This window comes from Rhinolophus sinicus, chromosome 16 (genome assembly GCF_057876585.1).
Source record: "Rhinolophus sinicus isolate RSI-liver-muscle chromosome 16, RSI-T2T, whole genome shotgun sequence".
Classification (NCBI taxonomy): domain Eukaryota; kingdom Metazoa; phylum Chordata; class Mammalia; order Chiroptera; family Rhinolophidae; genus Rhinolophus; species Rhinolophus sinicus.
In genome coordinates, this window is record NC_142516.1 from 100,446,645 (window position 1) to 100,590,823 (window position 144,179).

The 144,179-nt window shown below is 36.7% G+C and overlaps 3 protein-coding genes and 1 pseudogene across 29 annotated transcripts; 1 reads left to right on the top strand and 3 right to left on the bottom strand.

The window, feature by feature from the left end:
- Positions 1-5,485: 5,485 nt before the first annotated feature.
- ALG5 (ALG5 dolichyl-phosphate beta-glucosyltransferase) lies at positions 5,486-48,505 on the bottom strand. 4 transcript variants are annotated; one of them, XM_019736595.3, is made up of 11 exons: positions 48,354-48,505; positions 47,365-47,628; positions 43,554-43,725; positions 43,125-43,171; positions 41,823-41,891; positions 39,059-39,151; positions 35,213-35,326; positions 26,105-26,164; positions 18,787-18,938; positions 8,241-8,326; positions 5,486-5,690 (listed from the first exon to the last, which is right to left on the bottom strand). In XM_019736595.3, exons 2-11 carry the CDS (start codon positions 47,443-47,445, stop codon positions 5,575-5,577), a joined length of 990 nt encoding a protein of 329 aa, XP_019592154.2. In that variant the 5' UTR covers positions 47,446-47,628; positions 48,354-48,505; the 3' UTR covers positions 5,486-5,574. The 4 variants fall into 4 exon arrangements, with proteins under 4 accessions (XP_019592154.2, XP_019592155.1, XP_074186109.1 ...); XM_019736596.3 differs by lacking the exon at positions 47,365-47,628 and having other exon boundaries at positions 48,354-48,492; XM_074330008.2 differs by lacking the exons at positions 47,365-47,628; positions 48,354-48,505 and adding an exon at positions 47,030-47,222.
- A 48-nt stretch (positions 48,506-48,553) lies between these two features.
- Positions 48,554-54,860, top strand: EXOSC8 (exosome component 8). 2 transcript variants are annotated; one of them, XM_019736515.2, is made up of 11 exons: positions 48,554-48,603; positions 49,701-49,737; positions 49,966-50,029; positions 50,596-50,669; positions 51,940-51,985; positions 52,458-52,563; positions 52,646-52,691; positions 53,447-53,543; positions 53,988-54,108; positions 54,206-54,312; positions 54,645-54,860. In XM_019736515.2, the coding sequence occupies exons 1-11, from the start codon at positions 48,587-48,589 to the stop codon at positions 54,758-54,760; spliced, it is 831 nt and encodes a 276-aa protein (XP_019592074.1). In that variant the 5' UTR covers positions 48,554-48,586; the 3' UTR covers positions 54,761-54,860. The 2 variants fall into 2 exon arrangements, with proteins under 2 accessions (XP_019592074.1, XP_088649504.1); XM_088793378.1 differs by lacking the exon at positions 48,554-48,603 and adding an exon at positions 49,117-49,139.
- Positions 54,861-54,955: 95 nt separating this feature from the next.
- On the bottom strand, positions 54,956-88,767 carry SUPT20H (SPT20 homolog, SAGA complex component). 23 transcript variants are annotated; one of them, XM_019736512.3, is made up of 26 exons: positions 88,652-88,767; positions 86,124-86,213; positions 83,843-83,878; positions 83,119-83,177; positions 82,775-82,841; positions 79,635-79,761; positions 78,548-78,651; positions 76,178-76,294; positions 76,005-76,058; positions 74,230-74,369; positions 72,626-72,782; positions 72,475-72,531; positions 70,167-70,238; positions 68,658-68,815; positions 67,497-67,523; positions 66,910-66,942; positions 66,224-66,341; positions 65,826-65,928; positions 65,526-65,684; positions 63,509-63,578; positions 62,857-63,011; positions 60,672-60,727; positions 58,770-58,898; positions 57,565-57,670; positions 56,036-56,139; positions 54,956-55,278 (listed from the first exon to the last, which is right to left on the bottom strand). In XM_019736512.3, the coding sequence occupies exons 2-26, from the start codon at positions 86,124-86,126 to the stop codon at positions 55,141-55,143; spliced, it is 2,349 nt and encodes a 782-aa protein (XP_019592071.2). In that variant the 5' UTR covers positions 86,127-86,213; positions 88,652-88,767; the 3' UTR covers positions 54,956-55,140. The 23 variants fall into 23 exon arrangements, with proteins under 23 accessions (XP_019592071.2, XP_074186102.1, XP_019592061.2 ...); XM_074330001.2 differs by having other exon boundaries at positions 65,826-65,931; XM_019736502.3 differs by having other exon boundaries at positions 63,509-63,815; positions 65,826-65,931.
- An 18,701-nt stretch (positions 88,768-107,468) lies between these two features.
- LOC109449809 (homeobox protein DLX-4 pseudogene) lies at positions 107,469-113,333 on the bottom strand (annotated as a pseudogene).
- Positions 113,334-144,179: the final 30,846 nt, after the last annotated feature.

Genomic DNA, 144,179 nt, shown 5'->3' on the forward strand with positions numbered 1-144,179 from the left:
CGACTGATTTTGACTTTGAAACCTGGACATTTTTTATTAGGTGCTGAAACTCTGGGTCTTATTTAACCCTTTTGCTTTAGCTGCCTTTTTCTGACACTATTCCAGCAGGGGAAGGGGGTGCACCTCCTTGTTATATGCCAGTTGGAGGTGTAAGTATAGGGTCCCTACTTGGCCTCCATTGACACCAAACAGAAGGGGGACTACTTATTATGTTGGGCAGGGGTGGGAGTTCTGGCTTACTACATAGTCTTCATTGCCATTGCAGTGGGGGTGGCCTCATTACTGCTGGTCTGCTGGAGTCAGTGAGGCCTCCTCTGACACCACCCCAGTGGGGAGGGGTGAATTAGCTTGTTACTGCAGGGTGGGAATGAAGGTCCTGGCTCCTCTAATGATCTCCATTGATGTCATGAGGTGGAGGACTCTTTACTGGTTGGTGGGGATGAAAGCCCTGCTTCCTATTTGTTCTCTGACATCACCCTGGTAAGGGTGTTCGAGTGTTATTACAGCCTCGTGAGAATGCGAGTAGGCTCCCTACTCTGCCATTGCTGTGGGGTCACCGTTTTTCCTGTAGTGTTTGCTTGGAGTACAGCAGTTACAGCATAAAGGTTTTCTGTTTTGCCTGTCTTGCCCCTTTCTTGGTTCTTTGGCAAAGGAGAGAGGCATTTGCAGGGTGTTTTGTTTTGTTTTGTTTTTTGTTTTGTTTTTATCTGTGCCCATTGATATTTTCAGGTTGTCCACTTCAGCTCCAAGTCTAGGATACATGAGACAAAAAGAAAACCCGAGGAACTCACTGTCTCGTCAGTCTTTGTGTCTCAAGGTCCCTAGACAATCTTCTTTCTTCTTAGCACCTTTTGGAGTTTATTTATGCTTGTTTTACGTATACTGTTCAGGGCTTTTAGTTGTACTTAGCAAGGGCGATAGGGAGAAGTACATTTACTACATCTTCCCAGATATGGAAATCCTTACATTAATTTTGGTTTTTGTCATTGTATAATTATCTTGATTTAGCTGACCCTTCCATTAAAATTTCTGAGAAAAATATCTCTTTAGATCTCAAGGAATACAGTGCAAAATATGAATGAGTAGGACCGCTGTTTTCACTTTATTTCGGAATGACACAGACCAAAAGAAGCTGAGAGGATATACTCATAAACCATCTTCCCTGATAGAGATGATGCTACTTTCATCTTTCATTGAAGTGGTACATTGTGCATGGAGAGCCCCAGAGGAATACAAAAATTCAGAGAAAACTTTCCTAATTTTGAACTGTGAAGATTTACCCTTCCTCAGAACATATCTGGCTCTTGATCTTACATTATTTGATTTGTTATAAAGTGTTTCACATTTTCTTTTCTGAGTACAGTATTTCAGGGTAGGCATCTGTTTTGTGTAGAATGGCTATTGATTTCCTCCTAATTGTATAGTAAATCTACCAACAATACTTGGAATCTAGGCATTCAATATGTACTCACTGAGTAAATGAAGGAATGAACGAATGATTTATAAAACATATTTTCTTCTAAAGATTTGACTATATCTATTGTTACTTTAAGGACTTACACTTTCTCTTCAATTTTGTTTTGAAGGATTCAAATTTAAAATCATATCACTGGATGGTTGGGGCATGTTTTATGGGCACTACGTGTCTTGGGGCTTTGGTTTTGCCGTCTGTGATCTGATAGTAGAATGAGTTGCACTGATAGTCACCTACTCTCCACCTTCCCCTCTCTCTCTCTCTCACAGATTTGCACTTACATCTTATTACTGTAGACATTCATGGGTGAGAGGTAGTATACATACCTAAATTTTCCTAGGAGCATTTCTGAGGTACATTGTGATACTACCCAGAAAAGGACCACTGCTGCCACTCTCGGTCCTTTCTCTGCCCTCATGTCTTTCTACAGGACTCTTTTGATGTAGCACTGGAAGCGGATTTCCCTGACTCACACTGCCACTGATTTTTCTGGAGCCCTTGCACTACCCCATCAGACCCTCTTTGGTGGGGGAAGTTGCCTGCAGGCTCCACAGAGAACACAGTGAGGTGTAAACCCTCTGCTGCTGTGCCTGAGTTTTCATTGGGATTCCCAGAGGTTATGAGTAGAGATAGGTATTTCCCTGGCGTTCCCACGTGGAACATGGAGAACAATTTCTCCACAGAGTGTTGCAAAGCATAACTAGGTTTTACTGCCGACTAGTACAGAGTAGTTTGGTTATACTATAGCCATATTATTCGTGTTTCAGACTGCTCTGAACCATCCTTTCTCACACTATTTTCATGAGGAAATGTCTTCTGGGTTCCAAACGATTGATTTATGTGCTGGCTGAATGAAACTCACTTGTAAACTGAAGATGCACTGAACACTTCTAGGCATATATGGCTATGTGGTTCTATAGGTGAGATTTGAGTTTGAAGGCATCATACCCTTAAAAAGCAAAATCCTCAGAGGGCAGTGAGAGGATCTGTTTTGCTTGCCCTTGTAGAGCACTCTATCACTATGTCAAGTGATTGTGGGATGGGTTTCAAATAAAGAAAATACAGCATACAGAAAGAAAACCTAGATAGAATAAAATCTGGGAAGGTATTACTTTTTGTGACTATCAAAATACTAACTGGAGTGTTACTCAAAATCAGTGAATTACAAATGTTTCACTCAGAGTCCTTTATTGGATTAACATAATAAAATCATTACTTTGTGGATCTCATGCTTTTGAGATTGTGCAAAATCAAAGCAACCCACTGGACTACTTCTTCAGGGGATTTAGCTATCCGTAAAATGGATAACCTCATGCGTGTAGTTTTTTTTGTTTTTGATAAATGAATTGAAATGGTAGCATTAGCTAAACATTTGGGAAACCTTTATTAAACAATCAGAATTTAGGATGCTATGGAGACACACAAATACAAGGCAAGATTTCTACTTATTATATTTATCTACTTATATTATATACTCTATTTATATTATATAAGACCTGGTCTTATGTTATATTAGACCCGGTCTTATATTAATTTTTGCTCAAAAGACGCATTAGAGCTGATGGTTGGGTTAGGTCTTATTTTCGGGGAAACATGGTATGAATGCTGACAACTATAGACAGAATTACAGATGTCCAGAAGCATCGTCCAGATGTGATCTCAAATCAGATAAACTCCATATATAAATATTCTGTAAGAACAAGTCAGAGGTGGAAAATAAATGGTCAAGTTCTCTGATGGTAACGAGATTATACTCAGTTTTAATCATGCCCCATGATCCTTTGTTTCCTATTTTTTATTTCAGGAGAAGCATGACTACTGGCTACTTGTGTGATCTTGGGCTAAGCCTAGTTCTTCATTTGTGAGGTGTGGATAATTTGATCAAACTGAATAATGCATGTAAAATTTTTATCACAGTTCTTTGCACACAGTAAAATGATAGTAGTTGGTATTTTTGTTATTGCTGTGGCTGCTTATTTTTGTTAGCAGGCTCTGTAATATCAAGTTAAACTACCTTTTCTCTCACAGTCTGTCTCATTCTATAATATACATACTATACTGTTAACTTCAATGAATCTGCTTAGAAAGGTAAATTGGTATCAAGGATATTAGAAACCTTTCTTAATAGTGTTTATGGATGAACTACATAAAACGTATTGACACTATCCCTCTACATTTCTGTTTCAAATATGCATTCTTATCACTAGCTTACAAAGAACAATACTTTTATTGTCTTATAATTCCATTAAGGATTTTACTTTTGGTTCAAGGCTTATAAATTCTTGTAAATGTTCATGGTCATTCATCAATTTGCTTCCTATCATTTCTACTTGCATAAGCCTTGCTGTGTTCTGTTCATGTAGATGAATTAAGTGCTCTCAAAATCTGGTAGTAAATGAAGTTTGTTTATTCACTTCGTAACTATTATTTACTTAATATTTGCTAAGCATTATACTGGGAATACTAGTTTGCATAAGAAATGGTTTGTTTTCAAGGAGCCAACTAATGCAGATGTAATAGTATCACCATTGTTCAAATTACTGGAGTCACTCTTTAGCTTACTTTTCCACTTAAGTCTTGCCTTTAAGTTATATTTAATGTATTTCTGAAACTTTCTACTTATATATCCCCAATTTTCATACCTTCAGAAACTGAAGTAGCATAGTCATTAGGAGAGTAGGCTCTGGATCCAGACTACATGGGCTAGGATAAGGACTCCCCCATTTTCCTAGCTGTGTCACTTTGGGCTAGTAATCCCTTTGTTGTCTCAGTTTCTCAGGTGAGTAATCATTTTATACTCTGCTTCGAACAGTGACTGGCATAGAGTAAGTACTCAGTAAATTTCAGGTATTATTATCAGTTTCTCTAAAACATCAGAAGGACTCTAACTCTGATTTTTAGGGGTTCATTATTTTGTATGTCTTTACAGTATTCAAAAACAGGCTTCTGATGTTAAATACATTTATTACTATTAAAATACTTTCTCTTTTTAATGAAGAATTTCCAATTTCTAATAACGAACTCAAGAGGGAAAGAGGGAGTCAGTATGGTATACATATGTAAAATTAGGAAGGAGACAAATGAGACTACGAGGAAGTGGATACCTTTATGACTGAGCCTATATCCTTGTCGTTAACATATAAATTTGTATATATTTAAACATGTTATTTTTTAAATCCCTGAACACTATTACATGACTGTGGTTTGTATTTAAGTTCATGAGAATTATGCAAGGCACTTTAGAGAAAGAATAATTGCTTCTGTCTTATTTAGAAATTACATTTCTTAGAATCATAGTGATAATTAATCTGACAATTAAGTTCGCGACCTTGTTGCAACGATGTTGCTAACCTCTTTGGTATCAGAGGGATTATTCATTATGAATTTGTACCAACTGGACAAACAGTTAACCAAGTTTACCTTTTGGAAGTGCTGAAAATGTTGCGTGAAAAAATTAGATGACCTGAATTTTTCGTCAACAATTCATGGCTCTTGTCTGATGACAATGTACCAACCAGCTCATGCACTGTCTGTGAGGGAGTTTTTAGACAGTAAACAAGTAACTGTATTGGAACACCCTCCCTACTCACCTGATCTGACCCCCAATGACTTCTTTCTTTACCCAAAGATAAAGGAAATATTGAAAGGAAGACATTTTGATGACATTCAGGACATCAAGCATAATCCGATGACAGCTCTGATGGCCATTCCAGAAAAAGAGTTGCAAAATTGCTTTGAAGAGTGGACTAGGCACTGGCATCAGTGCATAGCTTCCCAAGGGGAGTACTTCGAAGGTGACCATAGTGATATTCAGCAATAAGGTATGTAGCGCTTTTTCTAGGATGAGTTCGCGAACTTAATTGTCACCTTGTAAATAAACAAAATTGCTAAAGCAAAAAAAAAAAATCTGACTTTTGTTACAAACACCTTAAAAAATATTTTTTGTCTAAGGTTTAAAAATTTTTACTTATGGCAGTTAATTCTTTAAGACGATCAAAAGGCAGACAATGGTACAGGTTTATTCCAGCTTTATTTAAAATTTTAAATCAAATGAAATAATGTCACACTGATATATAATACAATCAAACATGGCAAATAACCTAATTCATTTTTCTGGTTTGTTCAAGCTTCCAGGCACCAGTCAAATATCGGAGTCGTATAAAAAGTAGGTCCTTGCCCATTTGTAGCCAGCTCCAAAATGGAACTAATTTAGAACCTGCAATTCAAAAATAATTAAAAATAAATTAACTTAAATAAACTCAGGAGAAAATATATCAGTTTAAAACTATTTACATGACCTTTGGGAGCTTCTAGTCACCTTAATTTTATTTATATTACTTATGGTTATGTATGTGTGTATTTATGTATGTCTGTTAAACATTTAATTCCATCTGTGCACTTCAAAATGATTTTGTGGAGACAAATTTTCATGTTTTACACACTACTTTTCAGTCTCATATATACTACAGAGAATCAAATATACTTCTACACATAATACAGGTATAGACTAATAATCTGAGATAAGAAATCTAGGACAAAAACCTGATTTTTATTCTAATTGTCCCAAAAACTCTCAATCAGCTAAAATAAATACTATCTTAGCTAGGCCTCTTCTTGCCCTGTGGTTGGCAAATGGCAACGTGCCAAGCCCAGCTGACTACATAAAGTTCACCTCTTTGAGCATGTTTTAATATCTCATATTCCTTGACTTCACCCCTTGGAAGTGTCTTTTTCAGTAAGTCAGGAGCCTCCCCTCCACCCCGTGTGATTTTACAGGTAAAGTAATTGGGGTGCTGGGTGGTAATGTGTCATGGCCAAGATCACAATACTAATCACTGACGATTTCCCGACTAAAGGCCAAGGGCTCTGGCTTTCTCTTTTTCTGTATTTTTTCCCTGCTTTACTAAAGTATAACTGACAAAATCCATGGAAATATACTTAAAGTGTACAATGTAATACTTATATATATATATGTAATGATTTTATATATATACAAATATATATTTACACACACACAATGAAATGATTACCACAAGTTAATGAACACATCCACCTTAATTTTACTTAAATCATAGACAAAAGAATGAAACTTCTTCAATGTTGAAGTGGCTTCTCTAAAAAGTTGATGTTTAACAACCAACACATCCTGAAGTTAAATGAAACTTGGGAGGATCTAAATTGAAAAGTTCAGATGGCCCTGCTAAAGGGAGGAGGGACTGACTACATGGTCGAGGGTTCTGGGAATGACTAATACAAAAACTCCTCTTTGAGTGCTGGGTAATGAAAACTAGTAATACATGCAAAACAACTAAGGACAGAGCATAAAAGTAAGATTATTTCTACATCTTAAAGGTAAAAAACAGCCTATGATCAGACATAAGACAATTCTGTCCAGATCTTTGTGCCAGGCTACATGGGAATACCAGTCTAATTAAATATCTGATCCACACGTCACAGTGTTACTTGTTACAACTGTTACTTGGCCTATACCTGCAGATAAATGAACATCTGTCAGGAGGTTTAAAATTTCATTACAATTTTAATTACACTTTATCTTCAAAGTGTACTTTTTCACTGCTCTGAATTTGACAGCAGCTTTCTTCTTCTGAAAACATTACCATCCCAGCTCTCTGTCCACATTAGCCATATTCTCTATTATTAACCAGGGGCAAATATCATCTTCATCCCACAAATGAGGAATTTGAGGTACCTATAACTCGTATTAGACATGCTATCTCTGTAATGCAAATGAGCAAAAGATGTAAATACAAAAAACATTTTTATTTTCCCCACTTCAGCTTCCCAGGGAGTCTGTCCTGGACATGGATTAACACAGACCGACAGAGCTGATCATTCCAAGTCTGAGCCGTCCTTTTACCGGCTTGCCATCCCCTCTGATCTGGGCTGCTACGGTCAAATCAATGAATCAGTAAGACTCCGAAAGAGGTTGGAATTCATTCTAGACCATGCAGTTTATATGATTTCCATGTTGGTTCTTAACCTCTTTCTGTCCCTAAACGTCTGAGGTTACAGAGCAATCAATGGCTTACTGCAACAATGGCTCCAAGAGCAGGCCACGCTCAGCTGGGATAGAGGCAACTGTAACTGTGAATTTAGGATCATTCGAAGGTAAGCAAAGAGAAGACTAGAATATATTTTAAATTCCACACAGCCAGAACTGTCTAATCTTTTCTGAACGGAAATTAAGAATTATGATAGATTTCACATTACTATAGATCTTAGAGAGCTTTACATTTTTGGACATATGTACAGATACCAGTTAAAAATTGGCTCTAAATGGACCGTGGACATTTGGAATAACAACAATTATAATTCCTTATTTAGCTGCGCATAGTGGTTTCTAGGTACTTAATTGATATTCACTGAGTAATGAAATAATACAATACTAAAAAAATGGTAAAAACAAAGTTTATCTCAAAAGACTATCAACCTCACTCTTAGCCTCAGATCATTATGATCTTGTCTGTTGCAGCAAGTTCGACTGAATTTCTTGGGCAGGGTGGCAGGCCCACTGAAGACCCCAAGACTGAAAACAATATAGAAGACGTAAGGCAGCTGGAGGGTGGAGGGGATTGGTAGGCAGTCAGCATGCTCTATGGAACTGCCTCTCAGTGTCCAGACAGCTGAGGAGGCCCTAATGGGGGCGGGGGACATTAAAGCAGCTGACTTTACTGGACAGCTGTATTGTCTCACATCTCCCCCATCCCCCACTTAGGATCAGCTGTAACAGAAACAATACACTCACCTTCGATTTCAGTCCAATTGACAGCAATTTCTGCTATTGGAATTTTAAAGAACTGTGCTATGTAAAGAAGTTCCACATCAAATGCCCTGAAATAGAAAATATATTTGTATTTATTTTTTAAAAGATAAATAGAGTGTAATTGAATCTCTACCTTGGCATGTTTTAAAGAAACTTACATGGCAGATGTAAAGCTTACATTATAAAACTGAAGGTCAAATTCACATAAGGTCAAATAAAAGCTAAGCAGTTCAGGAGCTTCAAGGCAAATAAAATAATCTGGTGTGTCACTGCATAACATTTAAATGAGAAATATGGTGCCTCTATCACAACTCAGAAACTCCCAGAGGTGAAATCAGCCTCTTGCGCCCCAAGAGAAAATTTAATTTTGGAAATTTTCAAGATTGATGGTTTTGCATCCCGGCTTTAACTGGCTCAGGGTACAGACTTGATAGCATTTCCAACTGATTGAGAGAGCTAATAAAACAAGAGCTCTGAGAAGCTCATGGACTGAATGTTCTCAACCGCTTCAGAGTTATCTGATTCCATTCTTCTACCACCAGAGGATCAAGGTTGCTTTTCTACATACAGGGCACCTAGGGCCTGTCTTTTCCTTTTCCCTTCCCCATGCCATCCTGGACAATAGTGTTGGTACCTACTGAAAGTGAGAAGCCCGCTTAGACTAGTCTGAAATGCCCTCTGAATGGAACTAAACGCATACATAGGAATTGGATGTATTGTCTCGTTTTTATATACACTGTTAAAATCATCTCTAGTCTAAATTTTCAGTTCATCCTTCTACCCATGAGATAGGCTTTTTCTTAAAGCTCCTCTTCAGTCAGCCTCTTGGTTTGGGTCAAATCTGTTCTCCTTCAAGTTTCTGAATCCTGACTCAGAAGTTTTACTATTATACTTACAAAATTATCTCATCCAGTTGCTTCCTTTCACTGGCACTAAGCTCAAAAAGAGAAGCACCCCTTCCTGAGCTCTACTTCTATATGCTCTTTTAACTGTCCCAAAGCGCTAAGTCCTTCACCATTTTGGTTTCATCCTTGAGTCATCCTTGAGACCCCACTTTCTAGACTGCATGGAACACAATTCAAACTTGCAGTGCTTGGTTTTAAAATATTAGCACAGACAAGAAAATGCCTAAAGCCCACTTCTATTTGATTTCCTGACCCAGACAATTTGAATTTGGGAGTTTGTATGCTTGGCCATACTACCACAACCGTCCATTATGCGACTAGTTTAAATCCCAAGTATTTGGATAATTCAATATGAAAACAATTTTTTAAAACATTTAATGCTTTTTCTTATCCTAATAAAATATTTACTTAAGAAGATAAAAGCATCTACAGAAGTGTTCTTTGTGCTTTTAAAAGGACTATGTAAAACTTCTGTTAACTAGAATTGTGACACTCATGAAAGGAGGAAATAGTTTGAATATTAAGCCTGGAGTTTAATCCTTAACACTCTCCTTTAACACAAAAACAAAAAATTACCTAGTGGGCTGAGTTAGTTCTAACGATATTCAATAATCTGAACAAGATGATCAATATTTTTCTAAGGATAGCAGTAATAGTGACTTACCAAAGACACAAAATAAGAATGAAGGGGGAAAGCTCTGATTCAATGAATTACTTTATATTTAAAAAACTGAAAGGACAATTCATCTTATAAACTATTATTTTTATTATATCCTTCTCCCCTTAAACATTTTAAAAGATGTGATATTTATTTTTTTTTAATTGCAGCTCTTATCACCATATTATAAGTAAGAGACCAATTGGTTACCAAAGCAAACATTATAATTAAAATGCCAAGTACTTCTGGATAGAACCTTATGCTATTACAGAGAAGCAGTACGAGGAGCAGTATAAGCAGTGTGTATATATATATATTCTCCGACTAAGATGCCTTCATGTGTTTTTACAAATGTGGGGACGGCTGAGCCACCATGCTTCCTTTTGTTACTCAGTTCCTGCTGTAGCTATTATCTCATGCAGAGATATATTCCTGGAGAACAGAGTATGTTGAGACTCCTAAACACAACAGACACACACGTACCCTACTGCTCCCTCCTGAAATCCCACTAAAATTAAAACGATGGAATAAAAACACAAGAAGAAGGAGACAACAGTAATAAAAATTTTTTTTGGAAGTGGGAAAGAAGCTCCGTTTGGTAACGGAGAGTAGACAATGGCAGTGAGAGAAGCCAGAAGCAGGCTAATAGGTACCACCGAGCCCCCCACAAAGGCTCAGGCATCAGCTGTATCAATGACTCTTCAAGTGGAGGTGCAGGTGGGGCTGCAAATGGGAGGACTCACTGAAAATACAAATGAGATTTTCCTTTCCTCCAATTGGTTCATATTTCCTAAGCAGAAGATTGAAGGCTCTCTTTAATGAAAATGACTAGCCCAAAAGATAATGACAGGTGGGAATTTCGCACAAAAAATGGCCCCACTATTTAATCTGTGGTGAAGTCTATTAGACAATCAGAGGCTTTGACCATGAACACACTTTCTGATGAGCTTTATAAGTATCATAGTAAAGACATTTGAAGATAGACTTTAATGATAAAAACAAGATAAAAAAAAAACTGGAGCAACAAACAATACAGGGAAAGTAGAAAATGTCAAAGTTTTAAATGAGATTAAAGAAGTAGTAGAAGATATTGTAATCATGAAACAAGAATAGAGTTTTAAACAATGAATACTGGAAAACAAAAAGGAAACTAAAATTTTGAGAGCAGAAATAAAGATTCAAAAGGAGAGTTGAATGGTAAAATTGAGAAAATCTCTTCAAAAGAAGAAAAATAGAAAAAAGGAGAGAACGTGAAATTATAGGATCAGTAAGGAGGTTCCACATCTGTTTTGAGGACAGAGAAAAAGTAAGAGAAGATTGTTAAATGTAAAGAACATTTCTCAGAACTAAAGGGCATGGAGTTTCCAGATTTAGATGGCCTACTGAGTACTCAACAAAGTAAATGAAAGAGAGCCACATGAAGTACCAGAATCATTATTTCAAAACACTATGAAGAAAAAGCTTCCAAAGGTGTGGGTGGAAACAACACACCATAGATAAAGAATTAAGATTCATATTATCTACAGAACCGAACTTCTCCACAGAAACAGAGTACCAAAGACAACAGAGCAATGCTTTCAAATCCTGAGGAAAAATGATTTCCAACCTATAATTTTTTTCTCCAGCTAACTATTAAACAAGTGTGAGAGTAGAATAAAGATAGTTTTCCACACAAAACATCTCAAAATTCCTTTCTCCTATTTTTAGTAAGTTTAACAGAGGATATACTCTAGTACAATAGGGCTGTAAACCAAGGAAAAGGAGGTGGATGACAGGAGCTGTGTAGGAGGCCAGAGAACTAGAAAGGTGCAGCCAACGAGATGTCTCTAAGAAAAAGATGAAACTGACGCATAATCTGCTGTGTTGGGACATTGAGAGAGAATTGATACTCCTGACGGAGCATAAGCATGAGTATGTGACAGATCCATAGTAAAATAATGCAAGCAAAAAACTCCAGTTATTATGCTCAAGAAAACAAAAAGTACTACAAGAAAGGTAATACTCATATTGTACCCTAGGATTCAAATGTAAATTACCTTTATATAGCTGTAACAATCAATACCGACCTAACCAAAAATTATTTTAAAACTGTATTAGGAAAATACGTGTGGAGGGTATAGAAAAGTTTAAGAGAATTACATGAGTATCCACTGATTTCCTGTTTTGGAAAGTAATATCTAAAATCGAAAAAAACAGAGATACAGCTGTGCAGACCCATTATTTTGAGTATGAAAGCAAATACCACAAAGAAACAGAAAAGAATTGAAAGTGCCTATAGTTGGGGAGTAGGGCTAAGGATGGAAGGACATGGGGCAAGGGAAAACTGTTTTTGTTGTTGTTATAAGCCATGTGGAACTGACTTTAAATTATAAACATATATTAATTACACTGATTAAAAATAGAAAGAATTCATCAGTAGAAAGTACATTTTGAAGAATTCATTTTTAAAGTTACTCATAAATTGAGTCAAATTATAATTCAACATTAAATGGAAATAATTTAGGTAAAGTACAGTTGAGGATGGAAATTATATATATATATTTTTTATTTAAATTACATATATATATATATTTAATACTTAACATTACCCATACTCAAGTCTGTAATTATGAATGAAAGAGTTGCCTAGTCTTTTAACTTCAGCGATAATTCTTGATGTTTTCTATACCTAGACACTCTATTTGACTTGGATGTTCTGAAAGTTAGAAGAAAATCTTCAATGAATCTTTAGAATAAATACTTTAAGAAACAATTCTAAGGTGATATTTATGGAAATAAGTAGAGGCACAACTTGGTTTCTATAACTTATTACGCTGCATGAGAAAATATATATCTTTTCTTTAATCTTTCTTGATTTAACGTGCAACAGAGATGTTTAAATGAAAACCACTGATAAAACTTTACTGTAGTGAATGGTACACAGATAATCAAGTTGATTCACGCATATTTGGTGGTTCTCCTTTACAGATATAAAATAAACATAATTGGACCTTAAAGAGTGATATGAGAGGCTAAAATTTTAAGTCAGGTTAATACTATGTCAACCAAGTCCAAAATAAATAATGCACTGCTTCCAGTCAAGATGGCAGAGTAGGTAAACACTATGTCTGCCTCCTCCCATGACCATATAAATATTGCAACTCAACTATAGAACAACCATCATTGAGAATTGCCTGAAGTCTAGCTGAACCAAAGTCCTACAACAACTATAGACCTAAAGAAGAAACCATTTTGAGACTGGTAGGAGGGGCAGAGACACGGAACAGGATGGTCCCACACCTATGTGTGGTTAAAAATCAGGAGGGACATCTTGGCTGCAGAAGTTGGCCATGAGGAGTGAGGGGTCATAGCCCAGGGTTCCAGTGCCAAGGAGAGAAGTCCTCATAACTTCTGGCTGTGAAAACCAGCAGAGGTTGTGGTTGGGTGAGCCGGAGGGTGGCTGGGGTCTCAGGTGCTCCTCTTAAAGGGCCTGCGCATCGACTTACTCACTGATGGACTCACTCACTCTGAGCTCTGGTACTGAGGCATCAGCTCGAAAGACACCAGGGACATACGGGAGGAACTGAGTTGTCTAGTTTCAGGGTGAGGGGTGGCTGGGTAGCTTTCTCATAGACAGAAGTGCTGCTAGAAGCCATTGTTCCTTTGTTGAGCCCCAACTCACCCCCAGCATGCAGGAGCCATATCTGTGTCTCCATCAACCTGGCTAACATCGTTCACCCTGCTCTGGGATCCCGAGACCCCACCCCATCCAACTTGCGAACCCACCCAAGCCACTTTCAGTTACTTGCCAAACAAACTGTCTTGATTCATGCTGTGGACTTTCTTAAAATCTCTCAAAGGTTCACAAACCCCAAACAAGCAGCACCTGGCCTTGGCATGCCCTGTACCTCTTGCTAAGCAGCCCCAATTTGGCACTAGCAGCAGCTGGCTTTGGTTTGCCGCTTTGCCTCTCCGAGACACCTCCAAACCCAGCACAAGTGGCAACTATCTGCACATAACTTTGTAGCTCATACCAAGTAGCCCCAGGCAGGGGTCAGGCAGTGGCTGATCCTGGCCTGCACCAGAGCTCCTCCCAAGAGTTCCCAGAACCAATACACTTGGTGACCAGCTTCCGACCACAGCAAAGCACCACCCAACCACCTCCACAAATGACACACCCAAAGGGCAATTCTGGCAGGCTCCAGAGCCCTGCTAAATCTAATTCTGCTCTGTAGGGTCAGCCCCTGCACAACAGCTCCTCCACTGTAGTCATGGCCAGTCCTCACACCCAATCAGCCTGTGGATCAATCCCTCCCACTGATGTTCAAACAGCAACTAAGGCTAAACTACTACAGGAGGGCACACACAACCCACACACGGGGCACACCTGCAGCAGCCAGCTCAGGTGACCAAGGAGACTGTAGCACTAGGCCCCACAGCACACCTACTACATAGGCCACTCTACTAAGACCAGGAGACACAGCAGTGCTGTCTAATACTTATAAACAAACACAGGGAGGCAGCCAAAATGAGGAGACAAAGAAACGTGTCCCAAATAAAAGAACAGAACAAGAACTAAACAAAAGGGAGACAAGCAATCTATGAGATGCAGAGTTCAAAACACTTGTTATAAGGATGTTCAATGATCTCAATGAGAATTTCAACAAAGAGATATGGAACAAAAAAGAACCAGTCAAAAATGAAGAATACAAGAACTAAAATGAAGAATACATCTGATGGATCAACAGTAGATTAAATGAAGCAGAGGATCAAATGAGTGATTAAGAAGATAAAGTAGCATAAAACACCCAATCAAAACAAACAAAAAAACCCCAAGAATCCAAAAAATGAGGATAGTTTAAGAGGCCTCTGAGAAACGTCAAGTGTACCAACATTGGCATCATAGGGGTACCAGAAGGAGAAGAGAAAGAGCAAGGAATTGAAAACCTATTTGAAGAAATAATGACTGAAAACATCCCTAACCTGGCGAATGAAATAGACACACAAGCCCAGGAGGACACAGAGAGTCCCAACCAAGATGAACCCAAAGAGGCCCACTCCAAGACACATCATAATTAAAATGCCAAAGGTTGAAGAAAAAGAGAATCTTAAGAGCAAGAGTAAAGCAATTACCTTGCTTTACCTACAAGGGAGCTCCCATGAGACTGTCAGCTGATTTCTCAACAGAAACTTTGCAGGCCAGAAGAGATTGATACGAAATATTCAAAGTGATGAAATACAAGGACCTACAACCAAGATTACTCTACCTAGCAAAGCTATCATTTAGGATTGAAGGATAAATAAACAGCTTCCCAAACAAGAAAAAGCTGAAGAAGTTTTCACCACCAAGCCAGTATTTCCTTCAAGAAGGAAAAAAGATAAAAAAATATAAATAAAATGGCAATAACTATATACTATTAATAATTACTTTAAATGTAAATTGATTAAAAGCTCCAATCAAAAGACAGAGGGTGCCTGAATGGATAAGAAAACAAGACCCTTATATACTGTGTTTCCCTGAAAATAAGACCTAGCTGGACCATCAGCTCTAATGTGTCTTTTGGAGCAAAAATTAATATAAGATCCGGTCTTATTTTAACATAAGACTGGGTCTTATATAATATAAGACCAGGTATAATATAATATAATATAATATAATATAATATAATATAATATAATATATAATATAATTAATATAATTAATATAATATAATATAATATAATATAATATAATATAATATAATATAATATAATATAATACCGGGTCTTATATAAGATGCAGTCTTATATTAATTTTTGCTCCAAAAGACGCATCAGAGCTGATGGTCCGGCTAGGTCTTATTTTTGGGGAAACAGGGTATGCTGCCTAAAAGAGACTCATTTCAGATCCAAAGACAAACACAGACTGAAATAAATGTACAGGGATAGAAAAAGATTATTTCATGAACATGGAAATGAAAATAAAGGAGGGGTAGCAATACTTATACCAGACAAAATAGACTTTAAAACAAAGGCTTTAACAAGAGACAGTGAAGGACCCAGTTATCCCACTTCTGGATATTTATCCAAAGACATCCAAAACACTAATTAAAAGACATATGCATCCGTATGTGCACTGCAGCATTATTTACAATGGCCAAGATATGGAAGCAACCCATGTGTCCATCAATAGATGAATGGATAAAGAGGTGGCACATATACACAACAGATTATTACTCAGCCATAAAAAAAGAATGAAATCTTGCCATCTGTGACAACAGACCTAGATGGTATTATGCTAAGTAAAAGAAGTCACACAGAGAAAGACAAATACCATATGTGGAATCTAAAAAACAAACAAAAAGAACAAACAAAACAGAAACAAATTCATACATACAGAACATTTTGATGGTTGTCAGATGGGAAGGGGTTGAAGGGAATGGGTGAAAAAGGGAAAGGGATTAAGAAGTACAAATTGGTAGTTACAAAAGTCATGGGGATGTAGGGTACAGCATAAGGAATATAGTCAATAATATTGTAATAGCTATGTATGGTGTCAGATGGGTGCTAGATTTACTGGGGTGATCACTCTGTAAGTTATATAAACATCTAATCACTATGATGTGCACTTGAAACTAATATAACATTGTATGTCAACTATGAAAAAATAAAAAATTATTAAAAAATAAAAGGTATGCACAGGAATATAACATTTAAAGAAGAAAAAAATGCAAAACATGTTCAACTTAAAAAAAAACAAAAAACCCTAGAACTGTGTTGTGCAATACAGCAGCCACTAGCTACATGTGGCTAATGGGTACTTGAAATGTGGCTAGTCTAAACTGAGCTGTACTATAATTTGACATAGTACAAAGAAAAGAATGTAAAATATCTCACACTGTTTTTCATACTGAGTGCATGCTGAAATGACAATACTTTTAGATATTATTGAAATAAGTTCATCTTTTTTTTTAATATGGCTTACTAGAAAATTTAAAATTACATAAATGGGTTACATCTGGGTCATATTATATTTATATTGGCTGATGCTGCCCTAGAACAATCCTGACAAGGAACCTTCATGATTTTTAAGTTACCAACCCTAATCCTAATGTTTTCCATTTGCAAATCCTTCCTTTCAAACTAGAAAGAACCTAGTCCTTTGATCCTAGTTCTGGACATCACAGCTGATTGTGAAATATCTAATGCACAGGGAGGGCTTTACTTCCAGAGTAGCCGTTAAATTAGATTTTCTGATTTTGGAGTTCATTAACTGTCAGTATATTTTATTCTTCAACACAATAGAAACATGTATCTTAATTTGAAGACCAAATATACTTAACATTTTTTTATCTAGGTAAAGAAGATTACAAACAGGTGTGATAATTTGAATTCTGAAAGTATAGTTTCTCTAACATTATTTGGGGGTGCGGGGTTATGTTATCTATTTCTAGGGAAATAAATGCACAAAAGTTCAGAGACCACAAAAAGGAATATCTACTGGAAAAATTATGCAGATGCCCACCATGAACAGAATTCACACAGGACCCATGACTAACACTAAGCATTAATTCTTTCAACAATATTTACTGAGTGCCTGCAATGTGTCAGGCACTCTTAGACAGTGGAATACACCAGTAAGCAAACTCAGATGGGATTTGAGCTCTTGTGGACCTTCTGTTTTAATAGAGAAAAAGAAACATTACACAAGAAAAAACTACATGTGTGATAGATCCGACAGAGAGGCTTATGGTACTGAAACAGCGCACAACTAGGGGTGTCTGACCTAGTTTGGAGAGTGAGGGCCAGATGTCCTAAGCGTGCTCTGAAGTTGAGAAAGGGGGTGGCGAGACGGGAAGAGTCTGCATGCGCAGACCCAGGCAAGCCATACTAGGCAATCAGTACTGATACTGCATACCAGGGTCCCTCTCGCGCCATGGGAAGCCCCAGAAGGATTGTATGCAGAAGAAGTGCATTTGATTGATCACTTTTAATTTTTGAAAAGTCCCTTTGGGCCGCAGCACAGGAAATGATGATGATGTTCTGGATGGTGGTGGTGAAGACAGAAGGAAAATGGAGGGACATAAAAGCTAAAATCCACATGCCCTGGTCATGCAATGGATATACGGAGGGGCTGTCTCCAAGGTTTCAAGTTTTTGTGTGTTATTCACTAAACAGGCTGACAACTGAGGAGAGATTGGGGCTAAAGATATACCGAGGGAACAGCATATTTTAAAACAGACAGATCAGAAAGATCAACACTGCTGATGGGTTAATTAAGATAATGAGAGGTCATATTATAAACATGACCACTGGATTTAATTACATGAAGGTAACTAGATGTTTAAATGGAGGGATGAGGGAAAATCTGCATAGTGGGGTGAGAAGTGTGAGAGGAGAAAACAAACAGTGAATACAGACCACTCTCAGAAAAGGTCTGCTAGAGCTGGAGGGGTGTTGGGGGAGGGGTGTCAATAGAGATTTCTTTTTAATGGCAAGAGAAATTGAAACTTGTTTTAAAAAGTGACGGGAAAGATGTGGCTGAGGGGAAAGACTGAAAGTAGAAGAGAAAAATAAGCAAACAGGATTAGGTTCTTAAAAGGTGGAAGGGGATGCAGAGGTTGAAAGATTGGTTTTAGGCAGGAGGGAGAACTTATTCCTGTAAAAGGAAGAAAGGAGAGAAAATGGGTGCCCTCTACTGCTTTGATATTTCTGAGCTTTCTATTTTTTTCCACAAAGAAAAAAAGGAAGCTTAAGGGAAACAAGATGTTTTCAGGCCTCTCAATTTGTACTGTCCATAATTAAGGTGAATTCATAACTTTATACCTGATGTTTGGTTTGAGATTTTCAAAATAAGGTCCCAACCCAGTAAAAGTATAAAGCACAGATAAGTTTACATATATAAGCATCAATTTTGTTTAAACCTGGATGTTCATTATGCAGCTCATTACCTGGAATAACTGCTGTATAATAAGATATACCAGATACATTCTAGTTAGGAACCTACCATCGTTCAATGTGTAGAGATGAAAACGTCCGTGAAGCTGCTTCTCGAGTTAATAATTTGAACCCACATTGTGTGTCTCTGATTCCTTGGACACAAAGGAACCACACCAGAAAGTGGAATCCATACATGAGAAGAGTACGGAAGTAAGAACGCTGAAACAAAGACAATATAAATGACTTTTCCATTTACCTGTAAAGAAATTGAAAACACCTGGTTGTAGACAACTGCTACTAATATTTAATTGACTGGGTAGATCTTACATATGAACACCACTGTTCCACTAGCTTCACTGGCAAAGTATATTATAGAAACCATGCAGATGCTGTCTACTTAGAGAAGGGCAGAGGCACGCACTACAACAGTCCTAGCTCATTTTCTGGAGTTTGAGTCAGACAAGAAGAATCACATTATCTGTGAAAGGTCGGAGCTTTAATCTAACAAGCATAGCCCTGGGGGCTACTACGTATGAGTTGGGAGAACATCTCATTCCCCTACACATTTTGTGCCTTTGCCCCAAATATATTTCAGTTTCAAAAATGGTGACAGTTAACCAGACTATTTTGAAGAAACAAAACAGTAAGATTTAAAACTGAAGTTCAATCCTACCTAATAAAAAAATTTGATGAAAGAGGTACAGTGTAATGTCACAAAAGTCACAAAAGTTAGAGACTAGAAAGAAATTTGAAAGAAAAACCCAGTCTTTAATTAGGTATGACAGATGTCTAATTAACTAGATTTTAACAATTAAGTTCTTTAATACTTTTATTAAACTTAGTTTTTAAATCCTGAGTATTTACTAGTGTTATTAGTGATTAGTTTTATATTAGAACTTAACAGGACATAATATTCAATTATTCATGAAATACTGCAAACTTTAAATCATAATAAAAATAGATCATAGATCATTATCATTGTATTCAAGACTTGCATATTTAGGATTAAAACAGCATCTCTTAAAGTTTTCTATAGTTAAGAGACCCATGGAATGATACTGTGTTTCCCCGAAAATAAGACCTAGCTGGACCATCAACTCTAATGAGTCTTTTGGAGCAAAAATTAATATAAGACCCAGTCTTACATTATATTATATAAGACCCGGAATTATATTATAATATTATATTATATTATACCCAGTATTATATTATTTATATTATATAAGACCTGGTCTTATATTATAGTAAAATAAGACTGGGTCTTACATTAATTTTTGCTCCAAAAGACACACTAGAGCTGATGGTCCGACTAGGTCTTATTTTCAGGGAAACACAGTATGTTATATAAGAATCGGTCTTACATTGTAGTAAAACAAGACCGGGTCTTATATTAATTTTTGCTCTAAAAGACACATTAGAGCTGATTGTCCGCCTAGGTCTTATTTTCGGGAAAACACGGTTAAGAGTCTATGTAGAATATTTAGTATCTCATACCATGTTTTCCCGAAAATAAGACCAGATCTTATATTAATTTTTGCTCCAAAAGACGCATTAGGGCTTATGTTCAGGGGATGTCATCCTGAAGAATCATGCTAGGGCTTATTTTCCGGTTAGGTCTTATTTTCAGGGAAACACAGTAGTAGTAAATAAAGGCCCATTTCTCCTTTTGGCTTTTGTTTTTCATAATTGTAATCTTTAGTGTCATTCTTCATTCACATAGCTTTTACTATTGTCATGTAACAGAACCATGACTCAACACTGACAACATGACATAAGTAGAACTAAACTATTGAATTAATTAAGCTCGCTGCTATAGTCAAATCTGGTTCCATTAATAATTAGCAGGTTACTCTGAGCAAGTTACTTCCACTCTCTAAGTCCAAGTTTCCTCATCTATAAAATAGGAATAAAAATGTCTACCTCACAAAGTTATTAGAAGGATTAAATGAGATAATATTAAAGTCTTTAGCCAAGTGTTTGGCACAAGAAGTAACAGGAACTCAATAAATGTTTTCAATAAAGAAGCTTGAAAGCTCACTTTAACCTTCTCACCACAATTTCATTTGTGTATTAAATAGGACAAGAAGGGGAGGCAGAATAAAATACTTATCTATAAGGTATGTAAAACAAACTTTTTGAAAGGATCTAACACTTCTCAGAATCACTAGCTATGTTTTGATGTAAATATGTCTTACCTCTCTAAGCAGATAGGGCAGAAACCTCATCTTAAAATACTCTGGGAATCTCACAACAGCTTGCTCTGTGCCTTCCATATAAAATACTTCCAATAAATACTGGTTGATTGATTTAACCTCCAAAAGAGCATTTATGCTTAGGAAAGGAACAAATAGAAATTGAAAGATAGAAAAATAAAAATTAAAAGGTAGAAAAGTAATACGTATAAACTATTCTCCTTGAATAATTTTTAATGTGATAGGTGAGCTTACTAGTTATTAAACAAAAAGACTCATAGCTGCTTTTTGCTTGGATGTTGGTAGATTTTTTTGTTTTAGAATATGGTTATTTTTAAAAAACTAGAAATAATGGAGTTCACATGAATACCTTAACTTACTTGATTTGTAACATATTTAAATGCATAACAAGATAAACTACAAAGGATCTTTTTATTTTTTAAAGATTTTTATTAAAATATAGCTAACATACAATATTATATTAGCTTCAGGTGTCCACCATAGTTATTCAACATTTATATACCTAAAGAAGTGATCACCATGACAAGTCCAGCAACCATGTGACACCGTACCACGCTATCACAATATTATGGACTATATTACCTCTGCTGTACTTTACATCCACATGACTTATTTGTTTTATACCTGGAGATTTGAACCTCTTATTCCCCTTCACCTTTTACCCCCTTTAAAATTTTTCAATTATAGTTGACATTCAATATTATTTTATATTAATTTCAGGTGTACAGCATAGTGGTTACACATTCACATAATTTAAGAAGTGATCCCCCCAACTAGTCTAGTACCCACCTGGCACTATACAGTTATTACCATATTATTGACTATATTCCCTATGCTTTACTTCACATCCCCATGACTATTTTGTAACTACCAATTTGTATTTCTTAATGCCTTCACCTTTTTCACCCAGCCCTCTAACCCATTTACCACCCTAATAAATCTAGAACCCATCTGACCACACGTAGTTATTACAATACTATTAATGATATTCTTTATGCTATACCCTACATCCCCATAACTATTATACTTTGTAACAACCAATTTGTACTTAATATCTTTCCCCTTAATATCTACCCTGAACACCCCTCCCACCCAGCTAACCATCAAAATGTTCTCTGTATTTATGAGTTTATTTCTGTTTTGTTTATTTTGTTCTTTAGATTCCACATACAAGTGAAATCACACTGCATCTGTCTTTGTCTGTCTGACATACTCCACTCAGCACAATACAAAAGGATCTTTAATTTTAAAAACTTGGCAAAATATCTTAAAATTTAGAAGACATCTAAAATATAGGATAGGCTTATTTAGTTAAAGAAAGTTAAAGTCATAGAAGTTATATGAACTTCTGAAGTAGATACTGAAAAACGAAGGAAAAAACATTCACTACTTCAATATTAACAATAATCTTTCTAACGTTTATGACATATAAACAAGGAATTTAGGTAAAATTTAAAGCTGATTAGTAATTTCATTATCTTAAAATAAGAAGTTCAAAGAAGCCCCAAAACTTAAGCAATAACTCATCAAAGAAAATCTAAATACATCGAATAGATAGGAATGGATTCTTTATTGAATCTTTTAAAAATGATAAATTCAAGAATACCCAGACAATATAAACATTATTATTGTTATAACTGTTAAACAGAACAAATGGGTATATGAATACATTTAAGGGTGCTAAAAGACTCCATCAATGCTGTATCATGTTTGTCTTCCAAGAGAGAATATGTACATAGATATTTAGGAGAGGTAAGACTGAAAACTGTAATTAAGCTTTTACTATCTTGATTACTAATTCTTTTATAACTTTTTCACTGTCCACCATACAAGGGTTTATATTACCTATAGCACATTACAAAAACACCTGAGTGGCTCAGAAATGGGAGGTCATGCTGCGGTTTCTTGCACATGCGGCAGATGGATGTTTCCTTTTGGAGAGGAACTTCTACTGTGTTTCCCCGAAAATAAGACCTAGTCGGACCGTCAGCTCTAATGTGTCTTTTGGAGCAAAAATTAATATAAGACCTGGTCTTACTTTAATATAATAAGACCGGGTATAATATAATAATATAAAATACAAAATAAAATATAATACCTGGTCTTATTTTAATATAAGACCCGGTATAATATAATATAATATAATATAATATAATATAATATAATATAATATAATATAATATAATATAATATAATACAATACAATATAATACAATATAATACAATATAATATAATACTGGGTCTTATATTAATTTTTTGCTCCAAAAGACGCATTGGAGTTGATGGTCCAGCTAGGTCTTATTTTCGGGGAAACACGGTAGGTATAAGACAGGTACAGTTCTATGAGATCATCTGGACTTGAACTACAAGCCTACTGGGTAGCAGTTATACACGGCATCTCCAGGAGACAACTGCTAATCTCTAATCAGTGGATCAGTTTATCCTTCCGTTCTATAGAGTAGCAGCCAATTCTGTGAGTTCCAAAAGCACTAAATCAATCACTTAGTTTTAGAAATGAGGAATGGATGGATGGATGACAAGATAAATTACAAACACGGAGACCCTGGGATAGGACCCTTGATGTCTGGCTAAAATCAGTACTGGGTAAAAGAAGATTTAGACCATAGCAGTCTCACTTAAATACTACTGTAGAAAAAATTCAGAGTTTTAAACTAGTAATGGAAGTTCTAAGTGAAAAAAATGTACACCATTAAAAATAAAACCCAAAAAGCCAGTTCCTTCTACTGCCACCAACAATAAACACAGGTCCCAACTATCTTTTGCCTCAATTGCTTCAACAGCTTCCTAATTACTGCTTCCTATTTCTCCAATCTGTCTTTATCCTTCACCAAGTAGATTATTCTTTATTTCCCCTACTGATACATTATTTTTAAACAGGAAAGAATTTAATCACAAAACCATTAAATTAATTTCAGCCTATTTTCATTAAATGCTTTTGTTTGCATATTTTTATACAATTATACTGTATTTACAATATCATACTATTTTTTCCTATAACCTAATATTTTAGGTATTTCCCCACATTATTATATCGTTTCCATTTTCATCTATTTTATTGTCTGCATGACATTTTATCCAGGGGAAATATCTGTATTTTCCAAGGTTAGAATTTAACAATTTATAGCTTCTAGTATTTTATAATTATAACTAATTATAATTAGTGCTGAACATCTTGGAATATATTTTCTTTATCTCTCATGTATCAGTAAAATGATGAAATTGGACTAGCTAATCTCTATACTCTTTCAGTTTCAAATTTCTAGAAGTGTGATATTCTCTATGGTTAATAGATCAACTATTTTCGAATACCAATGAGAATCTATAGGGATACAGAATACTGGACCAAATGCTGAAGATGTTAAAACCATTTATGTCTTAAAAAAGGAGAATCTAGGTTTCCACATTTAAGCATAATCCTTAAGAGGCTTTATGACTTTGCCATCGATTTATCTTGACAAAAATTAGAATTTCTAAATATCTTACTTTAGAATCATTGAGGGAAAGGTTCGCTTTTTCATTCCACTGGCTCTAAAACTCTGGTATGCATAAGGGTAACCTGGGAAACTGTTAAAAATGTAGACTCCTGGCCCCATAGCTACTAGTCTGATTCAATGTGTCTAGGATTGGCCTAGAAATATGCATTAAAAAAAAAAGGAAAAAAACCCTCCCCAGATAATTTTGACTGTACACTGAAAAATACAGCTTTATTCTTGATCTACTTGACTATTCTAGTAGATGAACTATTAAGAATATAATGGACAATTACTGGGCTACATACTAGGCCTATATTTTTAAGTGAAAAAATAATTATAATAAAATAAAATAAATGCCTAATCAGTACATTGTATACCTGAAGCTAATACTGTATGCTAATGGTAATTGAAAAAATTTTTAAAAATTGCATAGAATAATTCCTTAATAATATTCATTCCTTCAAGTTACTCCAGCTTTTCTAGCCTAATTTACAAATTACAAAATGAAGAATTATTGTCTTCAGTGATTTAAAAAAAAAAAATTCTAAAAAGGGCAGTTACAACTTATCAAATTTTAAGGTATAGTGTTTTTCTAAGAGGAATAAAGTTTAAATTTTTTTTTTTTTTTTTACTTTGAATGAAATATAGTGCTTAAGTGTGTCAATATGAAAAAACCTAAAAGCAAGTTGATAGTTTCAAAATGCATCACTTGGAAAAGTTTGCCTTATATGGTAACTGAATGAGGACTCTTTCTTTGGGTCTTAAAAAAAGAAATCAAAAGAGCTGTTTGCATTCTTTGTCAAAGTGAAGTGTACATTCTACTTGTGTACTCCTATGGACAAAAAAGGGGCCATTTACTGAACCTGACAAGCTCTGGGAAGGCCAGCAAGGTGGGCCCTACAAACGAAGAGACCAAAATTAACCTCGCTGGATGGTATGAACATAAAAATTCCTTAACTAAACACGGGTCATGGCGGGTAGTCACAGGTCACTCTTTGCCTTAAGTGAGCCTATCTGTTGTCTTTTTGTGCATCTAAGATAACATACCCTTGGAATGTCAGAGTAATCCCTTTTTCCAGACCCTCAGGGCACAACCGCTGCACCACAACAGACCACAGAACCCCTCATTGTTATCTTGTTCCCCGAATACCATTTCTATGTGCTGTAATCTTTAATTGTTAACTATCCTATACCCACCAATATAAAAGAAATAGGTGTCTCTCCATGTTACTTTTTATCCAATCCCAGAGATTTTCCCACTTTGCTTTCTCCCACCCCCTTAATCTACCACCAAATGATTTCATGTAACCCTCATTAGGCCTCTTTCTTTGATTCTAATATATAAAATAAGTTGCAAAACTGCCATTCTCCACAGCCTTTTCTGAATCTGTTGAGATTCTGCTTCCCCAATTGTGATCAATTTGGCTCAAATAAACTAATTAAAGTTCTCTACAGGTTTGGACCTTTCTGATGTCGATACTCATGTAAAAAAAAAAAAAGAAAAGTCAATTCCTAAATGTGTTACTCCATCGTCAATTTTCCAAATTAAAAATTCTTTTCTTTTCTTTTGAGAGGAACCTCATTTTTATGAGACTAAGTCTGAAAGCTTATTTTCTGCTAATGTGTATGTGAAGAGAAGCTACTGAAGCACATGGTTACTGAACACCTCCGCCTCACCTGAGCAATGGATTTTTCCTTCAAATGAGCTCGCGATCCACATGCAATGGCCATTTGATCCTGAGGAAAAAAGCAATTTAAATTCTTCAATATTTAAACATCACTAATAAAACATTTATTTTCAATGTGAATATCTCATTTTTTAGAAAGCGGTTTTTTGAAAAAGTAACATTAAGTATCTTTAGAGGTTTATTAAGGAGTTCAGAATATGTACACCTTCAAGAAGTCTAACTTTACTTACTAAGAGGATATATTCAGGGCTACACAGGGCTACACTATGCATTATTTCAAAAATCATGTACTTTAAATGATTTTTCTGATTAAAATACTATATTAACATAATTATAAATAAAAATAATAGTATTAGAAAGAAAAGAGTTATCTGTAGATGGTATGATTTTATACATATATGATATATAATCATTACATTTGGAAAAATCCAAGAATGTCAACTGAAAAACTACTAGAATAAGTGAATTTAAAACAATGAGTGAGCACACAATGAATATATTATTTTAGCCTTCATATATACAGTGATCAAAAGATATAATGCAAGAAAAGACAGTATTTATAACAGCAATAAACAAAAATGTAGAAATAAATTTTACAAGAAATGTAGCAGGATCTAAATAAAGGAAATATATAAATGCTACCAAGGGAAACAAAAGAATCTAACACACAGAAGGGCATACCATGATCATAGATGACAGGATGTGATGGCAGCATTAAAAAGTCAATGTCCCCTAAGTTAATCTTTAAATTTAAGGCCATAATAATAGAAATACCAAAATAATTTTGCATTGAACTAGAGAAGCTGGAAGTTAACACTAAAAAAACAAAGAACCAAGAAGAGCCATTAAAATTCTAGGAGTGAGGAAGGACTACCTCCAGAGGATTTAAAAATGTATTATAAAGATACAATAATTAAAGCTAAGGTACTGGAATGTAAATTGATAAATCCATGGACCATAATGGAGAAGCCAGTAACATATACACATTAAACACCTGGGTACTTAGAATTTGATAAAGATGACATTTTAAATTAGTGGGAAAAATATGCTGTGGGCCATCCTGGTAGCCATTTGGAAACCAAGTTAAAGTGGACCTGAACCTCATACTGACTAGGATATATTCCAGATACACCCAGTATTTAAGTAAAAATTAGTAATAAAAATTTAAATCTCTAGGAAGGCAAAAGCACACAAAACCCAGAAGAACAGATCAATTTGACAATAAAATTAAAAAAAAAAATTATTGTATGGCAGAACAACCGAAATCCAACCATATTAAAAATTAAAGACAAATAAATTGGGGCCGGCCCGGTGGCTCAGGTGGTTGGAGCTCCATGTTCCTAACTCCGAAGGCTGCTGGTTTGATTCCCACATGGGCCAGTGGGCTCTCAACCACAAGGTTGCCGGTACAACTCCTTAAGTCCTGCAAGGGATGGTGGGCTCCGCCCCCTGCAACTAGCAACGGCAACTGGACCTGGAGCTGAGCTGCACCCTCCACAACTAAGACTGAAAGGACAACAACTTGACTTGGAAAAAAGTCCTGGAAGTACACACTGTTCCCCAATAAAGTCCTGTTCCCCTTCCCCAATAAAATCTTAAAAAAAAAAAAAAAAAGACAAATAAATTAGGGGAAACATTGGAAATTTATATTGCAGACAAAAAGCTAATTTCCAAAATGCATCATGTGCTCTTAGAAATTATTAAGAGAATTACTCAATAACTCAGTCAGAAAAGAGTTGCAAAGGCTATGAACAGAGTTCACAAAAGAGGTAGCGAAAATACTCTTAAGTAACTGAAAAGATCCTCAATCATACTTATACCAAGAGCAATGCAAATAAAACCTATCAATTTTTACCATATTGTGCCTACATACTCTATACAGACAGCAACTGAGAACTGTTATCAAAATCACAAGTATACATATAATTTGACCCAGCAATTCCACAACTAGTAATTCTTTCTATAAGCAAACTTGCATATGTGTAAATTGATATTCATGCAAGGTTAAACATTTCAGTATTGTTTAAAGCATCAAACATGTACGTCCATCCAAAGGGACTAGCTAAGAAGCTGTAAAACAATGAGGAAGCACTTTGATGTATACATATTGCTCAATGTCCAAGATATGTTGTTAAACGGAAACAACAAAATAGTGTCTAGTACATTACAATTTGCATGTTTAAATAAAGGATACACACATCTTCCACATGGATATACAAGAAATGGACAACACTGGTAAGTTCTGGGAGTAACTAGGTGACAAAATGAAGGATACAGCCAGTTCCACTCTATGTATATCTTCTTAATTATCTAAATTTGGAACCAATCACTAAATACATAAAATTTAAAAGTGCTCACTGTAAAAATTGTTAAGAATATAAATTTACACATACAATAAAACTTTATTAATGAAATCATGCATAATCTCACTACCTAAAAGCAGCCGCTGCAAACATTTTGTATATTTCCTTGTGGTTCTTTTCTCTGTATTTAAAAAACAATAGCTGAAATCTACTTATGTATATCATGTTCTTTTTCATTTACAATAAGCTAAAAATTTCCTACTTTACTGTTTTTGAACATTTTATTGTGGGAATTCCAAACACACACAAAAGTAGAGAGAATGGGAAAATAAGCCCCAGGCACCCACTTCCTGGCTTAAACCATCAACACATGGCCAGCGCCAGTCTTGCTTCCTCTCCACCCTTCACTATACCCACCCAACCTGGGATTAGACTGAAACAAATTCTAGGCATCAGATACAATAAACAGATAATGTATTTCAATACTACTATCATACTGAAAACATTAATAATTCCCTAACACCATTAGATATAGTTAATTTTCAAATTTGCCCAATTATTATATCTCATAAGTAGTTTCAGTTTGTTTAAATTACAAGCCAAATAAAATTCATTCAAATTGGTTTCTTTTATCTATGAGATCTCCCCATGCCTCTTAAATATTTTTCTTAAAATTTATTTGTTGAAAAAAACATGGAATTTTCTTGTAGTTTCCTAAGTTTTGGATTTTGCTGATTAATCTCCCTATTGACATTTAACATGTTCCTTTGTCCTCTGTATTTCCTGTATACTGGTTGTTAGATTTAGAGGCTTGATAAGATTTAGGTTCATTTTTCAAGAACCAGTCACAGTAGTATTCCATATCTATCTTTCTTTTTTGTGTCCATGCTAAGGGCAATATAACATTTTACTGTATAGATTAACCATACTTTCACTATTTGCCTATGTTAACCATTTCTAATTTCATGTTATTATAAAAGTGCTTAAAAGAACATTTTTGAATATAAAACTCTAACTGCATTTTGGTTTTCTTTCTTTAGAAAAAGTCACAGAAGTGGAATACTAAGTTAAAAGTATGAAGGTGCTTAATGTATATGGACCAAATTATTCTTTAAGTCTCCTTACATTCCCACTAACTGGGTATGATTGACTATTTCATCAAATTCTTGCAGTTCTAATTATTCTCATTTTTTTAATACCAACACCACTTAAATTTTAACAAACTTCACATTATATGCAATTTCACTTGGATAATACACTTACGTGTGAATTGTGGAAATCAAACATGTATATTATATACATGTGTACATATGCATTTGTATTCACAGGCTAAGTCATTTGATCATTTACAATCTTGATCAAGTGGCAAGCTGACCTCATCTGATACAACTAGGTATAAACTCAAAAACAATGGAAAGGGATCGGATGGAAGGGGTCAACTGCATATTGGAAGAACTTTTCAATTATAGGCCCCACCTAACCTCTCATTAAGCACTTTCAACCCTGTTTACCGAAAGAAGATAGAGATACCGGAAAGGTCTAATTTTGTCTCAAGTGAAAATAAACACTGCTTTTGGAATGAAAATTGCCTCTATAGGTAACCCTTAACTCATATTAAATATCAACCAATGAGTTTAGCTTCCATCTACTCAGTTTTGTTTTGTTTTGTTTTTTGACCTTGCAGTCCAATTAGGTCTACTATAGCCATGGTTAATACAAACATGCTCTTGCAGAGACAACTCAATCCCCCTTCCAAGGATTCATGCACAACAGCCATGCACAAAGAAACAGTACAGGGATGTACATAAAGTTAATGAATATATTCAACTCTTCTGAAAGATGTTTGTTTCCCAAATTAATATTTATTTAGGTCTCAAACCACAAGGGAATTCAGTGTAAGGTATTTATTATTAAAGCTGTACTTTTTAGGTTTAAAGGATACTAATTATTTGCTAATTTGATAAGGGGGAAATATAACCACACGTGATCTCATTTCCTTTTTTTAATAAAATGATAAACTTTTGGGGAATTTTTATTAGCCGTCCATTTTTTTCTTTTGGAAATTATCTGTCATATACTTTGCTTCCTATTTAATAGTAAGAATAATTTCTTTCCTTCTTTTCCTGGCAGAGGTACTTTGCTCAGGGAGGGAGAGAATGGTTTTCTTAAAGAGGAACCACATTAAAAGTTCAGATAGTATATGGCAAATAAGCTTTAACTTTGAATCCAAACAGAACAGTAACATTACTAGCGATTGATGAAAAAGAACATCTACCTTTCAGAGACTTAGAAGAGTTAAAAAATCATTTAATTAAACTAAAAACAAACCAAAACCAAAAGCTTTCATTCAAAATCTTCTTTCATCATAAGTCTCTAAAAGCTTTTAAGAGTTTTGTCTATCTGAAGTTCTGATGTAAGAACTGAATCCCTGATACTGATCTCACCTAAGTAGCTTTTAGAATAGTTAGCTGTTCCTTCAGGAATGAAGGATATTCTTGTTTGAATACTGCTCATATTAGAAAATGTATGTAGACATGGAGTCTCTTTCTTTTAAGCCTCTTTCAGAGTATCACTGAAATTTTTATGGTTTTAAAAATAAATATTTTAGCTACTATGACAGCTGGCCTTTTTAAAAGTGGTAAAAAGTGGTACTGTATTATATTCTACAAAGAAATGCTTATTCAGAATCTCTTTCCTAGTACTTCTTCAGTTAAGTCTTTTCTCACAATTCAGAGAAAGAATAGACTAGAACTAGGTAAATCCAACCTGCATTAACAATTATAAACAGTAACATTAGAATTAACTCTGATAATCAAGCACAAAGACTAATATTAATAATTTAGAGATAATGGTTACTGAATGCTGAACACATGCTAAATACTAGACAAACATTTAAAAAATTTTAATCATTACCTCAGGATTATGAACTTGGGCTCATTGTCCTTATGTCATAGATGAGGAAAGTGAGGTAGATGGATTAAATTGTTCAAGTTCTGTGGAATTTGAACCTAGATCTATTTGAACTCCACATCCAAAGTTAAGAAACATACTGAAACGGAAAAGGAAATTGGCACAGGCACTCCAAAAGACAACTGACTGCAAATGATGTCGAGACATAAAAAAAGTTGAAATAATTTAGAAACTAGTAAGTCAGATAGTAAAATTAGTCATATATATTCAATATGGGCAGAAACAAAAAACTTGGTATATGAAGCAAAGTACTAAGAAAAAGTTTTATTCATTAAAAAAATTAAGGTTTGATTAAGAAATCCTTTCCCTTCCTTTTTTTCCTCAAAAGCAACATAGGTTCATTGTTAAAAACAAACAATAAATTAATCTAAAAAAAAAAAAAACTTGAAAAGATATCCATAATCCCACCATTCAGAAACAACAGATGTTAACACATTATTTTACATATGCTCCAGATGTTTAAAATTTGCTTTTTCCACTTAATTATGTATAATAGTCACTATATAGTGAACTTAGTGTTATTTAATATTGGACATTTTAAATTGTTTCTACTTTTTCCTCTTATTAAAAAACACTGATATACAATATTAAAAAAGTAAGCAAAAATCCTTGAAAATTTATTTTTACATACATTCTTAATTATTTCCTTGAGATAAATTTCTCAAAGCTGGGATCAGTGGATATGTATTACGGTGTCAATGGATGTGAATTACTTAAAGCTTTTGATTCATATTTCCAACTTGTTCTAAAAAAATATTGTATCAACCTGCACAGACGCAACAGATAAATTTGGCAACATCATTCCTTTTTTTCCTTTTCTTTCACAGGGCAGTGCCTTATAACTTTCCTGCCTTTTAAAGTAAGAGTATTCTCTCTTGATAACCATGAGGATATTAAATTTATGAAAATTTCTGTGGTTAGCAAAAATCATGGTTGTTAAGATCAAGGTTTCAATTTTCTAGAATAAGAGTGGTAAACTATGGCCTGTGAGTCAAAGCCTGCCTGCTGTCTGTTTTTGGATGGCCTGAGAGCCAAGAATAGTTTTTAAAAGGTTGCTAAAAAAAGAAGAATACTGCAACAGAGACCATACATGGTCCACAAAGCCCGAAATATTTACTCTCTGGCACTTTACAGAAAAAGCTCGCTTTCCCTTTCTAAGAAATATCCACTTTCACACCAGGTTGTTGTTTTAAACACCTGCTCTGATAGGCAGCCCTTGTCCTTCAGAGGTCTGGAAACAAACTTTGTGATCTGCTGAGACAGAATCTACTGAATTTTATTATGTACAGTCTACCTCCTTTTATGTTTCCAAGACTGCCTTTTTACTTTTCATATTCTCCTTTATTTGATTTTCACCAACATATGAGCAAAATGCTTGTGTAACTACCTGGTCTATAAAATTAATGATTTGGGAAGTTAAGGGCTCTCTTTTGGAAGCCTGGTCATCTACCCACAAACTGAGAGGGTGAGACAAACATAATAGGCTCTCAGACCTGCCCACCTGATCCACAAAAAGGGAAGCTGTAATTGTCATGTTGTTCTGTTGAAGGGCCAACAAAGCCATGCATACACACATGAAACAGTGGTGTACCAAAACCACACTTGGCCAAGATTACTATAGTGAAGGCAAAGGAACATTCAGGTCATTAGTTAGCAATCACTCCAGACTGAGTTGTGTGTGTGGTTAACATCTATTTCCTATAGTTTTCCTTAATGGATTTTATTCTGTTATCTCTTTCACACATTACCGTTCAGTATTTGTGGCCTTAAAACCCTAAAAACAAAGCTTGTTGGAACTATGTCTAAGTGAGAATTTAAGGTCCAAGTCAGGGCCTGAGCAGCTACTCTGATTATGGTATACAGACTTCTTGTCATCTATTTTGCCTGGTCAGGGATTTTTGATTCTACTTCAAATAATTAAGCCACTAAACAAGTGATCATTATATATACTTAGCTCAGAAAAATTACTATAAAATCAAGCACAATTTTTATTAAAAGAAATGGAATAACTACTGGTTAGGAAACTGAAGAGCTTAGAGAAAAGGTTTGTACTTAAAAAAAAAAGATAATACAAATAAAATACTTGGAACTGAATGTAAAGCCCTATTTTTATTTGTCATACAAAACTCAAATTATGTACATTTATTTTTAAATCTTAAAAGAACAATTATCTTCAGAGAAGGAATTATAGGCAACTTTCTAAGTTCATCATATAAGAATAATGAGACTAGAATATGTGACCTGGTTACTCTAAGAGGAAATACTAGTAAAAAGTAGTAGCAAATTTCTTTTTGTTGCAATTAAAAATAAGATCAGCTGAGAAGAAAACATTAGACTCCATTGAAGAACATACAGCAAAGCCTATCAAAACAATACTGTGAAAGACATTTAAGTTAACTACTGCCATCTAGTGACTCAATCAAGGCAGTCTCTCTGGGACTTTACTTTGAATCCCATATTCCGGTTTCATTATTTTCTGAACTATTCTACTCAATATTGTTATTAGGGCTTAAGGGAATATATGCAAGGCATGCTTATCAAATTTGTTGCTTAAATGAAGTGAGAAGGAAACAGCAATTGCATTAGAGATAGAATAAGATCCTTCACTTCGAAAAACTGAATTTGGACATGCTGACATCTAATAAGGATAAGAGCCACACTTCCATTCCTAAATAAAACAAAGCAAAAGAAATACAGAAACAAAACAACATCTACAACAGTATTAGGATGGGGAAACCAGGTTCACTGGCAATGGATATGAAAAAGAGCTGGGTATATGAGGTAACAGTGGACTGTGGAAACCAGGTCCACACCAACCAAAGCATATTCAATGGAAAATGACCAGGATGATAAGAAAAAGAAATACACTTTTTAATACCTGGAAGTACTATTGACAGCCTAAAATAGAGAAGACAAATGGAAAACAGCTTTTACTCTATGAAGGGCTGTCACAAAGAAAATGGTGAGACCTAGCAATTTTTCTTGCTTCTGCTGAAATCCTGGGATGCTGTGTGATGGTAAGTAGGTGTATTGTTTGATGTTGTCCTAGGGTGTTTCCTCATTCTCCATTTGATTCTTTCCAGATTGGGAGTATTTGGTAAAAGATCAGAATTTGGTAAATTCATCTTCTTTCTCTAAATGGCTTTTAAAAGGTGGGAGTGACACCAGGAGTTTCTTCCTTTCCTCAACTTTTTTTTTCTTTTTTTTCTTTTTTAACATGAATGTTGATACTGGCTTTATTTGTAATTGCCAAATGCTGGAAACAGTCCAAATGTCCCTTACAGTTGAACAAATAAACAAGCTGTAGTGTACCCATGCAACAGAATACTAATGAGCAATTAACTCAAGGATCAATCACTGATATATACAACAATATCGATTAATCTCAAATGCATTATGCTGAGTGAAAGTCAACCTTTACTTTCTGAAGTTATAGCATGAGACTGCACATAATCTTTTTTGAGTGCTTGCTACTTTGTTTCATCAAAAATAAAATTCTGTGATCCAGTTTCATTTCACACTTTCTTTTCCTGGAAGTCTCAGTCTATGTTTTTAAATAAGCATTTGCTAAATATGCATGATAAATATAAGTTAGGCAATTAAAAATCAAGAGATACCCAGAATATTAAACAAGTAATTGTCAAGTGAACCTCAGAAAATCAGTGAATGTTTATAATAAAATGACTAGCTCTTCTGGGGGCCCGTATACAGAATTCACACCCTAAACAGCCCTAGTTTTTTAACTTACAAGTAAGCTCCATTTTCGTTTTACTTCAGAACCCCTGCATTCTTGATTATCGTTTAAACTATACTCTTATACTCACAGGCCAAGGCTGTAGCTCATTCAGTCCCTTTTCTAATTTCTCAATATCTGGAAACTTTGTGGCTCCATCAGCATCTGCCATAAGGATCTTTTCTCCTCGAGAACTGAATATACCCTGCATTTAAAAATTAAAAGAAAGATGCTTAGAATTAAGGTTAAATTCAATGACATATCAGTCTGTTTTGCTTCACTTAAGATATCTAAGAGTGAAATAATTAGGTATGAAATGGCAGCAGTAGGCCAAAGTTTACTGAAAACAAATTACATTGATAAGATCTTCCTAAATGTATCTAATGTCTACTTCATGATTTTAAAAACATTTTGAGGTCACATTTCAAAAATATCAAGATAGAAAACAAATTTAGACAAATTAAAGATATTCTGCATCAATAAGATTAAAAAAGTGAAACACCTATCATACACAGTATGTATGAATTGTATGTATATGTATCATGGTGCTTAAGGGATCAGCGGCTACTTAGAGCAGCATATAAAGAACATATTTGTGAACAGATGGAACAGATATAATATATATTAGGTTGGTGCAAAAGTAATTGCAGTTTAAAAGGTTAAAAATGGCAAAAACCGCAATTACTTTTGCACCAACCTAATACAAATTTGCTCCGAAGTTCGTATTCTTTACTATGGAATCTAATATATTTTACATTAATTGTTGAATAAAGAAATATGGAATGTCAGTAAAATTTAGTAAGTCTGGATATATTCAAATACTATTTCATGTTATTTGAGGCATCTGACACTTAGCAAAATTATGCCACTCAATTTTGACTGATTGGTCTTTTGTGTAAAATATGGTTCTATGAGTGTAGATTTCACACAAAAATAAACTAAACATCAACTCTTACTTTCATGGCGCATTTGAGTGAATTCACTATTTCTTAAATGTAAACATATTTATGGTTTGATTCAGTAAAATACAGCTTTGATATCACATAAGAGTGTGAATATAGATAAGATACATGTAATACAAATGTAGACAGAAATTTGATCATTTACTCTATGCTATGGGTCCACGAATTAGTATTTGTGATGTTTGTCATACCCGTTAGAATATGGGCAAATAAAAACAGAAATAAAAATGTTATATTTAACACCTGAATGACATACATGAAGTTTTAGAAAAGAGAAAACATTACAAGGTACAAAACCTGTAGCCATGAATTTGAAATGAAATGAAAGGAAAGGAAAGGAAAGGAAAGGAAACAAAAGGAAACGAAAGGAAACGAAAGGAAACGAAAGGAAGGAAGGAAGGATGAAAGAAAGAAAAGACTATTTAAATGATACGTAATAAGGGTGAACTGGAAGTTACTATTTAGCATTAATGGAAAATTGCCTTTGGCTCTCTAACTGGTTTGAGGTGCTTCATCTATTTATTTATTTATTTATTTATTTATTTATTTATTTATTTATTTATTTTCCAAAGGGGGATTCTTTAATGTCTACCACTCTCTCATGCTACCGCCAATGGCCTTCACTTCACTGCCATTCAGTCATTCCCTATGCCCTCTGACTACTCCAATTTTTCTTCCTCATGTGCCTCATTTCCTCAAAGCTTGGTTCCTGGCCCTGCTTCTTTATTCCCTCTTCCTTACCAACTTAATGGCTTCAATTACTATCTGACATATGTAGATGACTCACTCATCTCTCTCCCAAGCTATTCTGGATACCACTACTTGGAACCTCAAATTTAATATGGCTCCAACTCAACTCAACATCTTGTCTCTTAAACCAGGTCCTCTGCCAGTGGTTCCCAAGACCCTTGATAACTAATTCCTCTCCCCCATCACCTGATCCAATTTTGCCTCATTTTAAACACCTCCTACATTTGTCCTCCTCTCTTCTGTTATGTCACTACCATAATCCAAATAATATTCATTACAGATTACACACTGGCTAACTACTACACACTGGCTACTGTCGCTCTGTTGATTATAAAAGTCTAAAAGCCCCCACCTCGTCTGAAGTTCCTGATCAGAACCCACCTACCCCTCTGGCCTTATCTCTAAAGTCAAGCCACAAGTACCACTAGCAGTTCCTCCTCTGCAAGCTCCCTGCCCCAGCTTTGGCCTGAATAATCCCTATTCCTCCTTGAGGAATCCATTCAAAATTTACCTCCTGTGGGAATCTTTGCTGCTCCTCCCAGGCAGAGGGTGGTGCTAACATTTTGCATATACTTTTATTACAGCATTTACAACAATGGTAAACTGTGGTATCCTTAAGGATACGATGGGTGTCTTTCACCTCGGTATCTCTAATAAAGTACCTGACATATAGTAGAAACTCAAATGTTGGCTGAATAAGTGGATGGATGGATTTAAAGCCCACTATGATACTGCATCAATCCTATTTTCTTTTTCTCCTTTGTATGTTGTGACCCAGTCAGAGCAAACTCACTGTTTCTAGGACATATCCCAAGAGTTCCGACGTGGCTTTCCTTGCTTTGCTGACTGGCATGCTCTTCTGTTTTCTCACCTCTTTCTCCATATAGTAGCAGAGGGGAAGAATATGGATGTCAGGCTTAAACTAACCTACTCCAAATCTGGACTTAATAGCTATGTGACCCTGACTAAGTTACTCTACCTATCTATCCTCAATTCCTCATCTGGATAATCAAAATAACAGGACCTAACCTCATGAGGCGATGTGAGGAGGATTACGTGTGATAATTATGTAGAAGCGGTTAATTTACTGTCCAGATCAAAATAATCCATAAGCAACTGGAAGCTGGTGCTCACCATGGCGGGAGGCCTGGCTTCAGCAGTATCTCCTTTGTGAAGTCGGCTACTTCATGTGCCTGGCCGAGACTGCTCGTGACCTGCCCCAGTATCTATTCTTTCCTTCTTCACTAATGGAGCCCTCATTTGGTTGGGAATGAATATGTTAGAATAAACATTTTTTAGCCTCCCTGGAAATAGGGGTGGCCCTGTGACACTGTTCTGGCCAGTGAGATATAAGTAAGTTAAGTCATTGAGTGGAGCTTCTGGAAAAGCTCCTTAAAAGTGGACAAACCAGCTGGCATGCATCTTTTGCCCTTTGCCCATCTTCCTGTCAGGAATGTAGATGTAATGGTTAGTGCTCCAGGGGTCATCCTGTGTGCATGAAGAAAATAGGAGCTGGGTTTCTGATGACGGCATGGAGTTGCTGAACAAGTTCTAGAATGTCCATATCTAGACTTCTTTTGGGGAAGGGGGGGCAAAATAAATAAAACTCTAAGTCATTTAGAGCACTATTATTTGGATTTTCTTTCACATATCTTGACTCTTGGTCTTTTTGTTAGGGGATATTGATTCCTATGTGATATGCCTCCGCTGAAAGTAAGTTCTTCCTTGCAGTTTCTATAGCAGTTCATCTGCACTTCTCTAAGTACAATCACCTTTTCTATTAGACCGTAAATTTCCTCAGGACAGACCCACGTCAGGCTGATCTTAGTTCATGCTACCACGCTTAGCAAGTGCCTTCATAAAGGTAAAATTTTATACACAAAGCATTTTGCAAACTGCAAATAAATAAATAAATAAATGTCACATAATCTTATTATACAAATGACACTATCAAAGACACGTAGAGGTAAACGGTAACATTTTAAACTTTGATTAAGGTAAACATATTTCTCCGTATCACCTAGTATGTTATAGATATGGCATATTTTCAGATTTGATCAAATATACATATATATATGAAGTTATTATTAAATAAGTAATTTCCCACTAACTTGAAATGTTGGTATTCAACTAGCCAGCTGTAAAATATACATGTACTATAGGCTGTAAGAGAGGTTATTCAAAATATCTTTATATTTTAGATAAAAATATTGAAACTGTATTACCATCCTAACAGCTCCACCTTTCCCACGATTCTTCACCAGCGTGATCACTCGTACTTTGTCACTTCCGTATTTCTGGCAATATTTAAAAGCTACCTGTCAAATTACATAAAAGTGAGAAAAAAATTTACTTGGATTTCAAGATAGCAATTTAAAGTGGGTTTCTCATTTTGGCTTAAACACTGCTTACTATTCCAGTTGCCCTCTTCCTGTGACTCGATTATACCCACTGTGCATTTCGGTTACTGAATTCCTGGTGCCGAGATCTGACATTGACCTACGAGGTTGAAGTCAGAATTCACTTTCCTACAGAGGAACCACCAGAATAGCCAGCAGCTGCCCCTTGTTGTGTCAACTCTCGTACCTAAGCTATTGAGCTGCTAGAAAAGATAAAATCCACTTGCTAATCGACTAGCACATACTTGTGACGGGGCCTCCAATAGTGCTTAACGACTTGTTTACTTGTCAACAACTGATCTTATTACCCAGAGAGGTTGTTTGTATCCGCACCATTTCCCCTAAATCTCACTTGAAATACTTTCTCAGCAGATACTCATGCCGTAACTCCTCTTCTGAATCTTCAATCTCTTCCTCTCCGCTGGCTCCACAGCCTTAAAAGTGCTCAAGGCTCCAGCATACTAAAAACTTTCCTTTGATTTCACTATTATCTTAAGCAACTGCCATTATTTTTTGATTTATAATCAAAGTAATGACACAGTGACCTACAGCTGCTATCTACATCTCTTCCTCACTTACGTAGTCTTCAAGCCATTATAGCACGGCTCATACCCTTTGCTTTTCCGTATTGCCTTTCTACTTAACTCCTAATCTTCGGCACCCTTTCCTTTTGGCACTCATTTCCATAGGCAGTTGTGAAGTTATTCTCATTTGGTGTTTACCCTCCTGTCAGGCCACTTTAAGACGCAGCTCAAATATGTGTCTTTTTCTTGGTTTCCATGCCTACCCTCACACTCCTCCAAGAAAAAGGAGAGTATAATTCTAATAATATGTTCTCCTAAAGCATTTTCCCATTCAACTGTTACATCACTCATCACATAATGTAACTACAGACCTTTCTCATTAGGTGGTGAGCTACTTAAAGGCAAAGATTACTACTTCTAGTGCCTGACACATAGTCTAGAATTAATTAATCTCAATCAACAAATGCAGCCATAGCCCCCTGTACCGACTCCTATTATAGCACTGTGGTAGGTAAGCACGATTAGCTGCCTACCCGACAGACAATGCCTCCTCCTTCCTTGCTATCATGGCCCCCGTCTCACCTAGTGACAGTATGGGCAACCTTGGGACATGAATCATGATTGCTCCAAATCCTCTTTGCCAAATACTTTCCCAGCCCCCCTTACAGGCCTGGGTGGTCATGCCACCAAGTTCTGGCTCATGAACTCTAGGAGGTCTGCGGGAACGTAAGGTTTCTGGTAAAGGTTTTTATTCCCAGTTAAAAAGGAAAGGGGCACTCAAAGATAATTCTTAACATCCTGGCTGTCGCTTTAACAGCTTCAGGACATGTGACATTTGGAGCTGTGGCAATTTTGTGATGAGGGAGCATGTGAGAACTGGAAAACTAGCTTTTCCCCAGCTGGGCTGATGTTGCTTCCGTCATCTCAGCTGCAGGCGCCCAATTGTTGATTTTCGATGCCCTGCCCTTCACGTATTAATAAGTTGCTGGAACAGTCTGCGTTCATGTCATATTCACTATGCAAAGTGCAGCACTTACTCTTCCTAAAACAGATCTCACAATACTTTCTGGCCTCTATACCTTTGTTTACACAGTTTTTTCAATCTGAATGTACTATCTTCCATGTTTGTAGTCATAAACATGCTTAAGGGTTTAGTTCAAAAATCACTTCTCTTTCTCTCAAATTTTTTATAGCATTTTCTCGGCCCCACTTTTTACCTGCATTACAGAATTTGTAGACATGTTGCACGACTGTCCTGGCAGATGCTCCTCCCAAGGGGCAAGCTCAGGGATGCACAGTCCATCCAGTGTCTAGCACTTCATGCATAGTTGGTATTTAACAAAATCATTACTGATGCATAATCAACTGAACAGATATTTCACTGTGCGTTTATTTTAAGGGCCAACATGTTACCATTTAACAAGAATATGAATTAATGAGTCTTTCACTCGTAGAAATATGTCAAATAAGAAAATATGAAGCCTACTTAACAATAAAAACATTTGGATGTTTGGAGAGTAATCGGGATCACTGACAAGATTTACTAAATGCACCTTTATAAGAATTAGCGCACCTGGGCCCAGCAGCCACAGGTCTAGAAATGGAGCAATGAGAGGACATAAGACCCTAAAATACTGTTGCCCCCCATGGGTAAATCTAGATGGGGGTATGCCAAATGACACCCAGGGGGAATATAAAGGCATCTTCTTATTTGCATGACTTCAGAAACTGATAGGTAAGGTACACATAAAGAATAGAACCATGCTTAGGGAAAAGGAACCATAAGTTAATAGACAAAGGGGGTTCCCTAGTGGCCAAGGTCAACAGTGGTTGTGCACATTCTGTCCTAATTTGGTGATCTTCAAAGCTTCCCTGGTCTTATGGAACAGTGGAACAGCTTTCCATAAATGAAATCTCTCTGCTTCTTTTACTATCTACATTATAGCAATGGAGACTATTTAGCAAAGCTTTATGGTTCTCTGATGAGTGGACATAAGATTTTACAATTACTAAATTTTTCTATATTTTCTCTATCTAACGGCAATTCTAAAAGCAAGTTTACTTACCTTCGAAGTCTGGTCTTTGCTGCCATCATCAACTACTATCACCTCGTAAGTGAATGCAGGATCTTGTTTCTGCAAGAAGCAAAAATTAAATACCATGATTTGGCATAACTGTCATGAAGAATTCTAGTAAAACTACAAGAAATTTAAAAAACAATTGTTTTAGTATGGATGTGTACAAATATGTATATAAAGAAGTGCACAAACCACATAAAATAAAAAGGCCAACAAACAGGAGACCCTGGGCAGGAGCAGAGGGCGGACGCTGACTAAATCTCTATAAGGATCCCACTCTTGCCCTCGCCTGCCATGCCCCATTGGTCACGGCACCAGGTTCTTGCACTGAGCACAAGAGAGGCCAGCAGGCATATGAGGAAAAAGGCCATGAGGTCTGAAGTCAGAGAGTGCAGATCCCCACCTGGATGCACCACGTCCTAGCCTTAGGACCTTGGGCAAGTTAACATTTTTGGCCTGTGTTCTCATTCAAAACAAAAAACCTCCATCTTTGTGGCTGGTGTGAAGATTACATGTAATAGAAGCGAAAGAAGCCTCATACTAATAAGAACTCCATTCTCTTCCTTTTTTCTTTAATTTCTTGAGTAAGTAATAGGGACCCCTCTCTTTTGATGAATCTTCTATCTTCCCTTTATACAAAAAACCTAAAATCAAAGTAAATCAAAACAAGGAATTTTCTTAAAACAGAAGCAGCCACAAAGCTTATTTGCTTTCTTAATCTTCAAGGAGATTCCAACAGCAGCTAATGCTACAAAAGAGGGGCACGTATTACTTTTGTTGTCTTTATGCAGGGAAAGAGGGGAAAAAAATGAGGAGAAACTCTTCGGAATAATAAAATGCAAAATAATTTCAACCGAAATAAAGTCACAAGAGTAAAAACAGCATTGTGCTGGCATACAAAGTCTGCAGACACTCTATCATGCTATTTTAAGTATATCATCAGGCAAGAGAGGCTAAAAAGTGGGTGGGAGGGTACAAAAGAGACATTTCAGCTTTCCATTTGCTCTGGGGTAACTCACCTGCCTCTGGAAATATACAAAGTAGAATATTCGAATCGTATCATTCCTCCTTCATGTATTACCTAGACATCTATAACCTGCTACGTGCTGGGCTTGCCTAGCAACAAGCTGAGCATGGGGCAATGAGCTGAGCATGGGGAGACCCAATGATCATGATGGCCCAAGCATGGCCGCCACTGCCCCTCACAGTGGATCTAACCTGGGGTCCACGAGTTGGTGACCTGATCTAGTTTTAATTGGAGGCATCATAATGAAAGAGAAAACATGATACCTGTCTCTCTTCTAGATAGCCCAGAGCTTCATCCATCATCACAGGCACTTAAAGACAAAATAGTATATTAAAAATTGCTTTAGAAAATGATTTATCAAGGCCTGGCACATTCAGTTTACATATGGCGGCAAAAGTCCTGCTAATCTAAGAAGCCCCTCTGGGACGTTCGCCAGTGGCCATTCCCACCGGAACGTCTGTCTTCTGTTCGTATCCTGCTCATCACTCCTCTAGAACACTTCAGTCCCGTACTTCATGATGCTCATAGCTTTACAGCTAATAGTCATCTCCCCTCTTTGAACTGCAACTACCAACTACATCCTCACCACAGCCCACATCTACTCATGCTCTGGCAAAGAGAGTAAAATCCAATACCTTAAATTTCCTTTTCTTCCCAAACTACCCCTTACCAAAAAGTCAAATAGGACTTACACCGCTGTTCTTCATTGTATGAAGGCACGACAACAGAAAGTTGCTTGGTGGGTGAGTCCCTTATGCTGGGCAGAGTTTCCTTTTGGCCTCTGGCATTTAAGAAGAACCTCTCTTCTTCATGTTGATGAAGAGGTGGCATTTCCGTAGCAGTTATAAATGCAACAAAGGAAATCTAAAAGCAGGTATGTTAAAAGGAAATTACGTTAGGGTAACCGTTTTTCTATTTGTTATGTTGGAATGACACATCATTTACATGACTTTATTTCCCTTTGATGAAACATGTATTCTGTTTTTAGTGCATTAACAATGGTCTAGAGGTGACCCCAAAATTCAAACCAGTCTCAACAACAATGATCGTCCTTTTCTCCATTAGTAAGGTACTAATGCCTTACGGGGCTCTGTCTCTTCCCACCTGTCCTTCCCCTGGACTCGATCATCCCAGATCTAATAGGGAACAGATTACAGTACAATCCACTCTTAGATGCGCTGAACCCCCAATCTCTGTCACACACAGTGAAGTCCCATCCCTACTTGGAGCCTGTATGTAACAGAGGACAAGTTCATATAGCAGTTGAATGCATGGGATGAGGTCAGACCTCCCCATCCAGGACCAGATCAACCCCAATCCCCACAGTGAGGAGCAGTAATGCTTAAGAATATATTCTTGGTATACTTATCCTATATTTGAACTCAGAATACAGTATTTTCTGGAGTAAAGTATCAAACTTGTAGTAGACTGTAGGTACCATGCTCTACTAATATTACACAGCTCCCTTCCATATGCATCTGGGAGCTAGCTTTGGACACAACTATTCTTTGGAACATTGTTTCTATTGGCACACCTTCGGCTTTCAAAACAATCAATCTACAAATTTTTGGAATGTTACTCTTTTGTAATTTGACAATCCTTTATAATGTTCCATTGGGAAAACACTAAAATTGCATATGCTTCTGACTGGTGTGAGCATGGAGGCAACATCCAGACTGGTGGGTCAAAGGTCCTGCTCTGCACCCCTGGTGTCCAGATTGTGGTTTCTAAATTCCATCTCCCACTAAAAGCAACCAGTGCTCCTCAAAGGAACAGCTAATTCAGGTCTGGGGCAGGAAACGGACAATGGTGGAACAGCACCTCGATGATGATGAAGGACCATGCCAAATGGACAAAGTAGCCAAACTGAGGGGCTCTCATTGGCTTATGACGGGGGTTTTAAGCATCAAATTACAGCAATGCATGGAAACACATGAAAAGTATTTTAAGCCATGGATTCATAATGATACCAAAAATAAAGAAAATTAATTGGTCACCTTTGTAAGATGCCAGGGAACTATCTCATTATTTTAAAATCCTGCCTTTTATCTTACCTTTTATATATGAAAGGTATTTCAGGTTAATTAGATCATGGGAGATTAAATTCTTTTTCATTATAGTTTTCTAAGTAATGCATGAAGAAGGAATGATACGATTAGAACATCGCACTTTGCAACTCCCGGTGAAATAAGGATTTAGGTAGTGATCATCAGTGACTGCTAAAACCATTAGGTTAATGACAGATTTTATAACTGGAGAGTCAGGCTAACAACTCCTGAACCCATGGATCCATCTTAACATCAGAGAAATCATATATTATATGCTTCCTGATGTGATGGAAGAGGAAGTATTCAGCATCACTCACATTTTTTTTTTATTAAAAAACTCAAACATGCATTTCATCAAGTCTCTAGATGTAACTACTACTTTACAGGAAATTCAGGAGACAGAGTAAGATATTAAAGGTCAAAGAGGGTACAATCAGTAAAACCCAGATTGTCAGAAATTCTACAGGACAAATGACAACTTATTAAAGAAAAGGAAAAAAAGGGACAAGAAACTGTTATAATTTAAGACTTGAGACAGATCGGGCAGCCGACTGGGTCAGTGGTTAGAGCGCAGTGCTCATAACACCAAGGTTGCTGGTTTGATTCCCACATGGGCCAGTGAGCTGTGTCCTCCAGAACTAAATTGAAAACAACGACTTGACCTGGAGCTGAGCTGTGCCATCCACAACTAGATTGAAAACGACTTGACTTGGAGCTGATGGGTCCTGGAAAGACACACTGTTCCCCAATATTCCCCAATAAAAGAAGAGAAAAAAAAAACACCCGAGACATATCAATGAAGTGCTGTGTGTGACTGCTGACTGGAACAAACTGACTACACTAAGACATGCATGAGGCATTGGAAATGATGGGTATTTAAAAGCATGGAAGAATGTTTAACTTAAAAAAAATCTGTGATAACCCTATTGCCATTATACTTTAAAGGGGAGGAGGTCCTATCTTTAGAGATAAATGTTGAGGCTTTACAGATAAAATACTATGTCTTGGATTTGCTTCAAAATTATCCAGAAAGAAAGGTGGGGTGGGGAGGAAGTACGTATGGAGGGTGGATATATGTGTGTGTGTGTGTGTGTGTGTGTTTGTGTGTGTGTGTGTGTGTGTGTATATATATATATATATATATATATATATATGTAAACAATATTAATGGCTTTTTGGTAATGATTTCTCACTGTGGTATTAAAAAAAAACAAGTTCCATGAGCTGTGTGACATTTGTATACATGAGCTTATCCCTCCAACCTCAGTTGCCTTTCCAGACAAACGTAGCTAATGATAACATTTGCCACTATTATTTTCAAGATCAAATTAGATAATCCTGTTAAACTATGAATACGCAAGATATTTTAAGTACTCAATAAATGGTAGCTCTTACAATCATTTTAAGCCAGTGGGATCAAATACTCCCAGTACAAACTCATAATGTACAGCTGTAAATCTGTACAACAGATTCAGCATAAGGTTGATACAATGTAGGATTTTTGTCATACTCTGCCCCGCCAAAAACCTGAGTTGCTCAAAAACCTGAAAAACAACTAAAATCTCCATATACCACCAAGGGAAAGAGAGGACTCCTCTCTCAGACACAAATCACCAAAGAAATCAGGATACAGTGCTTTTTCTCTATCTACACTATGTCTAAGCTGTGAGTTGACAAACTTTCTGGCAAGATGGCAGAGTGGCCTTCTTGGCTGCTGATGCCAAGGATGCTGAAACCTCTGCATTTACTTACTAGAGAACAGGCTCACTCCAAATTATATGGGAGAAAGTTCACTTGGCCGTTTTCCACTACTTATGGACCAGCAAGTGTTTACAATGATTCTGTGTTTCCAGAATAATGGCAAAGAAAAATCGAGTTTGAAATCTTTTTTACTGCCTCATTGAGAGGCAGCAAATTCAGGGTGTTTAATTCTGGGACATAACGACCCTCAGACGCATGGTTACCATCAGGCCTTGCCTATCTCGGTCTTCCTATGTCCATGGTGGGTCTCCGTAATCCATTGATTCATTCCAATCTGTCATAGAGGGCTCCCGTCTAGGCTATCACCGCTTCTTATCTGCTTAACGGCATCAGGAAAAGGGAGTCTAGAGAGCACTCACCTTCTGGGGGCTCAAGACCTCCCCGGCGGGGCCATCGGGATGGACAGAGGGTCCGGGGACCCGGGGACGGGTGAAGCCTGGGTGAGCACGTCCCAACATTAATAAACGTACAATGCTCTGGGTACGTTGGGAGAGAAAGCTCCAAAATAAAAATTAACAACGGAAGGAAAGGGATGTGAAATTGCAGGACAGGAATTCAGGGCTCAAGGCTTAGGGGAAGCATGGTGAAAAGGGACACGTCGAAGAACCGGCAGTGAGGAGGAGAGCACGCCTGGGGCCTTATCTCCAGAAGAGCAGTGAGCCCAGGCCCGCGTCGGTCCCCAACCCCTTCTCACCAGTATCAGGGCTGCGGCCGCCAGCGCCACGCCGAGCACCGCGCCGAGCACCACCAGCTGCAGCAGCGGGAGCGAAGCCATCCTCCGTGCGCCGGCTGCACCGCCGCCCTATCCAGCACCTACACACATGCGGAAGCCGGCCCCGCAGCCCCGCCTCCCGCCGGCAGAGAGGCAGCGCCCGCCGCCCACAGCGCCCTCGCGAGGCGAGAACACATGGCTCTTGTCTGCCAGCCAGGCGCTCTGCTCCAGTTGCCAGAATGAGCACTAAGGGAAAACAGAACGCCCACTTAATTTGTTTCAGATAAGCAACTAAGTTGTGTTTTTTTCTTAACAGACTTACTAAAATACAAATCACATACCATACAATCCACACATTTAAAAGTTTTTGGTATGTTACCTAACTTTTTAAAACTGAATTTCTTTTTTGCTATTTTACCTATTTAAAATGCACAATCCAGTGTCATTAATTATTCACAATTTTCTGCAACCATCATCACTATTTCTAAAACTTTCCCTGCTCCAGCTCCTGGTAACAACTACTAACATACACTATTTGGGGCGTACTCATAGTAAAAAATTACTCTTTGCTTATCTGGCATTCAAATTTAATTGGATGTCCTTTATTTTATCTGGCAACCCCACGATGCAACCTACAATAAAAGCAGCTTCTGTGGAGCCCGCCCCAGGACCTGAAAAGTGTAACCCGGTGCGGATAATGAGCGCAAAGAAAATGTATGTAATCTCCAGTGCTGAAGCAGGGAGCCCTTTACCTGGGAGAAGGAAAACCCAGGCATAACCTAAGAGGGAGGCAGGAAAAGGACGCAGAAACACTGGATTAAGAACATTGGGCTAATGCTTCACGCTCAATACTGGATTATTTGCTATAAAGTCGATTTTCTCTTAAACTCTTGAACTGTTTGTAAACAGAGAAGCTTATCACTTCTAAAACAGCAGACTCGTCAAAACGCGTAGAATGCAAAGAAACCTACAGGTGCGTCTGGCTAGTGACTGCTGAAGCGAAGGGTCGGGTCGCACCCTAGCGACGCCCTGGCCTTCTCGGTCTCCCGCAGCGGTAGAAGAAGGGGGCTGGAGTCCCTGCGAAAAGTGTAGTGGCCCAGACGGCGCGCGGCGCGTAGGCAGTGTCCTCCCCCAACCCCCGCGCAGGCGCAGGCGCAGGCGCAGGGTCCTACCCCCGCGCAGGCGCAGGCGCGCGGGCGGGAAGATGGCGGCTGGGTTCAAGTGAGTGTTGGCGGCGGGTGTGCGCGAGTTTGTATCCTGAAGGATGGCGGCTTCCTTTAACCCTTAGCTGGGATTTTCTCACCTGGAGGCCACCCCACCATCTTCCCACTTTCTCTCGCGGAAGCAGGCGACGGGCGGGAGGACCTCGAGGTGGTTGTAGTGAAAGGAAAGGGGGCCTCTCCCCGCCACTGAGACGGGAAGATGGAAAAGACTGTATATAGGGTTCAGTACCCGCTGCCGAGCGCTTGTGCCTTGTTGTGTAGTGGACATTTAGCCCCAGGAGACAGTTGTATTCTTTTAAAAAGTGTTGCATCAGAACCACGTGCCATTCTATTCTCCCTCCGTAATTTATTTCTAAAAGGATTGTGCCCTGTTCGGACGATTTTAGCTAAGCTTTTGTGTGTGTGTGTGGCACTCTGGTGAAGCCTACAGATTTTCGTTCTCGGAGTCAAATTCTTAAACGGATAAGTAGGATTCCGAAGAAAACCAATTATATTGAAACACTTATCTCTATAAATTCCCGAGTTCATGATACGGTGATGTACATATATTTGTTTTAAAATTAACTTAAACAACATCTAGTGGGGAGTCTATAACTCCTGGAATTTCAAAGTAACTGAGTCTATATCTACCTTCAACAACTATTAAGTAAAAACGAAAACATTTAATGTCTGTGGTTGTTAAAGTCGCAGGTACTGCTAATATTACCCAGTCAGAATTTAAGAATATGCTAAATTTCAGTTATAGGGTGGTGAAAAATAAAGATGTAACTTTTTTTCCGTGCTGAGAATCCCTGCTTCAGAGGGAGAGTGACATTAACACCTGGACTAATCCTTTTAAAGAAGCCCAAGGGCTTTGGACTCCAATCCTGAAATTGTTTAAGGCAGAGTTAAGGACAGTTGAGTGCTTGCTACATCAAGGGTATCTACTTCTTATAATTAGTTATGTGGCAACATAAGTGTCAGAATTTATGAAGGAAACTTAGTTACACATTGTGGAGATTTATACTGCATGACTACATTTTTAAGATCTTTTCCAGTTTCTGGATTTATATTAAGATTCATTAACTTACCTCGGATATATTGCTAACATTTCAGAACTGTGGAACCTCTGGAGTATTTCAGGAGATTTTTGGTGAGTAAAGGTGATTATGTACATGTTATGACTTTTGATAACAATATTTTTAAAGACATTTTTCACATACAAATATTGAATTGTTACATTGTACACCTGAAACTGTTATATGTCAATTATACCAAAAAAAACATTTCAAGTAATTTCAATTAACAAGGTTTAATGTGTTTTCCCTGGTTGTATGTAAAACAAACATGTAGATGTAATCTGTCATATGTATTTATTTAGAAAGAGAACTGCCGTCCTGATGGAAGAGAACTTGGTGAATTCAGAACCACAACTGTCAACATAGGTGAGGATATTTTGAATTCTAAAGTAGAAAGTTGAAATTGCTTCAGTTTTGAAACTAGAATTTTTCGTTTTTTTAATACTAGTAAAGAATTTTTATTTGTAGTTTTTTTTTTCACTCCTCTCAATTGATACGTTCATTTTAAAGTAACTACAGAGCGTTCCCCCCCTCCCCTTCCTTCCTTCCAGATCTCTATGACATGGTTTTATGTCTTAAACTTATTAAACTTTCTGTTACAAACATGGAGTTTTCCAGTTTTACCTGTGTGGCATTCCCATGTTTTAGCCTCTGAGCCACTTAAACAATATTTCAGCCAAATTCTACCATGTTTAAGGGATTCCAGTGATTTTTGTGTCAAGAGATTTTTATCTGTACAACAGTCCTGTGACTGAATGAAAATGATTAACTCGAATTCAAGGACAGGTATATAATTTTTATAACAGTAGTCATACCACTTTACAGAGGTAAGTTAGGAATAAATTTTCATAAGAAACTAAGATATGTAACAAGATAAAATCATACGTAAAAAATGAAAACACTGTGGACTTTTTCATTTTGCTTCTTTTCAGGTTCAATTAGTACTGCAGATGGTTCTGCTTTAGTGAAGCTAGGAAATACTACAGTGATTTGCGGAATTAAAGCGGTAGGTTTAATATGTCTTAATGAGATTTGAGTTGCCAAATTAGCTTCGTATACTTATTAGATTGTAATATAAATATACACTTTTAATTCTGTTGATTAGGAAAGTCAGATGTCAGTTTTGTAGTATTTGTTTTCATTTCCCAAGAGCTTTAATCTTTTATTGAATACGACCTGTTTAATGATTCAGTTGTAATTTAAGAACATCAAATGTACTGAAATCAAATAATTTATCAAATCCTCACCACCTTTAATTTTTTAAGAATTTGGTCGTGGGGGGGGTATCACTTTGTGAGGGCTATAAATATCTATTATATTGTTTTGTACACCTGAAACTAATTTTTTAAAAAAAATTTGGTTATCATTTGAGAAATTGAGGTTTTTTGGTGACATCCTTTTATCCAGTGATGGCATTTAATCTGTGCAAATGTGTAAAAAATTGAGATCACTCAAAAGAAAAGCTTGAGGGAATAGCTACCAGGTACTGAGTACCTGCTATGTTCCAGGCACCTTATATTAGGTGCTTTATAGAATTATCCAGTTTAATTCTCCGAACGATCATCTGGGGTATAATTTTACTGTCTTGTGAACCTCATTCCATGAGGTTCAGGAATGAAGTCTCACAAATAGAACTTTGACTCCAAAGCCTGTGCTTTTTGACTACTCACTCTGAGAGTTACTTCACCTAAGTTCAGATTCTTCCTTGGTAAAGCTGGGATATCTAACAAGATTTGAGCACTTACTGCCACATTTTGTTAGGGATTTAATGGGCATTATCTCACTTGACCCTCATTAACAATCCCTAAAAGTAGGTCCCATTTTACAGATGACGATGTTGAATGGTAAGAGGTTAATAAGTAACTTAGTTTTTCAGTCTCAGCCAAAGTGTCAGTCTGACATTTGAACCAGGTGATTCCAGAGGTTTTGCTCAGTTCTTAAATCTAGCTGTGTCACTATTACCTTAGGGTTTAAATTCAAATTCTTGGCTAATGAGTAAGTAGAAGCAAAGGTGGAGCAGAAATCCAATGAATACTTCCTGAAAAGAGCCCCAGGTAACTTTGATGAGTAGCACTACAGTGAACTATGCTGTACTGCCTTATTACCTTGCAGAGCTATTGTGAGGATTGGTCCATAGAGCCCCCGACACAAATCCCAAGCATAGATGCTCATGGTTAATTAGCTAATGTGGTCTTCGGTAGAACCTTCCATACTGACTGCTAAGCTGTCGTCACAATTTTTTCAGCTTTCATAGGAAAATTTGTTTGCTCCTATAGGAATTTGCAGCACCACCAACAGATGCCCCTAACAAAGGATATGTTGGTAAGCTAAATGATTTTGTAATTTTCATACAAATAATTTAACACATTTAATGCTAATGTAGTTTACAAGTCCTAGTAGAGTTGAAGAAAATAAGAAATACACAGTAATGAAGCAGACATTCCTGAAGTATTCTCTATGTGTTAAAAGATAGCATACTAGCAAAATAGAATTTTGTAAATTTTCAGACTTGATCAATTGTTGATACATTCAAATGTCATCAACCAAGAAAACAGAATCTCTTAGGCAAAGGGCTGTAATTGCAAACTTCTATTTCCATCAAGATTCTCCGTTTATACCATTATCTATTTATTTCTTGACTTTAGCCATCTGTTCTTTATAGGAGGAACCAACCTTTTAAAAATGCGGAACAGTTGGGTATGAGTAGAGGGGCTATCTCCCGTTACAGGTTAAGGTATTTTGAAAGAAATCTGGAAAACTTATGAGTTTTTCATAGCTACAGTGTTTCTTTCAGTTCCTAATGTGGATCTGCCACCTCTGTGTTCCTCGAGATTTCGGTCTGGACCTCCTGGAGAAGAGGCCCAAGTGGCTAGCCAATTCATTGCAGATGTCATTGAAAAGTAAGATTATCGTGATAAAATGTATCCTTCGTTTTCAGATAGTTTTGACCTTTCATTTACTGTGCTTTGTCATTAAATCAAGTTCACAGATAATTCAGAAAGAGGACTTATGCATTTCTCCAGGAAAGGTAAGAGGAATAAAGAAGCTATGAGCTTTTATTAGTTATGAAGTGGTTTTTTGTGGGGAGAAATGAACAGGGAAATTAAAATAACAAATCACAGTAAATACGGGATGTCTGTTTTTAGATGGAATTCAATAAAAATATCAGTCTTATTCTGAAACTATGTAGTTCATAAAAAACAACCAATGTTAACTAATTTATTGCCTGACTGAAAGCTACATTTTAAGCTTAGGTAATTCTTTTTCCCTTAATTGCCACAACAAATAATATACATATTTTTAATTCATTATTGTTAATTTGTATGTCTGATCAGCTAATGTGTTTAAAGTGAGTCCACACTGTAAATTTCAAGTCTGTTTGAAAACTTAGAACTAAGTTGACTAGAACCTATAGACTTTTCCTATTTGATTAGTATTCTAAAACCCAAACATTTAATGTATTAAAGTTTCTTTGGGCAAGTGCATTTTGATTTTCATTTGGGACTTTCAAAAGCATTTCCCTCATCTGCTAACTTAACAGGAATGGAAATGTTCGTCACTTGTCAGCTTGGTAGCCAAAAGCCAGTTTTTACCAAACCTGTCCACTTTTTTTGGTTTTTTACTTCATTAAGGTAAAGGGTTCTTTTGTTTTGTTTTTGGTTAAGTTTCTGAGCCTTGAAGTTTATCTTGTCTAACTGAGAATTCTGTGGTACGTAAGTTGAAGCAAATATCATGCAGTACCTACTAGAAGGCTTTAATTTACATCTGTGTAAACTGTTTTAGCTTGCTTGGGTTCTATACTGTGACCTCATTTGCCTCGACTACGATGGAAATATTTTGGATGCCTGTACATTTGCTTTGTTAGCAGCTTTAAAAAATGGTAAGCAACCTTAATAAACAGCAATACTACTACTTCTGTCATAATGTTATGTTTTGTTAAACTTTCAGACTTTTTAGAGGTGTTATGATTTAGCTGTCACTCATTTTAGTGTTTCTAAATTAAAGAGTAACAATGTTTAACACACTATATTTACCTTAATTGTTCTAAGATAATTTTTTTTAAAAGAATACTTTTGGACAAATTAAGCAGGGAAGAGTGAATTAAGAAAGCACAGAACAAATATATGGTGATGGAAGGAGAACTGACTCTGGGTGAACACACAATGGGGTTTATAGATGATGTAATACAGAATTGTACACCTGAAATCTATGTAATTTTATTAACAATTGTCACCCCAATAAATTAAAAAATAAAGCACAGAAAGCCTTGTTTGTTACTTACACTAGAGTGAAAAACTGACTTAACATATTTGCCTTTTTGTAGTACAGTTGCCTGAAGTTACTATAAATGAAGAGACTGCTTTAGCTGAGGTTAATTTAAAGAAGCAAAATTACTTGAACATTAGAACTCATCCAGTTGCAACTTCCTTTGCAGTGTTTGATGAGTAAGTTAATCAAACTTATAAAAAGCATATTAAGTATTCTTCTAAAATAAAGTGTTTCGTGGATTGATAACTTTCACTTAAAAATTTTTTAAAACAGCACTCTGCTCATAGTTGACCCTACTGGAGAGGAGGAACATCTGGCAACTGGAACCCTAACCGTAGTAATGGATGAGGAAGGCAAGCTATGTTGTCTTCACAAACCAGGCATGTTCCTTGTATTTCAGTCCTAAACATGTAGAGTGAAAACTCTGTGGGAGCTTCTGTATGTAAGGGAGGGCCAAATGGAATGTGGGATGTTTCACTGTTTACCTAATGCAAGTTTAGGACAGTTTGTTATCTCAAATTCCCTACTTTTTTTATATGATATACCAGTGGTTCTTAAACTTATGGCGTGCATTAGAATCACTTGGCGGTCTTGTTAAAACCACTTGCAAATCTTGAGACTACCTGTGGTTTACACTATTGTTTTATAACTCGACATGATATTGATCATTACAAGTAAAGTAACATTAAAAGTGTTGGCACAATTTTTTCAGGTGGAAGTGGGCTGACTGGAGCTAAACTTCAGGACTGTATGAGCCGAGCAGTTACGAGACACAAAGAAGTAAAAAAACTGATGGATGAAGTAATTAAAAGTATGAAACCCAAATAAATAACCACCACATTTTCAAAACAGATTTGTAAAAACTGTATTTGTTATACTGTGCACAAACCTTTTATACTAAATAAATATCAAACTAACTCTTTCGCAACATGTTTCTAGTATTTCTTAGGCCACTTCCATGTGTTATGTACAGTGAAACCGTTTTGAAAAAGCAATGACATAATCAGCAAACCAACCCTAATAGATTGTTAAACCATTTCCCTGTTTTTATTTAAAAATCATAGGGTTGTCCTGTGCTTCTGTATAAAGTTTGTCCATCTACCAATGTAAAATACTGACATTTTTTAAAAAACAAAATGAAGTAGAAACTCAATCCTTTTGATTCGATGCTCTTATGTTTTTAAAAAAGAAAAAGAATAATGCAAGACTCAGAATTTTGGAGTGGTTGGCGTGCCTCTCTTCATTTTACTTTTTGACTGGCTGCCTGTATGCCGATGACGATGTAGCTGAGCTGTCTGTGCTGCTGCTGCTGCCATAGCCATTTGATGCTGCAAGAATCGCAACTGCTGCAAAAGGGAGAGGAAAAAGAAACCAAGTTATGTTCAGTGTAGGCAGGTGTGAAAAGGTGCTTTTCCTGAGAGTGATGAAAACAACAAAAAAACTGAAAGGGAGAAAGCACCAAGGTAACAAAAAGGGACTATACCACATTCAGACAATGCACAGTCAAACAGCACCAGTGGCACAGAAGCCTGCTGAGGGCTTTTAAAATGGTTCTTGGTAAACTTCAAAAATATTTGTTACTTTGCCCTGCCAATCTACATTGCAGTAACTCAGCAACTTCAGTTACCATTTTGTTGTATGATAAATTTATAGCAATAGAAAACCACCCTGCATATTAAAGACAGTCAACTATAATATGCTGACTTCCTAAAATGGAGTAACATTTTTCTGAAACAGGTATAACATTTACTAATAGGAACACTGGCATACTTGCCTTTTTCTGCAGTACAATATTAAAAAGTTAACCTTTGGCACTTAGAACTGTCTATTTCAAACTATACTGTAAACTACAAAAATGGATATTAGTGTGCCACCAGCACTTCATGAAAGATTTTAAATTAGGAAGAGTAGGGCTTAAATGTACAAAATATATTCAGTGCTCCAAGTTGACTGGCTAGAATGTCACTTTTAAATAAAATTTGCTAAAATAAATTATTACTATAGTCTTAAAAGACAGTAAAATGAAACTAAAGTAAGGTATTTTGAGGTACTTTTGGAGCAGAGTATCTTTAAAATGTAATCAGAGTGAAGTTGCTGGATTACTTGTATCTGTTGCTGCTGCTGTTGAAAGGCAGAGGAGAGCTGGAATCTCTGCTGAGGAAGGCTTTGCTCAGGTCTGTTCTCGGCAGAGCCAAGCTGAGACAACACTACAGAGGAGAAGGGGAAAGCAGGCCAGTCAGAAAGTTTGAAGGCTATCAGGGTTAGAAAAGGACAACACAGAAAATGAAATAGAAAAGTTATCAGTATGATTAATCTTAAGTCTCAAATCACAGACATTTCAGAATAAATTTAGTGTCCTGTTAGTTGAGGGAACTTCTGGACATAAAAGGGAAGGGAGTGCACCTGTGCTTGAGCACTGTATCCCTCTTTTCTTACATCTCAATGAAATTTGATCCTAGTGCTATTTTGTTGACAAGGTGTTTTTGAAAAATGTAAAATACAGTACATGTTTAAAAAATGTAATCAATGAAGAAGGAAAAGGAGTGGGAGAAATCCAAACTACTACCATAATGATAAAACTGGTAGACACAAGCACTTTAAACAAAAGATGTTGCAATGAATATCAGACTATACTATTACATCAAAGATAGTGAACTGAGGCTGCATTATTCCATTTTGAGCTGAGTTCAAAACAATCAGTTCTACCCTCTCACTGTACAGATAAGGAAATTTCAGGCCCAGATGGTTTGAGTGACTCACTAAAAAGTAATTAGTGGCAGGTCTGGAGTAAGGACCATTCTTAGGTTTTTCAGCCTAGAGTTCTTTACACTAAATTATACAACTGTTTTAGAAAATGTATAACTTGAGTGGTAAAGATTTATAATCATAAATTTCCATTTGGAAATTCACTAGCTCTAAATTAGAACTGTATGTAAGATCTTGCTTATTCTAAATTCAGACACTGGCAGTTGTATAGGATTCTAAAGGTATAGTAAGCCCAGTGATAATTCAAAATGATGACAATACTCATTCAATCCGCAAACTTTATCACAGCTTTCTCACAAATTTAGCTTACTGATTTTAATTAAATGTAGTTATAATATCTTCAATTCACAATATAATTTTCATTAAAGGTAAATCTTTGGTTCACTACTGTTAGAAGTGGTAAACAGTCATTTAGTACAATCTCATTTTTTACAAATGAAAAAAGTGGCTTATAGAAGTCATGCTACTGACATTAAATCTTAATTCATGCAACTACAAGCTACCAGAATGAGACAAAAAATTATGCAATCTGTAAATGCAGTCTCAAATCACCCAGGAAACTGAAGCGTTAACAGCTTTGGCAGCTCTAGTAAGCTGGATAGCTGTATATAATTTTGCCAACTGTAACATGAGGAAAACACAACTGATATTAATATATATATGTAAGTCAAAGCACTTTTGGTGAATCAACTGTCAATGGAAAAAAACCTCAGAGGGCTACCAATTGATTTAACAGTTGATGCACTACACTACTTTTCCTAGTTAATGCTTATAAGCGCAGGAAAAGAAATCATTAAAAAGGTGAGAACACAACTAGATTATAGACACTTAGTAAATGCAATATATTAAGTTATGAAGATACCCACCAGCTGCCTGTGACTGCATAAAACTTCCTACTCCAGCAAGATTAATAACAGCAGCATGCTGCGCAGATAAGGCCTGTTCTTGACTGGTTGAACCTTGTTCAGTACCCTGAATAAAAAAATAATACATGACTTGCACAAAAAGAAAAACAATTTGTGCTGGTAAAAAAAAAAAAATTAGTACTTTTTCCTATAGGAGAAAAAATACCAACATTAGATTAGGTCTTGTAAAAAGTAACATAAGTACAGAATTGTACACCTGAAATCTATGTAATTTTACTAACAATTGTCACCCCAATAAATTTAATAATAAAAAAAAAAGTAACATAAGGAAAAAAAAGGTAACATAAGGAAAAGGCTTCAAAGATATTTATAATTAGCAAGAACAAATGTATGGTATTTTGAAAGGAAGAAAATCAAATTTTTCAGAATTGATTATGTATTGGTTTATTGTTTGATGCCTCTATTAATAATTCCTAAGGCTTCTCTATAAAGCTTCATCAAACCTATTTTTTAAAACTTTTTGCAACAGTGTTGGAATTTCCAGTGAACATATTAAGTCAAAAAAAGGAAATAAAAGATATTGAAAAGGGGACTATCTGGCAGGACTGATGGTGAAATTTCATATATTTAATTGCAAGCTGGGGGTGGGACCCCAGAAACAGTATTTTTTAGTTTCCCAGATGATTCCAAAGTGTAGCAAAGGTTCAGAAAAACTTGTAGTTCCTTCTACTTTAAATTTACTGCAATTCTAATTCAATTTCATTCTGTTTGACATTATTCAAGTATTTGTTTTTGTCTACCTTCCCTCTGCTCTAAGCTTCATGCTATTAGGGACATTTCTATTCTAACAGAGACAAAATACTGTAAACAGAAGGATGTTGACTAGGTAGAAAATACTATCCTATGGAGCAGAAAGACCTGGGTTTGAGTCCCCGCTCTGCCACTCACTGTATGGCCATTAACAAGTTATTCTTCTGAATCTGTTTCATGCCACGCAAGATGGAAGTGACGTGTACTCGGTATTGCTGTTCTGAGAATTAGAAGCAGGCACCCAGTAACTGGTAGTTACTATTGTTAGTAAAAGAAAAACAGTATAGGAAATGTTTGTTGAAACTAATTAAAAGAACTAGAAATATGCTCAGAACATACAAAAAAAGTTACAATTTTATAATATAAAGCATATGGAAGGCCAGAAAGACACATACCTGCTCCCCAGGCTGTTGAGGACTACAAGTTGTGGGGTGCTGAGGTTGTTGGGGTGTAAACTGAGAGAGCTGCTGCTGCTGCTGCTGTTGCTGCTGCAGAGTGTTGAAAATCAGTGAACCACCTGGAAGCTACAAAGAATTTAAACATGAATTAGCCAATTTCCATTATTTAAATTTATTTATTCCACAAATATTTTTGGAGCATTCACTATGTTATCAGGCATATTTCTAGGGATTGAGGAAACAGGGGTGAACAAAAATGAAAATATCCCTACCCTTAAAAAAAGATCTATTTTAAAACAATTTTTGTGTTATTACTGAGGGCTCTCAAATATGTTAATACTCAAACATAAATCTTCTTTAAGTTAGATATCCAATTCTTCTTACAGCTACCTCAATATAAAACAGCATTAGAAAGTATTAACAAGTAATTAGTGAAAATCAGATATACATTATGAAAACTCATCTCCCAAAATTTGTTCTAGCTTTGTCAAAACCCAGAAATGCATGGGTACTTATATAACAGTGAGAAATTCCAAAGCTGAAAAGTGCATTAGATGTCCATATTAGTTTGCGAACAACTTGCTGTCATTCTGAATCTAAATTAATTCAAAAATTTTTTAAAAAGGTTTTTCTAAGAAGCATTCAGAAAATTCCATGCTGAAAAATCAAAACTGCATTCCAAATGCATCAGGAAACAATGGTTTTTCCACTTTCTTCTATATGGGTATAAGTTATAAGCACTTTGAAGTCCTTAGGAGAAAAGTCCAAGTCGATACCAAATACAGACCTTTGAGGTCTGTACAGTCAAAAAAAAGGTGTCCTTGAGTCTAAATCTCTACATGCACCACAACTCATTGTTAGTGAAATTTGGACATAGTGCAGATCAAACTCTCCTTCCTCAATCAGATAATAAATGTAGCAAAATATTATTTATAAAGTGGTTTTGTCCTTATTCCTTATTATCAGTTTTACTAATTCCACTCTTATCACTGAGACTAATCCCTGAGAGAAATTCCGACAGCAATCTACAAGAACGTGGGCTAAACAAACCAATGTGATCTGTGGTTTGTCCATATTACAAGTAAATTGTTCCGCAATTACAGTCTGTAAATACTGACACAGTTTGCATTTCAGATAAATAAGTTTTGTTTTGGCTGTAAACACATTGCCCGATTTGTTATTTCTGAATACCAGGTTGGGTTGCTCTGTTATTATTTCCCAATAATGCACAGCTCTGCCATTTTGTGTCTGCAGATCTTTATAGTCATGTCTACCTTTTGTAAAAATTCTCTGTAGATAATGCCACCCATTTTCCAACCTAAGTTAATACTGAACTCCACCATTAGAGGACCTAAAGCATAACACCCCCAAATACTGTAAGTCACATACAGTGTGTACTAATCCTTCAAACTCTATTGTGCTGACATTGATAACGTATGTAAGAAAAGCCTCTCCATTAGACACAAACTGTAATCTAACCAACGTTTACTGAATGACTATTAGGTGCCTGGCACTGTGCTAAGAAATCATATTCTTAGGAAAAGCACACAACACCTATTTTTTGAATCTCTATTCAAGCGCAAAATCTGTTGTAAGCAAACAGTAACACATATTATGTATATACAAAATGTTCACTGAGAAGAATTACTTTCTATCTACTGCTGCTACTGGAGGCAGTGTTCTCCTTGGTAGCTGTCAGGGGTCAGTGAAAGTGCGGTGTATAAGATGCCCATGCTTTCTCCCTACCCACTTGACCATGCAGAGGTAGCAATAACCACACCCTCAAGATTCTGATCCGCCTCAAAATTTCAAATGCTATTATGTACAGATATACATCGTTTTTAAAAAATCGTTAAAAAAAGGTATAAAAACTTTAATCAAAAGCAGTTTCAGGTTTACCTGGAGTAGATTTAAGGGCCTGAGACTTGAAGTATTTTTTAAACCAAATGGAACACCTGTTAAATATAACTCATGGTTATAACAGGGAATTAAAACTTTATTACACTTGAAAATATTTTCTACTTTAGTATATATAACATCGTAAATACTTTCTGCAAAGATGTGCTTTATTTTCTGTACTTTTAAATATCTTAAACATTTTTTTCACCTATATCCATCAATACTGAGATCAAAGACGTGCAGCACCACATGTACATTTTATTCTGTATTTCACAAACTGGGGCTTCTTAATCACTGTTTTGACTGTTAGCTGGAGAACTATGCAGAGACCGTGAACATAATTAAACGATTAGGTCGGTGCAAAAGTAACTGCAGTTTAAAAGGTTAAAAATAATTGCAACAACCACAATTACTTTTGCACCAACCTAATACCACAGCTGTGCCAAATGCATTTCAGGTTGGCACCCACTGCCAGTCCTCAAGGATACACAATCCATGATACATGATGATGACCATAACTGAGAACCAGTGTGCTCTGTGCTAGTATTTTACAGGACAAATGCTAATATTAATAATGCTAAAGAATGTGGAATTTTGAGTGTAAGAATCAAACTGAATGTCAGGAAACAATGCTATGTTAAATGTAAAGTACCCCAAATCTGTGACAACATAAACCAGTGGGTGGCAAACTTCTTCAGCAGGCTTTACTGGCCACATAGAGCCACTGTGTATATTCTTCCTCTTCGTTTTATTTTAAACACATCTTTTAAAATGTAAAGTCATTCTTAGCTTGGACTATAGGTTGTAGTTTTCTGACCCAGGTGTCAAAATACCTGTATATTTTGCTCATCAACAATATACACAATTTGAACTAATTAAAAATGTATCTTGTCCTCTAAGCATGTAATTGTATTTGAAAAAAGGTTATGAGAGGCAGGAAATCACAGGTGATAGTATCAAAGCCTTGTATAAAAATTAAAACAGCTTCGTCAGATGAAAACATGACAGTATTGATTTGCCTTTCAGGAATTCTCATGAAAAGAGTTGACATCATTCCCTTTAAAGGTAGATGGCATCTGTATATAATGCTTTACAGCTTACCAAAGGCACGTTCACATCCCTTCATGTATTTCTTGTAAGTACCTACTAAAGTTGGATATTTTAAAGCTGATAGAACTGAGACTACAGGAGAAAAACTGGCTTCTTTCAGGCGCCAGTTAGCACCTGAAGCCAGAGTTACATGTAAATATGAACATTCTAAACTCAACGTGATTACATTTCCAGGGCTTCTGCCATTAAGAGTACATTTATACACATTAAAATAAGAACATCAGCTGGAATTAGGGAATCACAGCAATCTGTTAATGTGTTTAAAGGGTATTTTGGGGCTCTCTTTCTCTTAAGTCATAGAAAGTTTTTCAAGTTTTCTTACTGTCAAGTTTGTTTTTCCTGTTAAATTTTTCCCCAGTAGTAAGAAATTGGATTGTTCCAAGATATTATGTTGCTTTCTCTTAAAGAGCATTAAAAAAGAGCACAAAGTGTTCTGTTTTCCAGTATATGTAATATTAACTACTACTACTACTACTGATGATGAGAGCAAACAGCTTTAATGCTTAGGTCTGAGGCACAGTTTAAGCACTTCATCTGTATATACTCATTTACTCCTCACAATTATGAGGTAAAGCACTATTGTTATTCCCATTTTACTTATGAAGAAAGTGAGGCACAAAGGTAACTTTCCCATAATTACACAGCTACTCAGTTACACAACTGGGATTCAAATTCAGGTAGTCTGGGTCCAGAAGCTGGGCATTTCCCTGCCATGCTATGTTGTCTTTCTTGCACAACGTATGTTTTCAAAATACATTTCTTTCTCTTGGAATAAGACTGCACTGACAACAGCAAGACTATCAATGTTAATTTTATTATAAATGTTTGGAAGGCAAAGATATAATTTGCAGACTTAAAGGCTTACCAAGTTTCTTCAGAGAAGTTGATTGCTAGATGGTTTTTACTTCAAATATCAGAACTTTAAAGGCTTTCAAAACGAAAGCCTTTTATTTTAAAAAGCTTTTGATACTTGATGAAATAAGTAAGTTAAATGTCTTTAATAATATCCTTAAAATGACTTTAAGTTAGCATGTACTTTATTTTTTTTAGAGGTTATTATTTCCAACATGCTGACCTGCTTGAGAAGCTGCCTGCATAGCCCCGGGCAATGCATTTGGTAGCAGACCTCCTGAGGGGAGAAGGCCACTCAGGTTTATTCCTGCAGGAGTTATGGCACCAGTGTTACAGCCCAGCATAGGGTTTGAACCACTCATCAAAGCCTGAGCTCCACTGCAGGAGAACAAAACAAAGCATTAAACTTGCACTACAAAAGGGGGAAAAAAAATTCAGCTACATAATTATTCCTTTGACTTAAAAACAAACTATTGAACACACACAATTAGATAATTCTATCTTCAATTTCAAAGCTGAGTTTCATTTTTATGCTAGAAAGTGACAGCAAAGTTGGCTAAAATTAAGTTTTGTATATTTATTAAGGTTTACAGTATAATTTGAAAGAGAAAAGCACTAAACAAGGGAATAAAAAATGGTAACAGGACGAACAGGAAAATCTAAGCTACTGTCAATGAGTAGTATCGTCTTAATGCATGTAATAAATGTATTACCTAAAATGAAAACATACTTGAGACAGCTTCTAACTATATCCAAACTATTTTCTTTCAGTTTCAATAACATGTAATTTGTTCTTAATTTCACAAATAAGAATTCATTCACATTGGTGAGAATATCTTAAAATAAAAAAATTCAGGGCATCAATTCAAACTTACCAAACAGACCCCACTACATTGATGAAATTAAGTCCAGCAGAGTTTGCCATGACCTGGGTGGCTGTGGTTCCTGGAGTTATAGATGTTACCATGGTGGAAAGAGGAATGGTCGTTACAGGCATTGCCTGGCTCAGAGACCTTTGCTGCTGAGCAAACTGAGTTAACAAAGTGGGCTGAGGGGTGAAGCCTGAATCTTGGGGAGTAGGGGTGGTTGAAGGGGTAATAGGAGTTGAGCTCTGAGCATCAGGAGGGTGTGGGGTCGATGAAGGGGTTGGTGTAGGAGTAGATGACTTAGGAGTTCCAGATCCTGCTCATTGAGAAAAATAAAAATTGCTAGTTTGTTATAAATGGCCAGTCCTTTTTAAAATAAGGTTAATGGAATCTTACTTAGCACTGACAATTTGTTCCAGTTTTTTTTTTAAGCAGTTAACTGCAAGTGTTAATTTCTACACATGATACATGAGTGTTGCTACACTCAATTACAATTAAGGATGCAGTATATCACCTAAAAATCCCATCAGAGATGCTATTGCAGTAACAGTAAAAGTATACATTTGTATTCTACCACAATACCCATTTAAAAGTTATTTTCCTACATGCTACCTTTGGCCTAAAAAGTTTAAAAGGAATTCAAATTAATTTTTGTTATTTACGATTTCACTAATTTAGGACTTCATTTAAAATACTGCTTATTTTCTGTAACAATCTGAGATAAACTCTGAACATATTTAATAAATTACATATGGTTAACAATCATATTTGGCACCTAGATATACGTTTAATTCCTAACACATCAAGTTTATCCTGACAAACAAATTTACAAAACACAGTAATAAAGTAAATATTTGATAGATAATACTGCATCTTTAACAGTAACTGTGTACTTCTGTTTAAATGTAGAATGTATAGAAAATCTGTTGTGAATGAAGTATGCACAGTTTATCAACTTTAAAAAAAACAAAAAACAAAAAAAAACAAAAACCAAAAAAATAAAACCAAAAGCTCTTGAGGTGTTTTCTTTTTTAGCTTTCATGTCCTGCAGAAAGAAAGGAAAGAAATGTGAATGTCCAGAAGCTGTCACTCAACCCTTACTTAAAGTAACAACTGTGTGCAGTAGATTAACATAATCCATACCCACAACATAAGAAGTGTGAATAAGACTTTCAGGAAATTTATAAATTTTTCTTTGTGCAAAACAAGAAGGCAGAAAAATTACACCTTTTGAGCTATCAAGATGAAGATGTTTAGCTAATGCAAAGACCACCCTATCACTGTGCAGTGTACTAAAACTTTCAGCACACTTTAGTTATCTACAAAAAAAATCTAAAAAACTGGAATCATTTTTGTAAATTGGTAACTAATATCTCAGATATTTATTCATTTCAAGAAATTCTCCCAAACTAATGCTAGAATTCTTGTATAACTCCTCTTAATGGTTAAAAAAAGTATTCAGTACTAAAAATTACATTTTATTATCTTCAGATAATGCTTTATGATCATCACCACGGTTTAGTAACTGACAACAATTTCTAAGAGTGTAGAAGTGTTTATGAAAAATTGGCTTTCAGTTTATTGTATCACCACCTTGGAACTAGTTGGCTTTTTACATATACAAAGATAAGACTGCAGCAACAACTCTTTAGACTTTTTTTTTCTGTATCAGCTGCATAGTTTATACAAAATGTAAAATGATCCTCGAGTACAATGAAATAAAAAAATATTTTGGAATCTTATTGCCACATTTAACTACCAGATTTTTTTAAGGAGATGTGTAGGTTGTAAGTCTATAAGAAAGGTATACACAAAGTGCATACACACAGAAAAACAAATACAATTACATTAAACACATAATACATACATTCAACAAGAGGTTTGCCAGAAGCTTCTCAAAACTTGCACATTTTGAGTACACAGTACATTCAGATTTCACTACTTCACTGGTCAAAAAAAGCTGTCTTAAGAAACACTAATGCTAAAGCTTATGAAGAGTTAATGAAGAATGTAAGTTATGACTCACTTTGTGATGAACTGGCAGGTGACAGGGCAGCTGGAGAAAGCATGCTAACTTGACTTAGATCCACAGATGACTTCCGAGAAAGACTTGGTGGCTTAGAAGCAGGAGGAGGAGTTGGAGACTTAAGAAAGCTGCTGGCCTGTTGTGGCGTAAAATAGTTACCTAGAAGAATATAAAAGTTATTTCCTAAATTTACAACTCAAAATTCTGTGAAAATCAAAGTATAAGTAAAGTCTTAAAAACTGATTAAGATCACACGTTTCTTACTGTAGATTACAGGAAACTAAGGAATGTAATTAATACCTGAGGAACTACTTCCTGAGCTTGAGGGAAGTTTGATGGGTGGGGGTCGATGTTTTACTCCCTTCCCCAGTACCGAAGACTGAACTGACACGGTCTCAGGCTGCTGCTAAGGGACAGTGACATCAAGTAGACTTGTTAAAATTAAAGTCAAATCAGTAATTCATAAATTAATACCAGTATAACTCTTAGATGAAAACATAATTTAAAACTCTGCAAAGTACTCTCAGTGATTATAGGTGCTACAGAAGAATATAATTTCACACAAGGAAATCCATGAAATATTAATATAAGCCCAGCTTATATTAATTTTTGCTCCAAAAGACGCACTAGAGCTGATTGTACGGCTAGGTCTTATTTTCGGGGAAACAGGGTAGGCACAAAAAGGTAAACAAACACACTTCTGCTTCTTTCCCTGGAGAAAGCTGACTCAGGCTGGCTGAGCCACTGGAGCTGTGCGACATCTTGACTGGACACTTGGCTTCATTCTGGACCAATTCCTGGTACTGATTGACTACCCTGAAATATTAGGAAAAAATAGTTAAGAATTAGTTAACTCTTTTAAACAAATTTATTATATAGAAAACATATATCCGATAATGAAAAAAAGTTCCATCAGAATTAACACAAAAATTAAAATTTGGCCATTTAACTTTTTGTTAAAAGTACATTCTAATCTTTTCAATGACAAACTAATGCTCAAAACACTGCATTTAAATCAACAATCTAAAGATACAGTTTTAGCATCTATCTTGTTTCTAAATAGAAATTACAGCATTTATTTAACCAATAATCAGCCAAAAACATTACCAATAACTTTCACTTACATTGTGATTAAAGTGCTACCTAGAAATCATCTTCCTTACCTACCACATAGATATGTCTAAGTTTTCTTATTTAAAGTAAAACTATTTTAAACATTATTCTTTTAACTGTTATTTTCTTAATTCTATTTTTTAAAATTCTGGTAATACCTATGGCATAACTAAAACCAAAGTTTTGACAACTAACAGAGTATTCTCTATCCTCTAAGACAGAAGTTTTCCATATCCATCCAGATAAAAAATAAAGATACTAGTATATTCACCTCTCAGCATCAGTCTTTGATCCAATAATGAACCTAAAATGTTTTAAAAAGAGAGAAAAGTATTAGATAAGAGGAACCCTGGGATTACTTATGAAGGCTTCCACATTTGAGTGACAATTTCATAAATTGAGTTAAAATCTACCAAGAAATGAAAAAAAATCAAAACTACATTTAAATTTATGAAGCAATGACCAAGTTTTGCATGCAATAATTCTGTGAATAAATTGGCTGATTTCATTTAAGAAAGACTAGGCACAAAACTTAAGTATCGAAACAAAATTTGGGCTGAAAGTTACCAAGTGCTATGCACCCTTGCAAGTGTCTGACCTACAGCAAAATTCACTGAACTCCATGTGTAAGGCCTGTGGCCTTCCTCTCACTTTAACCTTTGATTTTGGAAATCATTGTTCTACACAGCAGGACCATAGAATATACTTTAGACGAGGAAGATAGTTTATCACCAATTCAGATAAAATCTCTTTACCAAGTCTTTTTAAAGAGTTTGACATTTATGTCAAACTTAACAGATTAAAATAGTGAGTTTGCTTAACAGATTAAAATAGTGAGTTTGTTCATTTTTTAATTACCAATTTGAATGATCATCTGTGGAGGAGCTGAAATATAAAATGTAAAAAAAAGAAAAAACCTGGTTAATGCAGCTCAAACTTTAACTTCATAGTTATCAAATCAAGTAATTTATGAATATGGAGAATGACTGGAAGGCAATAAATCATGCATTTTTGCAGCGACTCCCTGATGTAAAGGCAAAAAAAAAAAAAAAAAAAAAAATTCAATTTTCTGGTCAAACAAATCTAATTGGTTGCTTTTTGAACTGATTTTGTTTTAAATGGGAACATGTTATTCCCTTGTGTTCAAGAAAAGTTAATAAATTTATTTAAAATGACCAATGTATATCTTTAAGGGGAAGATTTTAAAAAAATATAGGTAATCAAAATATCTGACCTTTCTACTTAACATACAACAATAGAAATTGCTAATGTGAGAAAACTATGAGAAGATTCCCTGACTGCTACTGTTCCCTCCCACTGACTTTAAGGCATCGGTGAGGTTATTCTTTAAAATCCATTTTTCTCCTGCAGTTTCAATTAGTATTTTGTGTTAAGTAAAGGCTTTATAAATAAACAATTTAACATAGACCTGCCCTGCTTTTTTCTGATGAGCTTCTCTTTGATTTTTCTTCTTTTCAAAAGAGTATCAACTTGATTAAAAAACTAATAAAAACAAACTAATTATATGTAAGTTCATAAATTTAGGAAGATCAACTACATATATTTCTAGAGCCAGTAACTACATGAAGATCTGAGTCTGTGTCCTTAAACACAGTGCCGAAATACCTAGCATCTTTAACAATTCTTACATTTACAGTAAACTTGCTTCCCATTTAAACAAACCATTGCCTGCAACCATTTCATGCTTAGAGGTTAAACTCCTAAGTGGTAAAACATAAATATACCAAGAGGGATATCACAGGCATATCCCTCAAAGCAAATATAAAAATAATTATACCATAGGATTTTTTTTAAAAATTACTGTTATTTTAAATAACTCTTGTACAACCCAGTAACTATAATTTAAGTTTACTGATTTGGGTCTACTGCCATATCTAATTGCAGTAGTTAACAAATGAATCCCAAGGGGAAATTTTTAATCACTAATAGTTTATCAATAGTGGCTAAATAAATTCTGATGGTTGATTCTGTCAATTATAAACATTTAACAGAACTCACTGGGATGGAGACATCTGGCTCTCACTTTCCTCATCTTCTTTACATGGCTGAATTTTACCATAGTAAAGTGGATCACCAAGTGACTGCAAAATGGTCAGCTTTGTTTTCTGATACTGATTACCAGCTTCAGATTCAAATACATAATCATCTTTTACATCCTGAAAAAGACAGAGCATGAATGAAAGGAGGCTACCTGGCAGGCCTGACAAACTCAGTAACTGAAAGTAACCACACGGGATGTTTTGATCATAAAAACTGATTACATTATAATGGAAGTCACATCCTAAGGTTTATGATAAATCTTTACTCTGAGCAAACCCCACCCATTGTTTTTGTGTCTCGAGGATAAGATACTTAAAATTAAAATGCCAGGACGACCTCTTCTCCAGATTTCCAGATAAACACCCCAGTGAGATGACCCCAACATTCCTCATGATTATCTTTCCACATACCTCTGTAAACCACATATATTTAATGTTAACAATCCTGCACTCACCAATGTAAAAGAATATGTCTCTCTCCATTTTACTTTTTATCCAATCCTAGAAATTTCCCCAATTTACCTTCTCCTGCCTCCTTTATCTATCACCAGTGTATTTCATGTACCCTTCCTTCTGTCTTTTCCTTTGATTCTAATGTATAAACTGTAAAATTGCTATTCCTTAGGGCATTTTCTCAGTCCTCTGAGATTTTTGCTTCTGGGTCTGGCTCTCAGCTCCAGCTCAAATAAACTCTTTAAACCTTTCATTAGGTTTGAAATTTCTCTTATGGACACCAGATAAATGCCTTCTTTAATAAACACAATCAGAAATGGGCAAAAATCAGGCATAAACAACACACTAACATATGTGGCAATAGGAAAACACATGGCACGTAGGCTATAAACCTGTTTAAAACTGCTGAAGATAATAAAGCCCAGAAATCTTTTTCACCTGAACTTTGGGAATATGCGTACCATCTGGATATTTAGTTAACAAAACCTAAGTGAAATATGGCAGAAGTTCATACAATGGACATATGAATGTAAATTATAAAAGTAAACTTTCAAAGGCAGCTCTATTTCTATTTGTCATTAGTCTTTTTGCTGTTGCACATACAAAACGTCTCTTACCATTTCACTCCTAGATTCACCTTATTTAAAATACTATGCCTATTCTTCATTTAAGGAGTTGTCATCACAAATAGGGTAAGTGACCCAGAGTATTTCCCTTAAGAGACATACTTAGAATAATTTACTAGTTACTAATTTGAAACAGGAAACAAATCAGAACTACCAATATGCCACCAAAAGTAAAAATGCGGTTATGCATTAAAATTGCCTTTTAAACTGAAAACTGTACTTTATGAGAAACGAAATTAGTTGTTCCTTCTTTTAATTCAATGAACTCCCAGAAAGTCCTTTTAAAAAAAAGATCCCAAACTAAAGGCAACCACTTTTGCTGTTTAATAAATTCAGATCCCAGATTGGAAGCAGCATCATTAGAAATGAAGACTGCAATGCTTACTTACATGGGCTGGCCAGACTGTTGGCTGTGAGTCATCAGATTTGATAGATTTTTCCACTTTAGCATATTTCTCCACCTAAGCAATCAAATCAAGAGACAGCAGATATAATGAAATCTGTATTATGACCAAAGAGAAGAATCTAAGTAACTTAACAATAAAATATACTTTTTAGCACAAGAATTCTTAAATCACTAATATCACTGTCGTGTCAATGTCCAAGTGGGTTGTGGTCCTGGGGGTAAGGTATCTGTGACTTGGAGAACTTGAAGATATGTGGAGCTGAAGGCAAAGCAGACATGTTTTATTCACAGGTTTCCTGGGACACAACCAGGGGTTTCTCACTGCTGCACACAGCTGGACATTTTCAGGTTACAACCTGCAGCCAGTAGCAGCCTCATAACTCACAGCAGCCTGTTTTGCACCAGCCCTGGGACATGGCCCCCCACAGCCCCCTTTCTCAGCAGCTCTGTACAATACGGCCTACGGTCTCCACCATGTTTCCGCCTCAGCCACAGCCCAGTCTCCGTCCCGTCCCCCAAAATGGCAGGCCCCCTTTACAGCGTACAGAGACAAAAGAGGCACACAGCCAAGGTGCTTTACATAAGCGCATACACAAACAACATCTTCAGAATGGACGGCACTTGAGGGATGTACTATCTTATCAGACTGGGGGGCCAGTCAGGGCCAGCAGCTGGCGGTGGGGGGAGGGGAGAGCCTGACTAACTTCTTTGTCCCTACGATCACCAACTACTTATACTTAAGTAGTTTAAAACTCTCCTGATATATTCAATTACACCAACTGTTTAAAAGTAAAAGAAAACTAAATCTCTTTGCCATTAAATAAATGTAATAAGCACAGCGCTTTAAACAGTGCCTATTCTTTTTATTTCATAAATTAGTATCACATTTGTCCTTTAGGAAAACTAGAATGTCACAGAGGTGATTAGGACCAGGATCTTTTCCTTTGGCTGGGTTTTTAATGGAACAGTTGTCATGTAACAGTGGGGACAACACTGAAGGAGACTAGGGAAGTTGATAAAATTTTTATGAACCTTTTGCATTTTTTAGTCAGACTTAGATCATATATTCTGTATATTTCCTACTAGCCTGTGAATCAAATGCTCTTATCTTCCTGGTAAACCATGATCTTAAGAGTAACTTAGACTCACCTGGGTACTTGGTAAAACTTTGGATTTCCATGTCCCCCCGCCCCATCCCGAGATCTGACTCAGTAAGTAGGTATGAAGTTGGATTTGAAATCTGTATGTTTAATTGGTGTCCTAGATGGTTCTTCTAATTGAGTCAGGCTGAGAAACTCTGTATTAGGGCTTCACTACTCAAACTGTGATGTAAGAGCTTGTCAGCACTGCAGCATCTCAGCCCTGAGCCCAAGCTTGCTGAATTGGAATCTGCATTTTAACAAGCACCACAGGTGATTTGCATGTGCACTAGAGTTTGGGAAGCACTGCTTAGATAGCCAACCTGTCCTCTACAGCTAAATTCCACTCTTTGGTATTTACACTAAACATTTCTTCTCAGGCTGCATTCTTCCAGGAGCACGTAAGTTACCAAAAAATAATGGGGTTTACTCTCTTGAGCTGAATATATAGTCTACTTCTGATGATTTGAGCTTTGTGCTTTTCACACACACACAAAAGAAAACAAAAATTCTTGTTTTTAAAATCAGAGATAAAAAAAATAGTACATGTGCTAGCCTGGAAAGGATGAAGAAGAGCAATCATCTGTTGAAACAACTAACCAATTATAAACAGCTGAGTGCATAATAAAAAGGAATGCAGGAGAAAGAAATAGGGCAATAAAATAAATATGGGACCTCTCATCAAAAGATCCCTTTCCTGTCTTTGATCATTTATATTTACAGTTCATGTGTAGTATGGATCAGCAAAAAATACTACCCAAGATTCTTCATTTTGACCACTGCTCCGATATTACTAATTTTAAATTTATCCAGTTTGAGAGAAAAAAGCATTATCAAAAAATTATGACAAAGTATTATGAAAAAAAGACAGAGGCATTTAATGCTATTACGTAACATGTACCATCTTTTCCCACATTTCAAAATTCTTTGGTTATTATTCCTGCTCTAAACACAGAACTATATTAAGGAGTTACTGTTTTCTAGCAGTTAACGCTAAAGAATACAACTTCTAAAACTAAACAATTGATTTCTAAAAAAACTCATTTTCTTTTTTAAAAAAGTAAGAGTCTTTGTTTTCCCAAAGTATAAGCTACCATTTGTTAAACGTAGGAACCTTATATGAAAATCAGTGCAATTCATGAACTGACTTACATCCACTTCAGAAGGCATGGCCAAATTACAGGGACTCCGTTTCCACATATCTACACACTAAAAAATTAAAAACAGTGTAAGTATACTGAAAATTCAAAATAAGGCAAGGCTTTTGGCATAATAAGCTAGACTTAAAAATACATATACTTACATTTCCTGCTTTAGAAATTTTGAGGTCATAATGTTGACCTGCTTTTCTTTCCTTTCTTTTTTGTAAAAAATCAAGTAATTTTAGCTGAGGAGGAGGTGGACAATGAGACAGATCCTGCTGTCGATTCAGAGAGGACCTGGAATACCTCTTGAAACACCTGAAATATTAAAAGATTTGAACTAAACAAAGCTAACAAGAGAAATGCCGAATATGGTTTTAAATAAGTAAGCATTAAATACGTAATTAAATCACAAATATTTGTAGACTACTACCACCTGCAAAGCAATGTCCTAGGTACTGGTGACATAAAAATGAACAAGACAAACAAAATTCCTGCAACCCTGGAGCTGACAGTCCAGTGCAGAAGACACACATTCACAAGTAAATAGTTAAGATCATCTCAGATAGCAACAGGCAGCAGGGGGAAAAAAAGGTTAGTGTGGTTGAATAACTGACAAGAAGGGCCACATTAGGTAAGGGAAGGACTCTGAAGAAATTATGTGAGATGAGATGTGACTGACAAGAAGGAACCAGCTAAGGAAAGATCAGGGAATGAGACTTTGAAGCAGAAAAAGTTTTAAAAGGTGCTGAGGCAGAAACAAACTTGGTTTGCTTTAAAAACAAAAGGTAGGTGGGACTAGAACACCAGGGTCCATACAGTAGGAAATAAGGTCAGAGAACAAGGCAGGGGCCTCACAGGTCAATGATAACGTGTTTAGATTCAGTGTGGAGTGTGATGGAATTCTCTTAGGAAAATTTAAGAAAATGATGCCATAATCTGCTTTAAGATTTTTGAAAGATTCCTCTAGTTTGCTTACATGGTGCCTAGACAAGAAGGGAGCAAAGGTGGAAGCAGGACGACAAATTGGGTAGGAGTTTACTACAGAAGATGAAGATGATGGTGGCGGGCATGAAGAGATGTGGACAAAGATACAAGGAGACTTTATGGGACTGCTGACAGATCCGATACGGACTTATTTCGCTATTTCCAAAGCTGTACCTTATCCTCAGTATATATTATTTCATTGGTAAATACAGGACTTAGAAAATAGATAGGTTTTTTAATCCCCTTCAAACCTGAAAAAGACCCAAAGTGAGCAACTCAATTAAATGTAAAAAGAACTTAACGATCAGCCACTAAAATTGTAGTCCAAATTAACATGCATTCTTTTAAGTAGAAGAGATAGCTAAAACATTTAAAGACAAATTACCATGTTATTAAAAGGTATTTGATTATAAACTTCTGAAACTGTGATATTTTCCTAAATCTCAAAATAAATTTCTTTAAAAGTACTATTAACAAAATTTAAACTGGTTACTGGGTATTAGGAAGTAATAAACTATTTTTTTTTGTTCATACTTGTCTCTATCTTTTTGGTGAATAGATTCTAAATTTATAGGAAGTTTGTTCTTCAAAAGAATACATGACTTCCATATAAAACAGTATTGAAAACTGTGAACACAAAACAATTAAAAATCCTATTAAAAAACAAAAACAAGCACTTGTATACGTCCTTTGGAGGAAAAAGGTACCATACATAGCAAAATTTAGAGCTACTTGTCTAGAAGCCCATTTTGGTTTATCTTTCCACAAAGGTAATTACCGTTTCATTGGGCGTGTGTTCATCTTTTGCTTGTTATAAAGCAGTCTGTTTGCAGTGCACGTTACGGCAATAGAAGGATCAAGACACAGTGGTTCAGCTGTAGCAAGGATCAGTTGGCTCTCAAGCAAAAGTTTGTCTTCCTGAAATAGGTAAGAGCACATGTCAACACAAATTCTAATCACACATGACTTAATCTAGAACTATTCCTTGGAATTCTGCTAAGGACTAGAGTAAAATACATTATTTCAAGTTCCAATTCAGTGTGTAAACTTTAGAAACTTGACAGCATAGTGAAACTACTAATGGAAATTCACTAACTAGTACAGTGTACCAAATGGTCAAATTGTAAGGATGCCCATTCCTAAATCCAACAAATATTTACTGAGCACCTACTGTGTTAGACACTGTTCTAGGAGTTGGGGATGAAGTAGGGAAGATAAAATCCTCTTCTCCCACAAAGCTTATAGATCAAGATGGATCACAGCACTTTCAGTAACCAGGAGAAAACGGTCCCATTCTATACTCAGCTTAATTTCATTACAATAAAATTGACTACACTAATACTGTGTAAACCCTACATACCGAATTCCAAAGACTATACAAGCTTTTCACTGATATCACATAACTTACTTTACTGAATCCTATTTTTATCACTTAATCTCTGAAATGTTTTAATAGCTATAAGTAAACTTTCTGAGTCAAATAAGTTCTTATTGCTGAATAAGAATTTTTGCAAAACAAACAAAAAAACCATTGCTTCTTTCAGTAGTTCCATTCAATTATTGAAATTTACAAAAATACACAAAAGCACAACTGTAATGACACCCATGTGCCAACACCCAATTTCATTTAACCACCACCCCTCTATTTTTTGTTTGACTAATTTAAAATGTATCTCTGACACTGTATTATTTCACCTGAAAATACTTCAGCGTGCACTGCTGACAAGGACTTCTAATATCCAGTCTATATTTAAGTTCCCCATTATCTCAAGAGTTTATTTTTAGTTGATTTGTTTGAATTTGAAGTCAAACCAGGCCTACACATTGTTATTTGGTTTTTCTCTCTCTTAAGCATCTTTTTTTACTCTGTAATGATCACCTTTTCTCTTTTTCCATGCAACTGATTTGCTGGATTTGACCACTTGCTTCCTCATAGTATCATCTGCTTCCTTATCTTGTCATTTAATGGTTTCTCTTATTCCCTGAATTCCCTATAAAATGTTAGTTAGATGTAGAGGTTTGTTGTATTTCAGGTTCTATTTTTTTAGGCAAGAGTTTATTGGTACTTCTGTGTACTTTCTCATGCATCACATCAGGAGGCACTGTCCCACTTTTAGATCACTGGGTTTACTCAGATTTCTGCATTATAAAAATTTCCAAGAGCCATGAGTCTTTTGGAGCAAAAATTAATATAAGACCTGGTCTTATTTTACTAAATATAAGACCCCGTATAATATAATGTAATGTAATGTAATGTAATGTAATATAATATAACACAATACAATACATACCCGGTTTTATATAAAAGCAGGTATAATTAATATAATATAATACCAGGTCTTACATTAATTTTTGCTCCAAAAGACACATCAGAGCTGATTGTCTGGCTAGGTCTTATTTTCGGGGAAACACAGTATAAACCGTAAGTTCTAAAGTTCACAAAGGAACCCCAAATATTACTACCAGCAGAAAGTATATCTTGTTTAAGTTAATAATAAGTGTTGTTTCATCCTGTATTTTGCCTGTTTGGGATTAAAAAACAAATCAACTAACCTGGGTCCATTTATGGTTATCACTTGTTATTGAATGTACATCACAGATTAAAGTCTAGAAGAAACCAAAAATTTAAAAACACATTAATGTATAGTCACACAAACATATGAAGACATTTAATAAATAAAACTCCAAATCAAATCTAAAACAATAGTTAATTAAACATTCCTTACCTGCATTGTTGGACGTAAGAGAATGTGCCTACTTTGGTAACCTGGCGATTTCATATTACTGGACTGCCTGTAGTCACGTATTTCTGCTATGACACATCCACAATGAAAAATATTAACCTATTTTAAATGAAAATATTTAAGTAAATGTCATTTTTCCAAAGCTTAAATAAGTGGGTTTATATTGAATATGTCAGTTCTTTATACTCTCATGCAACGTTTCTGGTCACTCAGATACTCTTAAATGGATTTCCTTGACAGATTTACCACTATGACCCAAGAAGCAGTTCAACAAAGTGTCTAGTTATAGATTTTTTGGCATTTATATACTACTGTTATAGATCATTGGAATTGTTTCATTGGCTCAGTTATACTTTGCTAACTTTATCAGTTACAAATTATCAATCAACCCTGCCAGTTTCAGCTTATGGACACAACAACTATATTTGTTCTGCTAAAACTTCCAGAGATAGTCTTTATTAATAAGAGGAAGGAAGCGAATTATAAATTCAAATAATCTTCTGTAAAACATACTGTTTTTAGGCCTTTTCCTAAGTCCAAAGGTAAGAACCTTTATCATTCAAGTCTTGTCAATTACCCCTTGCCACAGTCACTCATAGCATTGTTTTTTCACCCATTCAGAATTTATAGTGCGTAATGTGAGCTCCACGTTTATCAGTCATCATTATGCTCATGCTTTCTAGTAAGTATTTAGTGAGCCCCTACGATGTGAACTATGTGCCAGGCACTATCCAAGAAGCTTCACAGATTCGGTGCCGAGACACCACTTGCTCAGTGTAGAAAGATAGGCAATAAACATGTAACCAAATAAAATAATTTTAGATGGTGGTGAATATTATAAAGGAAATAAAACAGGGAGGGGTTCATTTAAATTGTGTGCTCAGATAAAAACCTCTCTGAGGAAGTGATGTTTCAGCTGAGACCTGAATCACACTAGGGCCAGATATTTGGGATAGATAATTCCAGATAGAAGGAATAGCAGATGAGTAAGACTGGTGTGTTTCAGTTTGGAAAAAAGGCATGAATGGCTGGAGTATACCTGAGTGGGGAGAATCAGAAGGTGAAGACAAACAGGAACGCAGTGGCTTTGTGCGGTGAGAGGACACTAGAGAACTTTAAGCAGGGGCTTTATTTTGTGTTTTGTTTTGTAAGCTTAATCTGTCTGTGGAGAATTGATTTCTGGGATTCTAGAATGAAAGCAGGAAGTTCAGCAAGGTAACTATAGCAGGTCATGACCATATAGTTTGAAGATACAGCTGACATTTGCTGAGTGAATGCTAAAAGGTAAGAGTGGGGTCATCCATTAGATTAAAAAGACTGGTGATAGAGCAGATTTGGAAAGTAAAATAAAAAGTGTTTTGTCTTGTTGAAAAACTTATTATATATTCTAGTAAATATATAAGTTTGGAATGGTCACTGTGAGAGAGATAAGCAAGAGATTACATGTCATTTTTAAACACTTGAAGCTGGTTGAGATCATCCAGGGAGTGTTACTAACGAATAGAGTGTCCAGGGAGGCGAAGGAGGGGGCAGGGGAAAAAAAAAAAAAAAAAAAAAAGAATAGAGTGCCCAGGACTGAAATGAATCCCCAAACCTATACAGTTATCAGTGAAACAGAGATGACAGCAAAGATGACTGAGGATTAGAGAAGAAAGAGGAAAACCAAAAACGTGATGTCTCTGAAGCCAAAAGAAGGGTATTTCAAGTAGTCATTTGCACTGAACTTTGCAAAGAGACCAATTAAGATGAGAACAGAAAAGGATTTTTTTTTTAAGTTAAGAAATAGTACAATATAGTACAATATGCTTGTATTCTTTAGCTAAAAGAGAGGGGGGAAAATAAAAGAGAGGGAAGTTATAGTAGCAAGCCAGTGAGAAGGAGGAGGAGGACCCAGAATAGAAGCGTAAAGGATGCTTCAGGAAGAGCTTACTTCATCCATTTTAACAGCAAAGCACACAGAAAGTGTGGACAGAGATGTGGGGATGCTGGTATCTAGTGTTAGGAGCAAACAAAGTTCCCATCTGACGCCTTCTTTTTCTTCAGTAAAGTACATAGTGTGGCTGGGGTGAAGCCACGGGAGTAAGTAGTTTCTTTTGTAATTTCTTGATTGTAGCTATAGAGAAATTTCCAGTGGATGAGCTTATCGCTAGAGCAACTGTAGAAGAACCAACTAAAGCTATACATTTCAGTACAGCCTAAAGGATAAATATCCCACAATAAACCAGTGTTCATATAGCTACGTACATGTCTCATTTCATGCTCCAAGCGCAGCTGTAAACACGATTAAATATCCTTTATCACAAAATATAGTTGACAAATCTAAGAATATTTTAAAGAGAAAAAATTTTGTACCTGAGATTTTTCTAGGAGATCAACCAAGATAGGAGGTAATTCTTCTGCATCCAAATATTCAAGCAATTCCCCTTCTTCATAAGGCAGTCGAATGGTCTCAGAATCTTAATTTAAAAAAATAAAAGTTTGTGAGAATTATGAGGCTCACTAAAAAGTCTAAGTGCATAATTTAAATGACTTTTCATAAAAAAAATAGACAATAAAGCCAAAAGGGTCTCCTAAAGTCCTTCTTTATGTTAAGTCTTTTAAATGAATGACTTTACATACTGCTAAATGACTTGATAAACTGTATAGAATTTTAGATCAGAAAGGAGAAAAATGCCTAACACATCTAGCATAACAATCACAATACAAATCACAGACAGCAGTACATTATACAGATTATGATAAAATCCTGACATCTGGTAACTGAAAGGACCTTGAAAACTGCTTACTCTAATCTGAAAATCAGAGTAATTTGGTACCTCATCTGAAAAACAGTCATTTATAAGGACAAAATTCTCTTTGTTTTACATTTTACAATTAAGTATCAACACAAGAAGTAATTTTTAACCAAGTGAGTTCCTTTTAGAACTCATAATACCACAATATCACATTTTTAGATTCCTCTTTAGTGAAATATGTTATTTACATATTAAAACTATTTTCATAGTCACATTAATAAAATGTTAACATATGTAAATTACTCAAAAAGTCTGATTAATCTTGGAGTTTTCAGACTTAGTATATTCAAAATGTAGAAACATGCCTTAAAACACCTTGTGCTATCTTAAAATATTAACAGCAATAGAATGAAAGAAAATTTTAACAATTATTTAAAAATTACATCTTTTACAACTTAATTTCAAAGACCTATCTCAATCAGAATACTTCTCAAATGCATATTCAGGAAAGCTAATTATATTAGAGTTGATTTCTAATATTCTAACAAAACATCAAATACAGGAAAATTTCTCATCAGTCTTTTATCAAGTCATCACTGATCTGAAGGACAGAATATTAAGCAGGTAAGAAGGTACTTCTAAAACACAACACATCCTGCCAGGCAGAGGGATTTTTGTGGCTGCTGCCTTCTGGAGGTTCTTACCTGATCCATTTTTTCCCCTGAGCATCAGAGAATATCCCTCATTTCCTGGGTATAGGTTGACCACTAAACATGACAATGTCTCTTGCATAACAAGCTTCTCTAATAAGTTCACATTTCTTCTTAATTTCTGCTTTAAAAAGAGGCAGAGCTCATGAAAGCAATCCAGTATCACTTTAATAATGTTACGATTTAACAAAAGCTGACCTGAATTAATCTTTTGGTGTTCTTTCCATATTATGATCCTAAATATGCCGGGAGTGCAAAAAAAGTGTATGCATTTTAAGAGATGTTATCTATGTATTACTTTTCAAAGTTGAATTGTCGTAGCAATGTGTTCAAATGAATGCTAGCGTCATCATTCATTGTATTACAATTTTAATACAGTTTTTTCCTTTCTTAAAGTGTGTATACATTTTTTTGGTACCCTCTATATAGGGAAGATTCACAAACACTATATATAGCTACCAAATAGGTGACATCTGTGTAAACTTAATTGTGATCTATTGTTGTTTTATGCAAATTAATTTATACCACAAAGAAAAACTAGCGATCTATATGAAACAGTAAAAAGTTAAATATAAAATATGTACCTTTGAGTACATAAGTAGCAAATATTTAAAATATTTAAATAAGTAAAATGTAAAAACCATTTAGTGTAAATATTTTCTTAAAAGATGCTACATAGTTTCTATTAATTAAAAGTCTACATTAAGTAAATGAAGAATTTGAGGCATTTGCTTTGGTTGTACTGTTATAGGTGTACATTTCTTACATATTTTATGGCCTAAATTAGATCCAACATGTTCAACAGCTCAAATTCACTGAAATGTTAAACTCAAAAATATCTAATATTTGGTAAGAGGTAGTAGGCAATTTAAGCAATTTTCTATAAATTCAATTTACTCCTTAGGAACCACTTTGTTAATAAAAATCCACCCGGAAATACAATACACACACATCAGCATAAATTATTTTAGAAATGTACATGATTAAAGCCCACTTAGAGATATAACAATTCTTGTCATCAAATCTTATTTACAAAAGATATCAGTCAGTAGAATACTTCTTTTTGCATGATCTCAAAAACCATGTTTTGAGTATCTTATATTAAGTGTGTGTGTGTGTGTATTATATATAATATACATAATATATATTGTCACATGCGGAGTCTTGATTACTATAACCGTAAAATCAAAAAACTGCATTTTCAAATAAAAAAAAAAATGGCAAAACAACTTTTAACTACTTTGATATTAAAAAAAATTAGTAAAGACTAAAACTTTCAAGTCTTGTTTTCAAGTGTAACAAAAGGTCACAATTGGACAGAAAACAGAATAGTATGAGTACTCTTCAAGAAAACAAGTTGGTTCCCATGTAGTTCTGGGGTGAGCATACAGATCAAAGGACAGAACATTTTCTCAAAGGACAAGCTTGGGGGCCATATGGGCTGTGTTATAACCACTCAGCTCAGCTATCTTATAGTGAAATTAACCATAGAGAAGACATAAACCTTTGGGTGTGGCTGGATTCCAATATAACTTAATTTACAAAAACACCAGTGGGCCATTTTTGGCTGGTGGATAATGGTTGCCAACCCAATGGAGATTCTTTACTTACGTATCTCTCCTTAGTTCTGTCTCTGAGGTGAAGAATATGTTCACTATATTGATTATAATGATAGCTTCATGGATGTATACATGAGTGGAATTTATTATATCAATTAATTATACCTCAGTAAAACTTAGGGAAACCATACCATAAGATTTATTCATAGTTTATCATTTTTCTCCCAATGTAAAGATTTCAAGGTTAGATACTACTGGACTTCCACTAATTTTTTTGCCTAAAAGGTAAAATGGTATTCATTTTTATTTTTTCTTTTACATTTCTCCCTCGGTTGTTTAGTAATTTTTTTCAACTACAGTTGGCATACAATATTAAAGTGTACAACACCGTGATTAGACATTTATGTAACTTACAAAGTAACCATCCTGATATATCTAGTACCCATCTGACACCCTACATAGTTATTACATTACTGTCTATATTCCTTATGCTATACTTTTTATCCTCATATTGATTTTTCTTATTTTGCTACTTATAACCATATTTAAATTTAGTGTTTTTCTTCCTATACAAAATAGTCATGGGGATGTAAAGCATAGGGAACATAGTCAATAATATAATAATAACTATGTATAGTGCCAGGTGGATACTAGACTAGTCAGGGGGATCACTTCATAAATTACATAAATGTTTTACCACTATGCTATACACATGAAATTAATATAATATAGAATGCAAACTATAACTGGAAAATTTTAAAAGAGGTTAAAGTAAAGGGGAATTAAGAGGTTCAAATTTCCAGGTATAAAACAAATAAGTCACTGGAATGTAATGTACAGCAGATAATATAGTCAATAGTATTGTGATAGTGTGGTACGGTGTCAGATGTTTGTTGGGCTTATCATGGTGATCACTTCTTTAGGTATGTAAATGTTGAATAACTATGATGTACCCCTGAAACTAATATAATATTGTATGTTAGCTATATTTTAAAATGGTATTCATTTTTAAATGAAAGACAACAGAAACTCACAGAGAAGCCTTAAGGCCCTTACAACTCAAGGGTATAATAAATATCACGCAATCAATTTCTACTACATTTCAACTGCCCATACTTTTATGCTAAATAAAAATTAAGTTAACCCAGCCATGAACTAATTTTTGTGACCAAATTCACCTTTTATTACATCTGATTTTCCTATGTGTCCTGCAATAGTTTTAACTTTCTAGTGCAAATCATGAGGAAATAAGTTACTCTTCTCCTGTCTTCAGTCTACAAATCATTTCTCAGGAGTGAAATGAAGCAAAGATTGTATCTAGTGACTTTCCATTGAGATATTGTTACTCAGTAAACACTGCTCCCCTCACCTATCTAAGCATGTGATCTCTGCCTTGTGCCCAATTGATTAGCCAGGTCTCTGGGTTGGTTGTGGAACTGGCTAGAATCTAGCTGGATAAGGTGTTAGTTCACTCACAAAAACACAAATCCGTATCTACTTCAAATGTAACTCATTCAAACTTCCCTTGTCTTCTATATTTCAAAAGCCATAAAAACACAAAAAACTTATACTTACCTTAACCTCAGGCTCTTTTTCACATTCTTCAATATATAAGTCATAAAGTTTTTGAAATACAGATTTTCTAAAAATAAAATATACAAAATGATGTGAATACAATAATCATTATAAAATAAGTGTTATTTTGAATTGTCCCATAATTTTTTTTCTTATTTCCCACACACTGGGGAAGTGAGATTGGATATGGTAGCTAATATTAACTTAGAAAGTTCGAATAGCTGCAAATTACCTGTAATATATATAACAAGTCTAGCACAGTGCCTGGTAGGAATGCAATAAATGATAGCTATCATTATATTTCAATGAATCTAAGATGTCATCAATTAATTGAGTATTCATACCTTCCACTAGATAGGTATTTCCTTTTAGGAGGTCTCTGTCGGGCACTTTCAATGACATACTAAAAAAGAAAAGTTCATGAAAATAGCTTGCCTTTTGCTTAGTACATGAACAACTGTATTAAGTATATTTAAAACATATATAACGCTAAAAAGGCTATTTAGTCACTCAAATCTGATTCATATTAAATTATACCTTGTAAGAAAAACTACTTAACTTCTAAATAGGTTATAAACAAGTGAAATTTAAACTGCACTAAAATTTAGCACAATATTTCATTGCTATAAGCAAAATCATATAGCTTCACAACTGTGATTTCACAGCAGAAATATTCTCAAATGTTTTACATGACTTTTCAGAATATGCACAGTATATCCAATTGCAAGGACTCTGTGTGTGTGTGTGTGTGTATGTAAATTTAAGCTATTTTGCCCTTTAATTGAGAGCAATTAGAAAACTTGTCAAAACAGGAAAACATAATTTTAGAAACTCTATGTCCTTGTTCAAGTAATATTTATTCCGCAGCACTTTTATTCTGAGTATTCTGAGAATTCCAACAGATGATCCACGTATCACCTGGTATTTTAATACATTTACAGCAAAATTATTTGCATACTTGTCCTAAAATATTAATGCACTACTTTGACATAGACAAAAATCTCTTAAAACTTAGTTTTGCCAATTAAAGTCAACACTATTTCAATATGTAACTTAGTCACGCCTCACCTCAGCACGATCCAAAGCTAGTTCTAAAGCTTGTTGCTGTAAAAGTAAATAGTGTATTTGGTAATATTAGTTATTTTCACACAAAAAATAATTTAATATACATATAACATTTGTAATTAAGTGTTTAAAAGTGTTTAATTTTCTAAAACAGGTCTAGCATATTTTCCTTTAACTCTTCCACCCACCCCATTGTACCGTGTTTCCTTGAAAATAAGACCTAGTCAGACAATTAGCTCTAATATGTCTTACGGAGCAAAAATTAATATAAGACCGGGTCTTATTTTTTACTATAATGTAAGACCCGGTCTTATATTAATTTTTGCTCCAAAAGACGCATTAGAGTTGATTGTCTGGCTAGGTCTTATTTTTGGAGAAACAGGGTATGCTCAAGATATATTACCACAAAGAAAAAACACAGCAGACTTGGGCACCTGATTATGACAACAAATTAAGTAAGAAATGCTAAGATGGCTTTCTCTGGCCAGTGCTTCTGAGGCTGATACAGGGCAAGGGGCTGGATATGGTAACTACTACCATTTTATAAACTTTAATTTCTTCAAAATTCTAAGAGCACCATTCAGGAAAATACATTAGACATTAAGTATGCAATTAAAGTGAAGCAAAGACTAAACTCTCCTAATCTGCTAAGAATCCCGAAAATTGGGGGTGGTGCTATTATGTTGGTACCTAACATCAACTCAGAAATCCCTAATATATTAATGCAGAGAATCTAAAATATAGTGTTTTTAGATCAGTGCCTAGTAGAAATGCAATAAATGATGGCTAATTGCCATGTTTCAATGACTTTAAGATACCGTTAACTATAAGCACACATCATTATTTTAGGTAACATTAAGAAAGAAAAGTGTGCCGCCAACTATAATTGTAAGAAGTCATTGACTGTGGACTCATCAATTCGGTAACATTAAAATGTAAAAGAAGATACATCTTAAGAGTCGATGAAATACAGTATTATTATTATTACATGTACGGTTTGAGATCTACTAGTAGATGCCCATCTTTCATCCATTACTTGGAAACCCTTATTTTAAGGCAACAGGGAAAAATAAGAAGGTAAGCTCAGTCCTCCTCATTTGTAAAGCTTCTTTTGTAATGACACCTAAAAATAAAAAGTACTAGGTTTTAAACAAAGTTCAGTAAACATACCAATAATTTCTCTTTCTAGCTTTGTGGTTTGGGTACCACACAGAGCTATTGTATTTTTCTGTTTTATTTTGTAGACTCCCAACAACTCAACCTACCAAGTTGCATGACTCCCAGCACCCACCAAAATCCCAAAAGGGGAAGGGGAAGAATAAATATTGCCAGACTTTGGAAATCATGGAAACATTTAAGTTATCCTGCCACCCTAACCCTAAGGATGAAGAATTCACATGATTACGAAAATAGTTGGCCTTTATAAAATGCAATAAAAAACAACCCATATTATCAAACATCTAAAATGTAATAAGTAAAAAAAACTGAAATATGCCCTCATTTCAAAAGATTCAGTTCAAATAAATTTATAACAATTTATTAAAAAATCTTATAAAGAGTAGATTCCCAATGAAACTGGTTCCCAGGATTCAAGATGAGATTCTTGAATATAATGCATTTGCCAGCACAAAAACATAACTCTGGATATATCCACTTCACAAATACATAAGGTCCTTTTAATTCTTTTGGCCATAAAATCTTTAAGCTTATATAAAAAATCATAATAAACACAATCAAATATATACTGTAGGACAATTTTAAATAGCCAGTCTTCTCAAGTAAATATTGCATCTTCTGAAATCAAAACTTCAAAATGTCTAGTGAGATATACCTGCATAAGTAAACACAATTTCTTCACTACCTCCTTCAAATACTTTAGAGGAAATTAGCTAATATGGATGCAAAATATAAGGCAAGGTCTGAAACCCACTGCGACAGCTCTACTTTAATAAAGTAGAGCTGTCGCAGTGGGTTTCAGACCTTGTCTTATATTTTGTAATAGAGCAGAGGTAGAGGCAAGACCCCAAAAAAGAAAGATAAATGAGCTTTATTCAGTGGTGGTCAGTGTTCATTTATTCTCATACTGTCAAATACTGCTGCTTCTTTTTAAAACTTTAGAAAGTGATTTTTTCCCCTTCATCTTTAATTTTTTAATGGCAAACGTGAAATGCCCAGCCCTAAGTATATTCAGTGACTGTAAGTCAGTGACAGAAATGTGCTATTTTTATGGAGATGAAGGATGAAAACATTCTAATACACAAATATGAAAACAGCTGTAGCTTACCATTGTGGTATAAAACGGGTCCAAAAAGAAAACTTAAGTGCGCTGATGAAGTAGGGTGAAAACCATGTCTTTAATATCAATTTTATAGCACTGTAAAAGCAAAAACAACAAAACCCCCCTATTAACATACAGCTATCAAGAGAAATAAGATTTAGTAATTAACAAGGAAAATTATTTGAGGTGCATGTATTTCTAACACACTTTTTAATAATCAGCAACAATAAAATTCATGTACCACAATCTATCATTTTGTGGAAAAGTATAGTTTTAACTAGGTTGGGCAAAATACAGTTTGCAAGTTAAAATTACTCACTTTGTTCAACAATATTTAACATCCAGGAAAGAAAAGAACAAATGTGTCTTTGGTTTTCTTAAACATGTGTTTTTTAAACTTTTATTTATTTTAAGTGTTTTTCCAGGACCCATCAGCTCCAAGTCAAGTAGTTGCTTCAATCTAGTTGTGGAGGGCACAGCTCACAGTGGCCCATGTGGGGATCCAACCGGCAACCTTGGTGTTAAGAGCACCACGCTCTAATCAACTGAGCTAACCTCAGCCCCCAACAACATTTTTTAATTTCTTCTCTTATCATCTCTGTTGTTGCTCTCATTGTTCCTCTGGATTTTAACACCCTGCCAAATGGCCTTGGTAACTGTAGTTCACTTTACAAATCATACATTTATTTCATCATACCTGATAAAAGTTTTCTAAACATATTCCCCCAAATGCCCCAGGCATTTTCCAAATGCATCTCCAGTTCCTCCAGCCTTTCCCTTCCCCTCAAGCAAACTGGATACACTCCCGAGGAACCTCCTTTCTCTAACACACAGGTTCTCATCATGGCTGCACAACAGAGTAACCTCAGGAGCTTTAAAAAGTAGAATACCCATGCCCCACCTTCCAGTGATTAACTGGTCTGGAGTAGGGCCTGGGGATCAGCATTTCTGGAACTCCCCAGGAGATTCAAAGGTGCTTGCCAGTATGGAACTCCACTGCTGTCTCTGCCTCCCACAGAGAAGGTGTGTTTGCTCTGAGAGTGATGCTAAATAAAGCTTATTTTTAATGTAAATTCTTCACCTAATTCCTTATAACCCGTGTGTTTATACAGCTAGGCTAAAAGCACATCTTGAAGTGATAGAAAAGAGTATTTTCCACGTAAAATTGTTTTGGTTTGTTTTTGGTGAACCCAAACCTTCGATTTTTGTCAGTTTAGGTTTAAAAAAAGAGAGAGAAGGAAAAAAAGACCCAAACCAGGAATAATCATTAAAAAAAATGATTAAGACATTAATACTACCCTCGAAGAGCTCATAGGAGATTAAATGTGAATTCAAATTAGGTTGAAAAATTTCTGAGCAGTGAATCTAAAGATAAACTACATACTGGCAAAAATATGATGGCTTTAAAATTAGATCCTTCACTAAATTGGGGGATGGGGAAGAGGAAGGCTTAGTGACTTTAAATGATGTAAGTTCTACAAAGATCAATTACTAGGTATACCACTTACAGACAAAACATTCTGACTGTATACATTATATAGACGCCTGTGAGAAAAAAAAAATGCAATCATCGTCTTCACTTTACAGAATAAGGCACTCAGAACCAGTGAATTTCCCAAGATCACGCACCTACACTGAATTCAGACCTCTATAATTTTAAATCTTAGATTCTTTCTACTAAAGCTTACAACTTTCAGACCACTCAATCCAGGACCTGTTTTTAGGTTTTCAAAAGCCAAGCATTTAAAATAAAAACCTGATTCTACTCAGACTAATATATTAATTTTGACCTAACTTTACATCATAGTTATCCAACACGACACTATTTAATCTAACTCCGAAACATCTTGCGTTAGCAATAACCACTTTCTACTTCGGGTCCTACCAGAGACTGGAAGGTATTGTACTCTGGGAAACGCAGCCCCCTCCCCATGCGGCGGGGAGGCTTCCAGAGGCTTTCGTCAAGTTCTTTTCTGAACTCCCGGCCACCATGGCGAGGACCAGCAGTTAATCCAATTCTAATATCGCAATCGATTCCACTAGTAACAACTTAGGCTTTACCAGCAAAACGCCGCAACTCAACAGCGGAGCGATCAGCCTTTATTCAATATGGACATCAAGAAACCCGCCCCCCGAAGAAACGCTACGCAAAATTCTTGCGTTTCCGTAAATACCTGTAACTGGAACCTAAAAGTCAAAACTAAAATGAAAAGCGTGGCTTGGCAGCACCGTCAGAGGCAACAGAGGTGATCGTTAAATGGTGGCTGGCCCGGCCTGCGTCTATGGGGACAGCGTCCTCCTCCCACCGGCTCGGCAAAATGACGAAAAGCCACTCGGGAAGCCGTTCGCTCACCCCTGACCCCGGACGGGTTCTCGCGCGCCCACCCCGCCCACCGCGGGCAAGACACCCGTACCGCCGCCACCGCCCACCTGTGCGGGCTGCCGCAGCTGTGGGCATCAAGAAAACCGCACCGTAGGCTCGGCCGAAACGCGCCGCGCCGAGATCGGCCTCGCACCGCCGGCTGCGCACCCACCTGCAGCTCGCCTGCCGCTCGCTCCGCACGCTCACTGGCCGTTGCGCCGTCGCAGCCCAGTTCAGGGGCTGTTTCCGCACCCGCACTTCCGTCTCGCGCGGTGGGCGGGGCGGCCGGCGACCGCGGGCGGAAGTGGTGGAACTGGGAGGGCTGGGCTGCAGCCCTGAGGCTCGGGCGCTGCCGGGAGACCGAGGCCCTTAGGACTCAGGCCCCACCGGGGGTGGGGCCTTCTCGCTCCTTGGTGGGGTGGGCTTCCAGGACTGTAACTTGCGAGGTAGGATGTTATTTGAGGGGTAGGGTACACTGTTGAATTTCTAGAGTGTAAGAAACTTGGAATTTTCCTTGTTGACCAGCCCATCCAAATGGAAAGAGAATGACATTCCTCTATTTACTAGTCTAAGTCATGTAACCTTCGATAGTGTTATCAAAGCCAATGAATTTAATGCTGAAAACAAAACAAAACCTCACTGAAGAGTTTCTAAAATTCAGAAACTGAATAACCAGCACACGTTGCAATGTTTGTAATTCTGCACCTTTAAACAACTTAGGTATAAACTTTTAAAAATGTTATTGAGGTGAAATTCATAGAAAATAAAACAAAACATTTATAAGTGTACAATTTAGTAGCATTTAGTACACTCACAATGTTCCAAAACATTTTTATCACTCTCCCACCATTAAGCAGTTACTTTCCTTCCCTCTCCCAGGCCTTAGAGGACTACAGTTGCTTTTAGAATCTATGGATTTACCTAATCGGGATATTTCACAGAAATGAATTATGTCATTTCTGTGAAATAATTTTTGTGTCTGTCTTTCACCCTTTCACCCAGCACAATGTTTTCCAGGTTCATCCACTTTGCAGCAAGTATCAGTACTTTATTCCTTTTTATGGCAATATTCCGTTTCATTACATGTATACACCGCAGTTTTATCCATCCATCCATTGATGGACATTTGGAATGTTTTCACCTTTGAGCTGCTCTGAATAGTGCTGCTGTGAATATTTACGTGAAAGTATTTGAGTCCATGGTTTCAGTTCTTTTGGGTATATACTATTAAAGAAAATCAGAGTCTGGCAGTACTCCAAGTGATAAAAACTTTTAATTTTATTCAGGAACTATCGCAATAGGGAAAAAGAGACCTCAGTATAGAATGGGCTCAATTCCAAATACAGAATGGGCAAGTGGGGATTTACAGCCTAGAAGACAGATGGATGGGGTCAGTGAATGGAAAGTGCCTAAAAGGAAATAGCAGAGGTGAGGGGGGAAATTCTTGCTAAACCTACTTGACAGAATTCTGATTGAAAGCAGATCAGGGTGATCAGATTCCAAGGATGGGGGACGAAGAATTCGATCAGCTAGGTATTAAAGGTGATTACATATCCAGGTAGGAATTCTCTCTAAAGTGACTTAGCAGGATTCTTACTACAACTGGTTGATGCAGGTCACAAGATGCTAATGTAGAAGCTTAGAGGGCTTAGAGAAGCCTGGCTAAAGTTTAGTGAAGGAGTAAGTCTTGGCCAGTACATACCTAGGAATGGAATTGCTGGGTCATAGGGTAATTCTTATGCTTAAATATTTGAGGAAGCAATAAACTCTTTTCCATAGTGGCTGAGACATTTTACATATATATAGCAATGTACGGTGGTTCCAATATCTCTACATCATTCCCAACACTTTTTTCTGTTTTTTTCTTTTAATTATAACAATCCCAGTAGATATGAAATGGTATCTCATTGTGCTTTTGATTTGCATTTCCTTAATGGCTAGTTATGTCGCACATATTTTCATGTCCTTGTTGGCCTTTTGTACATCTTCTTTGGAGAACTGTCTACTCCTTTGCCCATTTTTTAATTGAGTTGTTTGTCTTTTTGTTAAGTTATGAATTCTCTTTATATTACAGATACTAGGCCTTTATCAGATATATGATTTGCAAATATTATCTCCTGTTGCATAGGTTGTCTTTTCATTTTCTTGCCAATGCCCTTTGATATAGAAACTTTTAAATTTCTGGTGGTCTAATTTATTTTTTTTCTTGTGGCTTGTGCTTTTGGTGTCATACTTAAGAATCCATTGCCAAATCCAAGTTTCTAAGGATTGTCAAAAAATAAACTCTGCAGACTGAGTAAAACAAAGCAGAAAGATGAGTTTATTGCATTCCTGGAATCTCAAGACTAAGAAGCAATGAGTTTCAAGTTGCTCACAGACTGAAGGGTTTTTATGTGGGTAAATGTGGAATTTATTTGGCTTTTTCAGCTTATTGATTGCTTAGTGGTTTTCGTCCTTATCTGTACCAGGGTAGCTGAGACAGAAGAACAAGAAAGTCCAAAGATGGCGTAAACAGACTTGATGGGTGGGGATTGGCTGGCATCCTGTTCTGATTTCTGAGAAGAGCTGTAAATTCCTGAAACTTAGGGAAGGCTAAGTTTCATTTTTCTTTAATGTGTTAATGTTTGCCAACTCCATTTTGTCCCCAACAGAAGAGACTCCATTTTAGTTTTGGTTCTACAATGTTCACCCTATGCTTTCTTCTAAGAGTTGTATGGTTTTATCTCTTATATTTACATCACTCATCCATTTTCAGTTAATATATAGGAATGATAGGGGTTCCATTTCATTCTTTTGCATGTTATCCCAGAACCATTTGTTAAAGAAACTATTCTTACCCCAATGAATGATTTTGACTTTCTTATCAAAAAAATCAGTTTGATCATAGATGTGTGGGTTTGTTTCTGGACTCTTAATTCTATTCCATTGGTCTAGATGGTTATCTTATGCCAGTAGCATACTGTTTTGATTACTGTAGCTTTGTCATAAGTTTTAAAATTTAGAGTGTAAGTCCTTCAGTTTTGTTCTTTTCCAATATTGTTTTGGCTATTCAGGTCCTCTTGCAATTTTATATGAGTTTGAGGATCAGCTTTTCCATTTGTAAAAAAAAGGCCACGGGGATTTTGATAGGGATTGCTTTGAATCAGTAGATCACTTTTACAAGTATTGGTGTCTTAAAGTATTAAGTCCTCTAATCCATGAACATGATGTCTTTTCATTTATTTAGGTCTTCTTTAATTTCCTTCAATGTTTTGTAATTTTCAGTGCACAAGTCTTTAATCTCCTTAGGTAAATTTCTTCCTAGGTATTTTAATTTTTGGCAAGTTGTCTTAGTCTGCTTGGGTTGCTATAACAAAATATCACAGAGTGGGTGCCTTAAACAACAGAAATTTCTTTCTCACAGTACTGGGGGTTGGGAAGTCCAAGATCAAGGTACTAACTAATTTGGTTTCTGCTGAGAGTTGTCTTTCGGGCTGGTAGACAGCTACTTTCTCACTATGTCTTCATGTATCGGGGAAGAAGAGTGAGGGAGGGAGAGTGAGTTCTGGTGTCTCTTCTTGTAAGGATACCAACCATATCAGATCAGGGTTTTACCCTTACAGCCTCATTTACCTTTACTTAATTCTTTATAGGCCCCATCTCCAAAAACAATCACATTAGAGGTTAGGGCTTCAACACAGAATTTTGGGGGAACACAGTACATTCCATAGCAAATGCAATTATAAATGGAATTGTTACTTAATTACCGTTTTGGATTATTCATTGTTGGTGTGTAAAAACAACTGGTTTTGAGTGTTGATCTTATACTCTGCAAATTTGCCGGATTTCTTTATTAGCCCTAATTGTGTGTGTGTGTGTGTGTGTGTGTGTGTGTGTGTGTGTGTTTTAGGTTTCTATATATAGGATCATGTCATCTGTTAATTGAGATAGTTGTACTTCTGCCTTATGACTTGGATGCCTTTTTTTTCTTTTCCTTGTTTAATTACTCTGGTTAGAGTCATTCCTTTATTTTAAGGAATTCCTATGCAATTATGGAGGCTGGCAAGTCTGAAGTTGGTAGGGAAGGCTGGTAGACTGAAAACTTGGGTAGGGGTGGATGCTTCAGTCTTGAGACAGAATATCTTCTTCTCTGAGAAACCTCAGATTTTGCTTAAAAGCAAAAGGCCTTCTTTACCTGATTGAAAAAGGCCTACCACATTATCAAGAATAATTTCCTTTACTGAGGGTCAAATAATTGTAGATGAAAAACAGATCTACAAAGTACGTTCACAGCAACATGTAGATTAGTGTTTGATTAGATAAATGGGTTCTATAGCCTAGCAAAGTAGACACATAAAACCAACATTACCCCCAGGGTGGTAGATAGTAGTATTAGTTCACAATTTTTAAATAAAATTTCCTATTTCCATGGCTTCAGTTTCGGTAGAGCATATTGCCCTGCCCTAGTGACTGCATTTTGCCATATGACTTGCTTTGGCCAATGGAATGTGAGCAGTCACATATGTCCACTGGCTAGGAAACTAGATGGGGTCTTGGAGTGAAAGGGAAGGCATGCGTGTTCTTAATATTTTGCTTTTGTGTGTATTGTGTGTTTGTATGTGTGTGTTTCTGTAGGCAGTGATATAGTATCCACAAAAGAGCTTCTCCTAGCAAAAGAAGGGATAAATTGGAGCACCAAGGAGAATCAAAAATATTTTTGACTGCAAAGGATTGAAATACATCAAATATGTTTAAAATACGTGAATTCTTAATAATGCTTTAAAAAATTCACTGGTTGCATTGAAGATTGCTAGGAAACCAATTCATTCTGGAGTTGATAAATAAAGGTTAAATTTTTTTTTTTAATTCTGCTTTTCCTACACAAACTGAATTCCAGAGAAAAAGTCCAGTGAATAAATGAAAGAGAAATGATAATGGAATATTACTATTTGCAGCTCATAAGAAAATAATGCTTCTAGGAATAATCAGTCTTGTTCCATACGTAAGGAACTTGAAAAATCACCATTCCATCCTAACAAGGAAAAAGCTGAACAAACTGAAAAATCAACAACTCTTCTTAGATCCATAAGAGAAGTGAGGTCACAGGGTAAACCCCTGCCCCCACATTAGACTGATAGGTAAATATAGAATCACAACTTATTGGAGCAGCAACCTCTATGGGAAGCATTCCTGGGTTAGGGAAACCTGAACTATACTTGATGAATTGCTGGAGGCTCAGTTAAAAATTCCAGGGGCACTCAGTCATAAAGTGACCCGCATACTTTTGTAAGGTTTATCTCCAAAAACTCTACCAGGTTCTCCCAGTAAATGTTGCAGAAAAAAATATCTTGCTTCAGGCAGGAGGAGGGGAAAAGGAGCCATTTAAAAAAAAAACACACCAGAGCACTCAGTTCGTAGCAAGGACTGCCCTCAGAGTAAACTAGCTAACCAGAGCCTAACTGACCTGGGGAAAGTACATACTCAATTCCTGCTTACTCTAGCCATCCTGTCCCACATGTCCCCATGTGTGGGATATGTAGAGGGAGACTGAGAAGCACTTGTGAAGGTCACAGTTCAGAGACACAGGCTGACATAAAGACTGAGACCCAATCATAGGGCTATAGAACACTTCCCCTCCCCCAGATATTATCACCACATTATAAAGGCCTATTTACAACAGTTCCTTTTACACAGTACAATCATGTTCAATTATTAGGAAAAAAAATTACAAAGCATCCTTAAAAGCAAAACATAAAGTTTGAAGAGACAGAGCGGGCGTCAGAAACAGACATGGCATAGAAGTTGGAATTATCAGATTGGGAATTTAAAACTATGATTAATATGCTAAGGGCTCTAATGGGTAAAGTAGACAGTATGCAAGAAAAGATAGGCAATGTAAACAGAGAGATGAAAATCCTGAAAAAGAACCAAAAAGAAATGCTAGAGATCAAAACACTGCAATAGAAATGAAGAATGCCTTTGAGGGGTGTAGTGGTAGACAGGACACAGCTGAGGAAAGAATCACTAATGGTTGCCAAATAATCATTACTGGCTGACAATACCTGATCAATCTTAACGATACTACAAGTGAGGTGATCAGGTATTATATGCCTTCTGATGTTATGTATTTCATATTACTATTGATGAAATAGTTTCACAAAACAGAAATTGAATCTGAATCTAATCAAGTCTCTAGATCTAACTACCAATTTACTTAAAAAAGAAACATGTTAAGTAAGATGATGACAATGCAATGTACCCAGTACATAATGTAAATACTGTAGGAAAACGAAATGTAAACTGGCTACATGATATTAAGGAATTACTGTTAACTGTTATGTGTCCCCCCCAAAATTCATATGTTGAAGTTCTAACCCCTGGTACCTCAGACCGTGACTGTGTTTGGAGACAGGGCCTTTAAAGACGTCAGGAAGTTAAATGAGGTTGTTAGGGTAGGCCCCAGTCCAGGACCACTGGTATCCTCATAAGAAGCAGTGAGGATGCACAGAGAGACAACAGGGATGCGAGCACACAGTGTGCATTCTGTTATGGCAGTCGTAGCAAACTAATACAATAACATGAGATGGACTAGTGATTTCTTTGGTTATGAGAATAAGAAAAATGGACCTGATCTATTAGAGATACAAAATGTAGCATTTACAGATGGTCTCTGACTTAACGATGGTTTGACTTATGATTCTTTTACTTTACGGTGATGCAGAAATGATACACATTTTCAGTAGAAACCGTCCTTTGAATTTTGATCCTTTCCTGGACTAGCGATATGCGGTATGATCCTCTCTGCCATGCCGGGCAGTGGCAGCGAGCTGCAGCTCTCCGTCAGCCACGTAGTCACGAGGGTAAGCAATAGATGCTCCTCAGTGTACTGTGTGGCCAGCATTTGTTTAGTTCAATGCTTCAGACACGCTTAAGGCCCAGTGTGCTTTCAGCTATGTGCAGTAATGGTGAGTACCATTCTATTTTTCACTTTAAGTACAGTATTCAATAAGCTACATGACATAGTCAATATTTTATTAAATAGGTTTTGTGCTAGATAATTTTGCCCAACTGTAGGTTAATGTAAGTGTTGTGAGCACATTTAAGGTAGGCTAGGCTAAGCGATGGTGTTTGGTAGGTTAGGTGTAGTTAAATGCATTTTGAACTTAAGATATTTTTAATTTATGATATAGGTTTATTGGCACATAACTCTGTCATAAGTTGAGGAACATCTGTACAGATGAAATTATAAATTTTGGGATCTGGTTTAAAATACTTAAGAAAAAAATTAGGTGGGGGTGACCGGTTAGCTCAGTTGGTTAGAGCGTGGTGCTAATAAACACCAAGGTTCCAAGGTTGCTGGTTTTTATGCATGGGCCACTGTGAGCTGCACCCTCCTTAAAAAAAAAAAAAAAGAGATGTTAGATGAAATGCAAATGGTAAATTACTGTTAATTATTGAAACTGAGTAAAAGATATTCATAATTCATTGTATCTCCACTTTTGTATATGTTTGAAAATCTCCACACTAAACAGTTAAACACACATACATGCAATATGCCAATTATGTCATATATAAATAGAATTTTTCTCAGGATTCTGGCTCAAACTCATCCACTGTCATGGATTTGGTTGCTGCCCATATCATATACCAAGGACTCTTAAGTCTGCAGTTCTACTCATTTCTGGTAACTCACCATTTTTACTTGATGTACCAAAAGCCTTTCAAAAGTAAAGCGTCCAAAATGAATTCATCATATATTTTTTTCAGATTTTCTGTGTTCTCCCTGCTGGTGATTGTCAACTTCCCACAGACAAGAGTCTGGCCTAGCAAACTCTTTTAGGCCCACATCCCACCGGTCCTTAAGTCCCTGGTTCTGCTTGTAAATACCTGTCCGGTCTGGCCTCTCCTCTCCTGCGGTGTCACTTGCAGGACACTCACTCTGGTTCGCTGTGTTCTTACCTGGTTAGCTGTAGGCCCCTGTTACCTGTCCTTGCTTCCTGTCTCATCTTGTACCTCCCACTCCCAGTTTTGCTCAGATTGTTGCTAAAGTTATCTTTCTTTTCTCATAACTTTTTAAGAAACTTGGACAGAGAATACATGAACCAATGCAAAAGTATACAGCAATAAAAAAGTGAATATATCATTGTGGCATTATTTATAATAGCACAAATCTAGAAGGAACCAAATTTCCATCAAAAGGTAATTTGAATAAAACCACAGTAGGGATACATAATGGAGTAATCTGTGGCCCTAAACGGGAATGAAGAATATATTTCTATGTAGACTATATCGTTATGTGAAAAAAGCTCCACACCTGTTAGGAGCTCTGGTTCCTTTTGGTGGGGAAGTAGATCAGAACATGGCACTACCAGTGTTCATACTTAGTGGGTTAGTCACTGTTTCTAGTAATCCAGGGGATAGATGTAGAAAATAAATATAAGTATAAATGAAAATTAAATATATGATGACATCCATCATGAATTTATGTGGCCATTCCAATTCAAATTCAGCATTATAAGGCTTTTATTTAACCTCTTGATCTTATATCTGTATAGCCTTTCTCCCACACTGAAACTGCTGGTGCCAAGTAATGACTAATTGCTTTATCCTACATAATATTTGCAATCGTGTCAGAATAACATCACCAAGACTACCGTCAACAACATGCTCACTGAGGCATTTAAAGATTTTTTTAAGACTATTTTTTGTCCTTAGAATATATATTATTGGAAATGCGTATATGAATTATGTGTTTTTAAAGTCATTTAAAATAATTCTTTCTGGTTGGTTATGTCAACAACTTGATACAGAGATATTGTTTTTGCTTTTCTTTTTTAGGAATTGGTTGTTTAATAATTTATTTTTATAAGTATGTAAAATAATTATATGGTTACAAATCAAATCTACAAAATAAAGTTAAACTCAGAAATGCTAACTTCTATTACAGTTTTGTCATCCTGTTATTTCCTCCCTCTGTTGGTAAATCATTGTTTTAATTTTTTTGTTTATTCTATTTTAATATAGTATTCTCTCTCTCTCTCTCTCATATATATACACACCTATATATGTACCTACTATTACAAATACTAATAGAAACTGCTAAATAGAAATAGAATTAAGCATTTATCCTATTTTTGTAATTCTCTGTACCTCAAGGGATTCAATTAATACATGAGTAGAAGTTTCTTTTTAAAGAAGAATAAAGGCTAATAAATGCAGAGGGATGGATAGAATCAGAATTTCACGATTTGAAACTCCAAGTGAAATAATGCACCTAGGCATTTGATTGGTTGCAAACATCACACAAAGAGAAACAACCAGACATTATGTTCCTCCTGACAGTTGTACATGGAATTACTTAGGAGGGAGTCTTGCAAAAAAAGCGAAAAATCCAATCATGCCTCTATATTTCACGAATTATTACAAAGAATAAAGAAGTCAACGGAATATGTTAAATGACATAATAGGAATGCAGTCTAGCAAGACCCAGAATATAAGAAATTCTATAAAACACATAATAGTGTTTCCTTACAAATATATCATCATCATTATATACTGTATATAATGTATGTGCTATACTTTTATACAACTAGCAGCGTGGTAGGTTTGTTTACACCAGCATCACCACAAATATGTGAGTAATACATTGCGTTACAACATTAAGATGGCTACGATATACTAGGCAATAGGAAATTTTCAGCATTATAATCTTATGGGACCATAGTCATAGCTGCATGTGGTCCATTGTTGACTGAAATGTTATGCGGTATATGACCACACACAAATTCTTGCTACCCTGTGACACTATCTGCAGAAGAAATTTTTAGTAGAAATAGAATTGCTGCAAAAAATATATATGTGTTTTAAATTTTGTTAGATCATAGTATTGTAGAATATTCCTTTAAGAATTTACATCAACAGACACTTCCATGAGTGTCTGTTTCTTCCCTCTGTCACCAAAACTGTGTATTATTAAACTCTTTGATCTTGCCAGTCTGATGATTTTGTTTTGATTCACATTTCTTTATTTATGAGTGAAGGTGAACATCTTTTCATACATTTATAACCTCCCCCAACCTTCCCCCACCTTACGTTGCCTTTCATGTTTCTGCTCAAGTGACATAGCTAGAATCATTAACCCTTCTTCCCCACCACCTGCTATGCCTGGCTTCAGTGTGCTACCTCTGGGCCCCTTGGCTTCCTATGCCTCCTTCTATCAGCACTTCCACTGGAATGTAACCATCTTTCTCCTTTGCTAGATCTTGAGTGCTTTAAAGTTAAGACTGTATTTGTTAACTATTTCCAGCATCTAGCAGGTATTTGGTACTGAGAAGCTAGCTGCCTAATAAATAACGAATTAATCAAAGATTGATAAACTTGTTGACGTAAGAAATGTCGAAACATGTCAGGAATTTTTATGAGTTTCTTTGAGCTAAACTGATGACGTATCTCAAATGTTCCAGAGAATAAGTTTTGCAGTTTCTTTTATACATTGGAGATTATGGAGGGAAGGAAAGGAAGATTACATGAAGGTGGGAGAACGCAAAGCAGGGATTAGATTATTATGTGCTCTTATTTCACAGGTGTGTTAACCTGGGATGCATAAAAACAGTGGAGAGGGGCTGGCCCGCTGGCTCAGGCGGTTAGAGCTCCATGCTCCTGACTCCGAAGGCTGCCGGTTCGATTCCCACATGGGTCAGTGGGCTCTCAACCACAAGGTTGCCAGTTCAATTCCTCGAGTCCCACAAGGGATGGTGGGCAGCGCCTCTGCAACTAAAATTAAACACAGCACCTTGAGCTGAGCCGCCTCCCAGATGGCTCAGTTGGTTGGAGCGTGTCCTCTCAACCACAAGGTTGCCGGTTCGACTCCCGCTAAGGGATGGTGGGCTGCGCCCCCTGCAACTGGCAACAGCAACTGGACCTGGAGCTGAGCTGCACCCTCCACAACTAAGATTGAAAGGACAACAACTTGACTTGGAAAGAAGTCCTGGAAGTACACACTGTTCCCCAATAAAGTCCTGTTCCCCTTCCCCAATTAAAAAAAAGAAAAGAAAAGAAAAAAAAACAGTGGACAGGAATTTCTGATTTATTACAACACCCCTTTTTCATCCACAAACTGTACCTCATACCACTAACCTCCAAATCATCAAAATTATAGCAAATACTCATTTATTGTTTACTTTTAAAATAATCCATTTAACTCTCATAAGAACCATACAAGGGAAGTACTATTTTTATCCCCATTTTACAGATAGAAAACTGAGGCTAATACATGGCAGAGTTGGTGTGGACGAAAAAAGGACCATGTACTAAACCTGACACGCTCAGGGGAGGCCTGCATGGTGGACGTTATAAACTCAGAAACCAAAAGTAACCACATAGGATGGTCTGAACATAAAAATTCCTAACTAAAAGTGAGTCATGGCCTGTAGTCACGTCCTAGGCCTGTAGCTTCCTTAACAAAGGTCAATCTCTACCTTAAGTGAGCCTCTTTGTCTTTGCGCATCTAAGATAACATACCTTTGAAATGTCAGAGTCATCTCCTTTTCCAGACCCCTCAGGGCGCAACCCATGCACCAGAGCAGGAGGCAGAACCCCTCCTTGTTATCTTGTGCCCCGCATACCATCTCTGTGCGGTAAATGTTAGTTATTAGCTATCCTGTACCCACCAATGTAAAGAAGTATGTGTCTCTCTGTTTTATTTCTTACCCAATGCCAGAGGACCCCCCCCCTCCTTTGCTTTCTCCTGCCCCTTCCCTCTACCACCACCAATGGATTTCACGTAACCCTCCTTACATTTTCCCAGCAATTGTTGATTTGACTCAGATAAACTCGAAAATTCTCTACAGATTTGGACATTTCTTAGCTTAACCCTGCCGAGCTGTGAATCCAAGCTATTTGGCTTTGGAGTCAATGATCTTAATCACTAAAGTTACACTGCTAGTCATAGAAAAAAGTTTATTGAGCACAATTCTCACTTCAAATGAAATGTGTCCTTTCATTTAATCCTGAATTCCATGAGTTATTAAACAACACCTAACAGCGATAGGCTCTCTCCGTGATCCAAGTTAGGTTGCTCTGAGCCCTCTTCTCTACTAGGCCCCGGCCTTGCCCCGCTAGCCGTCACCTCCACCCTGTGGTTCTTGTATAGCAGTTTGAGCAAGAATCCTGCTAAGTCAGTTTAGAGAGAATCCCCTTCCTTTGCTATCTGATCACCCTGGCCTGACTCCAGCACGAATCCTAGCTTTGATGTCTCCTCTTAGTAACTTTCCATCCACTGACTGCTTCCCGCAACCCCTGCCCCCCCAGCCTGCTCCTTGGCTATAATTCCCATATTTCCTTGCTGGATTTGGAGTTGAGCTCCATCCCTCCCCGCTATTGTGAGTCTTGCCACCCACACCTATCGTCATAGTCCTGAATAAAGCCTTCATTACAGTTCTAACTAGTGTCAGAGTAATTTAGAATAATTTTATCTTTAATAACAGTTATTGAGCACATGCCATGTGTTGTTCTAAGGGCTTTATGTTTCACATTCACCACAAGCCTACAAGGAAATATTAAGTAAATTACCCCAGGTCACATTAGCTGAAAGGTTCACAAGGCTGCAAGGCTGAGAGTCTTTTTCTCTTGCTTTCTACAAAAGCTCTTTATCTCCTTACCGTGACCAAAAGCGGTGGGCTGGAGACCCGCCCGAATCTGGTTGTGTTTGGCTCTTGTGATGCAAATCACTCACCTGGGGCCTCAGAGCCCTTTCCTGGCTGCTGCGTTCCTCCCACCCACACCCGCCACCTTAGTACGTCCTCAATTTTAGAATTGAAAGCTTGACTGCCTGGCTCTGCTCTGAGTGGAAATTGTTTCTTTGAGTGTTGTTTCCTCCCTCCTTCCCAAATGCTTGACTCTCTGGTGCCCCTGCGACTCATGTGGAAGCTTCTTTTCTGGCTCAGGCTGCTTCTCAGGGATTAGGAAAGAGGGAGGGTGAGTGTAGGAGTGGGAGAGAGGGGAGGGTGGGTGCAGCTGTATTCTAGGAGGACCTATCTGTTGGCTTAAGGACAGCTGCCCTGCCAGGTGTGGGTGACTGGCAACAGGAAGGCCTGACTGGCAGGTCCTCCTCTCCTGACTGTTGCCCCTCGCTTAGCTGCTTTTCATACATCTCCAATTAAAATCATGTTGTATTCCCGCTGTTAAATGTTTCCATTGAACCTCCAGTGTCCCCCAAAACTCTGCATCCTTAGCGTGACATTAAGTCTCTCCACAGTCTGATTCCAACTGTTTTCCAGACCGAGTCTTCCACAGTGATTCCTTTTACACACGTGTCTTATTAGCTGTACTGTCCTATCTTGTTTTGAACTTCCATTTCTCTCTCTCTTACTTGGCATTTTCCCCCTCAATAATTTTGTCTACTGAATCTTACACCACCTTCTAGGCCACATAAACGGTATCACCTATGGGACAGTTTCTGGGATTCCCCTAGTTGGAATTAGTGATGTCCCCAAATGTTTTATTTTTACCAAAAGGGACTGCTTCTTCCTGACTCTAGTTCCCTGGCTTCCCTTTTTCTTAGGCATTTATTTATAATTGTAAATTCTTCCTCTGCCCCTTTGAGATTAAAAAAAAAAAAAAAAAAAAAGCAGCACCTCTAGCCAGTTTTACAACCTAAAGGCCTGGGAGCCATGCCTTTGAAATGTAATCATCGAGGAAGATATGCCCTTATCTCCCCTTGTTTGCTGGGAGAGTAGGAGCCTAAGTTCTGTGGATGCCTAACTACAGTTGTGAAAGGCCCCCATGGTGAAGATAAGGGAAAGGTTACTTTTCCTTCGGGAGGCCAGTCCACACAGGCTCACTTCGGCTTGAAAACCTTCCCTGCTAAACATCTCTGCATCAAAGGCCACAGTCAACAGAGTGAAAAGGCAACCCACAGAATGGGAGAAATATTTGCAAATCATGCATCTGATAAGAGGTTAATATATAGAGTATATAAAGAACTCCTACAACCCAACAAAAAAACAACTAGATTGAAAAACGGGCAAAGGAGGAACCTCTGGGTTGCTGAAAACATCCACATACCTGGAGGGTGAGGCGCCCAGGTTTCCTGGGGGCAGAAGCTCCTGTGCCTGGGGCCCTTACTGACCTTGCCCTGTGTACCTCTTTATCTGGCTGTTCATCCGTATCCTTTATAACATTCTTTATAATAACCTGCTAAATGATTTCTCTGGTGATTCCTATAACTTTAATCTTCTGGATGATCATTTGTGTCATTTTATCAAGAGTATTTTGAATAATAACCTATTTAAAGGATTTTTTGAAACACAAGAGAATGCTATTTGGACAGAATGAGAAAATAAGATGAAGGCGATGATGGCAGGAGCTGTGCTTGAGATGAATTTGCAGTAGTTTCTCAAGTTGCCTTGAAAGATAACTACAGTTTCTTTTTACTTTCATAAAAAATGGAAGTCACAGTATGTAATAAATTTATATATTTTTCATGACTAGAGAACACGGATTATTTTTTCTCCTATATATTTAGCTCTTTTGGCTTTGAAACTTTGTACTTCAATCAGAGTACTATTAAAGGAAGAATGCCTTAATTTTATTGAATACTCAGCCAAGCTTTCTTGTTCATTGACTGCACCAGAACCAAACATCCTGGCAAAGAAACTCTTGCCACCGTTTGAAGTACCCATTGCCCATAGGCATAATTGCCTATCAACCCTATAGACGTCAGCAGCTTTGTTCGGAAGGCCAAAATAACAACTGAAATGTCCATCAACAGATGAATGCATAAACAAATTGTGGTATATACATACAACAGAGAATTTATCAGCCTTAAAAAGAAATGAAATTCTGATACATACTGTATAACAGGGATGAACCTTGAAAACATTATACTAAGTGAAATAAGCCAAACACAAAAAAGATAATTATTGTATGATTCCACATAATGAGGTACCTAGAATAGTCAAATTTATAGAGACAGAAAGTAGAACAGTTTACCAGGGCCTGTGGGGAAGGAGGAATGGAAAATTATTGTTTAATGGGTATAGAATTTCCATTTTGGAAAATGAAAACATTCTGAAAATAGATAACGCTGATGGTTACACAACATTAGGAATGTACTTAATGCCACTGAATTGTACATTTAAAACAGGTTAAACTGGTAAATTTTATCTTATGCATATTTTACCATAAAAAAACATTTAAAAAACGCAAAACAAACAACTCTCCCATTCTTTGTTTCAGTGGAGTTAATAGTACTACGTTCTGATCTCTTACCTGTTTTGATAGCCTTGAGTAAAGGCTTTTTTACGTTTTTAGCTTTGTTTGGTGTTGCTTTGACAATTAGTATTTCGGGCATTGAATTAATTCTATGTACCATTATTACTGTATTTACCTATTTGAGCATACATCTATTTCTCTGTGATATTTTAAACCCGTTGATGTTGGGAGCCATGTTATATTCATACTTTTATCATCCAGAATGCCTGTTCTGGTGTCCTCACAAATTAGGGCCTCAAACATGTTTGCTGAAAAACATTAAAATAGTTTCTATTATGCATGGGGCGTTTTCTTGTATATCAGTGACATCTTGTGGCACCAAATGGAATAACCACTACTGTATTAGCATTTTTCTTAAACAAATTGTTTTCTTTTTAAAAATACAGATCCCATATATCTTCTTTAAAGTTTACATAAAAGAAGCATTGTTGCAATCAGAGGTACCAAGTTAATGCTATTCCTAAAAGACGCTTTTGTCTACTGGGGTGGAGTCAACCTGGGACAACTCCTGGCTAGAACACCACAGCTCCTGCCAGGTCTGGAAACCCACCGCACTTTTAAGAGATTCCCTAAGTCAGAATGGTTAATATCTTAATAATTGCCATAAAGATGATAGTTGAAACTAAGGAAAAGGAGAGGTGTGTGTTGGTCATAAAGGCAAGAGGATTTGCAAAGAACCCTGAGAAATGTCAGCTGTATTGCTAATTGTCATGAGGGAAGATTTTGGGCTTAAAAAACTATCTGTAATTGCCAGTGTTTTAATGAATATTCAGTTTATTAAAATTGTGAACTTGTAAATTTAGATTTTAAGACCTTAAGCTCGATGTAGAATACTAATTTTATTATGAACTTAGAAAATTTTGTTCCAATTAAAAAGTCTCCTTTTTCTAATTCCTCAGGGAATTCTTAAGTGCTGTGGAGTTTGAGACCCATAAGAGGTATTTCTAAATTGCAACGAATGACTCCCCAATTCTTGAATTGTCTCACTGAGGCCATCAAGTGGAAGTTTTTAAAATTTGGCATATCCATTTCTCACTGGAACAGGCACAAGCTAAACCCAAGTTTCCTATAGCCAGAACTGGTTTCGGGAGAGTGTGTCTGACTTTCTACCAAGGATGACCTTGACAAAGAAAGAAAACAAAGGAAAAGAAAATGAAGCAGGAATGGAAGGCAGAGTAACACAGCAGCCCCCAGTGCAAATTTTGACTTTTTTTTCCCTCTGCCCCTTTCTTCCTTTCCTCAGGCAAACTTACTGAACTGGCATTGGCCACCACTCTGAACATTTCAAGGACATGCTCTGATTCATGTTGGAATCTCTAATGACTGCTGAAACCTGAGTGTTTTAGGTTCATTCACTTATTCATTCATTCAACAACTATTTATTGAGAACCTATAATATACCAGGCATGGCTCTAACTGCTGGGGATGTTAGTAGTGACCAAACAGAGAAGAACTCATGCCCTCACAGAGATACACTGGTGGAAGAGACAAACAAGAAGAACATGAAACATCTTAGATTTGTCTGTGTCCGTCAGGCAGAGATCACCAAGTTGAACAACTTGGGTTTATTGTTGTGGTTGAGGGAGAACTGTCATGATGGGGAACCATGGAGAGGTTCAGTAAGAGAGCATTAGAGCCTTTTATGGGATTTAGGCTTTGGCTGGGTAATGTTGGGAGGGTTTAATAAAGTGGAGATTTGCTCTGCACTGGATGTTTTCAGAAAGCAGGCACAATTCTATGATTTCGTGTCTTCTGTTGCTGACATTCTGTGAGATTGTTAATGTGCAGCAGGAGAATGCCATGACCTAGCTGTCAGCATCAGGCCAATTTCCATATGTCAGGGACTTTCCTTTTTCAAATGATAGCGAGTGCCATGAAGAAGAAAAATAAAGCAAGCAAAGGTGATAAGGGATTTCTGGGTGGTGATAGACAGGAGTGCTTTTGATTTTAATAAGGATGGTTAATGAAAAACTCTGAGTAACTAACATGTGTACAAGGGTCTGAAGAAGGTGAGAGAGTGAACCCACAACAGGTAAAACGGTGGGAAAATGAGTAGGAGGGAATGGGAGACTCCTTGGCACATTCTACGGACAGTGAGGAAAACAGTGGGGCTAAAGTTTAGTTAACAGAGATAAAAGAAGTGACCAAAACTAAGATATTCCTGCTAGATACAGTGTATAACCTGGTTACTCAGCACTGAGTGGAGTTTGAACTGACTTCAGCAGGCCCTGGGGCAAAACTGGACAACTTTTTGGTATGCTAATTAGGGGTATTGATCCAGGGTTGGATTATTCTAGAATGAATGAATGAATGAATGAATATATATATATATATATATATATATATATATATATATATATAAAATAAGCTTTAATTTCTGGAACTCATGGTATGAGGGGTGGAAAGAGCTTAGGGATGCTAGTCAGATTGGTTATAAACGTAAGCAGTTTGTGTAAACAGAGATAGCTGTGAGGAGCTGAACTGATGGTCCCACCCCATTATTTGGGGTGTCTCTAACTTACATTCATCCAGAGAGCCTATTTGTCCCCATTCTGCCCAAAGTATTACCCTGCTGTGTTCCCAAGAGTGTGCATGTGGGGTTGTTTGGTATGGGGGAGTTCTTAATAAATACCTATTGAATTATATGGATAACTGGATCCATTATCTACTTATAATGGTAGACATGGGGAAAAGAGGAATTTTTAAGGAAGAGAGCATAAATTACCAATAGGTCTACAAATCCCACTTTTTCAGCATCCCTCTCCAGCTACAGGAGGGTGAGCAGGTGTATCAGTCATGCGGTGATGGGCTGACTTCCAGGAACAATTGGTGGGTGGGACCTGGGGGTGGCCGACTTGAACACTGGATATGCACTTCACTTCTGTTCTTGCTCACAAATATGTTGGGCAAGGTGCAAGGCACGCAAAGAAGAAACACTCAGTGTTTCTTGCTGGTTTTGATCTCAGGCTGTGGTGAGACTGCAGTCCTTTCAAGGAAGGGGTGCTAAGACTAGGGGTCCTGTGAGCACTGAACTGCAGCCAATGACTCTCTCTAGAGCCTCTGACCAGCTACAGGGATGGTGTCCAGTCCATGGTAGTGATGAGGGGCAGTGGCTAAGACCAAAGTCTTCGATTAGGCTATTTGGGTTATGGGGCAAGGGGAACAGGACTCCATGTCACGCAGGGTGTCGTCAGGCGGGGTCCCTGGTCCCGCTCCCCACATAAGAATGCAGGATATGGTGAGGCCTAAAAGGAAAACCCACGGAGCCATAGACAGGGGAGTCATACCACTATAATCTCTCTGGCGGCTGGGTTGGAGAAACAGGAAACAGGAGCCACATGATCCGCAACCCTGACTCCGCCACTTGCTAGCTCAGCCACCATCTTCTTGCTAGCCCCCATTTTCTAAGAGAGTAGCCATGGCAGTTATATTACTGGCCAGTGGCTCACTGGTTACAGCTGACAGCCAACTAGCCACAGCTGATGGCCATCCAATCACAGTTGATGGCCATTTACTACCTGAGCCAGCACCTTTCCATGTGAGGCCGAGAACCTGGAAACTGCTCTCTGGGGCTCTGTCCACACAGTCCATCCCATCTTTTTTCTCCTCTAGCTCCTCATCCTCCTGAGAAAACCCATCTGGAGCTGGTTTCCTCTTGGCCCAGAAAGGGTGTAGGTAGGTGGTAGGGTCCTGAGCTTTGTAGGAGGGCTGGGGGCCTGACCTGTCCTTGCCCAGGCTCACATCATCTGAGGTGGAGGCAGAACATCTGGGGAGTGATGCTGATAACAGGCTCCAAAGCTGTTGCCATAGCGCCCACTGGTCAGAGCCCCTGCCTTGGGTAGATCCCAGAGACATAGAAGCGGAGGGGAGCAGGGAATCAGGGAGAGGGGCCTATTGGGAAGTCCCCTTTCTGTCCCCCAGAGTTCTGCTTAAGGAGCTTCTTGTTTTGGAAGGTTTGTTCTGAAACCAGATCTTTACCTGGGTCTGGGTGAGGCTGAGCTGCTCGGCCAGCTGGGCCCTCTCCGCAGCTCCAGGTACTGCGTGTGCTGGAAATGCTGGTTTAGATGCAGCTGAGAGCTCCAGTAGATGGCCCCTGGTTTGTGCAGCTTTTTGGTTAGGGACTGCAGATGCCGTCCCGAGGGCTCTGGGGACAGCGGGAACTCCTCCGGGTCTGTCACCTGCTGACGCTGAGAGGGCTAAGAGATTGCCATGGGTTGTTGGCAAGGCAGGTAGGCATCTCCGGGGGTTGCTGGCACGGTATAGGGCAGGAGGTGACCATACGGCCCAGAGTAGGACAAATTGGAGGCTGCTGGGTTGTCGGGAACAGGCCTAGAGGGTAGGTCGGCATTACCTGTGGGACGGGGTATGTGTGTGATAGACTGGATTATTTTTAAAAGGAGGTTTTGGTAGACTTTATCTCCCTAACATTGTTTAAGAGCAGTTGCCTAAATGTGGTGAACAACATGCTGGCACACAGTGAGCACTCCACATTGCTAAGTGCATTTACCTGGTCACCGGGCCTCACTATAGAGTCCATATGGATAACCTGAAATGATCTTCAGTGTGTATTTTGCATGAGAATGAATTCTGAGTTATGAAAATGTCTCTTCTAATTTATCACTAAACAAACTCATAACAATACATTTACTTTGTAAATTTTCACATATGTGTTAATCTTATTTGAGCATTTTAACTGCCTCGTGAAACAGTGAAGTAATCTTCCCATTTTATATTTGGTTAAACCATATGAAATTGCTAATACTTTATGAGTTTTGACCTATGAAAATAGCGATTATATGAGATCCAAACTAAAAGGTGAGGAAATTGGAGAGGTTAAGATAGGCAAGGGAGAGTTATTGGTAGAGTTTAATGACTCCTATAATATGTCTCCAGCCTAGATTACTCCAAGGGACTGTAGACCCATCATCTTTTCTTCATCATTTAGTATTTCAAATTTAACATGCTCTAATCAAAAGTCATAGAGTGGCTAAATGGATTAGAAAAATAAGTATATGCTGCCTATAAAAGACTCAATTTAGCTTTAAAGACAAATACAGAGAAAGTAAAGGGATGGAAAAAGATACTCCATGCAAATGGAAACCAAAAGAAAGCAGGGGAAGATACACTTATATCATACAAAATAGGCTTTAAGCCAAAAAGCATGATAGCAGATAAATAAGGTCATTATATAATGATAAAGGGGTCAATCCAATATAGGATATAACATTTGTAAAGATACACTCAACATAAAAGCACCTAATTATATATGGTAAATATTAACAGACCTGAAGAGAGAACTAGATAGCCATACATTAATACCAGAGGACTTCAATATCCTGCTATCAGCAAAGATCATCCAGACAACAACAACAAAAACCAATAAGGAAATACAGGACTTAAACTATATGCTGTGTCAGATGGACTTAACATATATATATATATATATATATATATATATATATATATATATATATATATATATATACACACACACACAGAGAACATTCCATTAAAAAGCAACAGAATATACATTCTTCTCAAACATGCATAGAACATTATCTAGGATAAATGGTATGTTAGGCTACAAAATAAGTTTTAATAAATTTAAGAAGATTGAAATTATATCAAGCATCTTTTCCAACCACAATAATATGAAACCAGAAATCAATTACAAGAAAAATACTGGAAAATTCACAAATATGTGGAGATTACACAACATGCTCCTGAACATTAAAGGGGTCAAAGAAGAAATTAAAAGAGAAATAAAAGATACTTTGAAATAAATGAAAATGGAAATACAATATACCCTAACTTAAGGGATATAGCAAAAGCTGTTCTAAGATGGAAGTTCATAGCTATAAAAACCTACATTAGGAAAGAAGAAAAATGTCAAGTAAAAAACCCAACTTTGTAACTCAAGGAAATAGAAAAACAAGAGCAAACTGAGCCTAAAGTTAGTAGAAGAAAGGAAATAAATATCTGAGTAGAAATAGACTTAAAAGTCAACAGAAAAGATCAATGAACTAAAAAGCTAGTTTTTAAAAGATAAAGTTGACAAACCTTTAACTAGACTCACTAAGAAAGAGAGAGAACTCAAATTAATAAAATTAGAAATGAAAGAGGATACACTACAACTGTTGCCATAGAAATACAAAGGATCATAAGAGACTACTGTGAACAATTTTACACCAATAAATTGGGCAACCTAGAAGAAATGGATAAATTCCTAGAAGCATACCAACTACCAAGACTGAATCATGAGGAAATAGAAAATCTGAACAGAACAATCGCTAGTCAGCTTATGTAACCAGTAATCAAAAAGCTCCCAACAAAAGTCCAGGACCATTCACTTCACAGGTATATTCTACTAATCATTTAAAGAAGAATTAATCCTTTTCAATCTCTTCCAAAAAAACAGAAGAGGAGAGAACAATTCCACTTATTTTATGAGGCCTGTATTACCCAGGTACCAAAGCCAAGCAAGGACACTACAAGAAAATTACTGGTCAGTATCACTACTGAACATATAGCTGCAAAAATCCTCAATCACATACTAGCAAACTGAATTTAACATTACTTTAAAATAAATCCGATTTGATCATACACCATGATCAAGTGGGATTTTTTCCTGGGATGCAAGGATGGTTCAGTATCCACAAATCAAGGTGGTACACCACATAAGAACCATATGATCATCTCAATTGATGCAGAAATATCATGTTGCAAAATTCAATATCCATTTATGATGAAAAGTTGCAACAAACTGGGTCTAGAGGGAACATACCTCAACATAAATAAGGCCCAAATAAGACAAGATCACACCTAATATACTCAATGGTGAAAAGCTGGAAGCATTTCTTCTAAGATCAGAAACAAGACAAGGATGCCCATGCCACTTTAATATGGTACTGGAAGTCCTAGCTAGAGAAATTAGGCAAGAAAAAATGTCATTGAAATTGGAAAGTAAGAAGTAAAATGTCTTTACTTGCAGATGACATGATATAATATATAGAAAACCCTAAAGATTCCACCAATAAACTGTTAGAACTAATCAAATCCGATAAATTTTCAGAATTCAGAATCAATATACAAAAATCAGTGTGCTTCTATACTTTCTTCACTTATACACTGGTAGGTGAAATAGGTCCTCTAGACAAAGACAAATACTGTATGATCTCGCTTACATATGAAATAAAAAACCTGAATTTAATAGAGAACAGATTGGTGGTTGCCAGAGGGGTTTGAAGGTGTGGGAAATGGGTAAAGGAGGTCAAAAGCGGTCAAAAGGTACAAACTTCATGTTATAAGACTAATAAGTCCAATGCACAGCATGGTGGGCATAGTTAACAATACTGTACTTACGAAAGTTGATTGAGAGTAAATCTTAAAAGTTCTCATCTCAAGAAAAATCTAACTGCGACGTGATGAATGTTAATTAGACATTGCGGTGATCATTTCTCAGTATATGTACATACGTAAACCCTATGTTGTACACCTTAAACTAGTACAATGTTAATATGCCAATTATATCACAATAAAACTGGGGGAAAATATCATGGTAAAAACTGAACTTCAAATTCTCCACAAAGTCCTCTTTTACCATCTTTCCCATCTCAGCAAATGGCAACTTTATCTTTCCAAGAGTTCAGGCTACAAAACTATGGCTATCTTTGACTCTTTTTTTTCTTCACACTCATGTTTAGCCATCAGTAAATCCGTCAGCTCTACTTTTGAATTATAAATAAATAATACCACTTCTTTCCATGCTGTACAAGCTACCATCTTCCTTATCCTAGATTATGATAGTAGCTTCCTAACTGGTTACCCTGTGTTCACCACTGCTTGTTGAGAGTATTCTTTTCATACAGAATGACCTTTTAAATATCTAACTTTGATTATATCACTTTCATGCTAAAAATGCTCTGGTCAACATCATTAAAAATCCTACAAAACCCTAGGTCCCATACCCCCAATAGCCTTTTTGATTTTATCTTCTCAAAAACATTTCTGCCTCAAGGCTTTCACATATTTAGTTTTTTTTCTACTTGTAATTCTCTTCTTTAATATTTTAAAAATTCCAATTGTAAATACTTCACATATTTCTAATTGTAAATGCTTCTCTAAGAGATCACTTAAAAAGTAATCATAATATCAATATCACACCTAAAAAGTAAACTATAATTTCATAATGTCATCTGATATCCAAAGTTTACATTTCCCTAGTTTTCACAATATAAAAGAAAATTTTTGTTCAAATTAGTATCCAAGGGAAGTCCACACATTGCATTTGCTTAATGTCTCTTAAGACACGTTTAATCTTTAAGAGTTCTCTCTCTCACCACTTTTTAAAAGTTCTTTGTGTCTTTAAAAAAAAAAAAAAAGACTGGGTCTTTTGTGGTATAGAATTTCCCGCATTCTAGATAGACATAACATGTTTATCTCCTTTTTATTCCCCCAACCTTGTTGTTAGAGTAGACCTGGAGGCTAGATCAGATTCAAATTTGATTTTTTTCCCCACAAATATTTTACAGGTGGATCTCTATATTGCTTATTGCATTACTTTAGGGTGGTTATAATGTTTGTCTCTCTTTTTGTGATGTTTTTTAGTAGATTCACATATTGACTTAATTCAATTTAGCCACTAGAGGTCAGGACTTTATTTTTAAAATAAGTACTTCATAAAGGATCTAGACTCAAGTTTTGTAAAACAGTGAAAAAAGTCTATATTAATGAACTGCCATTATTTGTAATTTCTGGATAAAGTTTTTTGACTCTTAAATACAAATGTTGTTTGCTTTAAAAAGTTAAATATTGGTTGCTTTAAAAAGTTAAATATTATGTTTGCAACATAATTTTTCCATTTTTAACCATTATCACTGTGCTAAAATTATGTTTCCTGTACTCTATAAGTTTGTCAGTTTATATGCTCCTCTAACTATACACAATACTCTGGATGGTAAAACAGGAAAGATAGGACAGTAGCAGGAATACCGGTGAAACAGAACGTGGGAAAAAGGACTGGTAGCAGAGAGGAGGAAGTAAGGTAAATTTCCATCTCTGTGGCTGCAGTGGGAGCCTGAAGCTGTGCTTCTGCCCTGGGACTGTTGTCGGGAAGGTTTCCCAGGGCGCTCTCTAGAGCTTTGTATGAAACACGCCTTGCTATTGGCTGGGCAGCCTTGTGAGTCTAAAGTTTTTCGATTTAATCATTTTAAGAGTTTTGATCAGGGATGCTGATGTGTTTGTTTTTTTTTGTATTCTTCACAAGTAGGAAAAACTTAACTCAGTAAATTACTGGCTAAAAGCCTTATGTCAAAACAATAGATGAGTATGATTATAACAATACATTTTTTGAATTGTGTCTTTTCTTCAGTTACAATTCTACAGGGGTGCAAGAATATGGACCACACTCAGATAATCCAGGTTTAGATTCTGACACCACTTTACTATGGTATCTTGTAACATGACCACTTTGAGCTTCTGTTTATCTCTGTGTGAAGTGGGACCAATAAGACCTGGAACTTCCAAGGTGGTTGCAAGAATTGGGTTTCCTTCTTGTCTTATTAGTTGCTTCTACTTACTCTCCCTTGCTGGATCTTCTGCATAGTCCCAACCTCATTTCTTTTTATTGCTAAACAGTATTCCATTGTATGGATATGTCACATTTTATTTATTCATCAGTTCATGGACATTTGGTTTGTTTCCACTTTTTAACTGTATTGATTAATGCTGTTATAAACATCCGTGTACAAGTTTTAGTGTGCATATCTTTTCATTTATCTTGGGTATTTACCCAGGAGTCGACTTAGTAAGTCATGTGGGAACTCTATATTTAACATTTTGAGGAAGTGCCAGACTGTTTTTCAAAGTGACTGTGTCATTTTACATTCCCACCAGTGTATGAGGGGGATCTAATTTCTCTAAATCCTTGTCAACACTTATGGGTGTTTGTCGTCTTGATTACAGCTATCCTAGTGGATGTGCAGTGGTATCTCCTTGTAGTTTTAATGTGCATTTCCCTAATGGCTGATGATGCTGAGCATATTATTGTGTGTTTATGGGCCATTCATATGTCTTCTTTGAAGAAATGTTCTTCCAGATTTTTGTCCGTCTTTTATTTAGATTATTTTTTTATTGTTGAATTGTAAGAGTAATTTATATATTCTGGATACTAGTCCTTCATCAGATACGATATGTAAATACTTTTACCAATTTTGTTGGTTGCCTTTTCATTTTCTTGATAGAGTAATTTGAAGTACAAAAATTTTAATTTTGATGATATTGAATTCATCTATTTTTTCTTGTGTTCCTTGAGCTTTTGGTGTTATATCAAAGAAACCACCATCTAATGTAAGGTCACAAAGATTTTCACATTTTTTTTCTTCTAAGAATTTTATCATTGGAGCCTCTAGTTTCTCTATTTTTACTTGGAAACTGTTGATACGATCTTTATATTTAGAGGAACTATCACCCCAACTCTCTACCACTGGTGTGTGGCTAAATGTTTAACAACCAACTTTCTGAAAAAATGTGAAATCGATGTGTATGTAAGTTATTATAAAGTTTAGTATTTAAAAGGAAGTGCAGTATGCACTTAATAAAATATGCAATACTTTGTCTTGTAATTTCACATACCAATTGATTATCACAGAATGTTTTCATTGATTTTTTTTGGGGGGGGGGGCAAATTCTTATATCCATTACTGACCTATATTTGTAATTCAACAATAATTTGACAAACTGAGTTACATCTCAATCCATTAACTCTTTCTCAATAAATTTATTATCTGATATGTGATCTACTGTTAAATGATATCTCACCTGAACAAATTTATATTTATTAAATATTTTTCAACTTTAGCACCAAATCAATTCCTGATTTGTAGTGTTTGCCAGTTTTCATGATGGAAATACTCTCACCATGATTGATTTCAAGTTATCAACATGACATCACTGAACACAGAGTTGGGAAGAGATGCACAGTAGCACGTCATTATATAGTATTTACACCATATAATTACAATAGAAATTAATAATCTCAAAAGCAAAGTAATAGAAAAATGTAATCATATATTTAGGAACTGATGAGTTTTAAATATTACTTTTGTTTTTAACATAATTTAGTGAATTGCAAGTTCATATAGTGTAATTTTTAATAGAGGTTATGTTTAACGTCTGGCATATAAAATTTCTGAAAATTTAGCAGTAAGCTCTCAAAAGCCTATAAAAATTAATTCCAGCACACCACTGATTTCCTCCAATTGCTCCAAATACATCATGCACATTTTGATCACAAGTGATGTTGAGTAGATTTTTGGAAATGATGTTATGTGTTTCAGTGTGACATCGTCTATGTTTTGGAGCCCTAGTGTGGATACCTCTACAAAAAAGAGTTCCAAAATTTCTTTGAAGGGTGGACTAGACGCTGGCATCGGTGCATAGCTTCCCAAGGGGAGTCCTTTGATGGTGACCATAGTGATATTCAGCAATGAGCTATGTAGCACTTTTTCTGGGATGGGTTTGTGAACTTAATTGTCTGATGTCCTGCGTACCAGAAATTGTATTGTAGACGTAAGGATGAAAAGTGGGGCTTCTGTCTTGAAGGATTAACTACGATATAATTCTGTATTTTGTAGAATGGATCTATTCACCTGGTAATGTGAACAAAGAATATGACATTTGCCTTGGAAAGTTTGGGAAAGTCTTTGTGCTCATGAGAACCAGGAATGTGAGTGTCCTAAGAAACCTGGGAACTCATCGGTCATGCATTTAAAAAAAATACATTAAGTTTATCAAGGAAAAGGTTGGGGAGATTTGCTCTTAGGCAAAAAGATTCCCTTAAGCTTATACAGGGATTTATGCAGGTTTGTATTCTGCCAATGGCAAGACAGAAATTCCATACACATGCAAGAAAACCTTTGCTATTATTTAATAGGGTTCCTGAAAATGTTGAAGAGAAAGGATTATAAAGAGTAAACTAAAGTGAGACGTAAAATAGCCTGTGAGGGGTACTTAGAGTGATTAATAGATAAACATTCTGGTGTGTTTATGTTTGGATTGGGGAATATTTTAAGCCCCTGGATTTTAGTTAATCCTTTTCCTCAAAGCTGTAGTATTCTCCATATTTGTATAGCAGCCCAAGGAAGCCAACAAAGATAGATTGCCAGGCTGAGGCTAAATCAGGTTTCTTGTTTTGTTTTGTTTTTTTGTCAGATTTACAGAATTAAAGTTGTCTGTATTGGGATTTAAGCAATATACCTTTTTACTTTAATTGTTCCACACAGAAAACGTTAATAGGAACTTGGGAAACTTAAACTGAAAGTGATAAAATATTCCATGTTGAGTTTTGTAAAAAGAAAGGCATTAAGATGGTGAGTAAAGAGAACCTTATAGGAGTGCAGCCTATTGACTGTTGGAATGGGTATTAAAAGAGATTGTGGAATTTTCTTGTTTAAGAGCTTTAAGTTTACGATATTGATCCCTTTAAGATAACATTTTAGAACAACCTCTGGCTTTGTGCACTAATGTACTTTCTATGACCCAACTCAGTCACTATTTTCACTAAGAAGCCTTTCCTTAGCCACCCACACAGATTTGACTATTTCTTCCTTTGTATCCTCATGTCACATTATCATAACACCTATAAAATTTTAGGACAATTCTTTGTGTACCTATCTTTACTAGATTATATTTCTCTGAGGGCAGATGCTCTCTTATTTATCAGTTGTAATTCAAGTTTCCAGTTGAGTGGTGGCAAAAAATGGACGATACCTCTTCCATTCTAGCTAAATTGGTTATCTCATTGTTCTAGGAACTGACCATAAACATTCCAAATTCTTGTGTTTATGCCATTTCCCTTATTTTAGAATGCACTCTTCTGTGTAAGTCTTACCATATTCTTCCAAATCCAGCACAAAACTCCCTTTAAATAGCCCCCAGGAGATTAAAGGCTTAAGCAACCATTCTTTCCTTGGAAATTCTAAAACTTTACTAACAGATTTGGTGGATTTTAAAAACATGCATGTCCCAGTTTGTGAATATCTAAAACACAGGGGTCATACCTTATCCATCTTCATGCCCTAATGCCTCGCATGGTGGTCTATTCAAAGTGGCTGGTCAATTATAAGCAATACTTAGTAATGAGGGAGGTGAGAAAATAGCTAATTGGATCACTTATGGAACTTTCTGTTTTATTTCTAACACTGATGTTAAATCTAGTTTCTAACCAGCTGGTAAGGGGGGAGGGGGGTGGTAGATGAGGGTAAAGGGGATCAAATATATGGTGATGGAAGGAGAACTGACTCTGGGTGGTGAGCACACAATGGGATTTATAGATGATGTAATACAGAATTGTACACCTGAAATCTATGTAACTTTACTAATAATTGTCACCCCAATAAACTTTAATTTAAAAAATATCTAGTTTCTAAAATCTGCACACAATGAAGAAACGGATCAACATTTCCAATATTATAAAATAATGGTACAGGTCCTAGGCCTCATTCAGAACCTTTGGGGCCAGATTGTTTGGAATTTAGAATGCTTCCTCTTCATGGTGTTAACACTACTTATTAATAGTTCACAATAAGTAGGCAAACAAAGACTATAAATGTCCTCATGTTAGTTCAGATCAGGTTTGAGTTAATAAAAGGAACCTTGATAATCTGAACTGCATAGACTGTGATGTAAAATTATTTTCCTGATGATTAATCTGCAAGTCATTTTGTTGACCTTGTAAATCGGTCATAGTCTGAAGTTTAGCTTTTGTAGCTCACTTAGTATTCTTCTGAGTTTCAAGTGGAAGATGTCATGTTAATATAAATGTCATAAGAAGACTATAAATCAGGGTCTCAATATTCTGTTAATAACCATTTTTAGATTTTGACTGACTCATACATATAGGATAATTTACGTATTTAGCCATTTTTTGGTGAAAATTCTGACAAGAGTTTTTGAGACACGCTGTTCAAAATAACTACTTGTTTAGACAGAGTAAGCTTGAAAGGCAATAAACACCTAAATGTGGAAAAAACCTTTTAGTTGATGGACTTCCTCAGGAGCACATTGCTGCTTTTCTATTTTTTAAGTGTTTAAAGAGGATTTGGAAATTAACTGCATTTCTATTGGACCTGGACTCTATGCAGCATCTTTTATTCCTACTTTGTACTCTTTGTGGCTAGAGTTTAATTATATTTTCTAATCTGACATTCATGGGTTTAACTGAGCAATCTCACTTGGCATGTATTTAGGTTAGTTTATTCACAGAAATGAAGTCACTGTCATATGGAAGCATTTAATGTACTACTTAGCTAATAAATTGGAACAATGAAACCTAGAAAGCATTTTTATCAAGTGAAAATATCATACCACACAGTTTTCTCCCTTTTACTCTTATAATAAAATTGTTCCTAGGAATTGTGCTATAGTACAAAATCTGCTTTTTCAAACATGACTATCTTTTTAAAAAAAACAGAAAACTTTGACAGGGTGTATCTCACAGAGGATAGTCATGTAACCAGACTTTTTTTTTTTTTCAATTACAGTTGACATTCAATATTATTTTATATTAGTATTCAGTGTATAGCATAGTGGTTAGATATTTATATAATTTACAAACTGATTCCCCCCTGTACCTCCAATTATTTAAGTACCCACCTGGCACTACACATAGTTATTACAATATTATTGACCATAGTCCCTATGCTGTACTTTACATCCCCTTGACTATTTCATAACTACCAGTTTGTATTTCTTAATCGCTTCACTTTTTTCACCCAACCCCCAAGCACCCTCCCATCGGGCAACCATCAGTTTTGTTCTCTGTATCTGTGATCTGTTTTGTTAGTTCATTTATTTTGTTCAATAGATTTCACATATAAGTGAGTTTATATGGTATTTGCTTTTCTCTGCCTGACTTATTTCACTTTGCATAATATCTTCCACGTCCATCTATGTTGTTGCAAATGGTAAGATTTCATTCTTTTTTATGGCCCAGTAATATTACATTGTATATATGTACCATATTTTTATCCAGTTGTCTGTTGATGGATACTTAGGTAGCTTGCATATCTTGACTGCTGTAAATAATGTTGCAATGAATATAGTGTTTTGGATTTCTTTGGATAAATACCCAGAAGTGAAATTTCTGGGCCATAAGGTAGTTCTATTTTTAATTTTTTGAGGATCTTCCATACTGTTTTCCATAGTGGCTGCGCCAATTTGCAGTTCCACCAACAGTGCACAAGGGTTCCCTTTTCTCCACATCCTTCCCAACACTTGTTTGTTGATTTACTGATGATGGCCATTCTGGCAGGATTGAGGTGATATCTCATTGTGGTTTTAATTTGCATGTCTCTGATGATTAGTGATGTTGAGCATCTCTTCATATGTTTATTGGCCATCTGTATGTTCTCTTTGGAGAAATGTCTATTCAGGTCCTCTGCCCATTTGTTAATTGGGCTGTTTTGTTTTTTTGTTTTTTTGGTGTTGAGTTATATGAGTTCCTTATAATTTGGATATTAAGTCCTTATCTGATGTATCATTGGTGAATACCGCCTCCCATTCAGTAGGATGTCTGTTCATTTTTTTGATGCTTTCCTTTGCTGTACAAAATCTTTTCAGTTTAATGTAGTTCCACTTGTTTATTTTTTCTTTTTTTCCCCTTGCCTGACGAGATAGAGCAGAAAAATTATTACTAAGGGTAATGTCATAGAGTTTGCTGCCTATGTTTTCTTCTAGGAGTTTTGTGGTTTTGGGTCTTACCCTTATGTCTTTAATTCATTTTGAGTTTGTTCTTGTACATGGTGGAAGAAGGTGGTCTAGTTTCATTTTTCTGCATGTATCTGTCCAGTTTTCCCAACAGCATTTATTCAATAAATTGTCTTTACCCCACTGTATAGTCTTACCGCCTTTGTCATAGATTAATTCACCTTGTAGGTATAGGTTTATTTCCAGGCTCTATTCTGTTCCACTGATCTACCGTGTTTCCCCCAAAATAAGACCTAACCGGAAAATAAGTCCTAGCATGATTTTTCAGGATGCTCATAATATAAAATAAGCCCTATTGTATTTCCCCAAAAGTAAGACAGGGTCTTATATTAATTTTTGCTCCAAAAGATGCATTAAGGCTTATTTTATATTACAAGCATCGTGAAAAATCATGCTAGTGCTTATTTTCCTGTTAAGTTTTATTTTTGGGGAAACACGGTATGTATCTGTTTTTATGCCAGTACCATGTTGTTTTGATTACTATAGCCTTGTAATTTAGTTGGATATCAAGTAGTGTGATACCTCCAACTTTGTTCTTTTTTCTCAAGATTGCGGTGGCTAGTTAGGGTCTTTTGTGTTTCCATATAAATTTTAGGATTATTTGTTCTAGTTCTGTGAAAAATGCCATTGCTATTTTGATAAGGATTGCAGGGAATCTATAGATTGCTTTGGGTAGTATGGACATTTTAATGATGTTAACTCTTCCGATCCATGAGCACAGTATATGCTTCCATTTGTTAGTATGTTCTTTAATTTTATTCTTCAATATCTTATAATTTTCTGAGTACAGGTTTTTACCTCCTCAATTAAATTTATTTCTAGGTTTTTTTTTGTTGCAACTGTAAATGGGGTTGTTTTCTTAATTTCTCTTTCTGATAATTCATTATTGGTGTATAAAAATGCAACTGATTTCTGAATATTAATTTTGTATCCTGCTACTTTACTGAATTCATTTATCAGTTGCAATAGTTTTTTGGTGGAATCTTTAGGGTTCTCTCTGTATAGTATCATGTCATCTGCAAGTAATGACAGTTTTACTTCTTCCTTTCTAATTTGGATGCCTTTTATTTCTTTTCCTGGTGTGATTGCTGCTGGTAGGATTTCCAATACTATGTTAAGTAAAAGTAGTACAAATGGAAAACCTTGTCTTGTTACTGATCTTAAGGAAAAAGCTTTTCACCATTGAGTATGATGTTAGCTGTGGGTTTGTCTTATCTGGCCTTTATTATGTTTAGGTATGTTCTTTTTATTTCCATTTTGCTGAGAGTTTTTATCATAAATGGACACTGGATTTTGTCAAATGTTTTTTCTGCATCTATTGATATGTTCATATAATTTTTATTTTTCATTTTATTTATGTGGTGTACCACATTAATTGATTTGCAGATGTTGAACCAACCTTGCATCCCTGGAATAAATCCCGCTTGATTTTAATGTAATGCTGAATTCAGTTTGCTAATATTTTGTTGAGAATGTATGTGTCTATGTTCATCAGGAATATCAGCCTATAGTTTTTGTTTTTTGTAATATCTTTGTCTCACTTTAGAATCAGGGTAAGGATGGCCTTGTAAAATGAGGTCAGGAGCTTTCCATCTTCTTGAATTTTTTGGAATAGCTTGAAAAGACAGATGTTAATTCTTCTTTGAATGTTTGGTAAAATTCACTTGTGAAGCCATCTGATCCAGGACTTTTGTTTGTTGGGAATCTTTTGATTACTGATTCAATTTTGTTAGCAATAATCAGTTTGTTCAGATTTTCTGTTTCTTCTTGATTCAGTCTTGGAAGATATATTTCTAGGAATTTATCCATTTCTTCCAGATTGTCCAATTTGTTGGAATATAATTATTCATAGTGTTTTTCATATAATCCTTTGTATTTCTGTGGTGTCAGTTGTCATTCCTCCTCTTTCATTTCTGATTTTATTTATTTGGGTCCTTTTTCTCTTTATTTTTGTGATGAGTCTTGTTAAAGTTTTATCAGCTTTGTTTATCTTTTCTACGAACCAGCTCTTGTTTTTTTTATATTTTTTTACATTATATTTTTAGATTCTGTTTCATTTATTTCCTCTCTGTCTTTATTATTTCCTTCCATCTACTCACTTTGAGATTGTTTGCTGTTTCTTTTCTGGTTCAAATGTATGGTTAGATTGTTTATTTGAAATTTTTCTTGTTTCTAGAGGTAGGCCTGTATTGCTATGATTTTCTTTTAGGGCTGCTTTGGCTGTGTCCCACAGATTTTGGATCATTGTGTTTTTGTTTTCAATTATCTCAAAGGTATCTTTTGATTTCTTATTTGATCTCTTTGTTAATCCACTTATTGTTTAGTAGCATGTTATTTTGTTTCCATGTGTTTTTTAGGTTTGTTTATTTGTTTGTTTTTGGTAATTGATTTCTAGTTTCATAACATTGTGGTCAGAGAAGATGCTTGATATGATTTCAGTCATCTTGAATTTATTGAGACTTGTTTTGTAGCCTAACATATGGTCTGTCTTGAAAAATGTTTCATGTGTACTTGAAAAGAATGTATATTCTGCTGCTTTGGGATGAAATGCTCTAAATATATTAATTAAATCCATCTGGTCTAGTGTGTCATTTAAGGTTGCTGTTTCCTTGTTGATTTTCTCTCTGGAAGATATGTCCATTGGTGTCAACGGGGTGTTAAATTCCCCTACTATGACTGTATTACTCTCAATCTCTCCCTTTATGTCGATTAATATTTGCTATATGTATTTAGGTGCTCCTATGTTGGTTGCATAAATTTTTAAAAAGATTATATTCTTTTATTGGGTTGGTCCCTTTATCATTATTAAATGTCCTACTTTATGTTTTATTATAGCCATTGTTTTAAAGTCTGTTTTGTCTGGTGTAAGTACTGCTATACCAGTTTTCCTTTCGTTTCCATTTGAATGAAATATCTTTCTCCATCCCTTACTTTCAGTCTCTGTGTGTTTTGATCTAAAGTGGGTCTTTGATAGACAGCATATGACTATGTACAGGTCTTCTTTTCTTATCCATTCAGCTACCCTATTTCTTTTAATTGGAGCTAGAAGGAGGTTAAAAATCCAAGATGAAAATGTTGATGGGTTTGGTTTCTCCAGAGAACTTTGTCTTTGACTTGCAAATGGCTGTCTTCTCATTATGTCCTCAATTGGCCTTTTTTCTGTTCATCTCCCCTGGAGTCTCTTCCTCTTCCTATGAGGACACCAATACAATGGATTAGTGTCCCACCCTTATCATCTAATTAACCTTAATGTACCTCTTTAAAGGCCCTATCTCCAAATACAAGCACATTGGGAGTTAAGGCTTCAATATATAAATTTTGGTGGGGGATACAATTCAATTCTCTCTCTCTCTCTCTCTCTCTCTCTCTCTCTCTATATATATATATATATATATGTATGTATGTATATGTACACATATATATACATACATATATTATATATACATATATTTATTTACACATAGTATATATATTTATATATATAACATATCGATACATATATATCCATATCTACACATAGTAATAGTACACATATATGTACTATGAGTATGAATTTTTATACCCACACCCTAATATATATGTGTGTGTGTGTGTGTGTGTGTGTGTGTGTATGAAGTCATTTTGAAAATAATACTATGGTTACCTTTTTGTTTTGGACAGAAAAATCTAAATGGGTAGTAGGAAACATTTTATTCAACCTCATACTATCAGATTATTTTGTTTTAGCTGTTAAAACAACTTCGTTACTCTATAGCAGATAGTAATAATTTACTCATTCAGAATAATACCTGGAGAGGTCTTTCTGTGGTCACCATGCTTTTGAGACCTGCTTTAACCCTCTTTTCCATGGATTAAGGAGTTCATAAGGCCAAGGGGACATGTGGGTAACTGTGACCCTGGAATTCCTTGCCCAAATGTTCTTGAGCCTGCCTCTGGGGCCTCTTTCGGTCTCTTCCCAGTCTCCATCCTCCTGAGTGTGGTTTGCCCTGCTAGTGTGCACACACCTGGGCCCAGGGGTACCTGAGGGCAGTTGTTGCCTGAGGAGAAGCGTTCTGGCTTTCCCCTAACTGCCAATATTCTAGTGAGGAACTGGAAGGAGTCCTAGGTCATTATAAGACTGTATAAATAGATAATAAATACAATAGATAAAATAATAAATGGTCCATTTAATAGTTTATTGACTTGGTTTTATATCTTTTAAATATTTGGACCTGTGGTGTTGACAAAAACTCTTCTTGACCACACTTAGGCTCCTCAGCCTTCTTCTTGTGCCCCAGTCCTTGCTGGGCCTGCATAGCCCAGTTTTAGCAAGAATCTTATTAAGTCAGTTTATGGAAAATCTCCCACCCTTTATATATGATAATGCTGGCCTCCCTTCAGCAAGAATCAGGTTAAGTTGTTTGAGCAAGAATTCCCCTACCCTTGAAGTCTCTCTCCTCTTAGTAATTTTCCATCTGCTGATCTCCTTATTCTGGTTTTTGGCTATAAATGCCTGCTTACCCAACTTGTACTCAGAATTGAGCTCAGTTACATACTGAAGTCTCTTTACCCCAATTGTAATAGTTTTTGAGTAAAATCCATCTTTACCACCTTGACCAGAGTCTCGCTTTGGTTCTCTTTGCCAATATAAGAGACTTCATTTATATACCTTTCCAGATTCCACAAATATTAGAGGTGGGCCTTTTTATTCAGAATTTGTTATTTGTGAGTCACAATGAGAAGTGTCATTTATCATTTGATCCACACAATAGCCATTTGGCAGGTCCTATTACTGTCATCAGTTTACAGACAATGAAACTGGGACATAGAGAGGTTAAGTAACTTTATCAAAGGTCCCCAGCTCAAAAGAGGCAGAGCTAGGCCTGGAATGGCGCTCTTAGCCACTGTACCCCACTATAGGGCTATTAAAATGGCAGTCATGATTCTCATTTATTTTGAAGGAATAAAACATAGACTCATTAACCACAAATAGTGGGGTTGTCTGGAAATAATAATCATTTGGGAATCTGCAACACATTGTTCAGACTCCAAGATTTACCTTTTAAGACATGAGACTAATTATAAAAACTGCATCATCTGGTAATTAGTTCTGCCTTAAGTGGTATTACTGCACAATGGAAAGGGTGGGTAATCTTGCGCAGATGGGTTTCCTCAAATAAAGGAGCAAAGGAGTTGAAGGAATCTACTAGAAACCTAAAAAGAAGTAGCTTCCTATCATTTATCAAGGAGTGTTAATAGGTACAGAGAAGCTGGCCTTTTTCTAGTCTTTAGATGGGGTGACAGTGCTCAAGAATTCCGTCAACATACACATATTTTCACTCGTATTTAGAATGTACATTACTTGCAGGCAGGATCCACAGTGTTACTGAGAGTTAGAATAAATCTTTACTCACATAAATGCTAGAATTGTCATCTAAACAGTGTTCTTCCATAGCTCCTTTTTCAAGTTTGGCGCTGGTAGAAACTTTATAGATCTACAGGCAACGCTAGGTTGGCTTGCTTCTTTGCTCATCACATTTATGTTTGTTCCTAACAAGATTAGATTGGTTTTTAATTTGAAAAATGACATTGCCTTTTTTTTTTTTTTTTTTGGCTTTTCACATGACCACGAATATCCCAAGCTCCTGATGATTTGTAAACCTCAAGATACAACAGCTGAAATGCATTAGTTCAATAATAAATAGAGGGAACAATTTGATATTATCAAATACCAATTATGCAAATATCTCACACTGGACAGTGGTCTTAATAGTTGCAGTTTTTCTGCCATAACTGGTTTCCCAATGTACTTCAAGAGATTTTTTTTGCATGTGATTTTAAAATTCCAAATTATTTCCAGGACAGTTCAGTATCTTTAAGATTTTTCTGTTTGTTATTTACCATGCTTTAGCTTTCACAGTACTGATGAATAGTTACCTAAACAAAACATGGAGGAAATCTTGAATCGTAGATGGAATCAGCAGTGGAAGTATCTGTGCTATCTTAATCCTCTACAAAAGGGAGAAGTATTTAGGATGGCTGAAGGGCAAAGGAGACCATCAGAGGACCCCTTGGAAGTACATTAAAACCACATAGCTTTAAAGGAAGAGTCAGCAGAATTGACTGCTCTCCGTTAGGCACACTGTACCTTTTCCCGTTAGGCGTCTCTCCTTAGGCATCCACATCTCACAGGCATCTCAAACTTAACATGTGCAAATTGAACTCTTGCCCTGCCCCAAACAGGCCCATCTCAGTTTATTGTAACTTCCTCCAAACATCAAAAAGTTCTCTTTGCCCTCTCTCTCTCTCTCTCTCTGTCTCTCAAAGATTTTATTGTGGAAGGGGACCTGTATGTTTTTCCAGGACTTTATTGAGGAACAGTGTCTTTTTCCCAGGACCCATCAGCTACAAGTCAAGTTGTTGTCCTTCAATCTTAGTTGTGGAGGGCACAGCTTGTTGCGTCCTGCACGACAAAAGTTGTGGGAAGCAAGGAGGGTGGCTCAGGGTTAAGAAATACAGTAGCCAAGAATAGAGTGCAAGTGGGGCAAAGGGACTCCAGCCTCAAGGACTGAGACCCAAATAGGACCAACACATAGCTTTTATTGATTAACAAATGAGGAAGTAAAGCTTGTTAATCTCAAGATCTGTGAATCTCACACATTATACTAGGAAACTGGTTCAAACCACTCACCCTTGCCTGCAAGCAGACGGAACCGTAAGTCTCAGGATGTATGTACTTCCCCAAGGGACAAAACCTTTATGCATATGAATAGATGGAGAACTGATGTTATCATATCATTGAATCTCTTCTTCCCAAACAGGATGTGGCAAGGAATGTAGCCACAGAGGCAGAAGCTCTCCTTAGCCGGGGAAGATGGGGGTCTGTGCCCATCTTTATCAACCCCATGAGTTCTCCAGTTGGCCCCCATGTGACTGTGCCTGGCTTATGTTGTTCCTTCCTTGAGGAATCTTACCCGTCATTGACTAACCAGCCATCCTTTGGGGCCAAACAGGGAGACATAAGGTGTAAGCACAAAGGTGAAGCAAAGTCCCTGAAAGGATCCATCTCACAGACTCTCCTTTCTTTAGGGGCAGGTACGAGGGGACAGACAGGTAGGCTGCTGAGTGGCAACAGCAGCTCAGCTCTAAGTCCAGTTGCCGTTTTCAGTTTAGTTGTGGGGGCTGCAGTCCACCATCCCATGCTGGAGTAGAACCTGCAACCTTATTGTTAAGAGCACGCACTCTAACCAACTGAGCCATCCCGCTGCCCATCAGCAGCTCAGCGGCAGCTCAGCTCAATCTTAGTTGCTGGGGGTGCAGCTAACTGGCCCGTGTGGGAATCAAACTGGCAACCCTGTTGCTCAGATCTTGTGCTCTAACCAACTGAGCCATCCGACAGCCCTTCTCTCTTTTTTTTTACATATAGAAAAAACCCCTGTTGGCTCCCCCTTTCAAATATACCCAGAATCCAATAACTTCTTGTCCTTTCATAGTCTGATCTTAACCTTGATCACCTGAGTACTTAAGATTATTGTGGTAGAGACCAAATTGGGTTTTCTGCTTCCAACCTTCTCACCCTTCTTTCAGTCTCCTTTCCAGAGAAGTCCGAGCGATTCATTGAAACCTGAGTCAGGTCATGCCACTCCTCTGCCTAAAACCCTGTAATAGTTTTTCATCGCATTCGCAATGAAGTCTCCTCTGCTGCTCCTCCAGGTCTCTCACCTCATCTTCTACTGCTTCATCCTCCAGCTTCACTGGCCCTCTTGCCATATCTCAGATACTCTTGGTGTGTCGCTGCTTCAGAGCTTTTGCACTTGTTGAATGGTCTTTCAACTCCATGTCTTTGCTCAAATAGCATTTTCTAAATGAGGGATTCTCTGATTACTCTGTTTGAATTTGTAACTGCTTACAATACTCCTGTGTTATTTTTCACCAAAACAATTACCATCTTCTAAGTAACTTTATTTACTTATTTATTTTATTTATTTGCCCCTTCTAGGGTATAGATTCCATAACAGTAGGAGTTTTCATCTATTTGTTCATGAATACAACCTACTAGCGACTAGAACATTATTTGGCATGTCATAGGTGCTTAATAAAGAAATGTTGAATGAATAAAAGAAGGTATAAGTTAACTGCTGAAACATAACTGTGGCCTTTTCTCTTCACTATTTATTTCTGGAACTATTTCCCCAAGTATAGAGAACTACAGTTCTGGCCAGATAGGTGTCTATGTATCAGAACATGTCTAAAGTTAAATGTTAGTAAGGGTAGAGGAAATTTGTTGTGTTTGAATTGATAAATTTTTCTGTGTTGTAGTACTTCTCTTTTTCTGTAACAGGGATAACTGAAATTGACCATATGGGATTTTAGAGGTAAAGATGAAATTTATAGGTAAAATTACTCTTATTTAGATTTTTAAAAATATTTTTATTAAAATATAGCTAACATGCAACATTATATTAGTTTCAGGAGTACACCATACTTATTCAACATTTATATACCTAAAGAAGTAATCACCATAATAAATCCAGCAACCATTTGATACTGTAACACGCTGTCACAATGACATCACATCCCCATGACTTATTTTTTATACCTGGAAATTTGAACCTTTTATTCCCCTTCACATTTTCTCCCCCTCTTTAATTTTTCAATTAAGTTGTCATTCAATATTTTATATTAATTTCAGATGTACAGAATAACAGTAAACATTTATATAATTTGTGATCCCCCTAACTAGTCTAGTACCCACCTGACAGTATACACATTTATTCCCATATTATTGGCTATATTCACTATGCTGTACTTTACATCACCGAGACTATTTTGTAACTATCAATTTGTACTTCTTAATCCCTTCCCCTTTTTCACCCACCTCCCCAACCTCCCTCCATCTGACAAAAATCAAAATATTCTCTGTATCTGTGAGTTTGTTTCTGTTTTGTTTGTTTGTTCATTTCATTCTTTAGATTCCACATAGAAGCAAAATCACATTGCATCTGTCTTTCTCTGTCTGACATACTCCACTCAGCAAAATACTCCCCAGATCCATCCATGCCACCACAGATAGCAAGAATCCATTTTCTTCCATGGCCAAGCAATATTCCATTGTACATATGTACCACCTCCTCTATCCATTCATCCATTGATGGACACCTAGGCTGTGTCCACAACTTGGTCATGGTAAACAATGCTGCAATGAACATATGCATGCACATGTCCCCTCAAAGCAGCATTTTGGGTTAAATACCCAGAAGTAGGATTACTGGGAACTTCTTTGTGTCTTGTTATAGCCTTTGTTTTAAAGTCTATTTTCTCTGGTATAAGTATTGCTACCCGGGACAGGCCAGTGACTCACGTGGTTGGAGCGCCGGGCTCCTAACACGGAGGTGGCCAGTTGGATTCTCACATGGGCCAGTGAGCTGCGCCCTCTACAGCTAAGGTTGTGAACAACAGCTCTCCCTGGGCTGGGCTGCTGTGAGCAGCTAGAAGTTGGCGTGAGCTGCTGTGTGCTGCTGTGGCTACCGTGTACTGCCAGGAGCAGTCGGTGGCCAGCATGAGTGGCCAGTGGCCAGTGTGAGTGGCCGGCAGCTGGGGAGAACTGCCGTGAGCTGCTGTGAGCTGCCAACTGATGACCGGCGACTGACTACCTCAGCCAGGGGGAGTGCAAGGCTCATAATACCAGCATGGGCCAGGGAGCTGTGCACTACACAATCAGACTGAAAAACAATGCCTTGAACCGGAGTCGGGGGGAGAGGTGGAAGAAGGGAGGAGGGGAAAGGAATAAAATAATTATATTAAAAAAAAAGTATTGCTACCCCGGATTTTTTGTTGTTATTGTTTCCATTTTCATGAAATATCTTTTGCCCATTCTTTACTTTCAGTCTGTGTGTGTCTTTTGATTTTAAGTGGGTCTCTTGTAGGCAACATATGTAAGGGTTTTGTTTTCTTATCCATTTAGTCACCCTATCTTTTGATTGGAGCATTTAATCCATTTACATGAAAGTAATTGTTAATAGGTATGTCCATATTGCCATTTTATTCTTGTTTTTTATGTTTCTTTGTAATCTTAAAGCAATCCCTTTAATATTCCCTGTAATATTGGTTTGGCGGCAATGAACTCCTTTAGCTTCTTCTTGTCTGTGAAGTTCTTTATCTGTCCTTCAATTCTAAATGATAGCTTTGCTGGGTAATCTTGGTTGTAGGTACCTGCTTTTCATCACTTTGAACATTTTGTGCCAATCCTTTCTGGCCTGCAAAGTTTCTGTTGAGATATCAGCTGACAATCTTATTGGAGCTCCCTTGTAGGTAACTAACTGCTTTTTTCTTGTTTCTTTTAAGATTCTTTCTTTGTCTTTAACTTTTGGCACTTTAATCAGGATGTGTTTTGGTGTGGGCCTCTTTGGGTTCATCTTGTTTGGGACTCTGAGCTTCCTGGGCTTGTATGTCTATTCACTTCACCAGATTAGGGAAGTTTTCCATCATTATTTCTTCAAATAGGTTTTTAACTCCTTGCACTCTCTTCTCCTTCTGTTACACCTGTGATATGAATGTTGGTATGCTTGATATTATCCGAGAGGCCCCTTAGACTATCTTTTCTTTTTGTGGTTCTGATTGGGTATTTTATGTACTTCATCTAAATCGCTGATTCAGTCCTCTGCTTCATCTTATCTACCGTTGATTCCCTCTAATGTATTCTTCATGTCAGTTATTTTATCTTCATTTTTGACTGGTTCTTTTTTTATGTTTTCTAGCTCCATTTTTATGTTTCCTGTCTCTTTGTTGAAGTTTTCACTGAGATCACTGAGCATCCTTATAACCAGTGTTTTGAACTCTGCATCTGGTAGATTGCTTGTTTCCATTTTGTTTATTTCTTTTTCTGCTGCTTTGTTCTGTTCTTTTATTTGGGACATGTTTCTTTGTCTCTTCATTTTCGCTACCGCCTGTGTTTGTTTCTATGTATTAGGTAGGGCCACTATATGTCCTGGTCTTAGTAGAGTGGTCTTGTGTAGTAAGTGTGCTGTGGGACCCAGTGGTGTAATCTCCCTTGTCACCTGAGCTGGGTGCTCCAGGTGTGTCCCTTGTGTGGGTTGTGCATGCCTTCCTGTTGTAGTTGAGCCTTGGTTGCTGTTTGCATGTTAATGGGATGGATTGACCCTTGGGCTGATTGTTAGGCCTGGTCATGACTACAGTGGAGGAAGTGTTGTGTAGGGGCTGACCCTATTAAGCAGGATTTGGTTTAGCAGAGCTCTGGTGTCTGTCCAGTCTGCTCTTTGGGTGTCTTGTCCCCAGAGGCAGCTAGGTGATGTTCCAGCTGGGTCCAAAGCTGCCCATTAGGTGTGCCTGTCCTGGAGCCTCCTGGGAGAGACCCCACTGCAGGCCAAGTTCAGCCACAGCCTGTGCCCTGCCCAGGGCTACCTGGAAAGAGCCACAAAGCAAACTGTATATGGCCACCACCCGCTCTGGGCTTGGAGGTGCCTCGAGAGGCCAAGCTGTGAACCACAGCCACCTGTCACTCCTGCAGGCTTAGGGCTGCTCAGCCAGAGGTATGGAACGTGCTAAGCCCACTGTTGCTTCTTTGGGTTTTGTGAACGTTTGAGAGATTTTAGGAAATTCCCTAGCATGAGTCAAGACAAATTATTTATACAGAAAAGCCACTGGAAGAGGCTTTTGTGGTCCCAAAATTTGGGTGGGGCGGGGTCTCAGGGAATCAGGGCAAATGAACGGTGTTAGTCAGATTGATGGAGACTCAGGTATGGCAGCTGCCTGTGTCTGCATGCCAGGAAGAGGGAGGACTCAACAGAGAAACAATGGCTTTCACCAACTCCTCCATTCAGGAGAAAGCTGCCCCTGCAGCTTTTGCCCCGCGGCCCGACAATTCAGTTCATCTCCGTATGTCCCTAGTGCCTTTCGAGCTGCTGCCCCAGTGCTGGAGCTCAGAGTGAGTCCATCAGTGAGTAAGTCTGTGTGGGCCCTTTAAGAGGAGCACCTGAGACCCCAGTATCCCTTGTCTCACTTAGCCACAATCTCCACTGGTTTTCCCAGCCAGAAGGTATGGGGACTTCTCTCCCTGGACTGGAATCCTGGGCTGGGGAACTTATGGGGCTGAGACTCCTCACTCCTGGGAGGGGGACCTCCACAGCCAAGATATCCCTCCTGAGTTATAATGGTCACACTTGGGTGTTGGACCAGCAGGTTCCAAGTCTCTGCCCCCCTAACATTCTCAAGATGGCTTCTTCTGTATGCCTTTTGTAGTAGGGTTTCATTTCAGCTAGACTTCAGGCGATTCTCAGTGATGGTTGTTCTGCGGTTTAGTTGTAATTTTGATGTGGTTGTAGAAGGAGGCCAGTATAGCATTTACTACTCCACCATCTTGAGTGGATCTCTCTAGAATTTTTGAGTCAATTATCAGAACAATAATCAACGAACGTGTTCAAAAAAAGTGCAGTAGGATGCCTTTGGAAGTGTTTCTCAGGGTGAATATGAACAAGTTTTTATGTGTGCACATGTTGTGGGTAATGGAGCTGGTACCGGTGGACTGGGGTGAAAACTGTTCTTTCCAAACTTTTTTTTATCATCTTTGATTGGAAAAATAATACCACACTTGGTTGTTCCATCCTTATAGTAGGTGTCATAATGGCTGTGGGGAATCATGGATGTAGCAGATGTCTGAAGAAGGGAATGAGTGTGAAGGACCTAGGAAGGCCCATTCAACTTACAGATTAATAAAGTAGCAATCCTTCCTTCTTTTCCATTTTTGGTTACAAAGGTCTCCCTGCCATTTTGCAAATTTCGTTTTGTTTTCTAGTTTGTTTATAATAAATTATGACTTTCCTGGATTTTTCATTAACATTTTACATATTGAGGGACAAAGTGTTTTAAATCCTATGATGCTCCTGTGCCTAAACTAAGTTTCTAAATTGTAGATGGGAACTGTAGCCAGGAGTTAAAAACCTGGCAGTTAGAACTTAGGTTCAGTACAGGATTTCTACTGTTCCTTGGAATTACTCAGTATGACCTCTTTATGGGTGAGGGCCCTCTCCCCTTCTTTTTTAGTTCCGAGGGATTTTAAAGTTGGAAGTCAGATAACTACAGAACTGATGTGACTTTATTTGGAAACTGTGTGATTTTATTTTTACATATTTTGGATATGTGCTATTTTTTGTGTCCAAGGTAAAGCTGTAAATATACTAAGAAAAAAGTATCTACATATAAATATGTGCATACTAAAACAAACTGTTACCTTTAAAACATAAACTGTTTTATTGTCTTCTGTCTTTATGTGGTAGATTACACTCCCTTTTGTAACTCTGTGGGAGGTTCCCAACCTGGGAAGTTGCATATGGATTATTGAAGATTGGTTCACGGCATGTGGAGAAGAAGAGTTAATGGCAAAGGGCCAAGAATGAGAATTTTTGAGAAGCTGTTATTGTCCAAATGCTATGTTAGGTGCTCCACTCACCTTCGTTTATTTAATAGGCACTGCAATCCTGTGAGGTAATTGTTATTTCTTCTCATTTACTGGGTAAGGAATGTAAGTCTTGAATTGTGGTACTGGCCTAAGGCTGTGCAGAGATTGTGGCTGAGCTGGAATTCAAAGCTGCCTAGGCTTGCATAACTCTGATGCCTATGTTCTTTCAACTTCATCTTGAAGAAATGGGAGTCCTAGGGGCTTGAATAATAAAGATTTTCTCATTTTCTGGCCTGTTGGCTCACCTGTTTCCCTAGCCATCATCTCTACCTGGTTTATTGAGAATCAAGGTGCCATTTCTTGGGCTTTTCCTCTGCCATCTTTATGGTTACTGCCTTACTGAGATTAGTCAAGCCTTTCTTTTTAACTGCTAGTTAAATTTGAATGCCTTTTTTTTAAAGCTATTTTTTAAGGTGTTTTTCCCCCTATGGAATCCTTTAAGTATAAACAGGATTCCACACATAAGTCCTGGCAAAACTCTGCCTAAAAAAACTCAAGTAAGATTTAACCAAAATACAGAGGGAAACCAGATTTAAGTGTTTCTGAACATTAACTCAGAAGAATTGAGACAAGCTCTAGCATGAAAAGCTGTATAATTTTAAAGATATTTTCCCCTTTCAATGTTCTCATGGGAATTCACATCACAAATAAAACACCCCAAGAATGTTTTGTTTTATGAGGTATGGTAAGGAGATGGGATAGGAACCAAGTACTGTGCTAATGGGGCGGTGACATTGAATTTGGGGAACAACGGAGAGGGGTAGGAGAACGAGGTGCAGCTTTGACAGCTGGTACTTCCATCTGTCCATACTTTCTCACATCAAATGTTCTATTCCCCAATTTTTTGATCTGCAAGAACCTGGGGCGAGAGAAGGAGCTAATTTGAAGTATGGGTGGCCTCCCATTTGTAAGGCACAACTGACTTGCCAAATGTGACACAGCTATAGAGAGACGGATTTGGAATTGAAATCCAGCATTGCCCGACTCCGTTGCCAGTACTGATAACCACCACATCAATACCAAGAGCTAGAGCAGGGGTGTCCAAACTTTTTTCAACATTTTTCACCAAGGGCCATATGCGGTAAAATACACAAACAGCCGAGCCACTCACTCGAGGTGAAGTACGTATTGCCTCACCTGGTTTATTTAAGTAAACTAAATATATTTTTGGAATTTGCTACGGGCCAATTAACAATGGATTGCGGACCACAGTTGGCCTGTGGGCCGCAGTTTTGACACCCCTGAGCTAGAGGTTTCTGAACATTAGGTGGCTTCACTGTTAGGCAGATATTAATTCTCTTTCTTTCTCTTATAAAATTGTATACAGTATTTCACCAATGCCTTTTTGAGCTACTACTTAGTCTTTCAAAACCATTTTCCCCCCTATTTATATAAGGTGATCCCATTAAAAGTAAACAATATTTTCTGGGTGGACTGCGTTGGGTGAACTGTACAGCCCATAGGCAGATTCAGGTTTTGTGGGTCTTGAGCTTACAGACCTTTTTGGGCTCTCTTTATGAAAAGAAAGTAAAACTACAGATATAAAAACAGGTATGACATATTTAGCATAGGAAAACAAATCATGATAATTTACTTGAGCATTGGAGGTTTAGCTTCCTTTCCTGGTATTTTTCTAAGCTATCTTGAGGTAATGGACCAGAAACACTTACATAGAAATGCTTCCTGTTGTCACCTGGCTTCTCCTCCCCACCTAGAATATTTCATAACTCCTGGTCATTCCCAGCACCAACAGAGGCTTTAGTCACTTTCCAGGAAGTCTATCTGTGGTCCTGTCAATTCAAAAATAATGGTTAAAGGGCATTGATTTTAGTCCCCTATGAGTTTTTGAGTTAATTTTCTGGGCTTCTTGGTAACTTTTCTCAAGAAATGGAGATATTTTATCAGGAAAGGCCTTTTGAGACACAACAGCTTCTTTATAATGAAAACAGAAATATTTTTTTGGCTATAGCATTGGGTGGACTATTGTCATCATTGAAGCTATTTGGCATGGATATAATCTCCTTTTGGAAATGTTTAAATAGCATACAAAATAAACAGTAAAAATCTGCTCTTAAATAAATAATACTGTCACTAAGGGATTCAGCTGCGGTTTATGTGGCTGAGACACTATGTTCAGAATAACATTACTCAGAATCAATCACTTTAATTTTTAAAAATTTTGGCAATGACTAAACTTTGTTAAAGGATTTAAGTCATTTTTTCCTTAAAGCTTTGTTTAAGTAAATCGGTACTTTTATTGACAACAGCACTGGATGTGAGGTTTTTCCACACTATGCTCCAAACCAAGTGAGACCCCTCTGGCAGGGAAGCTGCTGAGTTTCTTGTTCTGCAGCGCCCTGTTCATTTCTGCTCAGACTTTTCTGCAACGACGTTGAGACACCCCTGGAAATGAGGCTGTTTGGTGTAATATTAAAAAGCGGCAGCAGAGGGCCTCATTGCAATGTGCTGGGGTTTTCTTTCTCCACGAAAGAACGTTTTCTCTCCATTGCTCTGCATCTGTTCTCTCATTCTGAAACTTGCATTATATTTACTTAAAAACAAACAAAACCAATAACCTTTTAAATACCAATTTTGCTGTATTGAGAATGTAGGTGCAATATAAACTTTAAAATACATTACCTTTTTTTCTTGGTTCCTGTGAAGATGTTGGAACTTTTGACTTCTTTCTTCACTTCCTTCTACAGCAGTAAGGAATGGTACACTCTCTTTTGTTTTTCCTCACAGGTTGTTCCTTTTTTTTTATTAAGGTCATCCAATTTATTGGCAGATTATTATGAGAACGCATTCATGTAAATTATATTACTTTATTCAAAGATCAGAAATATTACATGACAGCAGTTCATAACATAATATCACACTTATTACATTTTCCAGTTGCCTTTCAGCTAATTGTGCTCAGGTTCTAATAAAGTTATATCCTATAATTTTTTTTAAAAAGCTGTAGCTTGTAACTATGTCAGATGTTCACAATGAATGGGGTTGAGTCCAGGTGATCCATTATGTAAGCCTGCCTTAATTATTCTGCGGGATCATCTTGTGATTAGTGTGGCTGTGATCAGGACAGATAATGGCACAGAAAATAAAAGGACTGGCTGAGCTACAGTTTAGTGCACCCTGAGTGTACTGTACTTAGTCCCGGTGAGTACCTTTTTACCAGTATTGTCTAGGAGAGAGTCTCTTCAGTGGACCACAAATATTTTTGATAACTCTGGGTTCTATAGCCAAATATATTTATTTTTGGAGCCTCAACCTGTTTTTTTTATAATTATGTTCATAGAGACCTTTTTATCTTATCCAGCCATCATTCACTCTTACTAAAAGTACTTTTCTAAAATCCTGCTTAGAAAAAAAAATTCTAATCATCCTTTAGAAAACATTTGTTGTGAAATGAGAGTTTCAGAATAATGAATTATTGTTTATTACCAGCTTTCAGAATTCTTGCTTCTTGAGGAGCTTGAATAATTTAACTATTAAGGAATATAAGCATTATATAGAAAAGGGCCAATATTTTATTGAAATTAGATGAACATGTAACATATAACATTAGATAGAAAGATATAAACATGTGGGAACAGATAATATAAACACATACAAATTATATAGAAATATTGTACAGAAATGTTATAGAAAAGGGCCCTCATATAAACTTAATATAGAAAACATATAAACATTCTATAGAAAAGGGCTAATATTTTACTGAGATTAGCTGATCATTTAATTTTGTATATATTTGTTGTGATCCACAAAACAAAATGTTAATAATAATACGTAGCTACCAGTTAGATACACCTTACTATTTATCTTTTGTGATGAAACATTGTATGTTCTGATTATTTTCTTTTTTTGTATAATTATATATCATTTATTTAAAACTTTTTATTTCAAAAAATTTTAAACCTAGAGAAAAGTAGCAAAAACAGCATATGAACAACTATGTATCGTTCACCTAGATTCAATAACTAATAACATTTCACCACATTTTCTTTCCCTATGTCTATACACTCTTTTTCTCTGAACTGTGGGAAAGTTGGAGATATCATGACACTTCACCCCTAAGTACATAAGTGTGTTTGTTCCCAGAACAAGGACATTCTCCTTTAACACTGCAGTATTATCATACCCAAGAATTTTAATTAAAAATATTCTCAATTGTTCCCCCCAATTTTTTATAGCTGTTTAATTTTTTAAATACAGGATCCAATCAAGAACCACATATTGCATTTGGTTGGCATGTTTCTTTCATCTCCTTTAATCTAGAATAGCCCTGTTGCCTTTTGTTTGTTTTTCATGAAATTGATATTTCTGATTATGTTTTCTGATAAAGCATTATGCAACAATAAAACTGGACAATATTGTCAAGAACAACTATTTCAGGACTCTTGAAATCAACCAAAGCCATACAACACATTGAGAAGCAATTATTCATGAAAAAACACTGGATGTCAGATGAGAACAGTGGAAGTCTATGGTATTTTCGCCTGGGGCTTTACCCAGCTACCCTCACCCCAACCTGGATCTGAGCAGAAATGTACAGGGCACTGCAGAACAGCAGAACCAGCAGCTTTTCTGTCAGGGGGAGCTCATTTGGCTTGGAGCAGAGTGTGGAAACCCCTCACATCTAGTGGTGTTGTCAGTAAAAGTACCAATTTTGTTGAAAAATAAATGGGTAAGACCAATGGCTCAGGTAGCCTGAGGCTGCAGACTTGGTTGGGGCAAGTAGTGACCAGCAGACTAGCCTGGTCTTAACAGGGAGGTATGTGAAATGAGAGGTGCAGAGGGCTCTGATAAGCTCTCTCTCCATGTATGTACTCAGGAGAGACAGGAGAAGGCACACATAACTCACGTGTTCCTGGCTAAGCATGAGAGTATACGCCTGTGCAGAGGGCGTGTGGGAAGGCCTACTGGGAAGTAAAAGCCAGGGCAGTCTTGAAAACTGATTGATTAACTCAATGGCAAAACTTTTTTTCAGGTTATTTAATTAGGATGAAAAGGTCATGATAGGATTATATAATTTCTTTTATTTTTGTAAATTATAATTTCTAAATATTTAATCTAGGAATACACTAGAATAGAGAATAGTTTCTTTTTTTGGAACTCACCATGAATTTTCTTTTTTATTAGTTTCAGGTGTATAAACCAATGTAATAGACATTTACACCCCTCACAAAGTGATAATTCCTCTACCCCAATGTACTACACCTTTGACATCGTATACAGCTGTTACAATTCCACTGACTCTATTCCCTACGCTGTATTTCACATCCTGTGGCCATATATATATATATATATATATATATATATATATATATATATATATATATATATATATATATATAAAATTATAGTTGACATTCATTCATTATTATTCAGCTTCGGCTTCAGGTGTGCACTGCAGTGGTCAGGCACCTACACCGTCCATGAAGCGGTCTCCCTAATAAGACAGGTGTCCATCGGATACCCTACAAAGTCTTTACAACATTATGGATTATAGTCCCCAAACTGTCTTTCGTATTCCCATGGCAATCTTGTGGTTACCAATTGTGCTTTCTAATCCCTTCACCTTCTCTCTCAGCCCCACCTGAGAATAGTTTCTTAATCTCTGAATTGCCACTCTCTGAAATCTCTTTTCCCATCTGCATAGTAGAACTCTTGATTACTATTATTCTTTAGTTTTAGAGCAATACTATTAGTAGAGAACTTTGGAATGTTAAAAATGGCTAATATTTATTGAGCACCTATTATTAGCCCGACGCTGTGCTGACTTTACACATTTTATGTCATTTAATTTTACAATGACCCTATGATAATATTACCTCCATTGCCAGGTGGGGAGATCGGAGCTTAAGCAGAATAAATAACTTTTCCAAGGTTACAACAGCTAAGAAGTGGAGTAGATGGACTGCAACTTCAGGAAGTCTGATTTATGAATTCGTATGCTTAAATACTATGTTTTATTTTCAGATGATGGTTGTGGGGACAGAGCCAGGAGTGCAGTTTCCAGGATTTCGCCCTCACATGGAAAGGTACTGGCTCAGGTAGTAAATGGCCATCAACTGTGATTGGATGGCCATCAGCTGTAACCAGTGAGCCACTGGCCACTAACATAACTGCTGTGGCTACGCTAGCAGAAAGTGGGGGCTAGCAAGAAGACGGTGGCTGAGCGTGCAGGAGCAGATTGCAGTTAGCACAGCGGAGTGTGGCGGAGTGTGGATTGCGGATTCTGTGGCTCCTGCCTCCTGTGTCTCCAATCCAGCCACCAGTGAGATTGTAGTGATATGACTCCCCTACTAATGGCTCTGTGGGTGTTTCTTTTTGGCCTCACCATATCCGTCCTGCGTTCTTATGTGGGGAGCAGGACCAGAGACCCCACAGGCCACCCTACATGACAATGGTACTATTGAATATAAAATATTTTTCTATAACATGATCTGATAGCAATCAAATAACCTTATATAGACTTATTCGTACATTAAGCGAGTATATACTTTCACTTTCTCAAACAGATACAGAAGTATATAACAATATAATGATCCTTCATGTATGTACCCATCACATAGCTTTGAGCTTTTTCTAGAAATGCTAAAATTACTGCTTGCTATGCTAATTTTTACTACAAAAGGGAAGTAATTATAGACAGAGTTTTGTAGGGTAAACTTAATAACTTTTAAATTTGCAATGAAAATTTCAATAATGGATTTTACTAAGTTGTTATTCTTAGACATTTCCTTTTGAAATGGACACACTCATAATATGTTTTCAAAAGTAGACAACTCCTTTTAACCAGTGACACAGTGGCCAGAGGAGCAAAACTTGGCAATGCAACCTTGTTAGAGTTAATGAACACTATTTTCTGGCTTCTTAGGGTTAACCCCAGAGAATTACAGATGGAGTCCTACCCCCTCTTCGTAAGCTCTCAATAAATATTTAATGAACGAAGAAATAAATGAAAAAAAAGTAGACAACTCAATGAAAACAATGTGAGAGTAGGAGGAGTGGGCAGGTGGAAATATGTGGTGATTATTTTAGCATAACAGAAAATAACTAGAATGCAGCAGGGTGGAGCTCGGTTTGGTATTGCTCACCCTTTAAGGTGTTGTCTGTGGACTCTGTGGGTTTGTCAGTGACCCATGGGCTAGTCTTTTGTTTTATCAGAGACTAAGTTTTAGAGCAGTTTTAGGCTCATAGCAAAAAAAATTCAGTGGAGAGTACAAAGAGTTTCCATATATCCCCGCCCCCACCCCATGCTCAGCCTCCCCCACTGTGGGTATCCTCCACCAGAGTGGTGCACTTGTTACAATCGCTGAACCTACACTGATACATCATTGTCACCCAGAGTCCATAGTTTACATTAGGGCTCATTCTCGGTGATGTACCTTCTGTGAGTTTTGACAAGCGTATAATGACGTGTATACACCGTTATCGTGTTATACTGAGTAGTTTCACTTCTCTAAAAATCTGGGCTAGTCTTTTGTTTATAACACTTTCTCTCTTATACACATCAGTTCTGTTCTTTCTTGTATTTCTAATAATCGTGTCATGGTTTTCAGCGACTTTAGGGGCGGGTAGGTAACTGACAATGAGTTGTAATTACTGCAACCTCTGCTCAACAGTAGGCTACAGAGGTGTGGTGGCTTGTGGAAATGGAAGGAATTAGTAGTATGATCATACCTCATTTTTTTAGGCCACCTACAGAAATATTTTGTGTTGTACAGAGCATTTACCTGCTTTAGTTGAAATTTTAGATCCCTGGAATATTTTAAGCCATATGTTTCTGTAATAGTTTTTGAATTCCCAATGTCAGATCTATTTACAATGACTCTGGCTCCTGACAAACCATTTCATAGTTCTGCCTTCTCTTTGGCCTCGTACTTCTGTCCCACATTTCAGTAATGAATATCATTGGTAAAGCTTTGATTTATTTTTGGGAAAGTCCTCCTGGATTTTCTGCCTGGTTTCCTCAAGAGGTTGTAAGCTATACATATCCAGATTATATTACTTTGACAAATTGTTTGCATTAAATTTATTTAGAATACTATTGGTAACTAATATCTGACTTGCTTCTCTCCTAGGCATCTGGACTCGTTTGCCTGGAAAGTTAGAAGTGTGCATTTTGATTATCCCCATTACTCTTTTACCTGGTTATACTACTTGGCCCTTTAAAATATTCATTGTCTTTTGCTTTTCAAGAAAACTCAAAATCATGTTAATTAGGCTATCTTCTTTGACTTTGTCCACAGTGGGCGAATCACTGCTTAGAGCAGAGCTTCAGACAGTATCCTTCTATCTATGATACAGGTTGCCATTTACAGAGTTTTAAGGATCCCAAAAATTCTGTTCAGCTAGAGTTATTGCTCAGTTTTAACATAACTTACAGATTGCTTTTATACAATGTGTGGAACTTTCAGATGATTTTAAATGGGATGTTTTTCATTTTAAAGGTCTTAGTAAAAGCAGTGTTAAACATCAGTTAAGAGCTCAGATTCTTAGAAGCTTCAGTACTAGCTCTAAATTTATAAGTCAAGTGAACCTAGGAAGAGTGAGCTTTACTTTTTTCATTTGCATAAAGGAGGTAATAATATTAAACTCACAAAGTTGTAGCTAGGATTACTTAAAATAATACATGTAAAGCCCTCAATGTGGACTTAGTAATTTCTCTTGGGGCCAGACTGAAAGCTGGACTTCCAAGGTCTCCCAGCAAGGAGGTGATGGCTCTGTCCTGCTTGCAGCTCCTGGGAGGCACACCAGTTCTGAAACCACAGCTTTGTGTCACTACTGGAGTGGTTTCAAACGCCCCCCACTAAACTTGTGTAACATGTTTTAAGTGAAAGTTTATAGGAAGGTCCAATACAAAATTGAAGTAGAAGTGGGTATATATAGCCCTGTCATCGCTTAACATGGGTACCCGCTCTTCTTCTTGTGGGATCCCCCAAGAGAGTTCCATATAATCAAGTCTGAAACTGTCATTTCTACTTCTGGGGTAAAAATTTTTTCTGACAACAAAACATGTTAGAAGAACTAGTCTTCGTTAATTAAAAGGCTAATATGGTCGGGTCAGATTCCATGAAAACTTCTGCCCTCAGTTTTGCTCTTGTAAGGTTAATTTGGGTTATCCTGTTGTTTAAAAGAACATATTCTGGAGCTAAAGAAACATGCTATTGCCTCTCCTCAGAGTGTAGTCAAGTGCTTTAACCATTCTGAGAATCTAGTGTAACGCTCAACATCATAATGGCATTTGTCAGGCCTTTGTTTATTTTTTTTTTTCTACACACAACCTTAAGTTTCAACAACACAAAGAGCTAGTTTTGCTTTGTCTAGCCTAATGGATGCTAGAATAGAGTCTACATGCTAACTTTTAATTTCAGAAATATTTTGTACAAAGCTTCCCACATCTGCTATTGTAATGTTCTTATGAAACATGCAAAATTTTACTCAAGGACGTCTGGCTTTGGTCCTAGCAGTCTAGAGGCTGTGAAATGTGTACTGCCAGCTATATCATAGGACATGCCTATACAACTGAACGAAAGGCAGAGCCTCATGTGGAACCAAATGACATAATAAGGACTCCCGTAAGTCTCAAAGATCCCATCAAAATTCTTGGATGGAATTACTTACACTTAGCAAATGGAAATACAGCTGCATTTTCAATAATTTAAAAAGATACTCATTGAAATACTGGCAATGGCACAGCAAATTAAAATTTTAATATGATTTTTGGTTATACAGTATTTTGATGGAAACCCATAGTCCCTTCTCAAAATTGATACAGTGTAAGGAACGTTGGTTGTAGATTGAGAACTGAAAAGAACTCAGTTCAAGCACTAGATCCTTTATTTAATAAATATGTGACCTTGGGCTAAATAATGTTTTCGATCCTCAATTTCTTCTGTAAAATGGGGCTAGTATTCTCTCTACTTCATCTGGTTTTTATGAGGCTTGAATGAGATAATATGTATCATCTGTAAAATACTCTGTACATAAAGTAGATTAATTATATGATTTCCACTGTACAAAACTTAGAATCATAAAATCATATATTTGAAAGGAACAGTAGAGGATAGCCAATATATGCATCTTTTCTGTAACATAACAAATAATTGTCCCATATTTCCAGTGATAGGCCCATACTCTTTAGGATGCAGGCTATTCTATATGTGGCAAGTGTCCCAGGCTGGGTTCCTCAGGAAGCAGACACAGAGTGGGAAATTAGGGTACAGGGCATTTATTAGTAAGTGCCCTTGGTATCAACACCTGCGAAAAGGAGGGAAGGAGGCAGAATTGGGCAGAGGGAGAAGTCAGGCTGTCATGCAGTCCTGGTGAAAGCTTCAGCTGAACCCACACAAGCTGTGGACTGCAATGGCGCATCAGAGTTCTCATGAGTTTTGGATAGAGGGCTGGGATTTTATACCCCCTTGTTGGCCAGTCATTACATCAAGGCAGTTTTCTTCAGCTCTGGCAATCCTCAAAGAGGGTTAAAAGCTGAAGACCATCTTCTCCTGCAACTGGGGGAATAAGTCTTTCCTTCCTCAAGAGAAATCTGGCAGAGATGACATCATAAAATGGCAGCATGAGGTGAGCCTCTTGAAATCTTCCCTGAAATTTACAACAAATTGAACAACTATAACTCCACAAAGGACTCCCTGTGTAGCAGACAGGCAAGACTAAGAGGCCCACTACTGAAATCATCTAAAGGTGGCAAATTGCAGAAATGGGGTAGGTGGGAAGCGAGCAGTGCGGAGACGCGATGCGTGGGCGCAGGACGCAGACCTAGCTTGGTGCTCTGAGCTCGTTGTATCCAGGAACTACCGCAGCTGCGGGAGAGGGAAGAACTCAGACTACTAGGGCTCCGCTTATGGCCTACAGGGCTGAGGGAACAGCATATAATACAGCTGAACCCAGAGCTCATGGCAGAGACCTTGGAGCAAAGACTGAGGGAAGAAGGCTGAAAATGGAGGTTTAAGCCCTCACTGCTGAGCAGTGAATGGAAACCTTAGGCACTGAGACTAGCTGCCCTCTCCTTATCGTACCAGAGCTCGCCCACCTGCCCAGTGCTAGGAGTGGAACAGTAGCAATGTCTTTCTGATCAAAGAACAGAATATTTGCAGTTCTGAGAACTGTGGTCTGCAGACACAGACTCACAGACCAACTACTTCCGGCAGAAGCCATGGAAGCAGGACTGACTGTGGTGGTGGTTGTCGTCATTGCTCTGGGC

Excerpts from the sequence above, each read along its gene's own strand:
- ALG5 (XM_074330008.2), bottom strand. The coding sequence starts at position 47,128 with ATGTTGGGACGTGCTCACCCAGGCTTCACCCGTCCCCGGGTCCCCGGA. Across the intron at positions 41,892-43,124 it reads GCTATCTAGAAGAGAGACAG|AAACAAGATCCTGCATTCAC; the intron begins GTATCATGTTTT and ends TGCTTCTTGCAG. Across the intron at positions 8,327-18,786 it reads TCTCTACACATTGAACGATG|GGCATTTGATGTGGAACTTC; the intron begins GTAGGTTCCTAA and ends TTTCTATTTCAG.
- EXOSC8 (XM_019736515.2), top strand. Across the intron at positions 49,738-49,965 it reads AGTATTTCAGGAGATTTTTG|AAAGAGAACTGCCGTCCTGA; the intron begins GTGAGTAAAGGT and ends GTATTTATTTAG. Across the intron at positions 54,109-54,205 it reads TCCTTTGCAGTGTTTGATGA|CACTCTGCTCATAGTTGACC; the intron begins GTAAGTTAATCA and ends TTTTTAAAACAG.
- SUPT20H (XM_019736499.3), bottom strand. Across the intron at positions 78,652-79,634 it reads CAGGGGAAAAAATGGATCAG|ATTCTGAGACCATTCGACTG; the intron begins GTAAGAACCTCC and ends TTTTAAATTAAG. Across the intron at positions 67,524-68,657 it reads AGCCAGATGTCTCCATCCCA|CTCCTCCACAGATGATCATT; the intron begins GTGAGTTCTGTT and ends TTTATATTTCAG.